Source organism: Amblyomma maculatum, chromosome 1 (genome assembly GCF_055883805.1).
Source record: "Amblyomma maculatum isolate TAMU_Amacu chromosome 1, ASM5588380v1, whole genome shotgun sequence".
Lineage (NCBI taxonomy): Eukaryota > Metazoa > Arthropoda > Arachnida > Ixodida > Ixodidae > Amblyomma > Amblyomma maculatum.
Genome location: NC_139344.1, coordinates 256217389 through 256361567, shown reverse-complemented (window position 1 = coordinate 256361567; position 144179 = coordinate 256217389). Strand labels below are relative to the sequence as shown.

At 46.1% G+C, this 144179-nt stretch overlaps 1 protein-coding gene across 15 annotated transcripts; it reads right to left on the bottom strand.

Annotated features, from left to right (window-relative positions):
• Positions 1-28425: 28425 nt before the first annotated feature.
• On the bottom strand, positions 28426-112842 carry LOC146206288 (uncharacterized). Of its 15 annotated transcripts, XM_084590903.1 has the most exons (11): positions 104495-104557; positions 102290-102495; positions 93669-93753; positions 92818-92892; positions 83791-83876; positions 82440-82585; positions 81806-81938; positions 48313-48400; positions 47509-47641; positions 35753-36485; positions 28426-29126 (listed from the first exon to the last, which is right to left on the bottom strand). In XM_084590903.1, exons 10-11 carry the CDS (start codon positions 36481-36483, stop codon positions 28649-28651), a joined length of 1209 nt encoding a protein of 402 aa, XP_084447029.1. In that variant the 5' UTR covers positions 36484-36485; positions 47509-47641; positions 48313-48400; positions 81806-81938; positions 82440-82585; positions 83791-83876; positions 92818-92892; positions 93669-93753; positions 102290-102495; positions 104495-104557; the 3' UTR covers positions 28426-28648. The 15 variants fall into 15 exon arrangements, 14 of the variants coding, with proteins under 14 accessions (XP_084447029.1, XP_084447028.1, XP_084447027.1 ...); XM_084590902.1 differs by lacking the exon at positions 92818-92892; XM_084590901.1 differs by lacking the exons at positions 83791-83876; positions 92818-92892 and adding an exon at positions 46644-46762.
• Positions 112843-144179: the final 31337 nt, after the last annotated feature.

Sequence of the window (144179 nt, the reverse complement as noted above, 5' to 3'; positions counted from 1 at the left end):
CAGTTGTTGGCGGCGGGCGATGAGGCCCAATAGTGACAGCGCTGGGCTTCCGCCACGGATTTGTCGAGGCGCGAGGGAGAAGAGGCGTCCGTGTGCTGTGCGATGTCAGCGCACGTTAAAGATCCCCGGGTGGTCGAATTACTTCGTAGCCCTCCATTACGGCTCCTCTTTCTCTCTTTCCACTTTCACTCCCACCTTCCTCCCTTCCCTTACGGCGCAGTTGAGGTGTCCACAGAAAACAAGTGAGACAGTTACGGTGTCTTTCCCTTCCTATAAATCAATCAATCAAGAGGCGCGAGGGAGGAGAGGAGCCGGACGCGCCTCTCCGGTGCCGACGGTGTTGAGGCGCCATGAAGTCTGGCCACTACTAGAGTCAGACAAGCCCGACGCTACCTGACGACGAGGTTTCTCCGCAAAGGTACTAGATCAGAGGGCCGAAGCCCTGAGGCGCAGCACCTTGGCTTGTAAGGGGCATCAGGCGCTCGCCGTCAACCGCTCGGCTCCAGTCGTCGACCGCTGCAGGAACCGCGGCTAAAAGCCCGATCATAACAGTGGTAACACTTCAGATACTTGCTCGCAAATAACAGCTCTAAGGGTATACGGTACAGGTTCGAGAGACGTTTCTGAAAGCAGTGAATAAACGAGAGCTCTCGTGCCCTTGCTCGCACACACTCTTTGTTCTCGGCCAGCAGCGATCGAGATGCTATCGTCCGACACAGCGAGGCTAGGAAGCGAGCCAGAGTGCGCTGTTTCTTGCGGCGGTCATATTAGCTCTAGCAAAGCGTGAACGTGCTCGTAACGGCCGGCGGTAGAAATCAAAACAATAAAATCTTGGAATTCGCCTTCATCAAATAATTTCAAAACAGGTTTAATACTTTATTTTAATAGGTTTATTAGCCTCAGGCATAGGCTAATAATCCACATGTATACAGAAATCGATGATGCCTTCGATATGAGTGGTGTTGAGTGGTGAAGGATTCACTTTGCAGCTAGCCTTTAGCTCGCAGCTTCCGCACGGCAGATCGCCAGAAAATGTCAGAAAAGGTGCATTTGAAGGTAGAACACGTGGTGAAGTTTGCCTCGCGGTTACTGTACGTACCACAAGCAGGTAACGTATGTCAGGTAAAATTTCACATTGTCCAGTATGGCGACGTCCCACCGGTTATCCCTTCTAATCCAGTCGTATTGTCGTAGTCATCAGACTCCGCTATGTGAGCCTCAGACCCGCCACTCCCTCCCTGCCGCAGCAATCTTCAAGGTCACTGCCCAGTGCTCGGATCCCATCACCATGCACCCACGAGCTTCTTCGGGCCCTCAACCGGTCCAAGAAAAATACGGCTCCAGGTGCAGATGGCATCACCCTCCAAATGCTCCGCAACCTAGACGCCCCAGAAAAGGCCCGCCTCCTGCAGGTGCTCAACGAGATCTGGGAGAGCGGCATCCTTCCCGAGAGTTGGACTACGGCCATCGTGGTCCCCATCCTCAAGGCAAAGAAGCCCCGCCAGCAGCTCTCCTTCTACCACCCCGTGTCCCTGACATCCGCAGCCTGCAAGGCCATGGAGTCCGTAACCCTGGAGCGCCTCTCTTGGATTGCCCGGGTGAAACACTTTCTGCCCGAGAGCCAGTCCGGGTTCCGGAGACACAGGTGCACTGCGGACTCCAGCGGACGTGGTGTCCACCTTGGAAGAGGCAAGCACGTGGGAGACGTCGCCCTCCTCGCCCTCCTGGCTGTCGAGTCCACCTTTGACCATCTACCACACCAGGCCATCCAACAGGCTCTGGACGACCTGGGAGCCACAGGTAACCTGCGGCGTTTTATAACAGCCTTTCTATCAAACCTTTCTTTGCAGGTCCGGGTTGGTCAGACCCTGAGTTCGCCTCGCCCTATCAATACCGGAGTGCCCCAGGGGTCTGTTCTCAGCCCCTTCTTGTTCAACCTGGTCTTGGCTGGTCTCCCGAGCGCCATCAAACAAGGTCTGGACCACAGAGTGCTGCCCTCGCTCTACGCCGACGACGTGGCGCTCTGGGTCCGGGCCCCAAGGAGGCGGATGATCTCTGCTAGGAAAGCCCTGCAACGAGCCCTCGACTCCGTGTAGCAGTTCCTCCTCGACAGGGGGCTCAAGCTCTCTGCCGCAAAGTCGGAGGCCCTCGTGGTTCATCCTTCGGGAGCACGAGCGTCAGCCCATGCAGCCACCCTGGTGATTGACGGCACCAGTCTGCCCTGGAGATGCCAGGTCAAGTACCTGGGGCTCGTGATCGATCACCACCTCACATGGATCCCTGCAGACAAGGCCTACCTGGGTCATCTGAACCGGGTTGGCCTAGCAGCCCAACGTCTTCTCGCAGGGGGCAACGGCTGCTCAACATCATGGGCGATCCGGCTGTTTGAGGCGGCTGCCACCTCTTCCATTCTCTATGCTCTCACTTTTGTTTTCCTCAGGCCCACCAGAGTGAACATCCTGCACGGAGCACGCAGGAAATGGATCCGACACCTGCTGGGAGCAACGCAGCGCTCTATGATTGCGGAAACATTGGCAGAAGCCGGTGTCTACCCCCTGACCCTATAGCTCCTCCAGAGAAGCCTCACTCACGTGGACCGCCTTCACCCCGTCCCTGACGGAGCTTAACTCCTGGCACGGCTGCGCAGCGCCCCTCATTCACGGATGGGACAACTGACGGCTGTGTACAAGGACCTCATCGGAACAACCCTAGGGTATTCCATCCTCCCTCCTCCGCCAACACGTCCTCCTTTGCAGGTCACCCTCGACCTGGAGGGGGTCATCAAGCGCCGCTCCCCTGTTGCTGCCCTGGGCCAGGCCGCCGCAGCCCTGATTGAAGAGTGCAAAGGCAGCACCCTCCTATTCACCGACGGCTCGGTCCTGCCTTGCACGGGCCAGGCTCCAGCGGCTATGACAGCCCCACAGGTGGGGGTGTCCAGCTCTTGCAGGCTCTCCTTTCCAGGTAGCTCTGCATGGATGGATGGATGGAATATAGGAGCGTCCCCTTTGAAACGGGGTGGTAGCAGTAGCTATCATGCTCATTTTTCTCCCTGTATCCCAATTATTGATTAGAATGGTTAACTAAACCATCACTCTATTTATTAAATTTTGTTCCTACATTACTAACATTATGTCACTTCTCTGCTTTTAAGCCACCAATCTACCAGTCGTTTTTTGCTAGTTTCCACCGCCGGTTTATTCACCCGGCCACTGTTATCTCTAAACCCCAGAGCTTCAGGAACAGTGATTGCGCCTGCACCAACTTCCGGATGGATACCATTACATTCGAGTATAATATGGTCAATTGTTTCACTGGAGTTTCCACATACAGCACATGCGTCATCTCCATTGTTAAATTTCTTTTTGTAGCTGCGTGTTCTAAGGCACCCTGATCTAGCTTCAAAAAGTAGGGCACTGCCTCTTGAGTTATCAAAGAAATCTTCCTTCCTGATCTGCATTTTCCACTTTCGGTATAATTCCACACTCTGTTTCTTTTCCATCGAATTTATCCAATTTTTACCTTCTGTGTTTTTCACCTGTTGCTTAATGCTCTTTATTTCTTCGTCCTTGTTACTAGCATACTTACTAGTTAGTTTCCTAGTTCTTTTCCTCCATTGTGAGTCAACGCTTTTTAGGTACAGGTATTTAAATACTTTAGCTGCCCATCTGTTACTGTCCAATTTCCTCAGGCGTTCCTCATATAATATTGTACTCTGAGCTTCCCGTACTTCGAAAGATGCCCAGCCCATATCTCCCTGTACCGCCTCATTTGTAGTTTTGCCGTGGGCACCTAGTGCTAATCATCCGACGGATCTCTGATTTGTTTCTAATGTCGACTGTACCTCTGATTTTAGGCACAAAACCGCATTTCCGAAAGTAAGTCCGGGCACCATAATTCCTTTCCAAATACCCCTCAAAACCTCATACCTATTGTATCCCCACAATGCCTTATGCTTCATTATCCCGGCATTCCTTCGCCCTTTGGCCTTAAGTGATTGCTCATGCTTTCCAATGTATGCCAATCCTTCGTTTACCCATACCCCCAGATATTTATATTCTGCTACTCTAGATATTTCAAGGCCTTGTGTTTTAAGACCCTGATCAGTTGAGCCGTTGAAAATCATCAGACCCGACTTAACTGCGCTGAAACTGAAGCCTAGAGCGTCCCCTTCGTCTCCGCAATACTTAACTAGAGTTTGCAATTCTTGCAGACTCTCAGCTAGCAGCACAATATCGTCTGCATACATCAAACCGGGGATGCGCTGCTCTACCGCCTTTCCACCTAATCTATATGACAGGTTAAAACCTAGGTTACTGTCTTGTATCCTCCGTTCCAGGTTTACCATATAAAGCATGAACAGCACCGGTGATAGAGGACAGCCTTGTCCTAATCCTTTGCATACTTTGACATCCTCCGTACTTCTTATCCCTTCCCACGTAATTTCTACTTTGTTATCCCGGTATATTTACTGTAGGAACTCTATTATCTCATAACCGATACCTTCTTATTTTTATATGTTCCACAGAAGTTCCCTGCTTACGTTGTCGTACGCCCCGTTTATGTCCAGGAAGGCCAAATACAAAGGTCTATTTTCCACTCTAGATATTTCGATGCATTGGGTAAGCACGAACAGGCTATCATCTAAGCGCCTATCATTTCTAAAGCCGTTTGAAGTTCTCCGAGTATCTTGTTACTTTCAACCCATGCTTGCACCTTTAATTTCACCGCCTGCATTGCTAATCTGTACGTAACAGATGTTATGGTAATCGGCCTGTAGGATTTTATGTGCATCCTGTCTCCTTTCCCTTTATAAATCAAATTCATTTTACTCTGCCGCCAGCTGTCCGGAACTTGCTTATTCGTTATGACTGTTTCCAGAGCTTTTAACAACGTTTCCTTACTTTTTGGACCGAGTTCATTAATCAGCTTGATCGGAATTCCATCTATTCCTGTAGATGTGTTTTTAGGAATATTTTTTTCTGCCATTTTCCAGTTTAGATTGGTCAGTTCTAAGCTGCTATGTATTCTGCTACCTTGTGTTGCTTCCTGATTTGCGGAGATTACCCTATCATCGCTCTTAAATGACTCAGCTATAACTGATGTAATGTAGTTCACTGCTTTATCTCCCTTTACACAATTTCCCTCGTTATCTTGAATCCGATCCTGCTTTCTTTGATTCTTTTTCCCTAGCCAGCTTATATGGTTCCAGAATTTTCTTGTTCCGCCTCTAGAGGCATCGTGTATATCAGCCATCCAGCGATCGGTGGACTGTCTTATTTTACTTTGGACGAGGGCCCGCACTTGAAGTTCCTTTTGTCGATATGATTCCCATTTTTGGTCGATTTCCTCCTGAGATACCTGTGCTTTCTTTGCCATTCGGTGTTCCCTTGAAGCAGCCCGTCGTTGTTCAATAGCTTCCTGATTTCCTTATTCCACCAGCTCCGTGGCTTCCTCTTTTCATTCCAGCGGTTGGCTACTTTAACCTCCTGAATTTTCCTCCTTATGAGTAGTTCTACCTGTTCATAATCCCAGTCTTCCATGGGGCTTTTCTCTATTGCTTCCTCTATGTCTGCTGCTATCTGCACTATTTGATCGTCGTTTAAGTTTGCGTTTACGTTTTGTCTAAGTTTCATTTCTCTTTTCATCAAGGGCCCCATCTGCAGACTAATACGTTTATGATCACTTCCCAGACTACACTCCCCTTCTTCGTCTATTTCCATTTTTGTGACCTTGCTATAAATTTCCTGCGACACTAGACAGTAGTCAATGGTCGTCTGCCTGTTGCGGAATTCCCACGTGATTTGGCCTTCACATTTTGTTTCTCTATTTACTATAACCAGATCGTGTCGCTCACAGAAATCTAGCATTAGCTTCCCGTTACAATCCGTGTATCCATCCAGATCGTCGATGTGGCCGTTCATGTCCCCCAGTAGAATAATATTGGCCCCGTTTCCAAACTGGTTTATATCGTCACTGAGACATTCAACAAGATCCCTGTTTTCTTGCCTGCATTGATGTCCTGTTCCTAAATAAACTACCCCTAGCCATGTCCTTATGCCGGCAATTGTTCCTGAAACCCAGATATGTTCTTTACAAGATGATTTAATTCTTTGCCAATTTGTTCTCTGGTGTATGAACATACCTACCCCTCCACCCTTTTTTTCCGTTCTCGTTCTGTTGCACCCTTCCCAGACGTAGGCTTCTATAAACGGCGGATCTTGTAGATCCCTGAGATGAGTCTCGCAAAGGGCGTACACACCTATTTTGTCATCCTTCAACTGCTGTTCTATCTCTAGCCATTTCGCTCTTTTTCTACCTCCTTGCATGTTTATGTAGCTGATCCAAGTGTTAAATTTCTTTTTTGTACTTTTCTTTCTCGACCAATTCTTTGCCATTTTGGGGGGGCTCAGCCTCCATTATTACACTTTCTTCTGCTTCACTTCTAACTACCTCTGTGCACGGAGTCCTCGCGGACCCCCTAAAAAAGCTACAGCCCTGCCTGCCAGGCGCCAGCAGATCTCATGCTCCCACCCTTCTGTTAAAATGAATGCCATTTCGCTGAAAAGCCCTACCAAAACCTGCTTTATGTATACCTCCCTGTTTACCTCAACCACTTCGAAACGCTTCTCCAGGCTTAACTTTCTTATGTCCTGATTAACTGTCACCACGTCCTTTTCCATCTTTCCGTTCAATCCTAGCACTTCTGGTACTGTGCAAACAACTATCTGCGTCTGCTGTGCTATCTCCCTGATCTCGTCAACTCCCTTAGCTAAACTTTCCACCACTCCTGCAGCGTCACCATTTAGGACATCGTTTAGTCCCGCGGCTACTATTACCATACTGCGTTCTGCGGAATTCTTCAACAGCCTATTTTTACTCTCTTTTAGCACTGCCCTCATTGTTCTCCCTGGGAAGGCTCCAACCAACACTCTCTTATCACCCCTTACACGTTCCAAGTTATCTCGCTTGCACCTGTTCATGTTGGAATCTCCGGCGATAAGCACCTGGGCCTTCTCTCTCCCTCTCCCAACTGTTGGCTCCTGCTTTCAGTTATCTGTGTCCTTATCTCTGGGATTTTCATTCTTCCTTACTTCTTCATTTTTTTCCGGCGTCTTAGCTGCTTCTAAATAACTCTGACGGTTCGGATCCGCCTGACCTACTTTGTTTATGCCTTCCATGCCAGTGCTGGCCCCAGCCACATGGCCCGCATTGGAATGTTCGTCCTCGTTGGTTCCAAGGATAAAGTCGGCCCTTTTTTTTTTTTTTCAATTTGAGTAAGCTGTCCAAGCAGCTTCTGATTTTCCGCTCTTAACAAACGTACTTCATTTTCTAAATCATCCACACGAGACACTAAACTGCCCCTTTCTTGATCAAATCTATCTAGACGCGCACTCAGTACGCAACACCGACACAAAAAGTCGCTGCCTTCCGCTTCACCTACAGAGTCAAAACGCGTTTCTTTGAGATTAACCTGCGCCTCACACTGAGTACACTTTACCTTCTTTTGATTGCACATCTTAAGCGCTCATCGACTGAACTATATCTATTACAAATTCTCAGAATATACAAATTGCCAAAAGAAGACACAAGAAACGACTAGCAAAACACGCGTTAAAAACCAATTCTGCGAATGCCAATAGCCTAGAAAAAAAAATTTATCTAAACAAGATAGCTAAATAATGAACGCCAAGAAAACCTAGCTGCCGGCACGAAAAAACCAGGCCGCTAGGACCAAGAGCTAAAATCTATTCTTTAGGCTGCACCTAACCTAACTAGCTGAAAACGAAATAAAGTTAATAAAAGAAAGAACTCATCTATTTGACGCTTCGGAAGCTCCCGCTGTCGCCAGTCCGTCCGTTTCCAGTAGCCACGTGCAATCCGAGGAGCGATGGAACACGCGTCCGCACCACACGGCTATCAACTGTCACGGCTGTCAATTGTCCACTTGTCAGACAGGCAGTGGAACGTGCCCCCTCGGCGATGCGCCGATCAGGGTGCAGTGTGCACTGCCTTCTTGAGGGGGAGCCTGGAAAAGTCGGACATATACATGGTTAGTCATACTTACCTGATCGGAGTGGGCCGCTTTGGCAAGTGCGTCGGCCTCATCATTGCCGTGGATGCCCGCATGGCCCGGGATCCAGTGCAGTGAGAGAATGAAGCCGGCACCCTTCAGGGCCTGGAGGCGCGCTCGTAGGTGGCAAGCCGGTAGCTGGAAGCAGGACGGCTTGAGCAGGAGCTGCAGTGCCGGCCTCGAGTTGGCGGGACTCCACCTGGCGGCGGACTACCTGGAGACTGGTCAGCCCCCAGGCCTCTATGCCATCCTGTGTGACTCGAGGCCGGCACTGCAGCTCCTGCTCAAGCCGTCCTGCTCCCAGCTATCGGCTTGCCACCTACTAGCACGCCTCCAGGCTCTGGAGGATGCCGGCTTCGTTCTCTCACTGCACTGGATCCCGGGCCATGCGAGCATCCACGGCAATGCATGAGGCCGACACACGTGCCAAAGCGGCCCACTCCGATCAGGTAAGTATGACTAACCGTGTATCTGTCCGACTTTTCCAGGCAGCTCCCCCTCAAGAAGGCAGTGCACACTGCACCCTGATCAGCGCATCGCCGAAGGGGGACGTTCCACCGCCTGTCTGACAAGCTCACCCGCAGGGAGAGAGCTCTTCTCCTACGCCTCCTCACCGGAGGCTCCTGGACGCCCACGGACCTGTACGTCCGTGGCCGGGCTCTCTCTCCTGCATGCCCCTCCTGTGGCGACGTAGGAACGCTGGGGCATCTCCTCTGTGTGTACCCAGCACACGCCCACCACCGTCGCAAGATGGAGGCAGGCTACCGGGCCCTCGAACTCCCTGCTGTCATGGAGGACCAGGTGCTCTTCCCGGCCAGGAGTCCCCTGGCAGCCCACCGGCTCCTGCTGGCGTTCTTGGAGGAGTCCGACCTGGCTGCACATCTGTAGCTTTCCACCGGGCCTGCGGACCACGGCGCTGGCGATGAAGCTGATGACTTCGAGAGCGACTGCTACATGATGACCCCCCCCCCCCCTCCCATCTCCCTTTCCCGGACACCAAGAGTGCCGCCGCGACATAAGGCCGGCATAACATGTGTCCGGTACCCCCCCCCCCCCCCGCCCAATAATATCCTACAGAACTAGTAGTAGTAGTAGTAGTAGTATTAGTAGTCTGCCACGGCGCGGGCGCGCGGCTGTCTGCTGGGTGCTGCGCGCGCGGTACCGATTCGCGCATGCGCGCGGTAGTCGATATCACCGCACGCTATCACTTGGTCTAGCACGTAGGGGCCGACTCGCTCCCTTTTATTTTTTTATGACTAGGCTTCACGGATATTGCCGCGCGCTCCCTCCTAGTTTTTTCCTTCCTCCATGGCCCTGGCGCGCGGTGAGATGCTGCGCGTGCGGCGGACTTCGCACGGCTCTGATTCGCGCATGCGCGCGCGCGTAGCGGTAGTAAATATAACTGCACGCTATCAAGTGGTCTAATACGTGGGGACCGACTCGCTCGCTTATTTTTATGGCTAGGCGCTTCGGGGTATTGCCGCGCGCTCCCGCCTTAGTTTTTTCCCTCCGTGCTTCTGCTCAGGGAAAACGGCAATGTTTTATTTTCGCGAACCTTGCACTATAGTGTTCTAGAATTGAGAAGTGTGCCGTCTGCCGCCGGCGAGCTGGTCGTTTCAGCGATGACAGGAGAGAGGGCGCTGTGTGCAGGAGGAGCGCAGTGAGCGCGAAGTAGACAGCTGTGTGAACCGCCTTCGTCACCGCTAGTTCAATCGGACTCCGAAGGCGCGTAGCAATAAATTGTGTCGCTTTAGCTCCCACACGCTTGTCTAGATGTATTAAAACGGTTATGTTCATGAACAAAACAACTAGTTCCCTATAAAATAAGCGGCCGTCGTCAGGGAACGGCAATACAAATACAGGCAATGTAAGATACAGATTGCCGACGAACTGACAAGCAACGGCAAGATATATCTCCTGAACGTATTGGGTGCTTTATTTCTCGAACACTAGCGGGAGGTTCAATGACGAATGTCTAACGTATTTCTATGATCATGTAAATTTTTAATATTGGATGCACCGGTTTATGCGGGCTAGACTGGTCTTCAAACGACGCTCGCACGTACTGCAAACGCAGTGAATGGTGTTTTAGGCTAGGTTAGCGTACTTTTTGAGCCACATGTAAATAGAGGTATGCGAAGATTGCTTGAAGACGGAAATTATGCCAGCGCTGACTGATGACTTTATTTAAATGTGGGCGAATACATATGAACTGGCAGTCCTACTCAAAACTAAATAAATGAATGAGAGCACATAGCAATGAACGAAACTACATAATGGACGACGTGAAAAAAAAGAAATCGCGACTTAGTGCAGGAATATATGGTACAAACGTATAAAACTGTACAGAACTATATGAGAACATTAATGACCTGTACTAGGCCGTGAATAAATTAAGCTGCTAAATTTGAAAACACACAAGAGAAAGGCAGAATGATTAAAGTCCTCAAACACGATTACTTGCACCTCCTCAGCTTTAGGTGCTTTACCTGCTCTGCTTTAGAGGTCTGCTCTTGGTTTAGCGACTTGGCATAAAAACGCAATCGCATGAGGACGTAGAACTTCACTATGTTAAGTGTCATTTCTTTGTCATGGGTAGGGCAACCAAACTTCGAAACCTCTGCGCTTTGCAAAAACAAAGCAAATTCACGCATGCTATTTGCGTTAATCTTTCTTGAACTAAAAAAAAAAAACGTTTTCTAGTTTGTCTTGGCTTAGTCTTGATGTGATAACGTATGTAAAGCCGCATTTTGCAGATAAGTAGTCAGCGAGGTCGACTGTGGACTGCAAAGTTACCCGAAGGCCTTCCGCGGTGCTGTTGCTTAGGAAACCATGCTTTGAGTGTATTTCGAGAAGGCAAGGGTTCGAATAGGGAAGGCAGCAGAAAGAGCGCGCAATGAGCAAGAAGAAAGAACGAAAGGAAGGAAAAGAGCATTCAGTAAAAGAAGGGGGCGAAAGTCATACGAGACGGACGGAACTGTTACTGTGCTCTCTGCAAACATGTGTTTTCCTGCTTGACCAATCATCGCTCTGCGCTCAACAACGCGCCATAGTACAACAGCCAGAGAAGCAACGCGATGCAACAAAATTCACGCAGGAAATGAGCCGCAGAAGCAGACGCCCCAAGCGTTTCCTCTGCGGCGCGCGCGCTTGTGATGCGCTCCTACGGCTGACAGCGCCACCTACGCTTTTCATCGCTCCGGCGACCACGTTATAGTAGGGTCCCTAGAAATACAGTCGTGCCTCGTTAATATGGACACTTTGGTTTCCGACCAAAACTGTCCATAAAGCGAGTCATCCATAATAACGAGTCATGAATAAAAACAAAAAGGATTTTATTGAGAAAAGAGAATTGTAATTAAAGGCTGGTTTTGTACATAACGGTGTGCACTGGACTCAAAATGTCACAGAACACCGTCAATTTTGAGTGCATTGTCCTTGTCATTGTTGTCTTCAAAAAAATTGTAGTGCAGTCTGAAGCAACTCGTTTACCATGACACCCGTGATGTTGGGCTTTGTGTTGGTCGAACTTTCGAGCACGAACTCCTCACTGGCCGATGAATCAGCGTCTGATTCTCTACTCTACTACCGCCACTTCCAAAATGGCCTCTTCACTGAGCAAAGTAGCCGCTAAGTAGCTGCTTGAGATTCTCCTGAGGCGAGGAAATAGCTGAGCTGTCGATACTAGTCCCTCGCAGCTTGGATTGACTGAGATGGCTTTTGCCGCTTGTATTCACAGATTTCTTCGCGCCTACGTTCAGCTCTGTTCTTTTGCGTTTAACTTCCGCCATGCCAAAAGTCAGACTCAAGTTTAGGGCTACAGGCTCCTGATGCTGTGCACTTTTTTGCCTATAGTTAACCTTTCTGCCTTTCCGTTCTTCTGATTCTTTCTTTTTTTGCCTTGTACTGTTTCTGTAAGGAAGCAAGGGAGTCAAGTTGGCAAGCTGCTATGCAGAGGGCTATCGAACATCCCATCTTCTTGGCGCCGTTTTTAAGTGTTCCCATAAAACAAACACTGCAAGCTGAAGTACAGTTTAGAACGACGGCTAGTCGACTACGAAGAGCTCAGACCTTGTCAAGGCCGCATCGTTGACGCACAGCGAAGCCGACATACGGACCGCCTAGTGTGCAAAGTTTGACAGTTCGGCAGCGCAACAGGGATGAAAACCAGGAGCATGAGAGGGAAGCGCGTCCAGGACGGGACGGCCGGTCCCGGTTGCGTGTTCGTACGTCGCCTTTCTTTTGTCGCTCTACTTTGTGAGTGTGTCTTAACTCTCACCGAAAAGCGTTAACGGCTTCATGGAACACATTGCGCTTTGGAAAAGAAAACTTCAGTTCCCACCGCCACTGTAGGCATTTGTCTTTCTTCCTGTCATTTCTTTTTTACGCCTTTACCGGCCTCTCTGTTCACATTCAGCAGAATTTACTGCAACCACATGTTGCTGTTTTCCCGACTGCGGCGGCACTTCCGCTGCACCCAGAAATCTCCTGGTTCCCCCCTTTCGGCGTCTTTCTTACGCTGACCCTCGGTTTGCTGTGTACGTTCTTCTCCACCCGCCCCTCCCCCTTCCCTTAAAACGGCGACACGCCCGCTTTGGTTCTTTCCAACCCCACAGAACTCGTTCAGGCATACTGCCGTATCGGCTGTCGCGTAGGTTCGCGGGCGGCGCGCCCTTCTTTAACTTGCGTTCGGACTCCTCTGCTTTTTTTCAAGCACTGTCCATATTAACGAGACAAAAATACATGGGCCCAAGTCGGGCGCGTGCATTCTTCCCCTGTCCATTGTCCGGACAGCGAGTTTCTATATTAACGAGGCATAAATACATTGAAAAGGTTCCGTCCCCAGAAAAACTGTCCATAATTCGGGTCGTCCATATTAACGGGGGTCATATTAACGGGGCACGACTGTATTGCTAGTCTATCGTCCGCCGGCCGCGGCGGGGGCTGCCGCTGAATGATCGCCGCGGTGGCGCTGCAGTGAACCGGAGTGCGCCACTGCTGACGGAGCAGACGACGCGCGCGCCCGTGCGCTTCGAAATGCATTCGCTGCATGCTCATTGTCAGGTGCCTTGTACATGCGATGCCGCTCTTTAGTCTTTGATTTCAGTTTAGTCGTAATATTGAATTCGCAGCCGAGTTGTTGGCATATCCACGGATGCGACTTTTTTTTTTTTTTTTTTTTTTTCGTGAGCGAAGTTTTGCGCGCATGCCCCTGAGCCGATGTAGAAACGAAGCTGCTTTTTATACCATGTTATCCTGCTGAAGCTACCGCCGTGCCGTATTGTAATGAAGACTTCTGAGGATTTTGTGCAAACAATTGCGCTTGCATGGAGAACTATACTAGACGCACATTCTAGGCTCCAAGGACCATATGTGCGCGCAACAGCGCCGGCGTATTCATTCACGCTATTGTTTCATCTTAACTTCTTCGGACGTTTAGCTAAGTTATAACACGTATGTAGAACTAGAAACTTTCGGATGCATGCACAATTAAAGCACGAAAGATGGGAACCCGAGCCCTTCAAATCGCACCGCGCTTCAGGCAAACTGCTGATAGGCATTCTTTGGTACTTAGGAAGCCTAGTAGCCACTCATCAGAATATGCCATCACTTTTGTTGACTTCCGTTTTGCAACCTCTAAAACATATTTTAACCGCCAGCTGTTAGTTGAGAGGAAGGGCACTAACACTTCTTTCAAATTCTGTCCTTGAAGGTGTTCATTTTCATTTTTCATTTCACCGAGAGCTTTTACCAGCTTTGCCACCTTGTCCTTCGTACGACAAACTGCTCGAGACATAGAAGTCTGTTTCTTAATTTTTTCTTCTTCTTGACAGGGTGTTCTGAGTTAACTTTCGCAAGTATTTGCAGGCTATATGCATGTTGCATCAGAAATAATGGTACAGTTCGTCGCAAATTAAGCAACGCCCATTGTAGGTGGGAAAGGTCGTGGTAATAGGCTTCAATCCGCTGCCAGGACACAAGCTGAGTTTCGCAATGTCCTGAATAAGATTAATTACCTCTTCTGTCGACTTTACAGCTATCTCCTTGACTTTGTTTCCTCGAATGCACACAGCAGCATTCATGGCAGCTTCACCACGGCGATGGAACAGAACTCGCCGATGGCAATTGCCTCCGGAGATTCGTCCTCGCTTGAGTGGCACTATGCGAATGTTCATTGTTCAACATCAGAAAGATCGACATTTGTCCCCAGTGGCGGTGGCATATGCAGCTTTCTGCATTCCTGGAGCAGGCTCACGTCACACGATCCACCACCGCTGTATTCTTCAACTGGCTCCACTGATGCTTCAGGATCAGTGCACTTTTTTGCGTTCTCTGCAGGTCTCCCTGCTGGTTGTTTTTGCTCGTACAAGTTGCGCGCTCCTTTCTCTTGAGAGGCAGGGGTTTCAACAAGTATATTGGAGTGTCAGGAAACAGCGTTGAGATGGCATCCTTCGTGAGTTGCGTAACATCCCGTGGAATCTCAATTACCTTTACCTGTCTCAAAACTTCGCTCAATAAAGCAGGGTTTGAAGTGTCGCTCACAAACGTCGACTCTAGCTTATTCGTGTTACAGTAATGTGAGGGCAACCCCGATCCGGATCATCCGATATTTATATATACCGATATTTATATAAACGTCCAGGATTTCCTGTCTGCAACTCACAAAATAATGAGGAAGATATTCACCACTTGTGGGTTTGCCCGCCACTGAAGCCGACAATATCGGCACCTGACGGCAGTGGGCCTTTCACCGAGCAACCCATCTTCGTACATTGCTTGCACGCAATAAGGGCGTTATCATCGTTCTCTCTTGAATTTTATTAGAACACAGCCAGTCTATTTTCTTTCATTTATTACGCCTTTTAATTTTTGTTTTGCATATTCCTTTATGCCCTAGCTGAGACAATAAACAATGTTATTGCCTTTGCCGCCGCGCTTGATGCTGCACTCCCACTCTTGCCTCTTCCCTGCGTCTTTCGGTGTCCTGAAGAGAGAACATTTCACCTTGCACTAGCGCTACCCGGTCTTGCACCCGGGCAAGAAACACGTGCTATCACGCTTACCCCGTTTTCTGGACATGACGCGATCACATATCCATAAAAAAGGCACACTTGCACACATGCTTGCTAATTTGCGCGCATTCCGGCTCGCGAGCGAAAAAAAGTGCATGTGGTGCACGAGCCTTGTCACGGCACCAACGGATCAGCGCGGCGCAGATTCGCAGTACGGCACAACCGCCACAGCACCACGTACACAACGCGACCCCGCTCCGAATGCGTACAGCGCCCCCTGCGCTTTCATCCGGGAAGCGGCCAACCGGTTCCATAGGGAACCCCGCTCGGACGGCAGACTAGCAAATACTTCTAGGGACTCTAGTTATAGTGCTCTAGAATATTGGGCAGTGTGATGACCGGCGCCGTAGAGCGGGCCGCTTTTGCGATGACAGGAACCGACTACCGTGAGAGGGCGCGACGTGCAATAGGGGTGCCACCAGTGCCACCATGGTGCCACGTTCACCGCTCGGCGCGTAGCGGCTGCGGGGATAGCGGTGGTACAGAGGAGGGGTGCGGTTCTCTTTGGAGCTATTTTGACACGCTACGCAAATGGTGCGATATTTAATAAAGTGGCTACTTATTACAAGTGCTTAAACTCATCCCTGCCATTCCATTAAGTTAATCTGGAGACGCCGTGCTCGCTTGAGCAGTCCTACGGAGCTGCGCCGCAATGTTTGAATCGCTATTTCAAACTCTTTCAACATTTCTTCCTGCGGACAGCCATAAATCGTCCAGATGAGCTTGTATTTAATGTTTTCAACGAAACGTGGTGTTTTGCATTCGTTCTTATAGTAAGGGAATAAAGGCTACTGCCGAGGAGCGCTATTAACACGCGGAGAAAAACAGTATACATGCGAATCAAAGCTTGTGCTTCGTAAGGTCTCTTAGGAACAGCTTATTTTTTACGAACCTTATTTACGAACACCTGCTCACATTTTGCAGCTCGTGCTTATTAATACATGACAACGTTCATCACAAATCGTCAGTAATTTGTAATATATCTCTTTAATAGGTGTTCTTTTTGTGCCTGTAATCACCGCTTATAGAAATTACAAATACAGTGTGCCAGCGAAACACATTTATTTATTACTGTTCAAATATAAAGCACTGCGGTATTTAGCAGCAAAAAGAAAAAAAAAAGGAAAATATACGCGACTCAAGCATTTATTCTCTGTTCGTGATTAACAAATACATATATCGCGGACATTTGTTTACGTGCCGCTGACCAAAGGGCGAACCAGCTGTTTAGATTTAAAAAATGTCATACTTCAGATAAAATATGAAAAATTAAACCTGTCACATACGTATACGAGGGAATACGTTCATAGTGGGCACTTGAGAGCGGACGCTTTACTGGCATCAAATGGTACAGAGCAAAAAAAAAAAAAAAGAAAGAAAAAAAGCACTTATAATTGCGCGTCGTATATGATGCAGTTATTGGCGCGCACCGCAAGAAAACGAAAAACGGTAACGGGCATCAAATGCACATGCGATTAATATAAGGCCGAATTGAGATGCGGACACTAATGCGTGCTTATTCTTCGAGTGGGTGGTATGAAATATGAGTATACTGGATACGCTCGCCAACTACTGCTTGCCGGACTATAATCGGGCTACTTGCTGCGGGTACTCTTTGCAGAACTAATCAGGCTATAATTGTTAACAAGGTTGATATTACACGTGGAATACTTCCAAGAGAATTCAATTATTCCCTTTGAGTACTCTTGTCGTGGTTCGCTTACTTTGCAAAGAGCGAAGCCGCAAAAACACATGAAATTCCATTAACTTCAAGTATGAGCTTTCTGGTGCTCTAAGTGGTAAAATTTTTGAACCTCCACATTTTAAATGAAGGTTGCAAAATCTGAAGTGCAAAGGCGTCCAAAAGGATCGTACACTCGAGCCAAATTTTTGGGTAAATTGCGACTATAGCTTGGAGCCTATGGCGCAGTTTTTGTTCGTGGCGAAAAACCGTGCCGGCCTCACACCCTCTCTTTCGCTGGAGGATTATGTAGCGGAAGCGAATTAGGCGTACAGTATACCTCTGCGTCCTCTATTTTCCATCGTTCTTTTTTTTTCAGAGCTATTCTTTTTTTATTTTATTTTATATGTGCACCAAAACAGGACTAAAGCGATCTTCTGGGGTCAGTGACTTATATATTACCGGTTGCTTGAGCACGCACAATAAAAACTACCTAGAAGGAAAACATTTTCTGGAACATTTGAGTTGTCAAACTATATTGCACTAAGATTAAATGTCTTAAGTATAGCGCGCATCTCTGGGTACTTAAAGCTACCCGTTACAACAATGTTCCAATTTATGGAAAGAAAATAAAATGATTTGTTCTTATATTAGTGTACAGTTTTACGAAGCTGTTGACTTAAATTTCGACGCTTATATCTACGCGTTCGATTGCAGCCTTTTTGCGCACTGCTTTCTTCTTAATTCCCAGGCCTCCATTTGGTTCTTAAGCTCGATTGTTTCCCTTTTTTTTTTATTGCCTGTCATATTTCTCCATTTTTCTTCGTCTTTATGCCTGCTTTCTTCTCCGTCGTGCGTTTGCCGCGCCGCACGACAATTCCAAACCTTTGTTCACATTCGCGGTCGCTCTTTTCACGGCGCTGCATGCCTCCTTTCTCCCTCCCTTGTAGGCGACACGTTTCTTTTCTTTTTTTCTGTGCATCCTTTACATCCCACTTCTTCCACCTTTCCTGACCCACTGTGTTTAGTAGCCGTTTACCTGTGTCGTTCGTTTTTCATGTCCCTACCTCTATGCGGGGTAGTCCATTCATTCGAGCTGAATGCCGACTTTTCTTGTGGCTTCAGGTAACTTACTGTAGTCGGCATAGTCTGCGCGTGAAACAACGGAATATACCATTTTTCACTGTTTTGATAATGGGGTTACTGTGGCCAGCTTTAGTCAGCGCTCGAACGCACATGTTGCATGTTTGACTTCTTCATACATATCCTGTCTCCACACTGCCCTCTTTTCAAAACGAGTGCATTTCTGGACGTCAATTAGGTGCTTTAGGAATGCTAAAGCAAGCTGTACGGCGAGTGAAGCGTGGTGTGCGAGTCTGAATTTGTACGCCCTCTCTAAGCTGTTTTGTCATGTTGCTTCCGCGAGGTGTTGCCGACGGCCAAAAGGGAAAATAAATTAAGTGATTGCTAACAGTACTGAGCCCTATTAACCGGCATATTTATAAAATCTTGTCGCGAACAACTCGAGACGACGCACAAGCAAACAAGAACGTACAGTGCGCGCGGTATTCACCCTGCTGCACAGCGCGCATACGCGGGCGCCCGGACGGCTGACACAACAGTTGCTGGTGGCGCCCTCTGCGTTGCGGCGCCTCCGTCATCGCAAAAGCGGCTCCCCGCTCCCATGCATTTCGCGGCGAGGTCGACACACTGCCCAATCTTCTAGAGCACTATAACCACGTCGCTCCCATTGCCGCGCGCCGAAGACGGCACACTTCTCAATTCTAGAACACTATACTTGCACTGGCGATGCAGCAGCCGCCGGTGGCCACCTTCTTACAAATTAGAAAAACAATATTTCATCAAACAATCAGAATAATAGATTTTATGCACCTTTTTGTAGTCAAGCCAAGGTTTCGATGTAAAGAATGGCGGTGGAAATGGATTATTCATAAAAAAAAAAAAAAAACTATATGCATGTCTTCGTAAAGGGCAACTCTGGAGGTTGTTTAACATTCGAATATTCTACTAAATTTTTACTGTAGGTTCTCTCCACCCCGACATATTCTACAAAAATTGGGCGCCGTGCGAAAACTTCGCGCCCAACACGGTTTTAAAATGTGCAGCTCTCGTGGCTTCAGTTGAAGCAATTTCTGCGGGCAACATTGCGTTTTTGACGTCTCCCGCGTGATTATGAAATTGTGAGGTTTGTATTCGGCTATCAGACATTTTATGTAGTTCATGATTTCCTTACTTTGTTTCTACCATCCAATGCACATACACAAAATGATGAAAAAGCCACCGGAGTTGCCCTTTAAAGGATTGTTCGAAAATTCTGGGACCTTGTAATGCCATAAAAGGTTATGCGCAAAAAGGACAACATGAAGACAGTAGTGGCATTATAAGATCCAAGCCAACTAGCCCGACAACTCTTGCTGAAATTATAGGATCTTTTAGCAGAGAAGTTAATCACTCTTTTGAAACCATATTTAGTGGCCTCTTTGAATAACTACTCATCAAAGGTATCTGCTGGCTGGGTGCCTCTATGTCTTTATGCATTCACTATTACGAATGAGAGGCAGCAATGAATGAGAGGCAGCAATATAGTGCCAGAATAATTTCTGCTTGTGTAGACCTTTGCAACGAGGGCCTCCTGGGCGTCGCCATATTGCTCGCTGGGCTGTTGTTTGCGCCTGACGTCAACACGGTGGAGGTGGAAGCAGAACCGGTTTGCAACAGTCCAGAAAGGAGTTTCGACAACCTCCTCGCACGATGCAAAGGTCTATAGCTAGCTGATCACCAGCCCCCATATAAAGGGATAATCTCTGCCAGCTTTTCTGCTTCCGCTGCACTGCTTGTTGCTCTAGCCCACGTGGAACAAATAAAGTGATGTGGAACTTTTGCAGTTTATTGATGACCTAAGGGCACCACTATGAGCGAGTTTTCTGAAAGCTTGCATGTTTTTCAGTACCATATATAGCCAAAATTTGTTCAGCCAGAGCACCGAGTGTAATCGCACTTTCAAAAAAACTGATATAGCTGTTAGTAATGGCCAGGCCCACATCTCTAATACCCATGTTACATGGGCACCGTTTTTGGCATTTGAATAAAAAGACACCTCCCCAAAAAGTTTCATCCCCAGACACATGACAACGTTCAATCGCCTTTCCAGAAGCGGTCTTTTCCGAAAGCGAAGATCGCTAATCTCTTTTACGACTGGAAAGTCGTAGCCTCCATCCCAGTGGGCATCAACGATTATCTTTTAATAAAGAAAGCAAAAGTGCATCTTCATGTCACGTTTATGCATTCTAAAAAGGGTATTATGTTTTGCAGAAGATTAACTAGGCACAATAATGTAGTCTTTCTGCAGTACTCTTGTAAGCAGTTGGAAGATATCATCTGGAGATGCTAACTATAGATGCAGATGCGCACAATCTGCTTTAACGTTTGTGAACATACTGTAGCTAAATTTACTATTCACGTGTAATAACATGCGTATTTGATTCATATGTTGTGATACGTCGGTTTACTCCAAGTAGTTTTGTTTTAAGATCTAGCGCTTTTTTAACAGCATCCTCCAAAGGAAACACTAAAGAGATTGCCAGCGTCGTGTGTCTGCTACGCAACTCCTTTTGAATACAAGTCTTTCAACTCGATAAAAGCCTGCTTGATGAAAGAGGTTTTGCTTGCACGTGTGACAGATGTATAAATGCAACTAAATGCATGGCTGCATTAGCTGAAAAGGTAACCATCAGAAATTAAACAACTCAATATTTCAGTATTATTCTTCTGTTCCATGACATCCGCCAACACTTGTAGAATTGTGCTGCTCAAGCTGTCTCCATATCTCAATAGGCAGTTTTTAAAAATTACAGGCAGGCTTCATTGAAACACCGTGTAGTGATGCGGATATGGTAATGTGCAAGGAAGGAGGAGCGGTAAAACCACTCGTCATTAATTCTAGCAAATGAATCGAGTTTTGAAATCTATGTGCACCTTCATTAGACCATAAGAGGCCATTAGTGTCATTTTTGCCCTATGCATGCTGTCGCTGCATATTTGCAACGCAAAAAATTTTACTCCATCTCAAGATTTTTCTTAGTTTCTACATTCGTATACTCCAGCATCACAGAGTGTGGAACATAATTTTGATTCAGATATATATTTAGGATCTCACAGTAGGAGCTCTTTCGATGATTGATACAGCTTCATAATATTCAGACACAGTATAATTTTGAAGTCTAGTGATGAAGCTCAGGTGATTGGCACAATATATGCTAGCAGCACTATACTGTTCAGACATAATCATCACCATTAATCTGACTATGCCCACTGCCCTCCAAAGGTCCCTCCTATACCTCATTAATACAGGCACAGCCGCTCGATGGAAGCGCACTAGGTGCGGCCTGCTACGTCGCCCGAAACCGGTGGGAGGCACCTACTTCCAGTCGCCACCGCTGCGGCGCCACCGTTCAGGGACAGCGCGCGCGGAGAGCTGCGCCTGGCTGCACTTTGAGGGAGGCGTCGGCGTGGTAGAAGCCTTTTATTTTAAGGATATAAAAAAAGCTCCGCTTCACACAATTTGGCAACAAGAATTAGTATATACTGTCACGTCTAGTGTGACCATGTCAGCACTTAGCACTTGCTCGGCAAGGATGTATACTGAGTGCACCCCGAAAAACTTATAGTGACGGTGGTTCAATCGATTGAAGAGCTCGCATTACCATGATGTTGCATTCGGATCCAGTTGTTCGTCACATTAAAATGTGACCCGGCTGTGAACAATTCGAAGCTGTTCAGCTGCCATGGTAGCCTAATGAATAACCACTTAATTAACTATGTCGCGAATTCCGTGTGTCATTTTCATACCATTTGCTAATTCCTGCATACAGCTTTTATACACAAATTGACGTCAACCTGTTCTAAGCTGCCAGCGTTATCCAATAAAAAAATGTCCTACTATGAGCAACCTCTGTGAAAATGCAACATGTAACCAACCTTTCTATCTCATTGTGACAAATTTTACAGTGGAAACATGAAGATGTTTATTAGGTTAAATCTAGATGATAACCTGGGATCTTCTACTTAGTTGGAGACATTAAACTTTGTACGCCAGAATGCTATCCGTCATGGCTTGCCGCATTTTGCATGACCGGACAAAGTAAGCACGCTTGATAGAGCCGGTCTGCCTCAAGGTGCTACGTATATGCGCCGAAAGCTTTTTACTATTTTTATTGGCTGCTCGCAAACCCATACAATTTTGCTGGTTCGTAACTTTCAATGGAAGAACGCGCATCGAGTGTTGCTGTTGTGAAACTCTTAGCTGTGATCACAAGAATGTTCAGAGCGCAACTGCAGCCGAGATTCAGTGAGCAGCCGAGTACGCTTAATGGCCACACAAAAAAAGGAAGAAAATTACCAATCGCAGACGGAAAACCTTTCTTGAGAGAGGTTTATGCCATAGCCATAAACATCGCTCCACTGTTGGGTTGACATTTCCAGCCCAGCTCGCTATCAGTGGGGGCAGCAACTTAACGATATCTTGCATAGCGCCTTAGCTTGGGCACGATCATTGTTTCTATAGATTAGCTGCAGGTACTGTGTACAGTGAGAAAACAATGATGAAACCAAAAGTTTACACAGCTTGCTGCTTCACCGGACCTCTTCAGACTTCATCATTCTGTTAATGAAGGTGCTCGTAAGCTGACAAAGCTTGATTACTTCCTTTGCGGGGTACATCAAGCCTCCATTATCCTTGGTTTTCTTTAACCTGTAACTGGTCCAGTTGACTATATTTCCTGCAACAGGCTCTTGCTCGATTAACATGTCGCCTCAAAACCATTACCAAATATCGCATAAATTAAGCAATAACCTGGTTCAGTTCAGTTCAGGCGTTCAGTCGTGTCTGACTCTTCGTGACCCTATGGACCATGTCACGCCATGCTTTCCGGTCTCTCACTATCTTCTTAACATCACATAGCTTCATCTGCAATGCCTCGAGAATGCCATCTAACCATCGCGTTCGCTGCCTACCCCTTCTCCGGCGACCCTCAACCTTTCCCAACATCAAATCTTTCTCCAGCGACTCCTCTCTTCTCATCAGATGACCAAAGTAGCTGAGCTTTAACTTTAGAATTTGACCCTCCAATGAGCAGTCAGGGTTTATGGTCGACAATATCGACTGATTTGATCTTCTGGCAGTCCAAGGAACTCTTAAGAGTCTTCGCCAGCACCACAATTCAAACGCGTCTATTCTTCGGCGGTCAGCCTTTTTCACAGTCCAACTCTCGCATCCATACATCACAACTGGAAAGACCATAGCACGGGTTATACGGATCTTGGTTGGCAGACTAATGTCTCTGCTCTTTACTAGGCGGTCAAGGCTAACCATTGCTCTCTTTCCCAGAAGCAGGCGTCTCCTAATTTCATGGCTGCAGTCTCCTTCCGAGGTAATCTTGGCGCCCAAGAACAGAAAATCTGTCACAGCTTCCACTTCTTGTCCATTGATGCTCCAGGACTTGATAGGGCAAGACGCCATGATCTTCGTCTTTTTAATGTTCAGTTTAAGCCCAAACTTCTCACTCTCTTCTTGTACGCGCATCAGAAGTCTCTTGAGTTCCACTTCACTTTCTGCCATTAAAGTGGTATCATCCGCATATCTAAGGTTGTTGATACGTTTTCCAGCAATCTTCACTCCAGCTGAAGACTCGACCAGACCGGCCTTCCTCATGATGCACTCTGCATATAGGTTAAATAGGCGGGGCGACAGTATGCAGCCTTGCCTCACCCCTTTCTCAATCGGAAACCAATCAGTAAGACCATGCCCAGTTCTGACTGTGGCCTCTTGCCCTTCATAAAGGTTCCTGAGGAGACAGATGAGGTGAATTGGAACTCCCATCTCTTGGAGAGCTTGCCACAATCTGCTGTGATCTACGCAGTCAAACGCTTTCGCATAATCAATAAAGCAGAAGTAAATAGGTTTCTGGAACTCTCTTGCTTTTTCCATGATCCAGCGAAGGTTGGCAATTTGGCCTCTAGTTCCTCTGCCCTTGCGAAACCCAGCTTGCACGTCCGGAAGCTCCCGATCCACATACTGCTGCAGCCTACCTTGCAGGATTTTTAACATCACCTTGCTAGCATGCGAAATAAGCGCGATCGTGCGGTAGTTGGAACAATCTTTGGCACTGCCTTTCTTTGGAATGGGGATGTAAACTGACCTCCTCCAATCCTGTGGCCACTGCAGGGTTGTCCAAATCTTTTGACATAATGTATGCAGTGTGTTAACAGCGTCGTGGTAGAGGTTTTGAAGCAACTCTGCTGGAATACCATCAATTCCGCTAGCTTTGTTCTTAGCAAGGCTGGCTAAGGCCCATTCAACTTCACTCTTCAGGATGCCCGGCTCGAGATCAGTAGTGATAACCTGGTAGTGATAAACAAAACTTGGGGTTCTTAAGTCTCCTTGGGGAGCCCGCACTTTGCTACCTGCTTATTCACCGTATCCCGTAATTGCTGCCTCTGTCGCATATCATTAGAATGCAACATTAAGCCACCGCATTATATGAAATAGCACCCTACACATAGCTATATAAAGCCCCTCTTTACCGAAGCCGTACGAACGTGCCCGATAGGAGTATAGTGTGCCTGACTTGGGATCTAAGGGTCCCGCTTTCAATAATTCCCCTTTCAACCTTACATCTTATTGACTCTCTGATTTGGCAGCTCCTGCCACATTCAACATGTCATGTGTTCTCCTCGCACCAAAGGTGTCTGGCCATATCACCAACTAAAGTGCCTCTTACCAGAAAGGTTTTTTTCAGACTTTCCGCCGACAGAGCGGGCGCCGGATTTTCTGTGGAACGTGGCTTTTCATTTTATCTCATCGGCTCAAACAGTCTCAACAGTATAAACAAATGTATGCACAGGCTCCTTTACTTGCACGGCCACTCAGACTAGCGCGGCAAAATTTAGAACAAATTGCATGCTTATATAAAAAAAAAACCGTAGCTTTTTCTGATATGTCCTCACAACATAACCTGCGAGAACAGCTTCTGGTGCTATCTAATCGTGTTCATTTGCTTCACAACACATCGTTAAAAATCCTAGTTCACTGGCCAGCTCCCTGGTAACTAAATAGGTTAAACAACGTGTCAGGAGCACAGGAAAAGACGACACAACTCGCGCAGTTGTGCCGTCTTCTCCTGTGTTCCCGTCACATTGTTTGCACGGTTAACCGATAATCACCAACAAGTCCAATCTGCTGTCCCTTGTAGAAAATTCAATGGCAGCTGATAGGGCATTATGCTTCAGCATCTGGACGTTTTAACCTCAGCGCCGCTTTCATTTCAGAGGAAGCGAGTGCATTTCCACTCCTCGCTGCCGTCTTTGCCTGAAGCGAGCTCAGCGGATAAAATTAGAGGGTCTCTTAGATGTCTCTTAAGCGCAGGACGGCGAAAGCCTACCCTTCTCCTATTATTTGCCTCTCATCGTTTGCCACAGTTCGTCATTTCAAGATGTCGTTTGATATATTGGTCGTTTCTCAGTCATGATGAGTCTGCCTGCGTAGTCATTGTAGCCCTTATCACTCATAACTAAGCAGGTTACTCATTTAGAATCAGCAGTTGTCATTACATGTCGTTTCACATATTGGTCATTTCGTAGTCATTAACAGTAATGATGAGTCATGCCTAGCTATTATAGTCATTACCATACATCGCTAAGCACTTTTACTAATTTCTAATCAATTGCGGTCATTACATGTCGTAGTTTGATATACTGGTCATTACAAATCATTTAGTCATTATTAGCCATTATTAGTCATTACCTCTATCAGTGTCTATAACTTTTATTGGTTGCCTATCACCATCAATCATATTCATTCTTTCTCCCTCCTTGCACGTCCGCTTTTGCGACTGGCACACCAGTGCACTGATGCGACGCACAGATAACAGGCACAGCTTCTGTGCATAGATTTTCGCTCCATGAGCCTAGAACAGCTTTCGCCTTAAAGAACAAACGCATCCAGTCTCAACGTTAACGTGCTTGCACACGCGCACACAAAAAAGTTTGCGTTTACCACGCAGACGCGAGGCGGACGCGCCCAGAAAGGAAGCAAACCGCGTGCTCAGAGCCGGCGACGACGTGTCCCCGAACAGTGGCGCCCTCAGCAGAAATAGCGGGCGCAACTGTAAACTCCCCAAGGACGCGCTCGCCCATTGACGGTGGCGCGACGCAGCAGGCCGCACCCAGTGCTCTTCCATCGAGCGGCCGTGATACAGGTCTGTACCATATGCAGCCACCTCATGTCTGCAGACTTCATATCCTCCTCCCACCAAAACTAGTCAACCCTTGATCTGTTTGCCTTCTCCTGGAATACAAACTGGTACCTTTAAAGACCACTGGCTATTTGGATTACATGCCTTGTGGATGCACACTTGTTCTTTTTGATTTCAGCTAGAATATTGTCGTACACTGCTGACAACGTCATGGAAAAAGCAAGAGAAGACAGAGCTGGCAGTGCAAAAAATTCTGTATGCAGTTCACTTGCATCCACAAACAACTGAACTTGTCTGTGGCGATATGAACAAACGGGCTCGTCTGTCGTCGCAGAATCGAATCGCCAGCGCACTCGGCCGCGCTCCTCACAACAACTTCGAAGACAAGATGTCAAAGTACTTACGACAACCTGGATCAACGTGGGAGCAGTTGCGTGTGGCTTTGGCCATTGGAGATAAATCCAGTCCCATCGCACTTCACAAATAAAGCCTAGCGCATGCCGGCTACTTGAGCATGAACAATGTACTGCCATTGTACATATTAGAGCTAAACTCAGGGGTGCAGATCACGGGTAATCCTGCATAACACCCGTACGCACGATATTGAGAGCAAAAAAACTTCTGCAACATGTGTTTCGATCTTTCATAGTTTGAGCATCGTCATATACTGAACTACATTCAAAAGCCTCTTAAAAAAAATGCTCCAATTAACCCTACCATGCACCATTTGTGACAACTTATCTTAGTCGCAATCAGTGATCCAATTAACCCTATCAAGTGCCACTTGCAACACTTTACCTCAGTTGCATTCAGTTTAGTGGTTTTAACATCTGTATTCACCATGCAGTACTTAATCTGCTCCCGCAGTGTATTCCATAATACAACACTCGACATTTTAAAGAGGCGTCTGTTCTATCGTGCCCATCAGCCTGAGCAGAGCCGTGCATTAAGCCTAGTTTGCGTGATGTATCCAATCGAAAAGAAATTGCAATGTAAAAAAACATTGGGTTTTGTTACGTAATAAGACCCCATGTTATCACAAAGTTGAGAGGGAGTGCAACTTTGGTTCATTTCATATGGGAGGGTGGGATAAAAATCAAGGCTCTGAAAAGAGAATGAGGGGTAGGGTTAGGAGTCTTGAGTTGCGGGTGGCATTCTTAGGTCCAGAATCCCATTGATGTTTGCTGCCTCTTCGGCACACTAAAAGTGCGCTTATAGCTCATCTTGAAGGTCGGAGCTGGACAGAAGCCACCCTCAGTACTCGACTGGCGAGGTTTAAAGTCTGGGCTCTACCATGCATGCATTTGTGTGATGCAGATGAATAACCACCTTCTACCACAAAATGCCATGCCAAAAATTATGGATGAGTAAATATGTCCCGAAAAAACAAAAAATGGTGGAGGAAGAGCAATCACGCAAGAAGCATTAAGAAATGTATACTGTATTCACCAGTCAATGACATAAAATTTTCCTGTTTAAACTATGAAAGTGCTGCTTAAAAACCAGCTAATGAATACTGCCAGAAAAGAAAACATACATACACAACATGAACTCTTGTGTGAAAGCAGCTTAGAACTTCAAAAAACAATGACTATTTGAAAATAAAAACATTCATTGAAGCACATCTCTGTGCTTCCCAAAATGTGAGAAATGAATACTGTACTGCCCAGTGTCAATGACATAAAATTTTCCTGTTTAAACTATGAAGGTACTAATTAAAAACCAGCTGTTGAACAGTGCCGGAAAAGAAAACATACATTCACAACATGAACCCGTGTGAAAACAGCTTAGAACTTCAAACAACAATTATTTGAAAATAAATAAAAACATTCATTGAAGCACATCTCTATGCTTCTCAAAATGTAAGAAATGAATACTGTATTCACTAGTGTCAATGACATAAACTTTTCCTGTTTAAACTATGAAGGTGCTACTTAAAAACCAGCTGTTGAACACAGCCAGAAAAGTAAACATACATTCACAACATGAACCCTTGTGTGAAAACAGTTTAGAACTTCAAACAACAACAACTATTTGAAAATAAATAAAAACATTCATTGAAGCACACCTCTGTGCTTCCCAAAATGTGAGAAGAAATGAATACTGTATTCCCCAGTGTCAATGACATAAAATTTTCCTGTTTAAACTATGAAGGTGCTACTTAAAAACTAGCTGTTGAACAGTGCCAGAAAAGAAACCATACATTCACAACATGAACCCTAGTGTGAAAACAGCTTAGAACTTCAAACAATGACTATTTGAAAATAAATAAAAGTATTTATTGAAGCACATCTCTAGGTTTAGAACTTCAAACAACGACTATTTGAAAAAAAAAAAAAAAAACTTTTATTGAAACACATCTCTATGCTTCCCAAAATGTGAGGAACGGCAGGAAACTGGCCCCTATATCTCGAATGCGGCCGGCATTCACTTGGTAACAAATACATTTTGTGGCAAACTTTTCGGGGGGGGAAAAAAAAAAAAAAAAAAAATACATTGTGCTACGAGGTGTCAGAATGGCAGTTATGTAAGTCAGTATGGGGAATTCCGCTTAGCCCTCAGTCTGAAGCAGTGGAGATTCCTCAGGGTCTGCATTGTTTCTCTCTTGCAGGAAACGCTTAAACTCCCTGGCCCAGATTAGAGCCTCCTGGACGTGCGCACGCGGAACAACCGAGAATTCAGCCCTCGCCCAGAGCCTGTGTTCAAGGTCAGACTCGAGCAACGCAGTCAGCCTCACGGCATATTGCAGGTGGCTGCCCAAGTCTAAGTCCATGAAGAAACTGGCGCTCACAGCGCGGCACCAGGGCCTAGTTGTCTGCATTGGACCTCCTGCGCCCTCCAGATACTTGGCGACATCGGCCGCGGACTCCATCACAAGCCGAGGTGTATTGCGCGACTGGATGAGCGAGTTAATCTCTGTGGCATGAAGCCCTGATTGCTCTTCTAGGACATGCAGAAGGTCTATCACTTCCAGGCGGCAGTATCTCGTCCAGTTCATGAATCCTTCTCTCAGGAAGCTGATGTCAGCGCTGGAAAATAATATTTGAGACAAATTCAAAAAATAAATAGCAGACGTAAACAAGTGAAGGTCATGGAAGCAATGAATGAATAAATTAGGCCCAGTATTGGTAGCGTTTGCAGCGTCAGGCCCTATGTAGGGCCGGACATTGCTAGCACTGTACTAATACTGGGGCTAAGGTTTGCGCTGCTGGGGAGATTGAGCATGCTCACATCTTGAAAGCAGCGAAAAGCTAATAGTCGGTGTGGTGGTGAGCACAATAGCTGCATATCATCTCTAAGGTCAAACACCCAATACCAGAAATCTGGTTGGCGCCAAGGCAGAGAAGTGACAGCTGGTGATACAAGGTCAAGGATGCTGGTCATGATGTCCGAACAAGCAATTGTGGCAGTCAACGTAAGCTTCGGGACAAGAGATAAACAGAACCTTCAGAATCCTTGGCATTTAGCGACTCTTTTTGCTTTTAGGTGCTTGTCAGCTTAGTCTTTAGTTTGAAATCAGTGTTAAGGAAGAAGCTTGGGCAAGTTGGTACATCAAAAACATCAAAATCAGTGCCTGGTAAAACACCTCCTTTTAGAGTATCGAGTTAAGGAGGAGGCTTGGGCAACTTGGTACATTAAAATCATCGAAATCAGTGCCTAGCAGAAGGCCTCCTTCCACAGTATCGGGATAATGAGGAGGCTTAGGCAAGTTAGTACAACAAAAATGTCAAACTCAGTGCCTGGCAGGCTTCTTTCCAGAGTATCGGTTTCAGTCTAGGGTTATAGGGTTTAACGTACCAAAGTCACTCCGGCAATCAGGGACCCCATACTGAAGATCTCGATACAATTTTCACTAACCAGGGTGCCACCATGCACTAACAGCACTGCCGAGTACACGGGCGCTCAGAGGTTCACCTCCATCAAAACATGACTGCCGTGACCGAGACTGAACCCGGGTTTGTCGGTGAGGTAGCGGAGCACCATAAGCGCATGCTAAAACATTATAGCAGGAACCTTTCAAGGTATAGACATTATGCAAAATTGCTGCCACCTAGCTGAATTGAGGAGCGGCAAGCGGCATAGTAAGGGTGTAGGGGCGCCGGTAGGTGGTAGCATGGCCAACTGGGTTAATGCTCGTTGTCCCCGATAATGCCGACTACCTGTTGTGTCCCTTGTATGCAAAACTAAAATAAGGCTGTTGAAGAAAAGAACCAACAAGTTATATCCCTTGAGCTTTTTTTCTTTCTTGTGGCCTTGTGTTGATCTGCTCTCGCGTGGTTCTTGCGCTGTAGGTGCAGTTTCGATTAACGGCGTGCCTGAATTGTAAAATGGTATCTTATTTACCTTGCTTTGAAAGATCGCAAAATCGTACTCGGCTTTACAGCTTCATGCATACAAGCTGTCGAGAGATGTCCTACGTCTCCAGGTATCCAGATAAAACACGTTGCAGCACTTCAAAGGCGCAACACTCTTCTCTTAAAACGCGAAATTCTAATGTATTTACGCATTCAATTTATCGATGAATTAAATATAGTCAACTACATCCAGGCTTCAATTCAGCATCATCATCATCATCCTGACTATACCCACTGCAGGGCGAAGCCCTCTCCCATATTCCTCCAATTAACCCAGTTCTGTGCTAGCTGCATCTACTTGACCCCTGCGAACTTCTTAACCTCATCCGCCCACCTAACTTTCTGCCGCCCCCTGCTACGCTTTCCTTCCCTTGGAATCCAGTTTGTTACCCTAAGCTACCATCGGTTATCCTCTCTTAGCACTACATGTCCTGCCCATGCCCATTTCTTCTTCTTGATTTCCACTAGAATGTCAGTAACTTGAGTTATTTCTCTGATGCACTCTGCATGCTTCCTATCTCTTAATGTTACCCCTACCATTTTTCGTTCCATTAGCCCTCTGCGTTGTCAACTTATGTAGAACCCACTTGGTTAGCCTCCACGTTTCAGCCCCACAGGTGAGTACAGGTAAGATGCAACTGTTGTATACTTTCCTCTTGAGCGATACCGGTAAGCTGCTAGTCATAATCTGAGTGCTTGCCAAATGCGCTCCATCCCAATCGTAGTCGTCTTGTTATTTCCTTTTCATGGTACGGATCTACGGTTACTACTTGTCCTAAGTAGACATATTTTCACATATTGTCCTAAGTAGACATATTTTTCGCCTACTACTTCCAGTGCTTCGCTACCTAGGATGGCGACATTACCCTAGAAGAAATAAACAATAATTTCGGAGATGTCATTACTGAGTGCACTGTAGAAGTAGGCAATCGGATAGTTAGAGAGGATGCCGGTAAGATGTCTAAGGAGACGAAAGATTTGATTAAGAAACGCCATAGTATGAAAGCGTCCAATCGAACAGACCAGATAGAATTGGCAGAGATATCAAAGCTAATCAATAAGCGCAAAGTGGCCGATATAAGGAAGTATAACATGGAGAAAATTGAGCATGCTGTAAAGAACGGGGGAGGCCTTAAAGCGATGAAGAAGAAATTGGGCATAAGCAAAAATCAGATATATGCGCTAAGGCACAAGGCAGGTAACGCCATCACGAATAAGGACAAGATAGTCAAAATAGCTGAGGAATTCTATACTGATCTCTACAGTAGTCAAAGTAGTCAGGACCATAATGAGACTGGGAGTAGGGAAAAACAGTCAGACGTTCCACCAGTGATGAAGGACGAGGTTAAGAAAGCAATAGAAACTATGAAAAGAGGGAAAGCAGCTGGAGAGGATCAGATAACTATAGATTTGTTGAAGGACGGGGGGAGGGGTGGGGGGATATCGTGCTAGAAAAACTGGCCACCCCGTATACACAATGCCTGGTGTAATCGAAGGCATCGGAACCTTTTGTCACCCATATGAAGAAACTGCATTGCTTTACTGCTGGAACAGTGCCCGTGAAAGCTTCGATCGGCAGTTTGCTGATTACCGATACTAGAAATGTGCGTTTCGTAGCCATGTTAGCTTTGGAATAGGCACAATTAATGCGCTCTCTCTTCAAGATGTGTTCTGCCTCAGTGGCAGCTAACAACGAATTTATTGAGCTGCAAGTCATGTTGCGTGCAATGGGCAGCTGGCCACTTTTACTGTTGAGCTGTTGCTTGGGTGAATGCCTGTTAAAACATCAAACAGGCAGTGCTATGTCCCGGAGCATGATAATACCTCTGCAGACTCCATGCGCATAAAGGGCTCCACTATGAAAAGTGGATGCGGAAGTATTTAACAACTTGACAAATCGTTATGGTTCCCTTCCAATGTGCGGCGGGCACCTGACAGCGAACCTGATACTGCGCGAGCAGACACTTGCCGATGCCACCGGCGACAACCAACTTGGCGGACGAAGCGTGACGATGCTCGTGCCAGCTGGTAGTACGAACTCGGTGAATATCTCCTATAGGGCCATTTGTTTAACCTACACCAGCTACACCAGTGCAGCAAAAATCCATTGTAGGTATAGGACATTTGCTACACTGGTGTAGCTGGTGAAGGTTAAACAAATGGCCCTTTTGTATGCAATTTACGCTATATCAAAATGGCTTCACTCAAGCGGACTGGCTCTGCGTGCCCATTTTCCGAAGGCCGTTTATGGTCTCCGATTAGCTCTCAAGCGGCACACTTGAAAAGCGTGCCATTCTGCGTTTCCCATTGGCTGGTGTGATCGGCGCGTCACTCTTTTTTTTTGCTGTTTTACGTTCGCCGCCATGGCTGCCGCTTCATGTGCGTCTCAGTTTGTGCTCGTGTTTCTTGATGCACAGCTTTGTGCAGATTTTTTCCTTGCAATCGAGATGCCAAAAAACAGTAGATTGTAACCGTGCGTGCAACGAGCCTTTGGAAGCCGTAAGAAACGGATGTGGAACAGAAACCAGAAGACGCCAGCCAGAAGCGTGCTGCTGGGACCTGAGTGACAGCCGGTGCCAGACTTGTTAGATGTGCAGGGAACATGAACCACGTTGCCTGATAACGACACCGCGGGTTCAAATTACTACGCGAATTGCATCCCGGATTACGATACACAGAGTTGACGCCACCGCCGCATCCGGAAAGTCTGCGATCCAATGCAAGTTTCACCTTGGCTTTAGCGCGGAATGCGATGCTGGTACCGAGTTCGTGATTGTGGACATGAAAGTGTTAAGCACTTTTATTGTGGACACGAAGCGTGGAACCTGCGGCGAGATCGCAATGACATGAGCGGTCAACCTCTGGAGTGTCACAACGGGCCTCAGCTGTAGCTCGGCTGGTCAATCACTTTCGCGCTGGCTGCTGCCGGTGCTATTATTCCTGCTTTTAGTTGCGGACTACTCTCACGCAGCGCTTCCGTATATTTTATTGAGTACCCAACTCATGTGCATATTGGTTCTTCTATTGTGGCAGCTCAGCCATGCGCTGGCATCAAAGTAATATATCGCACCTTGCCTTGCGATATATAAAAAAATCTGCATGAATAACATACTTGCTGTGCGAAAGCTTAAAATGAAAATGCACTGCAGAATATATCGTGCCATCTTCCATGTGACGTGGCGAAATTTTTGATGGTTTCCTTTCCCGATATTTCCCGGTGCACGAAATTTCCTTGACAATTCCTGGTTTTCCTGGTTGCAACACTGCCAAAGCTAGAGCTCTTGCTTGAACTTCCCGCATCTGCGATGAAAAATAGTGCCTGCTCTCGACTAGAGGAAACAATACATAGTAGCTTTGTCTGCAAGCTTAATACATCTTACATTTGCCATAAACTTCATAAAAAAACACCTCTTTTAGGAAGAAAGGATAGGATTCGGTGAATTTGCATTTTTTGTTTGTCCTCTTCATTCGTGTCGAGTTTTCGTTTCCCTGCAACCCTGCCAGCTGTGCCCTCCGGGCTGCGCAATGCAGCGACCTCGACTGCATCTTCAGAGCAGATTTTTTCTATAAGATCCGCATTGAGAAGATGTCCAGACACGCGAAGAAGTTATTGCAAACGTGCATGCTTGTAATAGAGCCTGTTTCCACAGAAACCACTAGGCCACAAAACGAGCGCGTAGTGATATGCCTCCTTTTTTTCTTGTGTGCTTACTTGCGTAGCTTTCGCTGCGTTGAACTTGATGTATGAAGCGGAGTATAGACACCCTGGTTTTCGTGTTCAAAATCTTCAGAAGCAAGAAAGCCACTAAAACCTCTTTCACTGCCTGCCTCCCCCCCCCCCCCCCCCTCGAGACATAGAAAAGCAACTATACTCCAATGCTAGAAACTGGTACAGACTCTGAATAGGCTCCGATGGTTGATGCCCGTCTCACTGCTGAGCCCATGGACAACAGAAAAAGATCGAAATACTTCAATTCTGTCAAGAATTACGGAAAGAAAAAGAAAAAAAATGCAGCATTGGAGGAATGGCTTTACTGTAAGAACTGTGCATTCCACAAAACATTGCTCTAATACACGTCCACGAAGGAGCTTGACATTGCGTCTGGGTATAAGGTACACCTCTGCGATGTGACTACGCAGGCAACAGTACCTGCTAATATATCGATATTCACGATATTGAACCCTAATGGGACGACAGGCTCTACATATCGAGGAGGATCAGCACGCGCAGAATAACGTTATTGACCTGTCACGTTTTGCCGGCAAATGTGGTTGGGAGATTTAGTCAACAACATATAGAATAGGGGATCTGTTAGTACATGGTTCCTAACACGCTATTGAGATACATCAGCCACTAAACGTCCAGAAAGAGAATGGGAACAGGATGGAAACAGTAGTGCATGCGCTGCATTAGGAATTGTGAAGGTCCATCAAAGTGCAGTGTTTTGTTAGGTACCGGTCCTATATTTAAAAACAAAATATATCAACTACTTCATGTATGGCAGCTAGCGCGACAACAGCAGCTGTAGCAATGCAGCTGAATCACTGTACCCTTCAACATTACGTTGTGTAGCGCAGTTTGCTGAAGGTCCTATAGATGGCAGCGATTTCGCATAAGGTCTATAACCTTTCTGCTACGATTTTTAATCCCCAGGGTCTCCTAATATTGTAATACGAATAACTGAACTAGTTATAGTAATGCATCATGCAAAATCACAATAGGAGTTGAGCCTTGCTTGCACTAGACTCAAAACACCCTGCGGTGGCTGACACAGCCTAATGACATAACAGACGTGTTTTACACCTGAAAGTAATATCAAACTTTTTCTTGGATGCATATTTGAGCAGTGTATTAAGGAATGCGCCAGAGCAGCAACGAGAGTTTCACCGTTTGTAGCTATGCTGATGTCGCTGTTCGCAAGAAGTTTTAGCAGTTCAGTATCACTTCACGAAGTAAAACTGGAATGTAGGCAGCGTGGACAAGTCAATCGTCCATTATTCCGTCATTTTTTGCTCTGAATGCGAGCAAACAGCATGGCAACCACAGCACCAAACAGACGCAGCTAGCGCGACAACAGCAGCTGTAGCAATGCAGCTGAATCACTGTACCCTTCAACATTACGTTGTGTAGCGCAGTTTGCTGAAGGTCCTATAGATGGCAGCAATTTCGCATAAGGTCTATAACCTTTCTGCTACGATTTTTAATCCCCAGGGTCTCCTAATATTGTAATACGAATAACTGAACTAGTTATAGTAATGCATCATGCAAAATCACAATAGGCTGGTTCTCCTGCTGTTACCTGAGGGAAACCTCTGCACTCATGTGGTAGGCGTATTGGCCCAGGACCAGACAGACGAGGAAAGGCATGATTACGCCATTGTCCATGTGACTTTTGAATGCCATTTCTCGGACAAAGTTCTCAGTTGGCACAAATATGTCCCCGTTGAATGCTGTGGGCACTGTAGTAGCTAAAGCTTGCTTTAACCGTCGTTGAAAGAAAGATGGCACAAACGACTGGCTTTCGACGGAGCCCACGGCCAGAACTAGACAGCAAAATCCAATTATGAGGCCGGCTTCATCGAGAGCAGCTCGGTTAGTGTCACTACTTCGGATTAGTTGCACCAGGTAGTCGATGAGGCCGGGAGAGGTGGGTAGCGGTTCTATTGGTTCTTGGTTATGAACGAACAGATCAGGCAGGTGACTAAGCTTAAGCACAGGTTCTTGGACGTCAGGAATAGGTCCATCAGCGGGATGTTGCACCCTGAAGATGTTAGCGAACAATGGCTGCTCTGGCTTTGTTGGCGACGGTGTCGCCGCGACACACTCCAACATAAGGCCATCAAAGGAGTCATGCCACTGATTGGAGGCGAACACCTTGAGCCAGGACGCGTACAGTGAGCGGCGCGTTTGGTCGTCTGGGTACTTGAGGCCCATTAAAATTTCTCTAGCACCTTTGATTGCCACTTCATCACTCCAGGCTGGCAGATGATGAAATTTTGAGTCATATCGGGGGTCTCTGCGAACGTCCATGCCTGAAAATAAATGAATAATCATTACTGCTGTGACTAAACAGACCACATTCATGTTTCGTGTCTAGAGATGATTATGGGAAAAGAAAGAAGAAAGCGTGATAAAAAAATCTAGGCTTTTCTTAAAGCTGCATACAGGGCACAAGAGATGTCGTGCTAAGCGGTCTGGAATAACTTCGGCCCCTTAGGGCTCTAAAAACAAGCTGCGATCGGACAGGTGATATAGTATTTTAGTTTTGCTGGCTCAACAGCCGAAGACCGTAAATCTCTCAATTCAGTATTAAAAAAGTCCGGACACCAAATTTTAGTATTGTGCTAAGCCTGTGGTTATGTTCCTGGAAATGCATTACATTAAAGTGTTTGCTACAGATGAGGAGTAAAACGCATTCAAAGTGACGCTGAAACTTGAAAGTTTCTGTAAATCTGCCAACCTAAACATCGAGATATCGACCGCAGCGCGGCGTCGATATCGACTTTTAATGTCATTTCCTATTGGGTTTCAGAACCCATAACACTATGACATCTTTCATTCCACACAAAACCACTGCAGTCGTTTGTAGGTTAAGAACATTAAATTTCAGTCCGAACAAACAACCGATTTTTTCACATTATTTATTAGCACTTCCATATACAAGCAAAGCAATGCTTTTTGAGCAGTTCTAATACTGAAGATTAACTAGAATCTTGGTTTGGGTCTATTGGTCGAATGCATAATACTGAAGAGCTTGGTGCCGTGCGCCTGAATGCTCGTGTGGCTCTATTATTCCACTAATCTACAAACTACATGTTCCTTACAAGAATTTTCACAACTGGCATGATTCAAAGACCTCTGGAGCACTGCAGTAGTTTGTCTGCTCTTTACCTTCGCCTTATCTGACCTTTGTGCGTGTGTAAATTTGCCAATTTTTTGAGTATGAGGTTCTTCTGCACACATTTCGCAAAGAATATATTACATACCCTTCCAGAACCTTGATGCATCTGCGTCAAGACTAGTCACATGATGGTTCGGTTTGTGGGGTTTAATGTTCCAAAGCGACTCAAGGCTATGAGAGATGCCGTAGTAGAAGACTCCAGAAATTTCGATCACCTGGGATTCTTTTGCGTGCACTGGCATCACATAGCACACTAGCATCTTGCTTTTCGCCTCCATCGAAAAGCTACCGCCAAGGCCGCCCGCATCCTTGGGAACAGTAGTCGAATGCCATAACCACTGCGCCACCCCAATGAGGTGACTCATCATGCGACTCACACACACCACTACTGCTGCGTGGCTTATATGCAAAAAATCACTACCAATTAATCCCTGCCAATATATTTAGTCATGACAAGTTGTGACATGACATGCATGCCACGACCCCGCATCACCTGAATGGTCCGTCATATGCTTAGCCATATCATGTGCACACACACTGTCATTGTACATGGCACCATGGGTTTCATACGCACAATTCAGAGGTAATATTTAATTATGCTTAGTCATGAGTCATGATGGTCATGACAAGATGATGAATGTGAATTTGCTAGGTGTGGTTCTCGGAAAGTGGTGAGGAGATTGTACGACGACGACACTGGATAAGAGCTATGAGATAAACTGAAATTTATGTACACAAAACTTTACAAAATATATAGTACCTACTGCAAGATTGTGCAAAGTTGGATATGGCTACCTCCGCCTAACCGAAGATGCCGTGCTAAGCCATAGCTCTGAAGTTTCGACACCTTCGAACGAGCTCAGTTTTAGTGCCTTCGGGCCTAGCCCACATAGCCAACTACAGCCACTATCAACCTGATTGGTTACTTGCTGCCCATCACACCCCTTCAACTTTAATGAAGGTTACCACGCTCTCCCAATGCATACATGCAAGAAAAAAGAGCATCTAAAGTTAAAACATACAAAATGGCAGTGACCCGAGTGACCACAATTGTCCTGCCAAATTACGGGCCCTGCCTCAAAGCCTTAACCTGACACTGGCCCCTCTTACAGAGAGAGGAAAAAATTCCGAGAGCACTGTGGAATCTCCACTGCAGAAATACGAAAGCCGGAGCGTTGCTGCTGCATACGGTGCATCACATTTGCTCTAATTATCATTATCAACTAAATGCACTGTCATTTTCATTGCTACTGTCATCATTTCCATTATCACTAACTACAGAGTCTTTGTCATCGCTACTATCATCCTCACAGTAGACAAAGAAATATGATGTGCGTTTCACGATCAGGGGCGTGGAGCAGTGACACATCAGCGCACAGATTTAATGCACAGATTCCATACACAGATCCCGTGCACGGCATTTAGTTCCACGAGTCTAGAAAGGCTTTCACCTTAAAAACAAGCACGCAAACACGAGAATGCAGCATTTCCTTTTGCCCCATGGAGCCTACATGTCTACATAATGCCTGGTCATTTCAATGCCAAAGTTGTCAATGACAATTTGGCAGTGTCAAATCCCGCATCCTTCCCGTACTTCTGTAACACCGTGCACTGCAATAAGTTGCCCTCCAGTTCTCAGCTTCCCCATTGGTGACTTTCATCCCGGCAAACACATCACTGATGCTGAAACGACATGCAATAAGTTGCCCTCCCAGCAGGGGCATGCCTCTCCTCTGTCATACACGGGCATGGCTACTCTTGCCTCAACGTGCCAGTCATTAGACCCTGTTACGCCTGTCACTTCCGGCTTTCGTAGGTGTCGTCCTTGCGCTGCTCACTGCGTGATTGGGTGCAAAGCGAACTTCAACGCAAACCATGATTAGAGGAGATAGAAAGGAAGTTGCGATTAGGTGTCAACACAACAAAATGAACACCTACGTCCCATTTTATTAACATCATGTCTCGAAAAATCATTCATGTTTAAGCAACAGCACTAGAGGACGAAGACGAGAGCAAGAAGGCACAACACGACGGCACCGTCGTGTTGTCCCATCTTGCTTTTGCGCCGTCGTGTTGTCCCATCTTGCTCTTGCCTTCGTCCTCTAGCGCTGTTGCTTAAGCATGAATGATCACCAACTAGCGCTAACCTCCGTTCTTCTCAAAAAAATCAATGGCACACGTTATCCTTTACCTCCTGTATGACTATGTAGAGACAAGGGGGGGGGCTCCTACTGCACACCTACTGCACACCACATCACTCAACAAACCACACATCTCATACACCCCATTTCAAATCGCCACACTGGCATGAAGGAATCGAACTTCATCCGGCTCGCCCAATCTTTCGTCCTCAGCCACATCAACTAAGTGACCGCTTATACAAAATCGTGCATCAATAACCAAGACAAAGTTAGCTGCCTAAGCCAAGGAGCACACAGAAGTGTACTAGGGATCCTTCAAGGCACCACTACAGAGAAACTCCTAGTGCTAGGCCTTCACAACACAACTGAAGAAGTGGTCAAGGCTCACCTCTACTCACAATATAGACGGTTTACCACCACTTCCACCGGCTGATGGATTCTCCAAGAGCTTGCTATACATCACAAAGAAATGACCTGGATGAAAACCACCCTTCCACTGATTATCAAAGCACGCTTTCGGTGCGCCAATCCCAAAGAATATGCTTCCTGACTTCCATGTGGAATAACAGCAAGATGCAAACAACTACTGTAGCGTTACCATCAAGATGCAAATGCTGTGTACACGAACGCAGCAGACCATGCCCTCCACCCTGTCATGACAGCGGTGGTGACAGACCTGAACTGCACTGCTCGGACTTGCACAATATGTGCAATCGATGCACAAGCGACAAATGAGACAGCCACTGCACTTGCCCTCTTCAACACCAACGCCACTACCATTATAAGTGACGCCAAGTGCGCCGTCCAAAACTATATTCAAATATTCGGCCCATGGCTGAACATCTGACCCCGCATAGCAAATCCCAGCCGAAATTCCCATTTCCTTACCCTCATATTGGTCCTGGCATACTTCCGCCTTCTTGGCAACACAGAACTTCCACCCATAACACTGCTCACCAATTAGCCTACCGGGCAAAAGCAGGAAAGAACGTCGAGTGCTCACAAGGATACACTCAATTAGTACCGTGAAATAGCTTGGGCGTACCGACTGAACCACAGCATTGTACCCGGCGGCAGACAAGACGTTGTCCTAGACCTTGGAGCATGCCTGGCATCACCTGGATACCAACACATACCCACACCCTACATTGTACGCCCTCATCTACCACGATCACTACACCAATGAATTTAAGATTTGCATGCACATGGGCATGTCTACAAATGTCAACCACACCCATTAATATTCATACCACAGAGCAGTGAAAGGCACTGATGCGCAGCTCGAGCCCAGCTGTTCATGCAGCAGCAGTTGTCTCGGCCGCGGCGGCAGCTGGGGCTCAGGGGCTCTCAGCCATACGATTCCCATCCTCCCCACTTTAAGAGATAACAATAAAATGTTCAATATCATCGCCATACACATGTGGAGCTGCAGCCATGTCAATCGCAGAGGATGCGAGCTCCTAACTGCAGTCTAATCGACTCACTTCACAAACGCCAACACTGGCTGCCTCACTTATGTGCGACGTGTGGGACAGCTCACAAATATCGATCTTGTGTTCACTACGCCAAGATGTGCCTACAGGTGGCAGTGTGAAACAAACAAACAAGATTTGAGTCATTATCAAATTACAATTATCCCCTCCTTCAGTGACCGTGCGGCTACCCTCACCTACCATATTGTCAAGTGGAATACCTTTTGGGAACAGTGTAACCAACCATGCCCGAGGGACAGCGACTTTTTTACTCAAATCAGTGCTTGTGTGCGTTCCTCAACCGTGCGGTGTACTGTACCTGTCAGAAGCTCGGTGCAAGATTAAACGCACGAGCAGGCAGACGAGTGGCCCAATGTCGAGCTATCTGCATGGACAGGGCACAGATGACAGGACTGGACTTCACAACAGGCTCGATGCTATTTGTCATCTCATTGCCACTCCGACCACCGCTGCAAATAGAGCTGGGCCTTGCCTTGCTCTGACCTGAATAACCCACGACGCTCTCATCATGCCCGGAGAATTTTAAGCGGAATGCTTTATCCCAGTGTGCCTCGCTGCCCTGCTCTGGCCATTGCCATCACCCACAAAATTACCACTGTGAAAATGGCCGAAGTTCTAGCTGACCATTCAGCTGTGCCTGTACAACATCGGTGCAAATACACTTCCTGCTTCTAGCGATCAACTGCAAAAGGCAATCACGGAGCTTTACAACTCAGAATTTACCCTCCACGAACTCAACTTTGTACTAGAACAATTCATAGGCAGCAACAGTGCTCCCAGCCCTGACGGCATTATCTATAGGATACTTCTTAGCGTGTATTACAAACAACGGCTCACTCTGCTGGCCACTTTCAATGAAATTTAGACATCGGGAAACTTCCCTCCAGATTGGAAGATGGCGTCAGTCGTTCCCATAATCAAAAGAGGGAAACAGTCACTTAGCATCACCAATCATCCCATGCCGTTAACCCTGGAGGCTGGGAAAAAGTCGAGGCAATGGCGCTTTGCAGTTTGGAATGGATCACAACTGCTCAACATGCCTTCCCTGCGAAGCAGAGCGGCTTTCGCAAACGCCCCTGTAATGCCGACAGGATTACCGAGGATTACCGACCACCCGTGTGCTTTGCGAACGGGTGGTCGAGCTTCAGGCACACCAGTCGAAACTGGATATTGGGGTGGAGGACAAGCGGGAGGAGCAGGGTTGCAGGGTGCTAATGGTTCAGGCGCAGGGGTACGCAACACGTCACTGTACGTCATGATCTGTGGCGCAGGCGGCTGGGGTGACGGTACTGATGGCACTACTTGGCGGAGCTCTTCGCGCACAATATCCGAGATGCCCGCAACACGTGGATGTTGTTTGAGTGAGGGCAGCTTTTGCAGCTCTTCGCGCACGATGCTTCGGATAAGTTCGCGAAGGGCTTCCCTGTCGTTTCCGGCCATTGGCAAGCGGAAGTCTACAGCAGCGATGTTCGCAGAGCGATCAAAATGTACAAATTGCTGATTCAAGGCACGCTCGATGCTTGTTGCTTCTTTTGTAAAATCAGCAACAGTACGTGGAGGGTCACGTACTAGGCCAACGAACAGCTGCTCCTTGACGCCTTGCATAAGGTAGAGCACCTTCTTTACCTCCGACATGGACGGATCCGCCCGGTTGAAAAGGAGAGACATTTTTTCCACAAACATGGTGATGTTTTCATTAGGCCGCTGTGCTCGGGACTGTAGAGCGAGTTCGGCCATCTCTTTTCTTGCATCGTTGCCGAATGTTGCGAGCAGCTGCCGCCGGAAATCCTGCCAGGCGGAAATGGTAGCCTCATGGTTTTCGAACCACATCTTGGCGGAGTCTTCTAGTGCGAAATAAACATTCTGCAATTTTCGCTCCTCATCCCACGCATTAAACACAGCGACCCGGTCGTAGCTGGTCAGCCAGTCCTCAACGTATTCGGACTTGTCACCATGAAACGGCGTGGGCATACGTGGAGTATGGCAGATCAGCTGCTGGGCACTCACGGGAAGCTGAGTAGTGGTCTGAATTGCCGCTGTAGTCATCGTGGTTCGCGGTGAGGAAACAAGAGGACCACACTCGGGTGCTAAGCCTCTCAAGCGACGGCTCGCCTTGTGCACAGGTGTCGTGTCCACGGTGTGTAGATGGGCGTAGGGGGCAGCCAGAGGCTCTTCATACATGGGCTCTACCCAGCACCTCCACCAAAAATGTCACAGAAGCCAGTGAAACTGGTTCAGCAGGTTTACTTAGGACCAAGTAAAAGCACCGGCAAGATCAGGCACGGAACCGACTGGCGGGCGAGCACCGAGAGCGAAGAAGACTAGCGCGTGCCAGTCTTCCGAGCTCGCCACATGGCGGCACCAGTACGATAACATTGTGGCAATATGCGCGGAAAACAAACGTGTGGCCACCAACGACACCCACGTACTCGCAAAAGTCTAAGGGCCCCCTCTCCCACTCAGACTGTGGCGGGATCGCAACACCGCGAATTTTTTATGCATTTTCCCCTTGAGCATATTCACCCCAACCAATCCAATGTTTTGCGGGCCTGCCTAGTAATTTGTAAATCGGTGCAACCAGCGCCGAGCTCCAAATTTGGCCAGCTTTGCTCCGAGCTGACCATGCTAAACCACATCGAGCCGATGCACCAAGCCGCTGACACGCAGGCTTTTCTCGCAGACTCTGCTCCTCACCCTACTCGTGCATAGGAAATGCAGCACGCTGATTTCACACTCTGTGTGGTGACCATCCTGCTCCTTCCCTGTGACCCCCTCACTACATTTTCCCTGAGTATCATCACCTCTCTTCCCGATGTGAAGTCAAAATTTCGTACACCCGAATGCGCCATTCTGCAAGAAGTGGCACAGAGCATTGAGGTTGGCTTGGCCTCTAGGGCCCTCCTTATCTCGGATGGCTCTATGCTACAAAACTATGCAACTGCGGCAGCTGCCTTCACTGCGCCCGACTTCTGCATTGACCGTCATTGTCGCATGGAGCACTACTCGTGATCTACAACTGCTGAAGTGGCTAGCTATCATCTAGCCATGGACATTATTATTGATTTTCCACACTTAAAGAACTTCGCTATTCTCGGTGATTCATACACGGCGCTCACACAGCTTCAACACCCCGAGCGTGCTGGCCCCTGCATCGAGCGCCTCCTGCACAAGCTGTACGGAGTCTGTGACCATGGTGCAGACACTGTAGTGCAGTAGCTACCACCACACATGGGCGTCTCTGGTAACGAGGCCGCTGACTGTTTTGCTAAAGCGGCACACAGTGGCAGTAACAATGCAGTGGCAGTAACAACGCATTCTACGTGGCTCAAAACGCCATTCGGTGCACCATCGAGCAACGCCACTCCGATACCAGTCGCAGTGGGCAACCTCCCATGACCCCCCCCAAGAGTTTGGTTGCTCAGCTAGGACACTTCTCATTAGAACTAGATTCGCATGGACAGCAGAATACCGCCAGAGCATCTGCAGTCTAGGCGACGGATTGTGCAATGACTGTGCGCTGCAGTTACAGCACATTGGAAACCGTCGAGCACCTGCTCTATGTTTGCCCCACATTTGCTAGTGCACGTTACAAGCTTCATGCATTGTACACCGAACTCTGCCTTCCCTAGGCGTTCACCTTTCACATTGGACCCCTTCACAAAATGCAGAGCGCATTACGTACGTTACTTCGACGAGCGGACCTTGAGGCTCGCTTTTTAAAGCACAGCAACTGAAACGTGCAGTGTCGTGCTAGTTAAAGCTAAAACTTTGAAACTTCACGCGGCTAACCTATCTGTGCACCTCCCTTGTAGGGTTGCCCACTCATTACACACTATCTTTTATGTGTGTCTCATTTCATACTTCCCCGCTTTCCACCATCACATCTCACCCAGCTCCTCCTATCTATCCTGTCCTCTCCCCTCCCGGGCATGCTCCAGTTGGAGTGTTCCCCTTAAACTAGGGTACCATCACCGGAACACGCCACTCCCACATCTATTCAGTCTCTCCACATAATCAGCATGTTATTCCTAATAAACAATCACTTCTCATCTCCATCAAAACGCAGCTGTCGCGGTCGAGTTCGAATACAGAAATTTTAACTCCGTAGCCGAGCGTCTTAACTACTGGGCCACCACGGCAGGTCAGAAGTAGCATCCCTATCCATGCTTTTCATAGCAGGGTTCAACGAACACACCACTGTATTGCGAGCATAAGTCATTACAGGTAGTTTTCTCTCTACTATCGTCACGTCGTGGCCAGCGAAACCAGAAAGAGAGAGAAACGAATCGAAATAAATAAATTCCAAGAGTGAGCAGCGATAAGGGGCTAGTAGGTATGACATACTATAAAACATAAAACTGAGTCATCGAAAGGAAAGAAACTCGATGTTCTTTTTTCCGCACCATGCAAGCTATCTCAGCTCTGCCCTTTAATTAACAAAACAAAAATAAAAGCAGGATGTGGAATCAACCACAGATCCAAGTACGTGCTTAGCAGAACAGAAATTGTTAATGAGATTCCTCTCAGCTGCCGTTCCGTATATGTAGGGCAGATGGGATGTTGCATTAATAAGCGTTTCCAAAAGCACATGAACTTGGCTTCGCATTGTGGGCAGTACTGGCCAAGAAACTGTCAGTCTTGTGAAAGAAAGAAAAAAAGAACAATGCACACCACTTTCTACACATACAAAGATTATAGGGCGTGCAAGAGACAGAAAGGCACGTGAAATCATTGAAGCCTTGCACACTGTAAGTTATGGGTCTGATAAGTGTGCTAGTGAAGCATCGATACCTGTATAAGAGCTTCCTTTCTTAGTTTGATAAGATGATTTCGTTGGGTGTGGTGCTTTGAGTGTTTGTGGCGCATGCATTTTGCTTTTGAAAGAAAGGGGTTTCACTTCAATATATCAGTTGTTAGTCTGAGCCCGTCCCGTTTGCTTCTCTCCTGGTCTTGTCCCCTGCTCAGTTTTATGTTTTGTAATTATATAAATAAGTTCAAATGCACAGGGCATATCTGTGGCGGTTCTGTGGTTCCTAAAATGTTGCGCACCGTTATAGGCATGACATCGGCACATGAAATATTGATTCCTGTTGGCGTTGCGGTTATGAACGAAACATCATGAGCATGTCTCTGACAGTGCCGTGCACTGACTGGTCATCGAGTGGTGCGATGTCACGAGACTGCATGACATAGCCAAACTGGCAGGCGCTGCAAATTTGGACTTCGCTTCCGAAGTGGGAGGATGAGGTGATCTATATCTATCAAGTTAGCCAAGACCCTTAGATTCTCAGACACTCTGCCTCTAGACTATGCGCGCACATTCATACAGCTTGGTTAAAGCTGTGGTTTATATCCATATGGCATAACCTTTCGTACAATGATGTACTATCACGCAATTGTATACTACTGAGTACGTGTCCGATAAAAGAAATTAGGAGAATGCTGAAGCTTCGCTTAAGAGCAGATGCGATAGTGCTTTTGACACCGCATTTTTATTCTGTGAATTTGTGGCATTCAGAGACTTGCAAACAGTTTATCAAAGTGTTACATGTCTTTAGTTGGTTTGGATTTAGGGTAAAGGAAGGCACAGTATCTGTCCAACTGTCCAGTATCTGACCCCTTCTGTTCGACATCGATGGCGGGAAAAAGACCTACCAGTGACTGACAGGTGCCCTCACTGTGAGACTCCACCTGACGTCTGCGATGTGCGTCACTTGTTGTGGACGTGTCCATCAACAACGCACATTAGGCAACGGATAATCATGAAGGTGGGCCTGTGGTGGAATCGCGATAGTGATTATGAGAAATGGACAATCGCTATACTGCCAACCTTCTCGAATACATAAGCACAACTGGACTGCACTCCTTCTTTTAACTTTCTATCTCCTGCATCCCATTCCCCCTTTCAACTTATGCCTTGTGGCAAACTCTTCGAAAAAAAAAAAAAAAAAAAAATAACGCCATACAATTGGAGGTGCATATGTCGTTGGTTCAAATCCCTATTGCAAACTAGCCTCCAACTTGACTAACATATGAACACTAATGGCAAGCGATACGATATAACACCATCCTAAATGCTGTACAAGAAACAATTTCATCACAATTTTAATAGAAAATCACATGTGCATTTTTTCCAACCCATTTCTTAAAGCTTTTCGGCACAACGATTTCGATATGCTTTCGCATAATACAGCCACAAATATAAGACGGCCAGTTAAGCAAGTGGCAAAGTAAAACTATGCAGACAAGGAGCCACAAGGCTAGCCCTCAAACGACGACCACTGTTCAAGGTACAGCATTCTACACAATCAAGCCCATTGCTTTGATGAGGTATTGAAGACAGTCTCTGCAAAATACTACAGCAATGCACGTGACAGAATGTAGCAAAAAGCTTTCTACTCTGGCCATCGGTCCTCGACTGTGATGTCAAAAGCCAAGACGGCATTCACTGATCCGTCTCTCCGACTGACAAGTGAAGGGTAGGTGAAGAATACTGTTAGTCTGCGCGCTTCTCTCTCACCTGTTTTGATGTCACACACGCGGAGTCCCTGTTCCAAGATCGTTCTGTATGCTGTGCCGTTCCTAGTGCCCTCCTACAGACACCCTGCCTACCACCAAACGTGGAGGAGGAAGAGAAATTTGGCTTGCGGAGGCTAGGCGGTCAGGTAGGAGAGTGAAAAAACATTGTGAGGAAGCAGGAGGAGAAACGACAGAATTGGTTGATTGCGGTGGCTGTAACTACGCTACTAATTACTATTTTATTTATTTATTCAAACAACTCACAGGCTCCTTGTTAGGAGTATTAGGAGTTAGGAGTAAAGTTTACTGCCTTGCATTCTAAGGGCGAAGCTTCTCACTTCCCGGGGAGGAAAATATTTTTAACCGGAGGGCTAACCATGACCCTTTAACGCTGTTACGTCACACTCTTTAAGGCTGATATTAAGTGGGCCCAAGAGCAAGCAGCTGAAATGATGCAGTCAGTGCTCAAAATACACTATGCATTGTACTCATATCAAAGGAGAGTCAAAAAAGGATAGCAGCAGCATTCCGCTCGGCCTAGTCAAGGAGCCGCCCTACGCATCAGCATACGCGGTAAAACCTGAATTTTATAAGGCATTTTTTAAAGTGTTGGTCGCACAACTAATTTCCTCTTTTCTGAGGGCCAGCAGTTTTGCAAAGTGCCAAATTTTTCTCTGTATCCATCTCCCAATTTTTATTACCCTTCTCCTATCACTTGTCCCATGGTGAGCTACCCTTCTTTATCAAGAACTGTGGAGACGTGATCACTCTGCAAATGCGTATCACTGTTGGTGTCAATACTAACCTTATAAAGAAATAGATGGCAAATAACAGTTAATCTACTAGCAGCAGGCCGAGTGCTGCTCTTGCTCTGCTTGCTTCTTCCAGTGGTCCTGCAGTGATAACAAAAAATCATAGAAACTGAGTCAAAATATGTCTCATTCCACTCCCCCCCCCCTCCTTCCCAACTAATGTCACAGCGTGCACCGGGTGTTGGCGCCGAAATTAGACAAAATTAAGTCCTGCTGCAGCAATTTCTACGACAAATACTTGGAAGGGGAAGCACTAGCAAATGCTACATTTACTTTGATTAAAATAACTCTTTGGGCCAGTTGGTTCATACTAGCAAATGTAGCATGTAAATGTAGCACATAAAAAGACCAGAGCAAAATACGGGGACAGAGGAACACAAAATGACAGGACAGGCGCTGTCCTTTGTCCCCGTGTTTTGCACTAGTCTTTTTATGTGCTACATTTAATATCGTAGACATTTGTGCAATTCGATTTAAGTGGCGTATGTAAACAGTGGAGTGCAGAGGAACAAAAGAAGCAAGAGACGGTCAATGGTCAATCTAGAGAATGAGCGAAGTTGTCAGCGACAAAGTAGCCTGAATGACTATAAAACTGTTAGGTGCTTGGAAAATTGTTTGCGGGATAGGAGACCCCATCATCGCAGCGTGGCGCTGTAGGCGTCAGTGAACAGCGCCATCTCCTGGCGGCTCCACATAACTGACCGGGCAGGCCAGACTATGGATAGTGCACTGTGTGACGACGCTATGGCCTGCAAAAAGCAGGAATTGTCAGTCGCCTATTGGGGCACGGAGCTGACGCCCGTGCTGACGCATTTTCTGTTCTTCACTCAGGTTATCTACAATGCCACATCACAGCACCGTACCTATAAGACCCGAGAATACATGGACATGGCAGCATCACTGAACTTCACTGCGATGCACTACAGCAAAGAGGGAACCATAATGTGCAGCGCAGTTGAATTCGACCGTTGCCCGTTACCAAACGCTGCGTGGTGTGGCATGGTTGATGCGAAAAAGGCATAATCGGCGTGTCTATGAGGTTTAAAGGCGAACTATTAAATTTTTTAACAATTTGAACTGAAATAAAATTAGGTACCATAAAGTCCCCACTCTACGGTACACAAAATAGCTATTAAAACACAAAGCTTGCATGTTTTAAAAACTGCGAGAGCCAGCAAAACCAAAACTGTGTTCAGATTACGCAATGCCGTCACGACAGTGCGTCCAGTGAGTGACGTCACATGTAACCTCAAAACTGGCAACCGTTAGCAATAGAGTCGATCATTACTTCCATTAGATGACCAAAATTAGGCTCGAAATTTTCTCCTGTCAACGCAGAGCAAATATCGACGGCCGCACATCGTATGACATCAGACCATGCACGTTTTTCTGTAGTAATTTTCCCAACTAAGGCAGAAAATAGGATACAGTTAAATCTTGTTACAAGAGACACTGTTACAAGAGACACTCAGTTATGAGAGACATTTGAAAATTGTTTGGTTGGTTTTCTTATGTCTGCCATGTTAACAACATTGCATACAAGAGACATGGTTACAAGAGACACTCTGTTACTAAGGGCAACTTTTGCAGGTCCCTAGAGTAAATTCTTCACTATTTAGAAGAGACACAACCCAGCTGTGCTCATGCAATGCAGCTGAAGCGTGCCAACTCGTACATGATGCACTTCAGATTCCATTAGCTAAATTCTGTTCCATATCAGCATTCTTTTTGTTGTATATGTCAGGAACTGGAAGTAGTGCTTCCCCATGATTGGAAGTCAAGACAACCCCGTTGTTTCAGCCACTGGTATCGCATTACTGTCTCTTACGAAGCAAATCAAAATGCATGAATGACATCCAGCATTTTTAACTCCTCGCTGTTAAAATTTGATCAAAAGATGAAAGCTCAGAATCCTGATGCCTTCCTCTTTGTGGACAATGCTTCTTGCAGCACCAAAGTTCTCGTGCTCAAAGCCACCAAAGTTATTTTTTCCCTCCAAACTTCACACTCTACCTTCAACCAATAGACAAAGGCATTAGGCACTAAGTCAAGTTGTTGCACAAAGCAAGGTTGGTAGAACGTCTGTTGCTCGACAGGCAGCAAGACTGCACAACTGTTCACTGTAAGACTTCAGACAAGCAGGCTTTAAATGTGGTGACATGATGTAAGAGGGTCCATATACGGATACTGTGGAAAGCTTCCTTGAAGATGAAGCTTGGGCCAGCATCCAAGAGACTGCTGAGGTACCAAAATCTTTTGAGGAATTCGTATCTGCAGATGTGGATCTTGTGTGCCCCCGAAGAGCTTACAGACTGTGCAATTCTCGCGCAAGTAAATGGCACATGTGGCATAGAGGATGACTAGTACAAAGATATTTCAGAGGAAAAGTGTCAGCATCTGTGGGTGACAAGCATGTAAGAGTGCTTCAAAGGTATTAGAGCAACAGTAAGGCTTGCAAGGTGAAGTGCTTTACCTCCAGAATTTGGGAAGGAATACACTCTGCACTCACAAAAATACACACTAGTATGAATAATTTCTTTAGGCTTTCCTGAACAATTTCCTGTTAATGCGTGTAAATGCATTCATGTGCTGATGTGCAGTAAACTGATCAACACAGTGCTTTTATAATTTTTGGTTACAAGAAACCATGCTTACAAGAGACATTTTTTTCGGGTCCCTTGAGTGTCTCTTGTAACGAGGTTTTACTGTATATGAAATTCAATTACTCTGGAACAAATATCAACCAGCTGTGAAACTTGGCACAAAGGATCAGAAGACAGAGGAAAACAGACCGTGAAAATTTCGACGAAATCTAAGCAGGTAGAAAAGTGTCAGAGTTGGCCTTTAAAATCTCAAAGCAGCCCAGGCTATGCAGTAAGTAGGCCATAACAGAGGGCTCCGGAAATTTTAATCACCTTTAACCTACATTAACACTGCACAGTACACGGGTAGCAACCATAACACAGGCTCCTTGCTTTTCACCTCCATCGAAACATGGCCGCCATGGCCGGGATCAAACCCAGGTGAAATGAAAAATCATGCTTTTCAAGTTCTGGCATGTCTATTGCCAGCAAATTGGTTTTTTTTTTTTTTTTTTTACATAAAGGGAAATCCAAGATACTAAGAAACTTTGTATTCTCTAATAAGCATGCTGGCATGGCTGTCCAAATTGGCTTGTCATTTTTTTTCGAGCTACACAGCTTTAGCAAAAAAACCTAAAAAAATAGCTATAAAGAATTCAGGAAATAAAGTTCCTCCGAGATCAGCACGTTACTCTTATTAAGAGCTAGAAATGGCAAACGCGGTAGCTTCTCCCGTGGTGGGTGTGTTTCTTCAGAAGTTTTATTAAATCATCTGTAATGCTCATTTGGAGACGCCATCAACTCTTTACAAGCTCTCCAGCGCAGCCGTATGCTCCATGCTGAGATGCTTTCTGTAGACGAGCTGCTTTCGAAGTGCACTGTAATTACAGCAGTTGATGTGTCCGCAGCAAAAACTACTCCCCTCCCCACATTCACACACCAGGGTGCTATCTAGTGACTGTAGCAGCGGGACTGAATGATGACCACAACGGTGGTGCCGAACAAGTGGTAGAAAAGTTAGCCCAGGGAGTTGACCATGACGATATCAGGACAATAGTACAGCAAGTGCAGATTGTGGTGTGCACAGTGCCGGAACTACTAGGACAGCAGGAAGGTTGAAAAAGGCATAGTGATGGTTAATCGCAGCATAAAGAAGTTATGACAGGGGCACCAAATGCTCATTGGTTTTGGTTTTCAACCACTGCAGCGCACTTAAAGCAAACTGATTTTAAAAAAAGGAATGACCGATGACTCCCAGATGACTCCCAGTGCGGCATGATAATATGTGGCATTGGCTGAGTTGTCTGAGATGCTGGCATCAGGAAGTACTCCTTTTTTGCCGGTGGCGGTTAAAACTGCGCTCCACGATAAAATTTTCTTTCCTCTTGATTTTGTTACCGGGACAACAATACAGTGCTTCACTAGGCTTTCCTCAGGCCGCTATTAAATGGACTAGTGCTACAGAGTCTTAAATTGGAGAGAATGGCTTCTATGGAAGTTCCCTATCCCTATCCTGGAGAGAGGCTTCGAAGTGGCGGAAGTAAACAGGGAAGTGGGTGGAGCAGGCTTTGGAAGAGGATTTAAATGCGGTAGCATCCAATTTAAGGGTGGGAGCAGAAATCGGCTGATGCCTGGCGGGCCGGGCAGTAGCTTTTTTAGAGAATCCGCGAGGGCTCCAGGCACAGGTCCGCAGAAGAAAGAGAAATTAGGAAGGCTGAGCCCAACAAAATGGGAAAGAGGGGGTACTTCCAAAAAGAAAAGAAAGAAAATAAATTTAACGCCAGGATCAGTTACACAAACATGCAAGGTGGTAGAAGGAGGGTGAAATAGTTAGAAATTGAGCAGCATTTAAAGGAAAGCGAAATAGGTGTGTACGCTCTATGCGAAACACATCTAAGGTATCTAAGATCCATAATCTATTGATGGCTACGTATAGGAAGGGTGCAACAGAACAACAAAGAAGGGGGAGGTGTATGTATATATGTTGATACACTGAGGAACAAATTGGCAACAAATCATCTTGCAAAGAACATATCTGGGTATCGGGAACAATTGCTGGTAAAAGGACATGCTTGGGAATAGTTTATTTAGAGAAAGGGGACAACTGCCCACAGGAAAACCTCGTTAAGTGCTTCAGTGAAGACATAAATTAGTTTGGAGATAATGCCAATATAGGGGACTTCAACGGCCACATCCAGAGCTCTTTAATACTACCAGTTGCGAAACTTCCCACAGGGCCCATGTACCAAAAACCGGCGGTTCTGATTGGTTGAAATTCGGGTGTATACGAATAGTGGTGGCGGCTACGGCCATTAAAGGAAACTGCAGCTAAGTTGCAAATTTCAGATTGCTGATAAATGCACTACCACCTAGAAAATAAAATTAGTTGAAGGCTCGCAGTAGCAAGGGTTCTTAGAGATAACAGCGTAGAGTGAATTAAGATAGAAAAGAAGAAAGAATAAAGTGATTTCCAAAAAGCAATGACTGCAATAGCAGAAAGCTTCTATTGACCGCTTCTAGATGGCGTGACAATTCATAGGCACCTGAAAAATGCATACAAAAGCTAGTCACTTTTTGAAGTGGTTTCCTAAGTGATACCATGATCCAAAAGCTCTGGCTACATCGAAAATCTGCATGGATACACTGATTGTAACGGGAAGTTAACGCTAGACTCCAGTGAGCAACACAACCCATTTATTTTAAACAGAGAAACTAAATGTGAGACACAAATCATGTGAGAATTTCGGAACAGCCAGATGATAATTGACTAGTACTACCTAATGTCGCAGAGAATTTATAGCAAGCTCACTAAGGATTACTAGACAAAGAGGATGAGTACAGTCTGGGAAGTGATTATAAACATATTAATCTGCAGCTGGGGCCCTGTTCAACACGGAAATGCAGGAAAGACAAAAAGAAAATGCACAATTAAACGACTAAGAAATAGTGTTGACAGCAGCACATATAGAGGAAGCAATAGGAAAACGCTCCACAGCAAAGTGGGATTATAAGCAGGTAGAACTACTCATAAGTATGAAAACTAAAGAAGTAAAAGCAGCAAACCACTGGTGTGGGAAGAGGAAGCCACGATGCTGATGGAATAAGGAAATTATAGAAACCATCGAAGAGCAATGGGCAGCTTTAAGGGAAAACCAAGATGCAAAGAATACATAGTTGTCTCAGAAGTAAATAGACCAAAAATGGGAATCATATCAACTAAAGAAACTGGCTGTACAGAGAGAGAGAAAGAGAGAGAAGGCAGAGAGGTTAACCAGGAAAGCTTCCGGTTTGCTACCCTGCACTGGGGAAGGGGAATGAGGAGTTTAAAGGAGAAAGATAGAAGAGAATGATAGGAAAGGTAAGGCGGCGAGGAGCACAGTCACAGTTTCTCAATCAAGTTTGTGTCTCTCATAAAACACATAAGTGCTTTGAAGGCTTTGCCGTTAGACGCCTTCTGTGGCCATGGGCCGAGGATTTTCTCCTCTGTGGGCTGTACAGGCCCTCGTAAAAAGCAAAATAAAGCAGTCCATTGATTGCTATAGGGCTGAATCTGGCAATGCAACTAAAAGCAGGGCAAGAAAATTCTAGAACCATATAAGCTGGCTAGGTAAGAAGAATCAGAGAATTATGAACAAATTTTAGATACCCAGGAAAAATCTTTAGAGGGAAATGATGCTTACGTCAGTTAAAGCTAAGTCATTTAGGTTTCATGATAGGGTAATCTCCCCACAAGAGCAACACAGGACCACAAGATAGAAAGCAGCTTAGAACTTAGCAATTTGAACTGAAAAATGGAGGAAGAAAATATTCCTAAATGTACATCTGCAGGGATTGATAACATTCCAATCAAGCTGATTAACACACTAGGTCCAAGAAGCAAGGAAGCATTGTTAAAAGCTCCGGTAATCGTCATAACGAATAAGCGAATTCCAGACAGCTGGCGGCATAGTACAATGATTTTGATTTATAAAGGGAAAGGAGATAGGATGTAAATAAAACCGTACAGGCCGATTACAATAACATCTGTTATATATCGGCTGGCGATGCAAGCAATGAAATTGAAAATGCAGTAATGGGTAGAAGTAGTGGCGTCGCTAGGGTCACCCGCACCCGGTGCGGAGGCACGAAACGACCTCTCTTCCCCCCCCCCCGCCCGCGTGTTGCAACCACAAAGAGAAGATGAGCAGAGGAAGAGGATGAAGCAGGAACATAACTGACGACGATGTGGCGCTCGGTCCAAAAGCCAGACCAGACGCACTGCGGACTGTAGGCGGGCGGCTGGCGTTCTTTTTCTACGCCTCGTGGCTGGATATCACGTACGCGCTAGCACCGCGCATACTCGTTTTCGTCCTCAGTGGCTGTCTATCATTTTCACGAAGCCTGTAAACATCCCGTGTGTGCTCAGTCACAGCTTGAAAAAGAACGCACCTGCTCCTGCTCGGGGCTTCGTTCGGGGCCCCTAAGCGATCAGTAAGATCAACTCTTGCAAACACTGACCCTACTGCCAGGTACCACTGCAACAATCCTTTGATCAGCGCTGCGGCTGTTTTCCAAAAATGAAGGCGCCTCTGAAATGTTGCAACCAGAACTCTTCATCATGCTGCAGCTAACTGTCTTGGGGTGTTCGACTACATTGGTTAGTACCAAGAGGGCGGTGGTTGTCAGCGAGGTCGCATAATGGGAGTCCACATGTAGGTAAACACTTCCAGCTCACTCTGTAACTGAACCCGTTCCTCAAATCTTTCAATGCCACACGTTGTATTAGATCACAGGCAGAGCCTTTCTCGAGCCACATGCATAGGTGAAAGTCTTTTACTAAGCATTCTCTAAATTTAACTTTTCTCCTCTCCTTTACTGCAAAAGATACAAGTTGACTTCCGCATCCAGACTGCAAAGTAACCAACACACATTGATGTCGCACCAACAGAAAATATTAAGCGTGAAGCTGCCTTTTGGAACTGGGAGATGGTGGGCATTTCCAAGCTAATTTTTCTTTAACGCTTTCAGTTGCCTTTTTCATTTTAACAATGCCTTTGCCTTTCTCAGAGAAAAAAGGTGAGAACCGCATAAGTACCCTTAGGTACATTCACTCTCAATTCCCCTTTTAAAGCACCTGGCCTTGCTAAGGGTGCCTTCCTTCTCATTACTGTTTTTCTTTTTTTCTAGTCAGCATGTAGTGATCAGACTTGCCATTCCACAGAACAACAGAAACTGCTACAGTGCATTGCGTGCCTTTCGGCGTGTTGAAAGTGTGTGGTGGATGTGCGACTGGCCCGAGGAGCGAGAAAAACACAGAAGATAAATGAACAAGACAAAGGACTGCCGGCGAGATACTGCCAGCGGTCCGCGCTAGGGAAAGGAGAGTGAACTGCACACACACAAAAAGAGGTGATGCGGCGGCGCGCCTGCCAACGGTGTCGTCTAGCTCCGGCGCAGGGGTTCCCGATGGGTATCGGGTTAATGCTGGTGTTTGCAGTGTACACGCACGTACACAGGCCCGGTCCAACGTTAAAATGGCGTGGAGTCTAGCATAAACTAAGGCATGTGTTTTCGAGCATTCCTCACAACAGAATAATTCGTTCTACGAGAAGATCACACTTGACAATCAGTAGCACCTATGGACACCTTTTCGAGTCTTTAGACAATAATTCAGTTCGCCCTCCACCCTTCCTATCACTGCCCAGCTGCACCCCCGAGCGCTGCACCCAGTGCGGACCGCACCCGCCCCACGACGCCACTGAGTAGAAGTAATAAGCTACTCCGAGAACTGCAGAATGGCTTCAGACAAATAGTAGTCAATTAAATGAGAGCCTGTTCATGCTTATCCAATACATAAAAATAACTACGGCAGAAAACAGTATTTAGCCTTCCAGAATATAAACAGAGCGTACAACATAAACAAGGAACTCCTGTGGAACATACTAAAAGATGAAGATATAAGTCCCGAGGTGACAGATTTCCTACAGAAGATATCCAGCGATAATAAAGTGGAAATTACATGGGAACGGAAGAACTACGAAAACTGTCGATGTATGCAAAGGATTAAGATAAGGTTGTCCTCTCCCCCCTACCCTACAGTTCATGCTTTATTTAGTAAATATGGAAAGAAGGCTACAAGAGAGTAATCTGGGTTTTAGTCTTTCGTACAGATTAGGTGGAAACGTCGCAATGCAGCGCCTAACTGTTTTAATGCATGCGGACAACATTTTACTATAAGCAGATAGCCAAGAAGACTTGCAAATTCTAGTTAATTCTAGTGGAGACAAAAAGGACACTCTAGGATTCAGTTTTAGTGCAATAAGGTCAGGTCTGATGATCTTCAATGGTTTAACTGATCATGTGTTTAATTTACAATACCGTGAAAATTCCAGACTGATAGAATATAATTTAGATGAACCTCTGGTTGGGCTAGTTGGTACATGGTTCTTTTTTTCTCCTTAATGACGAGTTGCGCACACAAAAACTCTTCGTTTTCTTCAACTCATCATTAAGGACGACAGAACATAAATACCTCGGGGTATGAATGGATGAAGAATTGACATACATAAAAAAGCATGAACAGTATGTTATCACAAAAGGGCGAAAAGATGCAGGGATAATGAAACGTAGGGCATTGTGGGGATACAACAGGTATGAGGTGCTGAGGAATATTTGGAAAGGATTTATGGTGCCAGGGTTTATTTTTGGTTAAATATCTGTTAAAACACTACTTAAACCTGTACGAATTTATCAAGTGAAGTATGGGTGTGTCTGAACACAGAGCCTAATTGTGTATGTTAAGCTTAGTTATGCCTCTGACCATAGTTACCAGATTCTAAGCACCCCCTTTTTTCTAGATTACAATGCCGAAAGTGAAAGGGGGTGCCTAGATTAAAGAATCCTGAAATTCCCCCCTCCCTCTGTTTTCGCGGTGATATTTTGACGAGTTGTCTTAAAGTTCAAACTGTAGGAGCCCTCTACAAATTTGCCCGGGCCTCCATTACAGCTCTAAAAAAACTGACATTAACAAAGCAAAGCACATCGACTATTCGCGTTAATCTCCTCGAGCGCCGCCGAAACCAGGACCATGTAACAACATGCTAATAGAGTTATCAGGGTTGCTCTCAGTAAATTTTCGCCGTTCTGTGCCACCATCTATCATATAGCGTCAAGCACAGCAACACAAGAAGCCAGAGATCACGTTAAGGATGCCGCGCCACCAACAACCTCGGACAGCTCCAGCTCGACAACAGAGTGAGCAAGCGCGCTTGGCGGTCTTGGACACGCACTTCCTAATAAAAAGTAAAGAAGAGGCTGCTTAGATTTGCATGCACTTTTTTTTCAACAATATTTTCACCAGTATAGTGGGGGTGCTTAGATTTGAGAAAATACCACAATTTCTTCTCTATTCTGTCTTGGTTTTATTTTCAAATGCCAAACAATGGCCATAACTTCACAGTCCAGCATATGTCATGTAAGTGTTCCAAGCTGCCTCATATGTTGAAGAAGTTATGGCAATGTTCTCGATCCCTCCAAACATGTTTTGATCTAGATTTCTGGAGCAATAAATGGTTGGTCCACAGCCTTAAGAGGGTGCCCAGGACAACCAAGAAGATCAGAAGGCAGGCCCCATCTGGGCCAGCGCGCTCTAGAGAGATCGAGTTTCTCAAGTGTCACGCTCGTGGCAGCACGCTCTGAGAAAGTAACCTTTCTGAGCGATCCTGTCATTGCAGCCTTTAGTGTTGTTGTCATTTGAACTGCTTGCTACAAATTATCCCATGTTTGTTACAGAGTGACTCTCGTGAGCTTATTCCTCGTCCCACATAGACATACATGCTTCACAGGTTGACTGGCCCATCTTTTAACCAATGTTTATAGATCCTTTTCAGTTCCAAAACTAGCCGCGCTTTGCGCCTAGGCTTCGAGATGGTGCTGCGGTCAAATTTTGTGCCACGCTGGCCACACTGCGATATAGAAACACAGCCAGTTCTGCAGTAGCTGTGCGCATTTGCTTTGTGTTTCCTTGCTATCTAGTGATCCAGTTTCTTTTTAATGAATGTTTGTGAGTCCCCAAGAGTAGCGCAATTAACTTCAGCAGCTTCAAGTGTGTGGTCTGGTGTTTCAGTGTTGCCGGGGCTGATATTGCCGTGATAATGATGATCCGCAAGTAGCATATGCTTCTGGACAGTTCTCGTGCTAAAGTATTCTATTCTATTGCCCTGAGAAAGTAGGTAGTGCATCTAATGTCATCTTTGGAATGCACTTGGATTGGGTAGCGATATGTAAATCTGTTTTTTGCCAGGATGTACAGGGGTGGTCAAAAGTTCCCAGGCCACAGGGTCTGCTTCTGAACAGTATAGTCAGGCAGCTACGACGGCCCCAAATCTTAAAATAAATGTGGAGGGTAGAAGCAGCATTATTCTAACCTCTGAGAATTTATAGCTTTAATTGGATCTCACGTGTCAGAATATGCTGACCAGAAGCAAAACCTGCAGCCTGGGAACTTTTGACCCCCCCCTGTACCAGTGCAACACAAAGAAGAAACAGAGATGCTTCTTTCTTTGCCGTTGATCCGCTTCTCCTTGTTTGGTGGGAGACTGATACCTTGCGTTGTCAAGCTGCTGGGAAACCTTTGCAATGATATGACGATGCTGTACTCAAGTTTTATTGCTAATAAAAATGAATTAATAACTAAGACTTGCAATTGGTGTAGGGCAATCACACTCAATACCAGCTCTCCAATTAAATATGACTGATGCTCTAGTGGAATGTTCAATTTTAGATAACAATTAATGGTAATAATAATTAGAACCTGCAATTATAGTTCAGTTCAATTTTACTGAACAAAAGCTAACCAATGATATTATGACTTGATGTGCAAAATTCAAGTAAACCACAATTCACTAATTACCAGTAATTAATATAGACCTAAAAGTACCTGGCAAAATTATAATACACACGAGCTATCCAATGATATAACATTCGTGGCTAGCTGTCATACTCGGCATAAGCTACACAGCCACTGCAGACATTCTGTACAGGCCACGCATGAGCTATTAATGCTACGCATCAAATTCACTGGCGATCAATGGTATTAGTGCGGTGTGGTATGCTTTGAATGCTAGCAACTGAAGTGCTAGCATTCAAAATCACTGCGAAGCAGCTTTCAAAGCGCAAGCGTGAAGGGAACACCGCTTTTACTACACGCCTTGGCTTTAGTTTCTGTGGTCAATAAAAAGTGGTGGAGCGAGCATGCACTCGTTACAAATGGTTCGATATTTAAATCATGAAAGATGACGCCTCTAGAGCACTTCGGATAAATCCCGATCTAACGTGCCTGCCAAGATCAAATGACCATTATTTATTACAGCATGTGGCAGTGCCAGTCATTGTACCCACATGTATATGTCAGCATTAAATGACATATGGGGAAATGAGCACGCATGAAAATGATTATTCTGCCCCAAAATAATGTTAATGCAGATGCCCATTTCTTTTAAATCACATTGTTGGTACTGCCACAGGGTTTAACTACGTAAACTAAAATCGCACAGCTAGTGACGCCGTGAACACCACGCTACTGTAACAGACGCTTTTTCTTGGCGCAAAGGTCGACAGCAGTGTCGTGGTGGCGAGAACAGACGCGGGCCACTTTTTCCCTGCTGGAGTGCTGAGGAGATGAACTGAAAAGGATCTATAAACGCTGTTTTTAATTGTGTCTGCAAACGTCATCAGAGGGATAACAAGTAACCGTTAAGGGAATCCTATGCCTCTGCCCATAGTACAGGTTTGTGACATGCGGGTATAAGAGGCATGAAAAGCTCTAAACCTCTAATACAAGTGCTGCTTTGTCATTTTAATTCACTAAAATGGCTGCCTGCTTGCAATAGGATCCAGAATGACAACAAATAAAGAAGCAAGGATTATATATATATTTTTTTTGTTCTCACGTGGCCTACAATGGTCATATGTCACAGCAATCGTTCACCTGTTGGAACTGAAACCAAAATAGCATGACACAAAAAATTCAATCAAATTGTTTAGTGTTTGTAGGCAAATATGTAATATTAAATAACAAAGAGAAACAAAATTTGCTGTCTATACTGCTTATAAAAACTTAATTTTCAATTCTGAAAGTGTTAACTACACACAGAAACACATGATGAGAGTTAATAAAACATGAACAGCCAGGTCTTATTCATGTGATCATTTTATTGTTCGGTAATTTTTAGTTAAGTGACAGAGCAACTGCAACCAGTGAAACAGTGCCTTGTTACCAACTGTGGCTACACACCTTTGTTTAACATGATCAAAGTTCCAAAATATAGTGCACTCAGATAAGTCGTTCATGCCATATGCCATAGGTACCATTAATAACACGTTAAATCATGGATGTAGAGAGCGATTAAATGTTTAAGCATAGAACCATTCTTTGTTAAATTATAACACTCCCAAACATGAAACATATGCCATTTATAGACCGTTTTATCATGGGCGCTGCCATTTTGTGTATGTGGCGCCATCTAGCGGCCGAGTTTTGAGCAACCGGCATGCTGGTATGTGGGGCCCCATCCACGGAACAGGCGACAAGTAGCGCAAATCGGCATTTTGGAGCTTTCGCGTGTAATGTTTTGCTTTCTGAAAGTACCTAGCTGAAAGAAAAAAATTTTCAGTAGCAGTGAAGCTATTCGGTCAGAAATGACAAAAAATTATGCTCCTGATCAGGTTGGCTGAAGGCTACAAGCCTGATTACAATTAGTGTGTACCTTTGATGTGGTACAGAGAGGCGGCGGCGCACCACTGGCCGCGAGGGCAGCTTTCGATCTACTTTTTATTTCTTAATTATTTCTAGAAACGGCTTACCGTAACAATTTGAGGAAAAAAAGCAAGCGAATGTAGCCGTTTCATGTCACGTTTAGGAGCAATGCTAATCGCGCTACATTTGTTGGGTCAACCGATCATTCATATACTCTTTACTGCTTGAGCGGCTACTGTGGAAGTTCCCACACCTCCACAGGGGTTCTATTCTTAAGTATCCATTATCCATTTCGGATCCATTTAATCTACCCTGGCTACTTTTGTTGGGTGACAATCAGGCAGTGTTTTCAAGCATCCACTACCAGGCAATCGGATTTCAGCATTGTCTACATGACTTAGCCACCTGTTTGCCAGTATGTGCGGGTAGTGGCGATGACTTGTCAATGGTGGGAGCTGCTATCCTGCAATTTCTCTGACTGGGCGTTAGTTGTGTTTGTCCGACGCTGCCGTCATGCTGACATCCAAATACAAGATACAATGGACAATTGATACCTACGAAATGGTGACCTTAAATTATGTCCCATAATGACCTCATCAAAAGTTGCTTTTGTCAACAATTATATAGTCCACTTTTCATCGCAAGGTTTGCTTACTGCAAGCAATCGCTGCTATTCCTATGATCATATTCCCCTTTATCATTGGCAGCAATGCGTGTTTAAAAAAAATATATATTGTAGCGCTGTTTAACTAAACAAGTTGACAACCAATTTATTAGTATATCGTTGTCTTCAAGTGAGACAGGATCTTTCATACTTGCATTAACCTCAGGTGACTAAATCGAAATAGTTCTTCTTTACCTGGCAGCATCTCATAAATATTTGCCGCAAGGAATATCATCCGCTTGTTGTCCAAAGACTGCCGTTGTTGCACGGGTATTCAGTTTTCCGGTCCCTACTCGACAAACAGTGTTCGGAACTCGCACGAAAGGCTGCCAAAGCTAAACATTTTCGGTTGTGGCTTGAAATTCAGAAGCTGCAAGTGGAACAGTGTAGAGTGACACACGCACATACCACTGTTGTTAATCCTGTTAAAAATAAATCTTCTGGTAATTATCTCCTTTTGGTTATTTTTTTTGTTAATGCAAGTAACTGAGTAAAAAAAAGATTGTGCTAACCGCGGCAGCTCTTAGCAGCTAAACTGCGGCCGGCGGAAATGAAGCAATCAGGGAAATGAAGGAAAGAAAGGGGCGAAAGAAGAAAGAACAGGGAAAGAAAGCACATCGCTCGCATCAGCTAATCGGCGTAGATGCTTTGCGGCTATTCAAGACACTCTGTGTGAAAAAGACTGCAACGTGTGCCCTTTTTCCGTAGAATGCCCTGCCGCTCCCGCTGCTATCCCCGCGTCCCCACATACCAGACAGGAGGAGCCGCGCAGCGCGTTCTGGTTTGAGGCTATTTTCCTCCTCGCCGCGAAAACGGTCTATAGACTGTTTTACCGAGAGCAAGCAGGAGAGGAGGAAAATACTCTCTAACCAGATTCCTTGCGCTGGCACAATGTTGCCAGTACCGAGTGGGCTGTGCATTCGCACGCTTCATGCATAGCAGAGTGGCCTTGCCCCTCACTACATTGTCGTTTGAGAGACTTAAATACCTTTATTAGCGCCCCTTTTAGTCGTAATGTCATCGGGACAGCAATGCATGATCATGGACTGCGCAAACAATAAAAGAACTCACAAGATGATTGCCGAGAGTGTATGCGGGAAGCATGCATTGACAGTCCGAGTGCGGCTGTGATATGTTCCTGCTTCACTGGTTTCCAGTCTATCCTGATTTATTTCACCTATAAAAGTTTTGTGTAAGCCAGATAGACTTAGTACCAATGATGGACTCACGAATATGATGCCCATTTTACTTCCTCCGCCGTAATAAACACGCATGCCGGGCAGGCCGTGCCCCCGCAAGCCCTCCGCGCCAACGATACAGTGGATCTCTTCTGCCAGCGCAAGAAGAGCGTGCTAAAATCTGTTCTTCACTTGAGCAATAAGCCAACAGCAATCTTTCTTGCGGATTTCTGACCCATACTGTGCTATTGATAATTGCAATACAAAAAAGTTTCGCAATCACATTGCCACTGGTTCGCCGCGCGACTCGTCTGCACGCTGGCTCCGCTGCTACGGCGTCACCGAAATTTACATCTTTCTTTTACTGATACAATGCAATCGGCAGTAAGGCAGTTCCATGAGCGACCATTTACTCTAGCGCTGAGCAATTACAAAGCGCCGTCGAGTGTGCCTTCAATGCGAAACAATTTAGGCCTAGCGACGGCTAGGGAGTAGTGAGCAGCGCTCGGCAAGAGTGCCGTCGTCCGCCACGTCAGCGGGAGGCGCTGCTTTCGTAAGCACTGCTTTATGTGCTGCAAATTTGTTGTCTTCGTTCATGGTGCAGCTGAGAGCGCACGTTTTTCAACGTTTTGCTCAACAATACGTCGTGCAAACGATGCTCCTACGACACACGGGACGGGGATACGATGTAGTTGCGCAGCAGGACGAACACCAAGGCTGCATAAAAATGTACTTTAGGCACTACTTCCTTTATGTGCTGTTCTTGAACCATGGTTTAACTTGAAATTAAACATTGTTGAAGCAAGACAGCTCGATCATATATCGAAATGGGCCGCACTTCAAGTTATTAATGTGGCAATGACTGGAAAGCATATCTTTTGTAGGATCTGTATTCTGCGTTCAGTAGCTGCCCGTACGGTTCATTCGCTGTGTGTTTGTGTGTATAGTTGCCATTTACCATTGCAATTATAGCATATAATTGAAAATGCATGTATCGTGTAAGATACAACAAATACATCCTCACTGCGGAAGCGGAGCGCAGTTCTTCGCAGTCGCCCCGGCCGCTAGTGCTGTTTCCAACAGTTGCCACCATGCCAAACGGATGGTATACAGTTTGCTGGCGCGCTCAAACAAAGCACAAAATAGCACCAATGTGTCTGATAGCTTTCAAAAGCACCGCGAAACAGCAGTTTTACACTGCAGCACAACAGCATCAACATGCACTGCACAGCCCAAAATGGTGTTAAGAGGAGCCGGAGCGGACTTTCCCAGTTTGGCTCATACGGGGCGCCACCATCAAACTAAGCTGCGCCCAGGCATCGAAACTAAAATAGTCTATACACTGCAGTAACACTACTCGTATCCTTTGGTCAAATGTGTACAATGTGTAGTCCCTCTTACACACCTGCCAACCTGGTGAGATCAAAAATCGGGAGCTTTTCATTAATGGCCCAGCTCTCAGAAAATTGAGCATTAGTGCCAACATGAATGTAGTGAGCGAAAACTCATGAGCATGGCACTGACAAGCAGTGCATGGCAGGTGACATGACTGTACGCTGACTGGACATAGAATACTGAATAGCCTGATGTTACACTTGGCAGGAGCTGCCAACTTGGGTCACTCCTTTCATATAGGAGGGTGGTATCAGAACCATCCTGCTAGGACCCTTGTACTCACGTTTTCCCTAGACTATGCAGGCACATTCTTATGACTTGGTTATGTATGGTGGTAGCCTACACTATCGTTCCCTACCCTTAAAGGCAGAGCTTAAGTGTCCCCCGTAATTTTTTATTCGCATCAACTAGGTGGAGGTGTTCGCTCAGTTTCAGGCCTTTTAGACCTTTTACACAGACCTTGCAGTAGCAAACTTTATTAGCTTTAACAATCTGTTGAATTATTTTGCTCAGAGCATGATCCATAATGACAGCCCTTCAAACTGCCACCAGAAAAGTTTGAGGGTTGTTTTGCCCACTGCTGAGCGGAACTCAGTTCTAGTTTAAGTTTCAGTTTCAAATCACCTTTGCTGTTGTGAGACATGCTGACATGAGTGAGCCAGTGAGGGGGCCAATCTATTAACCAAGACAGTGCTTGGCAAGGCAAAGCCAAACCAACCAACAACTTGAAATGGAAACAATTTTAGTGCAATGTCCCAATTAAGAAAAAAATCAACTGTGAGGCAGCATACCTCAGTCTGCTGCAAATCCCTGGCCCATCATACTATCAGCTTTAAAAAACTTCCTTCACATACACCAGTGAAAGTAGTGGAGTGAACATTATGTGGCAGAGAAAAAAACACTTTGTTTTATTCATAAAGCATATGACGACATTTGATACACGGTTACGCTAGAAGGCTCCAAAGTAAAAACTGAACATTATGTGGCAGAGAAGAATGTTATAAGTTTTATTCATAAAGCCTACAACGTTTACTACATGGTTACACAAGGAGGCCCAAAGTTCTGGGGAGGGGGTGGGAGCTCTTGACATTAGGAAAATAAAAGGTAATACAAATTGCAGCAAACAGTGGTTGCAGTTATACGGTAATTAAAATTTTTAAATTAGCAGTAGCAAGCAAGTAAGCCAAATGCAGTGAATAAATAGCACTTCGAATAGTTCATTAGGCATCAATGAATATATTCATAAAATTTTGTTAAATACAGATCTGGAATGAATTTTTTTAAAAAGCACACGATGATTCAATTTCAAGAAGCAAAGTGTTTCACAGTGATATGCTGGCCTGGCAAATTTGCCATAGTTTGTTGAAACCTTAGGAAGAAAATTGCAGTAAGACCTCTTTGATGCGTTTTTTTTCTTTTAATGCCTAAAAAAACGTATTATCAAGGAAAACGTATGATCCGAACAGCCCAATTTTGAAAAAATTTAACTGCTAATGAAGTACACAGGCATTTAGGGTTTAGACTAACTGCATAAAAGTACAGATTAGCATTTAGAGACATCCAGTATGCACAGCTCCTTTTTTAGCTCTTGCAGAATTGAGTCCATATTTGTGTTTTCCTAGGTGCGGAAGAGATTTAGTAACAGATCCCGTTCGTAGAAGGCAATGATGAGCAGAGATCGCTTCCTTAGTTGTTTCCGGATGCTTCGCCCTTTTACACTGATGACAAGTGTAGGAGCCATCCCAATAACTTACAACTTCCACGTTTTTGCTTATTCTGCGTCCCTTAGGCCCGGCACGCAAGTATGCAAGCGAAAAATTGTAGTTATCAAATGGTTCACCCCTATGCTCTTAGGGCATCACAAAGAAGCCACCGCGTTCCTCCTCATGAAGTCATGTTTCTGCGGGAACGAGCGCCTCCCTCATATATTGGCTTTCTTTGATGCTTCGCCCCTTCGCATCAATGCACTGCAGGAAAGCAACTGTGGCAAGTGAGTGCCGCTGATCAGTTTTTCATGTCACAAGCGCTCGTTAGCACATGTCAGGTTTATCGCAAAAATATTAAAAATGACCACAAATTGTCAAAATTTCAAACGTAGTAGCCGGGAAATCGTGTAACCCAGGAACATATTAACCGGGAGAAAAATAGTGTAACTCTATGGGAGATGTTTTACAGCCCGCGATTTTGAGCATATAGAATGGGAAATCATATGAATAGGAAACTTATCAACCAGATTCCACTGTATAGCACTCAGAAAGCCGGGTGTTATTTCTATTATTTAAGTCACCAATCGAAAAAGCTTTAGCCCAATATTGTGGTTTATTAATCTGTACATGATGTGCGAAAGCTTCAAAAAAAATTCGAGGGATTCAACGCTGCTGAGCCGATAGTGGTGTGAAAGCTTTGGCTGCGGCCGACCAAGTGTTGCATTGAATGCATCAAAGTTCATCGGCGTTCTAGGCAGAATCCATTTTCATGCCTTGTGCACGTGATGCCGGCAGACGCTTTCCTGCTCCACTCGGCCACCATAACTGAGTCAGTTCTCCACGGCGGCGCATGCATGCGCAGTGTGGAAACTACCCTTCTCCTCCTCTCCGCACCAGAGCACACATCTGCTGGGATGCCGTTACCCTCCTCTTTCTCTCTGTAGCGAGCGCAGCGGTGGAACACCTGTGGAATGGCGCAGCTGGTTGCCATGCTAACGGCGCATGTGCATTAGTGGCCTCTGCCTGGAACCTCGAAATGAGCTTCTACTAGCCTAGCCTAGTGCTGCCTTTGCTACAAAAGTTGGCGGAAGGGTAAGATATCTAGCTGATGGTAAAGTGGGGCAGAGATGGAGAGTAATGGGCTAAACGTCATTAATCTAACTGCTTGGTTTTGAAAGTGCTGAATGTGACTTAAATGTGTATATGTATTACCTCAGAAGACGAGCAATATGAGAGATGATCGTATATGAGCATAGTACAGTGACACGATAATATAAGGCTGAAAACAGTGGTGGGTTTTTAAATTATACAAAGGCCAAAAGAAACCGTTTTTAGTAAAAAATGAGCATGCAGATTAAAGTACACCAAGGAAAGTGCCTGTGTCAGAAGGTCGTAGAACGTGTCCATTAAGACACACAGATGCCGATAAAGGAAATGAAATCAGAGGTGAATAGAAAATAAGAAACTTTGTTTGGTTTGGTTTTGTGGGGTTTAACGTCCCAAAGCAACTTAGGCTATGAGAGACGCCGTAGTGGAGGACTCCGGAAATTTCGACCACCTGGGGTTCTTTAACGTGCACTGACATCGCACAGCACACGAGCGCCTTGCTTTTTGCCTCCACCGAAAAGCTGCCACCGAGGCCGGGATTCGATCCCGCGTCCTTGGGAATAAGAAACTTTGTTTTTGCTGAAGTAATGCGTACTACAATGAAATGTTATTGAGACCAGCATTAAGTTTTTGTTCCAAAATGGTCACAGTTTTTCCAGATGTGAAAACTGTGGTGTCCTCTGCAACTATAGTTCAGTTAACATGATTCAACGAGTTAGGCAAATCATTATTATATATCAGGAAAAGTAAAGGCCTTAAAATAGACCCTTCAGAAACTCCCATGGTTCTAAACTTTGCACATGTTATTATTTACTTGAACGATTTGGGATAGGTTAGATAGATAGGTCTGAAGAAGTAACGGTGTACCACAAATTCCCCAAGCATATTAGTTTGCACAGAGAAATGCAGTGGTTAATTGGATCAAAAGTTTTGGTTAAATCCATAAATACTGCTCCAATGATAAGACCATCGTCAACAGATGCTTAATATTGTCAGTAAAAGACAAGGAAGCAAGTTCAGTGGAAAATCTTTGACGGAAACCAAATTGGTGAAGTGAAATAAGTTGTTTTGGTAGGTATGCCATGAGTCGTGTCGATAATTTTGCCAAAAACGGGGAGAATGTAAACTGGACGGTAGCTTGTAATAAATTCCCAGTCACCTTTTTTTAAACATGAGAACAATTTTGACAACCTTCAAACGTTAGGAAACGATAGAACAAAATATTGTCATGTAGCTGTTTGGGCAGGGAACACAAGACTTCCATAGGGATTAGTGGCAGTGGGACAAGAGCCAAGTACTCTGAGAGTGATTCGAAGCAGACCTTCAGCCTCTTCCACAGGGTTCACAAGGCTCACAAAGAAGCAGCCACTTAACGACTGCTGCTGCAGACGTGGCATTACCCCTCCCTAGAAAAACAGATCCTATACACTCACAAGAAAAAAGAAGCAAAGAAAGAAAAGAACGAAAAGAATTCACAAAAAACATCCAGTTATGGTGCGGCATTAGGACACCAGAGAAGTTCTCGCGAAAAGTAAGCTTTCATTTGCACGATGTTGGCCCCTTCGGGTTTCTACAGATGGCGAGTGGTGGTGAAGTAGCCATCCAGAACAACTTCATATGTGATGTCGCTCAGACGGCATAACACTTTGTAGAGGCCAAAGTATTGCTTAAGCAGTTTCTAGGAAAGTCCGCAATGTCGAATCAGAGTCCCCACTCTCTACTCAGTTTTTCCTCTGGTTCAAACTTCACTACTCGGCGACAGTGATTGCAGCGCCGGGTGTCTCAACATTGCTGGTTCATATGCGCACTTTCACAAGCTGTCAGGCTTCTGCGTGCTAGATAAATGCCTCTACACCACCTTCGAGGTCATAATTGTCACGAGGCAACATGGCTTTAAGCATTGTGGACACTTAAAGGCCATGCAGTAGAAAGAAGGGCATCATTTGCGTGGTTTCTTGTTGCGCTCTGTTGTACACAAATGCAATGTACGATCGGACGTCATCCCAAGACCGATGTTCAACGTCTGCGTACAGGCGCCCAAATCTAACTGGCGTGTTCGAGCGGCGACTTTTCTGTGCGTCAGCGCCCTATGACGGAGCGAAGTTGGAAACAGGATGAGGCTAAGCGCATGCCCACAAAGCACGCTCAACTGGACGGAACAGCCTGGCAGACGACGCGTCTAGCTGAGCGTCCTTTGTGAGCATGCGCTTAGCCTCATCCTGTTTCCAACTTCGCTCCGTCATAGGGCGCTGACGCACAGAAAAGTCGCCGCTCGCGCACGCCAGTTAAAGATTTGGGCGCCTGTACATGGAAATCATGATAGCGAGAGTTTTGCTTAGACGTTTGACAAGGCCATCCTTCTGGGGATGGTAAACATTAGAATTATGATGGGCAGCGCCACTCATCTGCATTATGAATTCCATCAGTTTGGCAATAAAAGCAGTGCCTTGGTTCGTTATTCTAAGTGATGGGGCGCTGTGTCTGTCCAAGGACTATGCCCTCGACGAAAAATTTTTGCTGCCACCTTGGAGCGCCTTTGTTTTAGCATCGCACGTGAGATAATCCGCTGCGATTATCCACCTGTTACCATTGGAGGAAGTTGAAAATGGGCCCAATAGATCCATGCTAGCTTGCTCAAATAAGAATCTGGGCATTTGTACATGCTGCAGTTAATCAGACCGCCTTACAAGTGGTGTTTTCTATCGCTGGCAACCTTGACATGTTTGCACGTAGTGTCAAACTGCCACCGCAAGTTTTGGCCTGTAATAACTCTTTTTAATGCGAACCAGAGTTCCCTCAGTGAACGACAGCGGGCACGTCATGATAGGCCTGCGATATTTCTTTACGGAGAGAGTGCAGTACGATGAGGTACCGTATAAACCAGAATATAGGTCGAGATATTTTTTTACGCAAACTAAAGTCACCCCTCGTCTTATATAGCAATCTTTAGCAGAATTTGAGGCACAGTCTGGTAACAAGTGGCATGCCTACTTGTGAATCATGCCTACTTGTGAATGAACAGTAGTGGTCTTTAGCAGAATTTGAGGCACAGTCTGGTAACAAGTGACGTGCCTGCTTGTGAACGAACAGCCAAAACCGCATTGACATCCTGCAATCGCTTGCATTTCTTTTTTCATCCCAAGTGCACTTATCTTCGTGAGCGCTCTTTCGTTCGAACTGTGAGAGTATAAAATGCCTCTTTAGCAATGATTAGTGGCATGTGGAGGCAGTTTACAGTGGCTTTCCAGAAAAAGTCATGTTCGTCGAAGTGAACGGCAACATGGCCGCTCTTTCAGCGACAGTTCGACGTTTCAGAAAAGATTGAGCATGCAGTGCCATGGACAAGATCAGCTGTTCACATGCAACCTTGCAAGAAGTGCTGCGTGAGCAACAGACTTAATGGAGCTATATAAAACACATTGGGAAGTGGCGAGCAGCAAAGAGTCGTCTTCCGACGACGCTGCTGAAAGCATGGAGTGAGATCTTAGCTCCAGTGATGCAGGGACCTGTTCGATGCTGTAAATATGATATGCGCTTTTTATATGCGCTGTAATATGATATTTTTATTGTATTGTTTCACTTCATGATAAGGGGTCAACCTATATTCCCACTCGACCTATAATATGGTTTATACGTTAATCTCTTCCCGTTGCCACAAAGTTAATCTTGTATAAAACACCATTTTGCATACAAAATAAGGCCTGCTCTCTAGCAAAGGAACGGAGTACTCTGATGTAAGCGCTTCCAGGAAGTCCATGAGTAGTGTGAGCTCCGTGTCCTCACACTGCTGCTGTTAAACAGTGATGGTGTCAACGGCTCTGATAAGAGGGAAGCCTAGGTGGGAGGGAAGTGAGGGAGGCTTCACACGCAGCCTTGAAAGGAGACTGGGACAAGCAGTTGGCATTGTTGTATTGGCACCCGGACTTATACATGATGGTCATGTCGAACTCCTGAAGACGTAAGCTCTAACGTGCAACGTGTCCAGAGGGATCTCGCAAGTTTGCCAACCAGCTAAGGGAGTGATGGTCGCTCACGACCCGAAAGTGCCAGCGATAAAGAGACGGTCAAAACTTCACCAATGCCCATACAACAGCATATTCTTTTTCACTAGTGGACTAACTGGACTCTGCATAGGACAAAGTCGAGTAGCATACGAGATGACTCGCTCGACGCCGTCCTGCCACTGGACGAGTACAGCGGCGAGACCTATATTGCTTGCATCCATGTGGACCAGTCTCAGCATGAGCATCAAAGTGGGCAAGTACAAGTGGTGCCATAATTCAGTGAATGCCTGTTACTGTTCATCTGTCCAGGTGAAGGCGATGTCATCTCTGGTGAGAAGAGTCAATGACACTGCAATTCGGAAAACGTTTGCAATAAATCAGTGATAATAAGAGCAGAAACCTCTTAAATTCCGGACCCTCTTCTTGTCGCAGGGAGTAGGGAAGCGAGACGGCTGTAGTTTTGGATGGATTGGGCTGGACGCCTCAGTGATTGACAACGTAGCCCAAGAACAGGATGTTTTCATAACCAAAATGGCATTTTTCAGGCTTAAACATGAGGCCAGCAGATCATATAGCTTGTAGCACAGTGGAACAGCGCTGAAGATGTTTCTCGAATGCTGCCAAAAATATGCATCCAGACAGACCTGGCATATTTGCCATTTAAGACAGGACAAGACTGCATCTATCATCTCCACGGTGATACTCGGTACAGGTTCTGTTGCACTGGTCGAATACATTCATTGGTCATTATGCGGTGCTTGGTTAGCGGCATCTGCATGACTGCGGTGGTGGACGAGCAAGATTCTTGAGATCTAGACAGCAGGGCTAGGAGTCCATCCTTCTCGGCCAGTGGTAGAGCGGGGTTCACATCTAGAGTGAATTGCTCCATTTGGTAGGCAGATGTGCCGTTTTGAAGTGTGAAGCAATCGTAAGTTTCGGTGATTTCTTCAAAACATACAACAGCGGTGTTCCGTTTGTTATCAAATTTGTGAGGAGTACATACGCTAAGCCACTGTTCCGATGGACGATAGCGTGTGCAACGCAGACACCATGATGTAGCAGTAGCTCAGTGTCCTGTTTTTAAGCTGGTCGCTGCATTTGATGGTAACGAGTGCACATGAGCGCGGTAGAATTGTTACATCTGCGTCAATGGCACAAAGGTGCGTAGCAACGTTCAGAATCAGCTGAGGTCGTTACAGGCATTGAAAGTGTGACCAAACGACGCAGAACATTGATGACAGTGCCATGCTTTCGTAAGAAGTCCATAGGAAGTATGAGGTCTTTGCAACAGTGAGGCAGGACTAAAAAAACTGCAACAACAAGATCCAAGCTCCTATCGGTGTCATAAGTGACCTCCAGCAGTACGAATTTGCGGCCCCAGTCACTGTTTTGATCTTGGTAAGCCGATCCACAAGATTTTCTAATTATTAAGAAGCTTGCTCCAGTGTTCACTAAAGCGGTCAATGGGTGCCCGTCGACGAGAACAGAAAGGAAGTCGTAGAATTGTACCGAGTCATCACAGCATGTCTTTGAGATGGCGATTTCATGCTAACATAGGTGAAAGGTCTTCTGCCACAAATTTAACCATAGAAAGATGAATTGAGTCTAAACCTAGCCCCATTGTTTTCAGCAAAAAGAATTTCTTTTTCCACTTCATCTAGACACGAGGGATGCAAGAAGAAAATTCAGTATACGAGGCAGGTTAGACAACGATGGCTTATCATGGAGGCCTACTAGTGAAGCAAAATGATTGATCACTGAAGGCACTTGAAATGTCATTAGGGTCAGTATATGTGCCTGTGTGTTTTATTTTCATTGGATAGGGGTTGGAGCATTTACTAAAGGGACAGAACACTGACCAAAATATGTAATGGGATTGCGGTGGAAATGAAAAGACCTTGCATTGCCTTGTATGGTATAGATCGAGCACTACAATATCAAAGAAGCAAGGGCTTATAATTTTAATTTGGCATTGAAAGTCGCATGAAAACAACTGGTGTCACCTCTTACAATGAAACAGTGTAATTATCACTGCAGTAACCCACGTGACCACATCTTGGAAAAATGCTATTCTTTGAAGAGTGCTCATGTTGTTTTTATTATATTTTGCACTCTCTCCGCTCCACATGCCAACAAAAAACAGCCTCCTTTCGCATCGCCTACGATGTGCTTTTAGCATTTGCCATCAGATGGCGCCACAGTGTTTTCAATTTTTTGGATGAAGCGGTGACCATCGCCCACTAAGAATTCTGTTGATGATGTGTATGTTCCTGTGCTGTAACATCCTTGGGTGTAGAAACTTAGCTTGATGCTACTGTGTATTAAACAATGTTTAATTACTGTCTGGCAGGTGAAATTATATTAGTCTTTGGTACAATTACTCTTGCCGACACGCGATCGTCATCACGGTTGCTACTCATGGTTTCCAGTTTTGAACTACATAAAAACGGGCGCATGCACTGATATAAATGCCCTGTAAAATTTTTCTACTGCATTTCTGGCAAAACCATTATGGAATAGACTACTCGAAACAGGAAGCTTTACATTGCACCGAAAATAATTGGACGCTTAGAGTGCAGTGTTCTGTCCCTAAGAGATTTGTTAACGAGCTGCCAATATCAGTGGGTGTCATTAGCACTTTTCAATATTTGGCTTTGATAGTAGTCACGTTAAGCATGTTTTAAAATTCCTGAAAGCGTGTTAGAAAACCTGCGGAACTTATGTTGAAGGGCAGTGTTAAATGGCTGTGACTTGATTTTTTTGTGAAGATTATTCTTCTTCGTTATGGCTTATAGCAAGCCTTTGGTAATACAGTAGAATCTCGGTGATACGAACTCGGCTGATATGAAATTCGGTGTGATACGAATTCATAAAATTCCCCGGCCGAATTGCATTGCGTTCAGTGGGCAAAAAATCGGATGTTCCGAACACTTTTTCTTTTCGCTACGGGTGATACGAACTTCGGTATCACGACCGGTCGAGGCCCATGCACACACGCACAGCGAGAAAAGCGTGCGCAGCGGCGCAGCACTGATAGCACGGATCACGCACACGCACGCGAAAGAAGAAAAAAAAAATTACAGCGGGAAAAAAACCGGCTTAGCAACCCGCGCCAGCAGCGAAGTTGGCGAAGGAAGGCAGCGATATCTTGCCCCCCCCCCCCCCCCCCCTCCCGCTCTCTTTCTCTCCCCTCTCCAAAAGCATGGATGACGTCTTCTTTGCTTATGGAATTCATCACGTACCTCGACTGCAAGATGTCTTGCCACAACAGAAAAATAGTTTTGCTGCTGGACCAGTGCACCGCCCATCCAAAACAAATGACACTACAGAGTGTTAAGGTGGTGTTCCTGCCCCCGAACGCAACAAGTCATTTGCAACCACTGGATGCTGGGATTATAAGGAATGTTAAGCACCATTTCAAAGCTTTGTTGGTGCGTCGCCTTCTCGCGAAGATTGAAAGGAAGGACGCGAATCTCCAGATCACTCTTCTGGACGCTGTGCATTTTCTTGCAATTGCCTGGGATCACGTCGTTCCTACGACCATCGCCAATTGTTTCGCGAAGTGTGGGGTTTTCAAATCCGCTGTGGCTACTGCCTCGCAAGTGCCAGACCCGATTCCCATCGATGTCTGGAATCAACTTGATGTCAACTGTTGCGTCGACGATTTCGTCACTGCGGACGACGACCTCGCCACCTGTGGTCTCCGCACGGTTGAAGATATTGCGGAGGAAGCGTCATCACAGCCTGGCATTCCATGCAGTGACGAAGATGACGACCAAAGCGTTGATGACCCACCGCCGACGGCAGCAGAAACGATGCACGCCATCGATGTTCTGCGGCGCGCCGTGACCTCAGAGTCTGTGCGGGAGAAAACAGCGGCCCAATTTTTCAGTTTTCAAAACTCTGTTATCAGATCTCGCGGAAAAGAAGGTGCAGAAGGATATATGCGATTTCTTTGAACGAAAATAAATATTTCGTACCTGTTGGAAGGCTTAAAAACGGATTTTGCTTGTTTTTTGGTGATACGAAATTTCGGGTGATACGAAAATTTTCGTCTCCCGTTGAATTTTGTATCACCGAGATTCTACTGTACAAGGATTTCAGGAGGAAATGAAAGGACGTTGAATGGTAATGTGACATGTGTAGTAACTAATACAGCCAGCAACTTTTGCAGAAAATTAACTGAAGGCTTTGTTAGGACAGGTTTCGAGTCCCCAAAAGAATAATTTGTACAAGAGGTCAAGGTTGAGGCTGTTGCTGGCTACAGGTGGGGTTAGCTTAGCGGGTTCTGCCGGCAATAACTTTAACGTAACACCACAAATGCTAATTAATGTCCACAAGTCAGGCACATACACGCAATTGCATATAATAGTCACCATCTTGAGGCCAGATCTGAGTCCTATAAGAAAACTAAAAGAAGGCGTTAGGAGTGTAACCTCATTCCTGTCTGCAAGACTGGTTTCCACACAGACTGTCCTGAAGTGTATTTCATGTTTTCTTGAGGAGAGTGAACAGCACACACCTCTCTGCAGTTTACTCTGGAATGTACAGTATTTACTCGCATAAAGTTTGACCACGGATATAGGTCAACCCCTATACACTAGGCTCACCGAGGAATAAAAAAAATTTGAATATAAGTCGACCCATATTTTTGGAAAAACTGAGAAACATGTACACGACAAACCTTTATTCAGAATGAACTTTGCCACTAAATTTCACTAGTCGCTGACAGAAGAAACCACATCATCACCGGAACTGTTTTTCTCTTGGGATGCTTCGCAAGCGACCTCGGCATCCCAAATGACATCGTCCTCGCTGCCGTTGAATGCATTAGAAATGCAGCATTTTTTTAATGCTGACGTGATTATCTCCGCTGGAAGGTCTTCCCACGCATCCTTGACCTATGTCGGCACTTTGCTGAGTGAGGCCCTCTTGCGATGTCCCGTTGGTGTCATGGCTGCACTGTCCTTAGCTAGCCACTCCTTGTAGTATTTGGAGACGCGGTCCTTAAAAGGTTTATCGACGGCATCATCCGGCAGTTGCAACTGAGACGTCATACCACCAGGTATGATGACCTGGTCCATGCCTGCCTTCTGTAAGGCTTCCTTGACAACCGGGTAAATCTGGCCTCTGAATGAGTCCAAGACCAGCATGTTTGGAAGGCCCAAGTCAGCCCTTGGTCGCTTCATCCAAACAGTCTTGAACCATTCTTTGACCATCTCCTGGTTCATAAATCCCTTTTCATTAACGCGGGTGACCACTTTTTTTCGGGAATGATTCATTCTTTGGAAGTGTCTTTCGGCGAAACACGATGTATGACGGCAACTTCCAGCCATCTGCAGTGCAGCACAGCCTAACAGTAAAGCGCGTATGCTCGTGGCCAGTCGTCAACAAGCGCACGTCTTTTGCCCCCTTCGTTGTTATGATGGTAAGACTGGGCATGTCGAAGTACACCGGTGTTTGGTCAGCATTCCCTATCCGGCCAAGACCATAACCCTTCTGATGCCGGAGCTTCAGAACGTAGCGCTGGAATTCTATCAGCCATTCCGCGTACTCTGCTGGCAAATGCTGACAGATGATCGTTCTACGACGAAGGGAGAGTCCGTTGCGCCGCACAAACTTTTGAACCCAACCCCAACTCACTTTGACCCACCTATCCCCTCTTGCTGCGCCAATTGCCGAGCCTTCATTTGTATGTCCCCCTGGTTGGTGGCCCGCAAAAAGCACAACGCCGCCCATTGCAAGCAAACAGTCGATCACGCTATTTCAGCCAACCCCTAATCAACTTTTCATTTACATCGAACTCACGCCGAGCAGCACAGTTGTTCGAGTTCTCCGCAAAAAGAATCACTCGTCGCTTGAAGTCGGCAGTGTAGCTCTGTCGACGTGACATCATCACTCAAACGCACAACTGCGAATGGAATCTCAGAATGGCGACGCAGAGGGAAACAACAAAGACACAAAGACAGGTCTTCCGAGGTATGCGAGCCCCGTATGAAGCCTGTAAAGTAGGCAACCTGAAAGCTAACGTCAACGCCACCTTTATGAAATGGTTAAACCAGTCTTTTAATCAGCAACTTTGTTGCGACTTATTAATTGCACTAACAGTTTTGCTGAATTTAATTGTCACAAATTTTCCATTTTTAATATTTGTATTATGCGCGACAGCGGCTTCGACATGCATGCCGGAGCGTTTGTTTCGGTCCCGACTTCCTCTATAAACTAGCTTTGGTACCTATTTAAATGCCAAAATAGACTCCTTCATAGCTAAGACCACAGAAATGAGCGAAAGAGCGATGCAGGTGCACACTGCGATTCGCCGTTATTTTCGACCGCGAGGTTACCCAGCACTGCTCTATCGTCGGCGCGCCGGCATGGCCGTGCTGAATGTAGTCGCCAGCATTCAAAGTAGTTCCAAACGTTTTTATTAAACTTGCAAACGCTATTTCTTATTTGTGTGTGTGTGCGTGTGTATTTACTGTAAACATACATAAGTATAGTACCATTGTAGCAGACGCTGCTTGAACAGCGAGCGCGACCATAAAATTCCATTGTCTAGCTACTGTTGCTCGTTTTGGTCACGAATATAGGATGAGATTCTTTGGTCATGAATATAGACCGATAGCTAATTATGGATACATTTCTGGAAAAAACAAAGGTTGCCTTATATGCGAGTAAATATGGTACATGCAATAATTTTACGAAGTGATGCGCTCGTTTGTGGAAGGTGAAGAGAAGTGCGTCGAACGCTGGGCCCTCATTGCCTAGCGCCTTGGCTGTCTCTCAATGTGTATATTTTTAATCCCCTATTGTAAATATATTTCTCCTTGTTACAATATTATGCCAAAAAGAACCGTGATTCACAAATGCCGTAGAATCTTCAGATCTGCGTGGTGCCTATGCCTTGCACAAGGGCCTTACTGAAGTGGCCGTAATTGCTTGTGCAATAAAATTATGCAACATGTTTTTATTGATTTTGAAAGATGAGGTCGAGGAGAATAGATGGACGAAGTTTAAAAAATATCGAAAATATTGTTTTTTTAACTGTCCTCAGAAGTTTTCATTGTTCAGTCTTCTTGAAATTAGCGCAATCGCCTCTCTCTATTGATACGTTATATATATATATATATATAAACAAGCTTTAGCTGTTAGATAGCTATGCTGAGAACATAGTGTGGAATTATTGTTGCTCTGCCATAAGCCTTTTTTGAAATAAAGGCCTGCAAATAGGCAAAATTTCGTTTCCCGGGCCGACATTGAGAAATTTTATAAAAACATCTACACTACCCAGGAAAGTGAAATTTAACTGATCAAGAACCTCGGTGATACGAATCTTACAGGGTCGCGAAAAAATTCGTATCATCCGAACATTTGTATCATCAAAACGAACGAAAATAAGTACGCAGAAGCACAGGAAAGGCAGTCGCGCATATCTGCTTACGTCCGAGAAGGTTTATTACGGTCGCGCAGTCACAGCTCGCCACTCGCGGCGCACACAGCGCGACAATCAATCGCGACATCGGCGACGAGCGGGTCTTGTGCCTCCACGGACTTCTCGCGGCGTGCACAGCACAAGAGACAGCGACGTGCCAGGTGCGTGGTGCCGCAGAGTGCTCGCGATGTGTACAGCACGACTAGCGGTCGCAAAGTCTACGATGTGCGGCCCCTGCGCCGGCGTGTGGAAAACGATCGCGATGCCGGCGATGTGCAGTCCGCCCACCTCCGCGTACTTCTCGCGGCGCGTACAGAATGAATGGGGATGGCGACATGCAGGCCGCGCGGCGCCGCAAACCGCTCGCAAATCACAATCGCGGAGCCAGCGATGGCCGGTCCGTGTGCACCCGCCGCGTACGCTGCCGCCAGCTATGGCGGTTACGATGTCTGTGGTTTGTGGGCCACGTGCCGCTGAAAGCTTTTCTTGGCATGAGTCCAACAGAAAATCGCGATGTCAGCGAGGTGCGGACCACGCGTCACCACAAACTACCTTGTGATGTGTACATAAAGAGCGGCTGGCGATTGCGGAGTCAACGATGTGCGGGCAGTGCATAGTGCTCAAGGTTGCGGTTGCAGTTCGCGCGTTCATATCATCCGTAGTGGTGCGGGAGAGTGTTCGGACCATCCGAAATTTTCCACATCGTACACAATGCACTCTGGCCGGAGAATTTCGCGAATTCGTATCAACCGGATTCATATCACCGAGGTTTTACTAATAAAAACATGCATATATTTAGTCAGACAATTTTCATCTACCGAACATTAAAATATTTTGTGTAATTCATAACCATAGTTGGCCTAAACAGCAAAGTGCAGCACTCCACTTGTTTGTAATTATTAATTCCCTGTGCCTCGAAAAAAATTTTGACAGCAAAACCAATTGGAGATCTCTTCTTTTTGAAATAAATATAAAAGGTCGACTGACCACCCTTTGTTCGATCTTGCGCGGAAACACCCAAAAACCAAACCATTGCGGCAATTTTATATATATTTTTTTTGCGGCAGTCGTTCACCCTTCCACTTATGAGTCATCAACGAAAAGACACTATCAGTCGCGATCATGACGCCAGCTGTTAGCACCGTTTGCTTCAAAAGGCATTTGCACTACCACGCGTTCCAGTGATTGTGTGGCATTGGAGGGCACCCACCCTAAACGTGACATAAAGTGAAAACTAGGCCTGCACAACCGGACGAGCGCTAGCACTCTGCCAAGTCCCCCCCCCCCCCTCCACGCGCGAAACGAAAGGATGCGCTAACGAACGCTTTTTCTTTTCCTTTTTTTTCAAATTCTCATTGGCAAAAGTGTGTATATGTGTGTGTGTGGGGGGGGGGGGGGGTCATTATGTGCATGGCACGAGCAAAACCACGGCGACTTAAGCCATCGCGATGGCTTCTCTGCATGTCACTGGCGTAATGGGGCGAAGCACTCGGAAGCAACCAAGGAAGCAATCTCGGCTCGTCATTTCTTCTACAAACCAGATCTGTTGCTAAATCTCTTCTGTGCTTAGGACAACCCAAATGCGGACTGAATTCTGCGAGCACTAAAAAAAGGAGCTCTGCATACTCCATGTCCATAAATGCTAATTTACATTTTTATGCAGTGCGGATCTCAATTCTAAATGCCTTTGTACCTCATTCAGCAGTTAGTTTTTTAAACATTAGGTCATTCAAATCATATGTTTGCTTGGTTAATATGCTTTTTTTTCTCGGGATTTTTTCAAAACCATATCAACGAGGCTTTACTACTGTTTTAGTCAATGGTTTACGAATGAGATACTTGGCAGAACCAATAAACAAAAAATAGGGTAGTGCTAAATGACAGGGTACTGAATTACGGCGGCAGTATGATCTACGGTCATATTGGAGAGAATATTGTCATTTAATGTGCTAGGACCAGAAGCCTTACATCTGGTGGGGGTTCAATTAAGGATGAGAGACTGCAACCGAGGAAACACCTTATACAGCCAGCTCGAGATGGACTGCTAGAATTGATAGTATTGATACTTATATGTCCCCGTTCTTATTTTCATTGATTAAGGTATTAAAGACTGTTGCCGAATTGGGAACAGAAGACAGAGTACGAAGATGGTGTACGCTAAATGAAAGAGACTATAGTATCACGATTATTGATAGGCATAAATTTATGATCAAATTCTAACCAAACAGACTCGCATTGTGGAAGGTTAAAAGCAAGATCAGCACGACCCATGTATAGCAACAATTATTTCATGAATATGGCAGAGCCTCTGCTACGGCAAACATCAGGACTAGAAAACTTAGAAATATAGACTTGTAAACTGCACAGACTTTCTTCGTTAGGTGGTAGCCATGTTTCTGATAAACATACGAGCGAGAACGTGTTGTTAAAAGATTAAAAGAAAAGTATCAAGATCATGATGCCTACAAAGACTACGGATATTACAGTGTATTACTGATAATAATGGCAATATATTTTTTAACAATGTATGCATTTGAAGGCATGAGTAAACATAACAGTCATAAACATGGTTATGCAACTTTAAGAACACGAAGGAAAAAAGGACGGAACGGTCTGTGATGGCTCCTAGGTCGCTCTCGCTTTCTATCCAAAAAAAAAAAACAACTGTTCTTGTTTTACTGACCTGAAAAATGCAGTATCAACTCCCAAAAATTTCAATCCATTTGCTTTATTTTTCAGCTCAAGGGGACTGCCAAACAAGCGCTTCTTCTCAGGTGTCAGATGGCCACTGACATACAGCGGCTTATCGTTTTCTGCTGAAAAAAAAACAATGTCATTGTCAGCCTTGTGGCTTTTCTACAAATGCAGTCTTCTTCATTCTCGAGCAGAAACGTGCTATAATATTGGTTCCATCCTTAAGCAGGCATATCATGAACAGTGTCAATATCGACAGCCAAAATGGGACATGCAACTTTCTCAACAATGGCCAACACAATTTCAAGACAGTTTTCATTTTCAGTGCAGGGGACTCCTTTTACGCTTAAATTGTCTATGCGTGAGTATTGCTCAAGTGAAACAAACCATTCACTGAGTTGTTTTCATTCTTCAGCACGTCCTATCTCTGCTTTACAGACTCATACAATTTGTTGGACATGCTAAGGCTTTCTTTCATTAAAGCTATTTCATCCCTAAGGGTCCTAACTTTCTTGGACAGTTCAGCAAATGTTGGCATAACTCAATCAAGCACAAAAAACAGTAGCAGCAGTGGCAGCAGCTAATAGCAAGAATACCACCACACAAAAAAAATTAACACCAACCTGCAGTAAGCGCAGCCACAGATTAGACAATGTGTCGAAGCTGCAACCACCGCTGCCAAAGTGAAGAGCAGAGTTGATGCACGGTTCTTCAAGTAGAAGCGCTGCAGCCAGCAGGTGTCATTGTGTCACGCCAATCCGATCAGTCACTGCAACGTGTTGTAAAGCATGCAGATATCAGTTGCAGGGTAACTCCCTCTGGCTATAGCAAAGCCTGCAGTAAGAGGAGTCACAGATTAGGCAATGTGTAGAAGCTGCAACCAATGTCTTCAAACAGTGACCCAAGGGGACCTACAACTATGGTTCAGACCATGACTTTAAGCCCAACAGGGACATTTCCGGTGAAATGAATAAAGGCTATTATAAGAACAAACTGCAAAATATCTGCCCCAAGCACAGCTAGCTTACTGCAACCAGAAAATCCCCACATCATACTCCAACTCGAACAAGGGCAGGGGAGAGGGAGCATCAAAATAACGGCTTGAGGGGCTAGTTGGTGCTGCATCGTATTCAGATATCTGGCGCAACAAACACAAACACAAGAGAAGATACACAACCACACGCGCGTGTGTTGTGTATCTTCTCTTGTGTTTGTGTTTGTTGCGCCACATATCTGAATACGAGAGGGAGCATGCTCAGTCTGCACCGGCTGATGAGTAAAAATAGTTAAAATAGTGGGGGGAGAGGGGGGGGACATGTGACTCTGCCTTTAAACGTACGGCACAACAGCATCAATGGTTTCCATCTACAGCTACCTTGACAGATCCTCGTTTGCATAGATGAACTTTGCTACTTGCTTAGTCACTAATCTCTTAAAGAGACAGAACATTAGAATTTAGGTCTCGAATTTTTTTCGCCGCAATGATAAGATTGATATCTAAACTGCTCGATTCCATAGCGATTTTGGTAGAAACACTGCAGAAAATTTTTAACGAGAATTTTTCGATCAGTGCATGCACCCATTTTTATGTGGTCCGATGCTGGAAACCACAAGCAGCGACCACGATGATGACTAGTGGTCAGCAAAAAAGACGTACCGAAAACAAATATAAATTTCACTCGCCAGACAGTAATTAGACATTTTTTTGCTTAGAGTAGCATCCTTTTCACTTTTACACTCAAGGCTGTTACGGCACAATAACGCACGCCTCATCGACGAAAGTTATAGTGGGCACTATCATCGCACCATTCAAGGAATTCCAAACACTATGCCGCCATCTAGTGGCAAAATCTGAAAGCATGCCTCTCGCAGTGCGAAAGGAGGGGTAGTTTTTATTTAAGGATGCAGTGGAGAGAGTGCAAAATATAATTATGACAAGCACTTCTAAAAGAAAATAGAACAGTGTGCACTTGCCAATATGACTAAGTGGATCAAGAGCAGTGTGACTTGGGATCAAAGGGTTCTTGGATTCAATGCCCATTTCACCCTCCATAAGGTTCCTGTAAACTTGGCCATGTCATATGGACTCGTGGCCTCACACAACTTGCTGACCAATTAGCGCCTGACTATGTCACCTGCCAACTACAGTAGACTCATTAATTTAGCCTTCAAGGAACCACACTAAGTGTTCAAATTAAATAAAAGCTTTAATTAGCAAATGGGCCTGAAAAAAACTGCCAAAATCTGTTTGCATCACACTAATTTCATCTGCATGACTGCATACGAAATGAAACCCAAGTGAGGACGACCATTTTCACCAGTTTCTTCAACCGATTTGTTTTGTGCATACTATCGAAAAAAATTGAAGAATTACTCCAAACTATACAGGCGAAAATCATAGGCATTGCGGTGAAGCGCGCAGTGTAATGAAACCGCACGTGACCTATGCGCAGCTTTAGCACTAGCACACTGAAGGCAGCATATGGATGTATGCGAGGGATCTATGTGTAGGCATTAGAACAGCATGACACCATCACAAAACAAAAATGAAATCGCTGACGCGTCAATAAGAGCAAGACTAGCTGATGCTATCGCAGCTGCAGGATGGTGTAAAGTTAAGGAAAGCGATACCGGAACTAGCAACGGAGCTTTATTTTGGAAATGGGGAACTTTCAATCATTGCTGTGCCTGCCACAATAGAATAAAGTGTGTGTATATCACTGTTCTGTGCAATTCAGTTTCAGGAAAATTATTTCAGTGATTGCTGGTTGTCCAAGTCATACCAGGATGTGACCTCCCCATCCGAACCAACCGGAGCGAGCTCTTTCACTTCTGAATTAACAAGCATACCATGCCATAGACTTATAAGGGCATTGATCAGGGCTGATAATAGTTTGAATTATCTGAAATAACTGGGGTCTAATTGAAGAGATTTTGCTATACAACCTGCCGGAGGCATGCTAGTCATTTTTCACTCAAAGTACTAAAATGCTGATGCCGAGTTTTCCGCTGAACAGAGGCCTTAATGCTGTAACAACAACAAAAAGAAACAGCGCAAAAACAGTCCACCCAGAAAAAACAACACTGCCAACGTTTGGGAAAAACTGGTGTTTTAATATAGTTGAGCCAAAAAGGCATGTGAAACCATGCATTTAGCGTTGTCAGCTCACGATTTTGCTTTGTGTTGAGAAGTTGATGAAGACATGCAACGCACAACGCAAGAGAGTGGCATTAAAGCACGCAGTCTGATAGCTGCGATGATAGCTATGAGGTTCCGCGCTCACTTCCCATGAGGAACACTTAAGTTGGAATCCACTTTGCTCTGAAGAGTATTTTTTCATTGATATGGTCTACGCCACTTCTGCATGTAGAACCCTATAGGCTCTAAGTGCAACGGTGGTGTAGAGATAGAACATCTGCCTCGCATGCAAGAGAACTGTGGTTCGAATCTCGGTGCCGTGCAATTTTCCACCGCACTAAAAGAAAAGAAAGAAAAAAAAACCCGCGTGATGACGAAATTACATAAACAGGTTTGGGCTTGTTTGGTTTGCAGAGTTTAACATCCCAAAGCAACTCAGGCTATGAGAGACACTGTAGTGGAAGACTACGAAAATTTCAACCACCCGGGGTTCTTTAACGCATACTGACATCACACAGCACATGGGTGTCACTCTCTCTTGCCTCCATCAAAACTAGAAGGCGCAAACTGATGCCTGTGAACACCTCCAGAAACTCGTTCCCTCACCAGAACAGGATTTGGCCACTCTCGTGTAGTACAGCTAAACATCTTTGTAAGGAACCTCCATGTAGCAAATTCCTGGATATTACGAAGTTGTCCATTTTCCCAATGCCGCCCCCATTGAAGTGCGTGCATTTAAAAACTCCATGCAACAAAAGTGTTGCGGGGGTTGGCCTTGATATAACGAACTCGCGGTGAAAACTATCTCTTAGTGCTGAATTACTGCAAATTTAAAGATTCCTGCAAGTTTCATAACAAAAAAACACAAACTGACATGAGAGGAACATTTACAATAGCAAAGAGCGACAGGAGTATACAACGTGCCAGCCGACGGCGCATATACGGGGCAAACGCAGTAATCTCGCTGCTTCCACTTATGGAACGTGGTACTACAATACTTAAAGGGACACTAAAGACACCCAAATATGCTATCAAAATCTAATAAACGGCATTTGGTGACACTGTCGCCACATATCCGGCAGCAAAAAATCGAATCATTGCTGAGATATTGCGATAAGAAGTCGGTTTTTTTTTTCGTTCCCGCCCGTCGAATTCAAACTGTTTTCTCCTACTACGTAGTCGGGTAGGAGACGCACACTATGACGCAAGAGGAGACTCCGTGATTGCTGCCGCACGGGGAGCGGAGAATGCTTCGCAGAAACGTGCAGAGAGGCGCATCTGCTGCTCCGAGCTCGTATTTCAGGCACCGCAGGCCCAAACCAAACTATTCGAGCACGCACAAAGTGCCTGAGCCGGAACATCACCGAAACTGAAGTGGACACCTGTAGTGCCGTGTTAGCTGAGAGACTAGCGGCATCTACCGACAAGCGGATGAAAGAGGTATATTTTTATATTTACCTTCCAACATTTACTTTGTCTTTTCGTCTTTTCACCGTCGTTATAAAGTGTGATAAAAGCATGTTATATTCGAGACAAAACTGACTACCGCATTCAAACGGTCAACATAATTCGCATTTGTCCACCTCCAGGATCCTTTTCGCGTCACATGATTTGTAGTTGCGAGCCTCGGCCGTTTCGGCTGTGGCGGCACTACCTGTACTCCTGTTCTTCCTCTTTACTACCTTATAACAGCTCTGTTATCAGTAAGAGTGCCTTTTTTGTAACCAGTAACTGGCATTCTATCGATGCAAGCCCACTTCATTTTTTCTCTTTAGTGTCCCTTTAATGCTCAAAACCAGCGGAAGATAACAGAATAAAGGAAAAAAAGACACTGGCCAAGCAGTTACACGCAGTGTATGTCGATTGCTGCCATGCAGTTGCTCGCGATCTCCTGCGCGTCGGTAGAAAGAACAGCGGCAGCGGCGACGCAGGCAAGTCGGCTTCCTGGGGCAAAGGTGGTTTGCGAGCAGGAACGTGCGCGAAGACTCAGGAGCCTCCTCGCTCGGCGGTAGCATGTACCATGAATGCACGTGCTCTCCCCTTGACTCCTCCGCCCACCCTCCTTTCCCCACTCCATCGTCGACGTGTTGTGCTAGCTGCAGCGGAGATGGAGGCAGCTGCCGCTGTCGCATCGCTCCCTCAGCCCAATCACGAAACATTTCACCGCATCTATAACTTCTAATAATTCTAATTTACTGTAAATACTTTCAAGGTGGTTTCCCTTACAATCAATTCTTAAACTGGCTTTCATTCTGCATCGTCATTTTGAGTCTTGTTGTTTGTGGGGTTTAACGTCCTAAAGCGACTCAGGCTATGAGACGCCGTAGTGGAGGCCTCTGGAAATTTCGACCACCTGGGGTTCTTTAACTTGCACTGGAATCGCACAGCACACGGATGCCACTCCATTTCGCCTCCATCGAAACGGAGCCGCCGAGGCCGGGATTCGATCCCGCTTCCTGGGGCACAGTAGTCGAGCGCCGTAACCACTGTGCCACCCCGGTGGGGTCATTTTAAGTCTTCACGCAAAAACTGCATATAAAGAAAACCTGGATGTAACGAAAAATTGCGGACATTTTGCAGTTTTGTTATAACCAGGTTTAACTGTAACTGGCTGCAACCTCCTATGAATACTCTGATAAACCCTCAACCCTCAGTCCCCAATGGCTACAGATCGACTGACCACAGCGGTGGTCCGACCTGTAATGCAACGGAGGGTGCCAAGAATCTGGTTACGGACAGGCTGCCATTGGAAACTGACCCTGGCAAAATTTAACGCTAGAAGCCTAGCTAGTGAAGCTAGTTTAGCAGTACTCTTCGAGGAACTAGTGGGCATGAAATGGGATATCATAGGGCTTAGTGAGGTTAGGAAGCCAGATGAGGCAGGCATGTACTGTGTTATCAAGGTTTACCAGAGAGACAAGAACTAGGAGTAAGGTTCTTTGCGAATAAGATGTCCAAGCTAACTTTAGCCAAGGGTTAAAAAATAAAGCATTTGAGGTAGGCCAGAGAAACCGCTTGTATAGAGCTTATTCATGTGACGTCATTGCAGTTTTACTGGCAACCATGGCACACACAATGCAACATCGGAGAGGGGGAAAGAATGAGAGAGAGAAACGGCCTACGGCGAATCATGGCACAGCGTCGGTGAAATCCGAGCTCTGGTTGGACGGCGTTGCAAACGCCGTCTCAAGTGTCCGACAAATGAAGGGCGCGCAGCAGGGAGGACACGGGTAGACCAGCGCCAAGTTTCGAACCGCCCAACGTTATAGCGTCTCCACAATGCAGGGTTGCCACAACTGCCGTCTGCTAAGCCAGATAGTGAATAGGGTCTATAAAACTGACAGCCATCTAGTGCACCACAGGCAATTTCTATTTTTCAAGTTACTAATTATTATTTAAAATAATTTTTCTAATGAATAAATGAGATTTGTAAAGTTAGAGAGCACCTTCTAAAACCTCCATTTCATTTACTTCTGATAAAGAAAGCCTAACGCATGCATTTTTTTCAAGCTCTAAAAAAAAAAGCATGCAAAATACAAAAAACATCACGTGACTGGCGCATTTGTGCACCCCAATCAGGCCGCGGAAAGTCAGCGGCACTTCCGTCCCGTCTAATTCTCCCAAGCAGGGGCGAAAGGAGGAAAGAAAAAGCTGGGAGGAGGACTTCTCCCTCGCGCCTAAATTTTCCCCTCGCACTGACGGCGCCGCCGACTCCGTTGCGTGGCTTGCTTCATCCTCGTGTGAACCGCTGCAACCGTTACGACTCTGCTCGTTTTGAATTAGAACAGTCGTCTGCGTAGCCTAGTGGTGTGAATTCTCTGCGTGTTGGCTTATCGGTCAAAGTCGCGATTTTTCGTCGCGGTTCTTTTACTCTGTGCATCTCATTCCTGCTGGCTCTTCGCCCCTTCGTGAGACGAGAGACTTGTCTGCGTGCACCTCCAGTTCCGTGGACCCATCTCGTCTGCTGATTGTGCTGGCCATTACAGTCGACGATATCCGCTGTGTTTCGTGTTGTTGAACTTGTTACCTTCATGTACTGTGGAGAGACGTAAGTGCGTTTTGAAGAAGACGGTTCTTCCAGGAAGGGTAGTGTGAATTTTTAATCATGCATTTTGGTTATGTATAGCACAGTGACATATGAGCATCAAATACCAACCACTAGGTATCTAGAACGCAGGTATTTGCTCATGTTTCTACATTGCTTTGATGGTATGGAATGCGTAGAATGAATATGTGCATCATTAATTTAATTTCATATCAACTGTACACATGCTGACAGAAGCAGTGCCGGCAAACTGGGTTCTTTTGTAGTGATAAAGCAAGCATGCAAGATTACAATGTTAGCGCAGAACACAGAACACTACTGTAAATTGTTGGCTATGTAAAGTGTGTGTGTGTGAGGGATACCTCGTCGCATCTTTTCATTTTCTGTTTCACGTGCAGCTAATAAAAAAGAGAAACGATATCTGCTGTTCTCTGTGCTATTTCTTGCTGCGGTCGGGTACGCTTGCTTGCGAGCGCCTGCGCCCTCGATAGCGCTATGCTTGTGGTTTTTCTTTCCATCACACTGTTCCTGCCGCGAGCCGGTCGCGCCGCGGCTGAACGATGATGCGGTAGAAAATCCACGAGCAGAGCGTTCTCTCGGGCGCGAGCGCACACGAGCGCGCGACCCGCGCTGTTTGAAGCAACCTACCGACACCCCCTTCAACGCACCGCTTTTTTTTACCAGTCCACTATACAGCCTCCCCTGTCAAGTCCATTTTTTAAGCGCCCCCTCCCGCTGTAATCCTATAATGGGGAGTTTGGCGCTAGCGTCTGTAATTCGTGGCCGCTGGGAGGTATAGGGAGTTACCCCTGCCACAATTGTGGTGCTCTCAACTGTGGTTTGAGCGAATGGTAATGGTTAGTAAATTAGAAAAATGATCTTAATTACTAATCACTTAGTTGCAAAATAAAAATTGCCTGTGTTGCGCCAGATGGCTGGCAGCTGTATACAAGTTGTTTCTCTGGTCTACCTCAAATGTTTTATTTTTTAACCCTTGGCTAAAGTTAGCTTGGACACCCTGTATAGCTGGTAACATAGATGAATTCTATAGCATTAATGAGAGGATGGTAAGCATTGCATTTAAGCTTAATAATCAATATAAAATGAAGGCTGTAAAGGCCTACACACCTACATGTACTAATTATAATGACCCGGCAGCTGAAAGCTTCTATGAAGATGTAGAATCGGCAATTGGGAAAGCAAAAACGCAATATATTGTACTGATGGGCGACTTCAATGCCAAGGTAGACAAAAAGTCGGCTGGAGACCAGGTAGTGGTATTTATTTTTATTTTTATGATGCTGCGAGCATGATGCTCACAGGATTCGAAACAGCGTATTGTATGCTTTGGGAGCTGTTTATCACTGTAAATCAGACACTTATGCCAACCTCTGGCCTTTTACACCATTCCAGCACCAAAAGGTGGATATTGCAAGTTGGAGAAATTAAGAAATAATACTTAGTTCTTATGCACTATCAATTAACAGCAAAAGCAACATCTAGCTTAACTTGCGTTGGACTATTTTATGAATATTTCTCTCTCCCTCTCTCTCTACACTCGACAATAGATGTTGCACCTCAGTGCAACCATTCTTAAGCAAAGTGCACTTTACAGGCGCAAAAAACAACAATGGTCGAACTCATCAGAGGCAGGTGCGATCCAACGCTGCTGCTAAACGTGGACAGTTTTGTGCAGAAATTTTCAGTACCGACAGTGACAGCTGGCATAAAGAATGTTGAAATATTTGTAACCTTGGCGGTTGAAGCCCATGGCTGTAGACTATGAACTACAACGCCACAGTCTTTGCACATGGCCTTGAGACAGACTCTTCTCATGCTCTAGGGAGGCTTTTTGTAACTTCTGATAACATCTCGAATATCCATTGCACTGCTATTCAAAAAAATAAACCAGTCGTAGCTCTCCAGAAACGAAGAATGCAGTAGAAAACCTGTTGTAGGGCAGATTATTTATTTATTTACTTCTTGCCATTGGTTCTAGGAACAGCAGAGGGGAGTCATTAGTTGAGTTTGTAGAGTGCAGTAACTTATGAATCCTTAATAGCTTCCTCAACAAATGGAAGAATCGGAAGTGAACATGGAAAAGCCCTAGCGGGGAGACTAAAAATTAAATTAACTTCATACTGTGTTCTAATCCTGGCACTGTGCCAGATGTAGAGGTAAGGTGCGATGCAGTCACCACAGGATGGTAAGGTCTCAAATTAGTCTAAATCTGAAAAGGGAATGAGACAGATTAGTAAGAACTAAATAAATAACGAATTAGCGGTGAGAGGGAAGGTAGAAGAACTCAGGACCTCGTTACAGAATAGATATTGAGCTTTAACCGAGGAAGAAGACTTTAGCACAGAAGAAATGAACTTCAGAGATATCATTACTGAGAGCGCGGCAAAAGTAGGCGGTAGGATAGTTAAAGAGGATACCAGTAAATTACCTAAGCTGACGAAAGATTTAATTCAGAAACGCCAAAGCATGAAAGCCTCCAACCCAACCGATAGGATAGAACTGGCAGAGCTATCAAAGCTAATCAATAGGTGCAAAGTGCATGACACAAGAAAATATAACATGGAGAAAATCGAGCATGCCCTAAAGAACGGTGAAAGCCTTAAAGCGATGAAGAGGAAATTAGGCACTGGCATAGATCAGAAGTATGCGCTAAGGGACAAGGCGGGCAATGTCATCACTAATATGGACAAGATAGTCAAAGTAGTCGAAGAGTTCTATACTGATCTATACAATAGCCAAAGTAGTCTGGACAATAATGAAATTGGCAGCAGTGAAGAGCAATTAGACGTTTCGCTAGTAACAAAGGATGAGGCTAAGAAAGCTTTAGGAGCAACATCATCTTAATTCATAAGAAACGTGATGCAAAGGACTTGAATAAATACAGGCCAGTCAGCTTACTAACTGTTACGTACAAGGTATTTACTAAGGCAATCGCTGATAAAACCAGGGCAACCTTAGACTTTAATCAACTGAAGGATCAAGCAGGCTTTCGGAAAGGGTACTCTACTGTCGATCGTATCCATACTATCACCCAGGTGACAAAAAAATGCTTGGGATATAACCAACCCCTATACATAGTATTCATTGATTACAAAAAAGCAATTGACTCAAAACCTTGGCAGTCAAGCAGGCATTGCAAAATCATGGTGTATATGAGCCATATGTATAGGTACTGGAAGATATCTGTAGTGACTGCACAGCAACTCTGCATAAAGAAAGTAATACAATTCCCATAAGGAAAGGTGTTAGGCAAAGAAACATAACCTGTCCAGTACTATTCACAGCTTGCTTAGAGGAAGTATGCAGATATTTGGACTGGAAGCTGTTTGGAATAAGGGTTGATGAAGAATATACCTCAGCAATATGCGATTCGCTGATGACATTGCCTTGCTAACTGAGGGGATGAATTGCAAAAATGATTGATGACCTAAACAGAAAAAACAGGAAGGTCAACCTAAAATTAATATGCAGAAGACTAAGGTAATGTTCAACAGCCTCGGGAAGGAACAGCAGTTTACAATAGCTAAAAAACAGGAAGGTAGGCCTAAAATTAATATGCAGATGACTAAAGTAATGTTCAACAGCCTCTGGAAGGAACAGCAGTTTACAATAGCTAGCGAAGCACTGGAATTGATAGGCGAATATGTATACTTAGGACAGGTAGTAACCGCAGTTCGGACCATGAAAGGGAAATAACCAGATTATGATGGAGCGCATTTGTGCAAGTACTCACAGATTATGACTAGCAGCTTATGGGTATCACTCAAGAGGAAAGTATATAACAGTTGCATCTTACCTGTATTCACCCATCGGGCTGAGACTTGGAGGCTAACGAAAAGGGCTCTACTTAAGTTGAGGACAATGCAGAGAGCTATGGAACAGAAAATTGTAGGTGTAACGTTGTGAGATAGGAAGCGCGCAGAGTGGGTCAGAGAAACAACTCGAGTTAATGACACCCTAGTGGAAATCAAGAAGAAAAAAACAGGCATGGGCTGGGCATGTAGTGTGAAGAGAGGATAACCGATGATTGCTAAGAGTAACAAATTGGATTCCAAGGGAAAGTGTAGTGTAGTGTGAAGAGAGGATAACCGATGATTGCTAAGAGTAACAAATTGGATTCCAAGGGAAAGTGTAGTAGGGGTCAAGTGGATGCAGCTAGCACAGGACCGGGTTAGTTGGAGTAATATGAAAGGGGCCTTCACCCTGCAGTGGGTATTATCCAGCTGATGATGGTAAGTTCCACATGGTCAAACCAAGATCGATGCAGGCACAAAATTGGTGAACAATGTTTCCGTCAAGTAACAAGTTTCACTCTAAATAACCTTGGCAGAACTGTCCTGATTACCAAAAATGTGCAATTCAGAACATTTAAAATATATATATACTGATACTAAGGTAATGTTCAACAGCCTCGGGAAGGAACAGCAGTTTACAATAGCTAAAAAACAGGAAGGTAGGCCTAAAACTAATATGCAGATGACTAAAGTAATGTCCAACAGCCTCTGGAAGGAACAGCAGTTTACAATAGCTAGCGAAGCACTGGAATTGATAGGCGAATATGTATACTTAGGACAGGTAGTAACCGCAGTTCGGACCATGAAAGGGAAATAACCAGATTATGATGGAGCGCATTTGGCAAGTACTCACAGATTATGACTAGCAGCAGCAGCAGTCGTAGCGCAGAATTATAGGACACTGCCTGTAACCTAGTTTCTTCCGACGAAGGCTGGTCCTGTGGACGAAACGTCAAATACATTCTCTTTTCCTCCACCACGTCTGACTTTTTTTCGAATGTGCGTGTGTATATATATATATACGCGCACTACAATTGAGATGATTATTACCATCTCCAGCAATTAATATCCCTTGTCAAATGAATTCCTCATTTAGTCAAGGCTTTTCAAGTTTTTGGCTGCACAGTGGATTCTCACTAATTTGAATTCGTGATGCATTTGAACACAGGCTCTGGTCCTGTCGAAACCAAGTGCATTAAAACGGGTTCCTTTAGTTTAAACTCAACATTATTAAAAGACATTTTTACTTCCCTCCAAGTTGTAACTATTGCATCAACATTATCTGTACCCATATAGAAATTGTACAAGAAGATTTTATGGTACACAGTTACCATAATGTGGCTCACTTTGCATTATTAAAGAATGCCTGCTTCCAGTCTGTTTTTTTTATGTCAATCAAGCGACAAGTTTATTCAGGCTACTTGACAAGCCCTTGGCCACCCTGACCCTGACTTCACTTCTTAGTAGCCAAGGGTAGCTAAATGATTGGTTTGGTTTGGTTTGTGGGGTTTAATGTCCCAAAGCAACTCAGGCTATGAGAGACGCCGTAGTGGAGAACTCCAGAAATTTCGACCACCTGGGGTTCTGTCACGTGCAGTGACATCGCACAGCACACAGGCGCCTTGCTTTTCGCCTCCATTGAAAAGTGGCCGCCGAGGCCGGGATTCAATCCCGTGTCCTTGGGAACAGTAGTCGAGCGCCGTAACCACTGCGCCAAATGAGGGGCTTGTTATGATACACACATGAAGGATGTTTGCTTTAGTTTACAGGGTTTAATGTCCCGAAGCGACACATGCTATTAGGGTGCTGCACTGGACGACTCTGGAAATTTGGACTTAATGTTCACTATAGTGAACTAGAATACTTTCTAGTGGCTCAAACGGAAGGGAAATGGGCGCCTCTTGCACGCCGGACGCCACTGACCGCCGCTGGTGGCGCTGCAGTTACGTTTACTAGGACCGCGTGCGCGTCCGCAAAGGGAAGTCAAGGCTTGGCGCGCTGTGCAGTCTGCACATTCTTGCGATTTTGCCCTCGAACTTTCAGTTCTGCCTTACATCACAGCAACTAAAACATCTCAGCTCTTCAAAAGCACCATGCGCAGTTTGAAATGGCCAGGAAAAAGACCAACTCGCACTGTTTTGCTCCGAGATGCCGAAGCGCGGCTATCCGGGTGCTCCAGTCACCTTTGTTTGCTGCTCCGAGGGACAACAAACATCGCACAAAGTGGAAACGAAGCTTGTGAAGGCAGGAGAAGCCTCTCACAGAAACATCGGCAGTGTGTGAGCATCATTTCGAGCCGCAACTCATCCTGCTGCGCGACTACGCACATATATGATCAACGGCAGAAGTGAGGATATACCGCGTGAAAAGCCATCACTGGCACCCTGCGGTGCCTATACACTCTTGCTGGGTTGTCCGGCATATATTACAGTCAAACCCGTGAAGCCAAGGCTGGATGTGGGCAATACTGATGTTGCAGAGAGTTGTGCTCAGTGCAGATTCTTGCTATTAAGCCTGTGGCACCAAACGATAGCCTACATATTTTATACTGCATGTCCAAGCTAACTTCAGCTAAGGGTTAAAAATAAACCATTTGAGATAGGCCAGAGAAATTGCTTGCTGACAGCCATCTGGCGCACCAGTTAGTCTGAACAAAAGGAAGGCTTCGGGGAAGAAAGCTTTGGCTGTTTGAGTGATCTCGAATACTACCACTGGCTCAATAAAGCAGACAGCTGAGATTTAATTAAATTCAATTCCGCGTAGTCATGGTATGTCCTTGGATCTCTAGCTGGCACATTTATTTAATCATTTATTCATCCTTCATATCATACCCTACTGATGCCCAAGACAATAAATATCGATAAAAAAAACGGTACAGGCAATTATTCATTTTGCCATCCTAATTTACTAACTATTACTTTCGAATAAATGTGATTTGCAAAGTTGGGGAGGACCTTCTGAAACCCCCATTTCATTTATTCCCGATAAAGAAAACCTCACGTGCATCGTTTTTCCCACCTCTATAAAAGCCCGCAAAATAAAAAAAAAATATCACGTGACTGACGCATTCATGCGCCACGATATTGAGGTGCTCTCAACCGTACATGGTTTGAATGACTGAAATTAGCTGCGGCCGTGACTCAACAGCCCAGTCTCAGCGCTATACAGGCTGATAATTTTTGTATTTCACGGGCTTTCTTAAGAGTTTGGAAAAACGATGAGGCTTTCTTTATCGGAAATAAATGGAATGGAGGTTTTAGAAGGCGCTCTCAAATTCTGCAAACCCAGTTATTGTCTAAAGGCAATAGTTAGTAAATTAGAAAACATAATTACTAATTAACTTCAAAATAAAAAATAGCCTGGGGTGAGCCAGTTGGCTGGTGGTGGTGGTGGTGGTGGTGGTGGTAAGCATTTAATACAAAAGGAGAGGTTGCTTGGAGAGCCACCCCTGTGGGCCGCTCCCCTTACAATACTAGGTGGAGTCCCTTATTCCGGGACTCCATTAGTCTGGGCCACCACACGAGCCCACTGGACCAGCACTTGTTGTGCCACTAGATCCAGGCAGCCGAGCAGGGCCGCCTCCCAGTCCTCTCGGGTAGGGGAAGGGGTTCATGCCCGTGTCATCCACCTCTCCACAGAAAGGGCAGAGGCCAGAAAAGGAAGGGTCGAAATGTTTGAGTACTGCCGGGCACAGTAGAGTATTAGTAAAAAGTCTAAGAAGTATTCTTTCGCCCGCTTTCCCTAGCCCCCCGAGATGGGCCTGGTACTGACGGTGCGAGACACGGTAATAGGCACAGATTTCTTGAGAAGTTAAGAGAGGATAAGTGTCCTGGTCCAGATCGGTAGGGTCTACGTCGGGGTCCCGGTTAATGAGTGCATGGGCGGCCGAGTTGGCGGCCTCATTCCCTGGTAGGCCCTGGTGGCCTGGATTCCAAATGAGAAATCGGGTCTGGGGATCCTGATCACGAGCTGCTCTCCGAAGTATTCTTTGTGCTGTAGGCGTTATCCAGCCCAGCTCATAATTCCGACAGGCCCCTCGCGAGTGGATAGGATGAAGCTGGCAGCTGTATAGTACAATTGTGGTCTCTCTATCCTACCTCAAACGCCTTGTATAGGAAATGCATTCTGAAGACTAACTGTGAGAAGGGCTTTATTCTTTTTTTGAAAAGAAAAAGATAAGTCACATGTATCAAACTTGGCTAATTTTACTAACTTTAAGGACAACAGAGGCCTTTTGTACCCTTCGAGTGACACCAGTTTGTGGCTCATCTTGAGAATGTGTTTACAACCTGCTTCAGCCTAAATTCAAGCAGACAGCTTGTACTCTTATGCTGCTGGCCAAGCAAACCTGCCAACTTGGGTGCTCTGACCACTGTCAAATTGGTGCAGCTGAAATCGCTGCTTAACTACCCGCATGCACTTTTTCACAAAATGCATTAACCAGAGCAATGTCAAGCTTCAAAGCACCTGAAGATGAGCAGATCGATGCTCTTAGGACTGTTTTAGTCAATAATTTCACAAAACAACTTAATGTTGATGGCTTTTGTCCCATGCACTCAAATAAAATAAAACAGTAGTGAAGAAGCCTTGTGAAGTACTTAAACAAAACTGCTCTGCTCTCCTCATGTATGTATTTTTTGCATATGTTATGCATATGAGATGATGAAAGGATTTTAGCACCTGGCTTATAGCGATGATTTATAACAGATATTGTTGCTGTGAACAGAGAATAATAGTGACGCCACAGAATATCGCCGGATGATTTGTTTCAAAGCGTAGGATTTTTTTTTTTCATGACCACTTCGTCAAAAAAAAAAAAAGGGTAACAGCCAGAAGCTGCTCATCACTTTTACCAGTTGGCAAATTTCCTAACGCTAAGCAGATATCACGCTAAAATGAGTATTCCTGGTTACCAGTGGATACTGAATAGCGCAGTGTAATATAATCATCATTACTGGCTAAAGGAAAGCTACTACGACGTGGCTGGAGAGATGCGAGAACCCGTGCGTGCGCACGATGCCTGGCCACTCTGCTACCAGTCTGCTGCCGACAGTTGAGTTGGCTCTGTAATAAAGCGGGCTCTGCAGGGCTCAGAAAAATACCTGTCCCATACAAATTAATGTGCTGTAATGAATTACAGTGCGCGATAACTCGTCCCGCATGAGCTGTAGCAGACGCCAAATAAGAGTGCTTTCACCCCAGTGTAACGGCAAAAACCAGAATAATGTAGAACGAAACGCCTTCTATCATGGGTGGAGGTCCAAATACGTCGGCAGAGGGAAAAAATCACCACTTTTACTGAATAGGCGCACAAAAGCATCGGTACTATGTCGCACTATTGCAAGAAAGCATTGAGAAGTCGACTAGTAGATGTTGCAGTGACGCCATCTGGCGACGTCAATGAAAAATGGCGTGATCGAGCGTCGTCATTCGCGCCACTAGAAAGTATTCTAGTTCACTATACTGTTCACTGACACCACACACTACATGGACACTTTGCTTTTTATCTCCATTGAAAAGCGGCCCCCATAGTCAGAAAAGCCAAGAGTCACTGGAACCGAGAAAAGTAAAGGAGAATGCTTTCCTTTATTATTTCTTTTTAATTTGTGGTGCTGATCTATTCAAAATTTGCAGTGTAATCATTATTCGCCTCAAAGATAACTGCTAAAAAATAGAAATAAAGGCTACTCCACACTGCAGGTGAGATGTGGTTGCCTTTTGAATAACTTTCTAATGAATTATCTTTCAAGTAAAAAAATGTTTACACTACAAATTTATGACTGACCAAAATAGGCAACCAATCAACATATAAAGCCCTGCTTTAAACAAGCAACATTAAAGTGCCTGCGTAGCCCAGACGCAGCGTGTCTGACTCTGCAGCCAAGAGCACTGCAAGGTTGTTATTCCACCTTCCCATCTGAAATGAGCAGCCCACGCGGGCAGCTTCTCTTAACTTTCTGATATCATGTGGTCTCTCTAAGTTGCAGAAACCATCGAAGAGTCAATGCCCGGCAGCCAGCTGCCACCTGCCAGTGCCAGGGCAACCATTTTTTGCTCACAACGGCGACACCGATGCAGACGCCAGATTTTCAGCGTAACATACCCTTTAACACTGTAGTGTTAAAAAGAAAAGTTTCCTTCCCACTTTCCTAGGTTTCAGCAGAGTGTAGTAAGCAGCACAAAAAGACAAGGACCAGAGCGACTTCACTGACTTGTTGGCTTCCTTTATATCTGGCTGTATTTTATATTCTTCGAGGTGATGGCCTCGAGATAGAGCATCCACTTTGACTTTGGGAGGCAATTACTTCAGCTCCTGCTGCTGGCCAGTCACCCACTGGTTTTCACAGATAGGCACATGTTATGGCCTGGCCCGGAGTTTTGCTTCCCAGGGAGCATGGTTTGCAAAGAGCCTGTGCCTTCAAATCTCGTCATTGTGGGCTTTGAATAGGCGCTTTCAAGGAATGATCTTGTGGTCGAGCATCCACCTCAAATTTGGGAAGTGCTGGGTTCAATCCCCAGTGCCACTGAGTACCCACTAGTTTTTCGTGCACAAAATTTCTCCAGCCCTGGTGCTCAGCTCTCCTTTGGTAAAATGCTTGGCAAAAGGGTCTTGGTCCAGACTGCCCTACTGATGGGCCAGTGGTTCATTCTGCTATTTGACAACTTAAATCATCCCAGTGCTTTAGGTAAAGCCAGTTCGTGCCCCCCCTCACCCCTTATGAAAACTGCTGCTATGAAGGTCTGGTAAGAGAACAAAGAAAGCAAGGAACCACAATAGAGGGTTTACAAAAGTAAGTCTGGCAACCATGAGCGGCACGCTGATCCGGCGCTGGCAGCCATATTTTGTTCGCTCCATCCGTTCGCTTTGGTTCGCTTTGTGTCCGTCCGTCAGCGCCCGCCGTTCTGCCCGCGCTTTTCATGTTGTAATCTAGCGTGCTGTGCTTGGACCTCTCTTCTCCCTGGCGGTGTCTGTTAGCGAAGCCAATAAGCGTATTTTGACGGCCGAGGCGTAGCGGTTACAAGCTGCTCTACGAGTCGTGCATGGGCCCCTCGTCGATGCGCGCAGCGTCATCCGTATCCAGGTACAGTATCTAGAGTTTTGTAATGTGCAGATTTTTTTTTGTCTGTGTGCCTTTGCTATTTACTTTAACGACTGTGAGAGACAATGGCGAGTTTGCTTGGTTTGCGCATCACCGTCACTCATCCCACTGGGAGCAGTGGGATACTTCTTGGTGAAATGAGCGAGGATGCAATTCGTTTTGAGATGAAAGAATCATGCGTAATTTGGCGCAAGTCGGAATGGCGCTCAGCACTTTCCTGCCTATGCTGTCGACGCAGTTATTGGCAAGGGTCTCAGAAATAATCGGGGGCTGCGTAAAAAAAAAAAAAAAGAAAAAGAAAAATGTGTCATGGTAATTTCTGCTTCCAGTAAGTGAAGATTTATTGGTGTGTAATAGGCGATGATGAGATAATAAAATATTTGTAATTAATTCACCAATTGATGAAATAAAGCAACAAAAAAGAAAAAAAAAATGGAAATTGAAGGTTTAAAGGTGACAAAATGCCCAGAAGGAAAACCAGTACTTGGTGATGCTAATGAAGAAAATTTAGAATGTGTAATTGATTAATTGATATAATTGAATGTGTTCAAATGTGTCAAATTGCTCAGAATGGAACGGTGATTGACTGTTGCTGACTCTTAATATTGGTGTATAAAAATATTTTTTTTATTTTTTTTATTTATAAGATACTGCAGGCGAAAGGCCCAGGCAGGCTATTCACCTTAGGCTATTCACAAATAAAGAAACAAATAATCGAAATATAAAACAAATAAAAGCTAAAAATTAAAAAAGGGAAGAAAGAAAACGTGTGTGCGTGAGAGAGAGAGACGCTATCGCGTCATACCCTTAACGGCGGAGCTCAAGTGTCCCCCTAATGTTTTATAACAGTATTATATAATATAAATCCGACTTTATGAACACAGCCAGTTGCACCAAGCACTGACACTTCGCAGTTATGTGAGTTGACTTTTCAAATTTCTTTTCGTTTCAGCCGAGTTCCTCTTCCTCCGAGTTCCTCGAAGCTTTCCATGACAGCACTTTCATATGAGGTTAAGACTTCAAATGTCTGCTATCTGACAGAGGGAATAAACAAGAAATTGGCATATTTACAACATCAACTGAATTTCAGGTGGCTGTCAATTAGCGAACCATAGGGCAACTCGATAAAAGGCACAAAAGTGAAAAGCAAACTTCGTTATTTTATCGGCCGCACTAGTAGGTATGAAGGCACAGAATGCAAACTTGAGCAGCACGCTCTGGACGCATACCGGACTTCGCATGCATTATCACGTGATAACATCTTTCGAAACGGGCTGGACATGAGCATATTACAACACACTAGTGGGATGTCATCTTCTCCTGCTTTACTAGACGCCGCGGGTTTGGCAGCCGCTTTTGCAGCGTGAAACACGCACCTCGGGCGCGCCAAGCACTACCATTTCGTACGACTGTGAAAAGTGGTTTCGGTAATCATGCCCTTGTCTTAAATCAAATACACAATGGTAAATGCAACCTACGTACAAAAGGTTTCAAAGAATGTATTTGAACTATAGCGTTCGTTATACATGCATTGCTCCTTCTCCCGTGCCCTCCATCGAAGCATAAGCTTATCTTTCAAGTTCACAAGGCTACATAGAACGCAAAACAACCTTGCTGTTTTAGTTGATAGCACGTTCTGTGAGCTAGCTCCCAGTCAAAGGGACGTAAAGCCGATTGGGATTGCAAACGAGAGGTCGCATACACGCGTATACCTTGTTTCCGTGCGCATCTATACGACGGTGCGCTTGCTGCAGAAGGGTACGCAGCAACATGCTGGCATCATTCAGAATAGAGCTTGGTGCTAGCAGCTACTGCTGTGATGTTAAAAAATGAAACAATTAATCGCTTGTGATCATTCCAATGCACCTTGCGGTGCAAGCATGGGTTCCACGAAGGCGCACATTGACAGCGTACTCGATGGGAGGCGCGGGCAGACTGAACAAAACATGGCCGCTGCGCACAGTTTCTGTTTCTTTCACTAGATGGCGCTAACTTTTGTATATCCTCTATTGCAGGTCAAAGGGTCATTTGAAATTGGGCTTGCACATTGAAGGGCGCAGCAAGCCCAGTTCATGGAGTCTCCCCAAGCCAAACACTCCTGAAGAAAGCTGGTCAGCGAACGCTTGCACTCATTTTTAACCGGTGGGTGTACAGCGATGGGTTTTGAGTTAGCCACCTCCCGAAGCCGAGATGGACGTTTAAATTACTAGGCCATGGCTGGGGCCACAAGGCTGATGTTATATATAGAGCCATTAGTTTAATCTTCGCAAGTACCATATGAATGGCCTTTCCTATTTAAAAGACATCTATTTAAACACCAAGTGCTTCAAAGAGACATGCTTTTTTGGATTCTAATGCTAACAAAATTTCTCACCTTTGACACTGGAGTATGCGAGGAGAAATTGTTTCCAGGGGTTGACTTTTCTCAGGTTCTTTTCTTTTTTCATCCCACCTTTCCAGGAGTTTTTTCAGCAGAAAGGAATAAGGTAATAAAAACAAAAATCTACACATATCCACATAATTCAGTTATGAAGATATGTATAGATACATTTCTTGCTTAGACTCAACGAAAGCCAACGTCTGAAAAGAGAAACAAAAAACATGGTTTTAGGTTACTCAAGCAAATATACAAAAAAAGTTATCCACTGCATAATACACAGCTGATCCTAGTTACGTGTTACACATAAGTAGTACTCTTAGCTAGAAACAAATTGTCTAGTCAAACTTTCAATCATCACCATAATCACCATTGTGATTACCTCAAGGTAATATCTGGACAAGAATAGCCCCGACTGTGTTCATAAATTTATTTTTCTGGAAAGCTCTTTATAAAAGACAGTAAATATACCCTTAAAGACAAAAAAAAAAAAAATCAGTTTTATGACATGCTGTAGGCTCCTTGGGACACTAATTTTTTTGCATGACTAGAGATGAAAGTTTGCATTTCCACAATGATTACAAAATTTTCTGTTCTCAAAGACAGTAGAAAAATCTAGAATACTCTGCCCTAGCAAACTTCTTGCAGCACTTACCACTGACTCACAAGCTGCCCCTTTTACCGAGCGCAGTTGAAAACTTTTGTTAAGATTAGCTTGACAAGTGATAACTGCCGCAAAGCAGCATGTGGGAAGTGTGACGCTGTAGTGGCCGGCTGTAGATTTTGATCACACTGGTTCCTTTGCTTACAATAACTTTGCATACCACACAAGCATTTCCTGCACTCAAAAACATGGCTGCCAGAGCCAGGACTAAGTACCATGACTTTGGTCCAAACAGCCACTCCCACACTCACAAAACCACCACACACAGATGCAAGAGGAACACACTCTTCTTGACTACTGTGATATCAGCTTTGTATGGCACGACACTGTGCTTTCTTAATGTGCACTGACGTCCCCGAGACCTTGCCCTCAGCAGCAAAGCGAAAAAGCCACTACGGCAGGTAATTAGCAGCTAGATGGCTACAGTGATTTATTTAAGCAGTGGGAAAAAGGTTTGGATTACAGAGTTTAATGCCCCATAGCAGCATCAGCTTGAGGGATGCAGCAGTGGAGGGATCGAGAAATTTCTACAACATGGGGTCCTTTAGCGTGCACTGACACTGCACATTACACGAGCGTCCTGCACTTCGCCACTATCAAATCCTCACAATTACCAGCCGAGCACCATGAGAACTTAGCCACTGCGGCAAGGCTTAGTAGAAAGTGACTGCATAAAGAGGGTGCGCAAATAAGAAGCAAAATGTAATAATTGCGGTATCGAATAAGGTAACAAACCAATAATCTTCCTAGTTTATATTAAATTTCTTGCATATCACCCATAAAGGAAAAGCAGAAAGACCAAGCAAGGAAATTACTAGCAAAAGCACTCACCATAACGACACTAGTAGCCGATGGCCAGCTTCAACAGCATCACAAGAGCATCCAAATTTACCATAGCTCAACTGAAAGTTCCACTTCAAAAGATACCTGGACATATTAGATGCATTTCCTGGCAACTTCTAGTCCTAATCCTGTCTTAGTTATTTTGCACACACAAAATTAACTTAAATGTGCATACAAAAGAGCAAAGTTTTAAATGCCATTTCCAAACTCACATCTCAAGACACTTCAATCATGACCCGTGACACTGACAAAGAGTTTACTTAGGACTTTTAAACCACAGAAAGGAACAACAGTAAAAGCAATTGAAAGTTCTTACAGTGAACAACTATTAACTTCTCATGTTACAAAAGCCCTTCCAGTAGAAGGCAGAATATCAGTGAAAAGGGCCTTGGTATCAACCTCTGTTTTCTTTTCCTTTGCAGTGCAGAACAAAAATACATTACCTGAAATGGAACTGGCATGCCATGATGTCACACCCTTCAAAATGACGTAAGTGTCAGGGTTTACAAAAATTGCAGCAGCAATAGCAGGAAGCATTGAAAACATATCAATATGTGGAGAACATTATACCCTGTACAAAGCAAGCTGTCGATGATAAAGTAGTGCTGTTAAGATTAAAAAAAAAGAATTATTTCCTGTGCCGTGACAAGCATCAGGAGACCATTAAATGACACAATGCAATTGTTTTTACTTACAAAAGATAAAGGTGCCAGCCTGCTTCCATTTTCACCCTCTTCATAAAATGATGGTGTCATGTTCCACTTGCTTTATATGCAAAGGCAAAAATAGAAAGAAAAAACTTTCAAGCATTTCAGATACATGTATAGCACACAAATGCATAAACAGAAAGAGAGGGCACTCAGGGGTGAACATTATGACACTACTTCGCCCATCTGCGGTAGAAACACAGTGTACAGGGTTTGTCCAAAGGTAATATCAGTGATTGTAGTGAAGCGACAAAACATTGCAGCGTGTTAGAGTTGGTTGGGATCAGTAGAGGGAGAAATTAGTGTATGCATGCGCAGTCGCTCACATCTGAAACCATCAGGAGAATGCAAACAGGCTTTTCCGTGAAGCTCCTTTTCATCTCCTGTGCAAGCCGTAACGCAGCGCTCTTTCGAACAAAGGATTGCCATCAAGTTTTGTGCGGAACTCGACAAGTCCGCAGTGTAAACTTCTATGTTAAAGACAGCCTTAGGGTACCTGAATTGACAACGCATCAACACACTGCACTTTTGAAACCTTTTAATTCCTTGTACTGATCACGCCCCACCACGGTTGCTCAGTGGTACGGGTGCTCGACTGCTTGTTTCGAGGGCACGGGATCTAATTGTGGCTCTACCAGCCGCTTTTCAATAAAGCAAGGCACCGATGAATAGTGCTGTGTCAGTGCATATTAAAAAACTTCAGGTAGTAAAAATTTCTCGAGGCCTCCATAACTGCATCCCTTATAGCCTAAGCCACTTTGGGATGTTAAACCCCATATACCAAGCCAAACCAATCTGATAAATAAATGTTCATTAATCGACTGATTGGCACTACTTTTTGGACATACTGGACATACCCTGTATTCACAATCATATAAAAGCGTGCAAGCAAAAGATGCAGCCAGCCATATACAAACACCATCTTGCATGAAAGAAATATATCCTTGCTGACTGTACTGCACAGCACAGACTTGTGCAGTGTGGAGCAAAATAATGACAAAGCAAGCAGTTATTCAAAATAAAGCGGCTGCAAAACTATAAGCTGTATCTCCCATATTACAGCTACGTTTCTTTTTGTTGTACAGATATGGCTAAAGGGATGCTATCATCTTACATTCAGGCCAGCATCTACTTCTGCTGTTACAGAATAAAGCTGCAGCACCAGAAAAATACATATATATTTGGTACCAAAGCAGGATGAGCACGCCTCCAACAGAAATATAAGTCCTGCGCATAAACAATACCTCCATAACTGTAGGTTTACACACAATAAAATACAGCATTCATGATGAACTGCAAAGGCCCTAACAAAGTTTACTAATAAACAAGGCAAGACATATGCCACATATATCACGCACAAAACACAACAATGACACCTGCTGAAGGCAGACAAAGAATCCTGCAATGTAAACCAAAACTCACACCAATAGAAGCTCCAACTGAGTTCACAGAACTTGCTAGTGATACATTGTTACTAAAACCAGCACGAACAGAGAGACATAAAACAAGATAAAAGGAAGCTACAAGACGAGCGCTGACTCAAAACTCAGCCTCAGCCTTTAATCCAAGGCCTAGACAAAACAAGTGTGATGAAAACAAAGCTTTCGCGTGAAACAACCCTGGGTTCGTCTGCTAATCAAAAAGTCAAGAGAAGTCTTGCTGACCTTGAAATAAAATATGCTTCTACCACTTCTCTTGTCAACTTTTCTTTGTGCCGATATAAACGTCTAACCTGGTCAAATAGGGGAGTACATTTCTTCTTCATTGTCTCACAAGAATGGCAATGGGAGACCAGAAAAGTTTTGTCCTTGTCACTTTCCAAGTTGTTTTGGTGTTCCTGTAGCCTCTTGTTCATACACCACCCTGTCTGTCCTATATAACAGGCTCCACAAGTGAGTGGAAACCTTTACACAACACCTGTCTTGCAGCTGACAAAACACCACATTCCTGCTTCCTAAATTCTCATTCCGTTTGAATAGCAGGACAGATCCTCTTCATCTTGAGCGGGGCAGTCAATGCAACATCTACACAACACCTCTTACCAATATTCTTGAGGCCATGTGAAATCCTATTCACATATGGTACCACCGCAACTCTCCTCTTCTTCTCACCCATGCTGGGCATGGATTGCTGCCTGGTCGTTCTTTTTAAGCTCTTCAGTAGACGAGAACAGGCCTCATTAATAACAAAATACCAATGACCGGCCTTTGCATCATCATCACCAGCCTGATTATACCCACTGCAGGGCGAAGGCCTCTCCCATATTTCTCCACTTAACCCGGTTCTGTGCTAGCTGCATCCACTTGACCCCTACGAACTTCTTAAACTTATACGCCCACTTAACTTTCTGCCGCCCCCTGCTACGCTTTCCTTCCCTTGGAATCCAGTTTGTTACCCTCAGCGACCATCGGTTATCCTCTCTTCGAACTACATGTCCTGCCCATGCCCATTTCTTTTTCTTATTTTCTACTAGAATGTCGGTAACTTGAGTTATTTCTTTGACCCACTCTGCACGCTTTCTATTTCTTTATGTTACCCCTACCATTTTTCGTTCCATAGCCCTCTGGGTTGTCCTCAACTTAAGTAGAACTCACTTGGTTGGCCTCCACGTTTCAGCCCCATAGGTGAGTACAGGCAAGATGCAACTGTTGTATACTTTCCTCTTGAGCGATACCGGTAAGCCGCTAGTCATAATCTGCGAGTGCTTGCCAAATTCGCTCCATCCCAATCTTATTCTTCTTGTTATTTCCTTTTCATGGTCCGCATCTGCGGTTACTACCTGTCCTAAGTAGACATATTCGCCTACTACTTCCAGTATTTCGCTACCTAATGTAAACTGCTGTTCCTTCCCGAGGCTTTTGAACATTACCTTAGTCTTCTGCATATTGATTTTGAAGCCTACCTTTCTACTTTTCCTGTCTAGGTCATCAATCATTATTTGCAGTTCATCCCCCGAGATGGTTAGCAAGGCAATGTCATCAGCAAATCGCAGATTACTGAGGTATTCTCCATCTACCCTTATCCCTAACTGCTCCCATTCCAAGTCTCTGAATACTTCCTCTAAACAAGCTGTGAATAGTACTGAGGAGATTGTGTCTCCTTGCCTAACACCTTTCTTTATGGGAATTTTGTTACTTTCTTTATGCAGAACTATGGTTGCTGTGCAGCCACTATATATATCTTCCAGCACTTTCACGTACCGCTCGTCTACCCCCTGATTTCGGAATGCCTGCATCACCGCCGAGGTTTCAACTGAGTCAAATGCTTTTTCGTAATCAATGAATGCTATGTATAAGGGCTGGTTATATTGTGAGCATTTTTCTATCACCTGATTGATGGTATGGATATGATCGATAGTAGAGTACCGTTTCCGAAACCCTGCTTGATCCTTTGCTTGATTGCAGTCTAAGGTTGTCCTGACTCTATTAGCGATTACTTTAGTAAATACCTTATACGTAACAGACAGTAAGCTGATTGGTCTGTAATTTTTAAGGTCCTTAGAGTCCCCTTTTTTGTGAATGAGGATAATGTTTGCATTCTTCCATGGTTCCGGTACCGTCGATGACACCAGGCGCTGCGTATACAGGGTGGCCAGCTTTTCTAGCACGATATTCCCCTCGTCCTTCAGCAAATCTGTAGTTATCTGATTCTCTACAGCTGATTTCCCCCTTTTCATAGTTTCTAGTGCTTTCTTGACCTCATCCTTCGTCACTGGTGGAACGTCTGACTGTTTTTCCCTACCGCCAATCTCATTACGGTCCTGACTACTTTGGCTACTGTAGAGATCTGTATAGAACTCCTCGGCTACTTTGACTATCTTTTCCATATTAGTGATGACGTTGCCCGCCTTGTCCCTTATCGCATACATCTGGTTTTTGCCTATGCCCAATTTCTTCTTTACCGCTTTAAGACTTCCCCCGTTTTTTACAGTATGCTCAATTTTCTCCATGTTATACTTCCTTATATCGGCCACCTTGCACTTATTGATTAGCTTTGATATCTCGGCCAATTCGATCTGGTCTGTTGGATTGGAAGCTTTCATACTCTGGCGTTTCTTAATCAAATCTTTCATCTCCTTAGACAGCTTACCGGTATCCTCTCTAACTATCCTACCGCCTACTTCTACCACGCACTAAGTAATGATATCTCTGAAATTATTGTTCCTTGCCTCTAGGGTAATGTCGCCATCCTCAGAGCTGAATACCTATTCTGTAGCGAGATCCTGAACTCTTCTGCCCTCCCCCTCACCGCTAATTCGTTGATGGGTTTCTTTCTTACTAATCTGTTGCGTTCCTTCTTCAGATTTAGGCTAATTCAGGACCTCACCATCCTGTGGTAACTGCATCGCACTTTCCCGATTACCTCTACATCTTGCATAATGGCGGGGGTTGAACATATTATGAAGTCGATTTCATTTTTAGTCTCTCCGTTAGGACTTTTCCATGTCCATTTGCGGTTCTTCCGTTTGCTGAAGATGGTATTCACGATTCGTAAGTTATTGCGCTCTGCAAACTCAACTATTAACTACCCCCTGCTATTCCTACAACCAATGGCATAGTCACCTACTGCCTTGTCTCCTGCCTGTTTTTTCCCTACCTTGGCATTGAAGTCGCCCATTAGTACAGTATACTGCATCTTTACTTTTCGCATTGCCGATTCTATATCTTCACAGAAGCTTTCAACTGCCTGGTCATCATGACTACATGTAGGTGCATAGGCCTGTACAACCTTCAGTTTATACCGCTTATTGAGCCTAAATACGATGCCTGCAACCCTCTCATTAATACTATAGAATTCATCTATATTACCCGCTATACACTTATTGACAAGGAAACCTACTCCTAGTTGTCGCCTCTCTGGTAAACCTCGATAACACAGTACATGCCCATCCTTCAGTACAGTATATGCCTCATTCGGCCTCCTAACCTCACTAAGCCCTATGACATCCCATTTCATGCCCTCTAGTTCCTCTAACAGCACTGCTAAACTAGCTTCACTAGCTAGGGTTCTAGCATTAAATGTTGCCAGGGTCAGTTTCCAATGGCAGCCTGTCCAGCAGAGCCAGGCTTTCTTAGCACCCCCTGCTGCGTCACAGGTCTGGCCGCCGCCGTGGTCAGTTGTTCCGCAGCCGCTGGTGGCTGAGGGCCGGGGTTTTATGGAGCTTTGCAATTCTTGTCAATTGCCGTTCAAAACTGTTACCCATGCCGTGGTAGCAAGACTTCTTCAACGCATTCAGCAAGCATGTGTTGATCAGACCATTTTTTACTAATTTCGAAAATCCCGAACTGGAACTAAGTAAGGGGTTCACTGATCTCAGGTTGCAATCCCAACAAACGTGATCCTGCCCGAACTGAATCAACAAATTCAAAAACTGCAACCGATTGTTCACTGGTTTAGCAGATGAACCCAGGTTTGTTTCACACGAAAGCTTCGTTTTTGTCACATTTGTTTTGTCTGGGCCCTGGATTAAAGGCTGAGGCTGAGTTGTGAGTCGGCGCTTGTCCTGTAGCTTCCTTTTATCTCGTCATATGTCTTCCTGTTCGCGCTGTTTTTATTAAATGGATGTTTACCAACTTGCCCAACAAAGTATCTTGGTTTAAAGTCAGCACCATGAATGGCTGCTCTTGCTGGACGAGTAAAAAACCAGTTTGGTTTGGTTTTGTGGGTTTTAACATCCCAAGGCTATGAGAGACGACGTAATAGAGGACTCCGGAAATTTCGACCACTTGGGGTTCTTTAACGTGCACTGCCATTGCACAGCCCAAGGACGCCTAACTTTTCGCCTCCATCGAAAAGCAGCCACTGTGGACAGGATTCGATCCCGCACACTTGGGCACAGTAGCCGAGCACCTTAACCACTACTCCACCAAGGCAGGAGTAAAAAACTGAGATTTAGAAATGTGGGCTGTCAAGTGAAAATGTTAGGGCTTAACAAGCTGGTGCTATCATAGTATCTGGTTTTCGTTATACATCTTTAAAAACATTTGAGAGCATGTATGCTTTGCTCTTCACATTGGTATTTTTGCTCTGCTTTTCGAAAATGAATTTTAGATGCAAAATCACAAACATAGCCATTTGAGACTCGTACAGTTTTTGATCAGTCATTCAGATTGTCATGAATGAACATGACAAGGCTGCCTGTATCTGCATCACCAATTACAACCGGCTTGTTGAGTGGTTTTGTACCATGTAGTAGTAACGCCTTTTTTACTAATGGCCCTATTCTCTCCCTCACACTTCAAGTGAGCCAAGTAACAATATAATTAAAGAGTGAAGAGAATGAAGAGAGTGAAACTGGTGCCCAGTCTGAACAGCTAGGTGACAAAACTCAAATTTAATTGCTCCCGCACAATTAAGCAAACACTACCTACTGCACTACATAACCTTTCATATGAGATTGTTAATGTACTCAACCCTTTCAGTCTATTAAAATTATTATTACACCTTCACGTGCAATCACCGAGAACAAGTTGGGCCACGCCACATATTACAGAACTTACTTGCTAAATTAATACATGCAGTCATTAATTGATGCATTAAATGCTTAATATAGTTGGCACAGTCCAGCTCATGATATGTTTCTGTTTCTACATCAAGCAAAGGCCATACAGCAGGCTTCCACGGTAACATGCTTAACTATGAAGCATCATAGTGGCCCAAGAAAGCCAGCTGTAGAAGGTTTAGAAGTGGAAAGCAGCGGTGGCCTACTCATTTGAGCATCTGCCTCATGTGCGAGAGGTGCAGGGATCCCCATTTCCAGCAGGTACCCACTGGTAATACAAGCGAGTACCAGCTTCTTCCAGACGTAATGTTCGACTTCTGTAGGGTGAAATGGTCGGAGAATGGGTCAATGACCAGACCTCGTGTACATGAAGAACCATCTTTTGGTATGGTGCTCTTTAACCGAAAATGCCTTTGCACCTTAAAATTCACCATCATAGCACTGCACACGTTCATTGAGGTTGTAACTGAACTTACATGATGAAAAGAATTAAAATGTGCGTAGAACATGCAAAATAGAACTGATTCAAATAAACACTGAGAACCTGATCAAATGCATGCTGAAGTATGTTATACCCCTGATTATAAAGTGCCACAAGAGTTTTAAAACTTAGAAGTTAAGGCCTTGACCTGTACAGTCATCAGCACATCTCTCTAAAGCACTTGAACACTACCCTGTCGCACACATAAGTTTTGAGCAGGTACGAGGCTAAACAACGATGGTGCCAGACTGAAGGTGCATAGGCATACTGTTTGCCCCAACAACTGCACAGCTCAGCCAAGATTTTCAGTTCTGCTGCACCACGTACTCAAGACAAGTGCACTGACTCCTGTGCTATGCGTATACTTTCAGCAACAAATGAAACATTAACAAAACAAGAAAGTTGAAACGAGAGTACAAAAACATGAACATATTAAATCTTGGAAATGAAGTACACGAGAGGTTGATTAATACTTGTAAGAGAATGTTCGCGCCTTTGATGCGGTGATCAGCTAAGATCTCCAATTTCGTTGTTTTTTTGTGCTTAAATTGCCTTACTCGCGTCTCATTTGTCGCTGACAGTGCACTACAAGGCACAACCACAAATAAGCGAAGTTGAAATCCTCCACTCACCGGCCTGCTGGTGCTGTCGCTCACAAACATCCATTTGACGGTATGGCTCCTTCGTTCCGCATGGTTCTTTTTTTACCGCGCACATTGCCGTCCGACCTAGTGTAACCTCTCCCTCCCGCCACTCCCTTCATATTTCTTGCTTGTAGCCGTGAGCTAAACGAACGAATCAGGAGACAAATATACCACACTACTATGAAGATGTCATCAGCACGATCCCGTTCACCTGGCATATAGTGCACAGTAAACGACGAACTGCACACCATTTACACAAGGCTGCAATGATGCAAGCGAATTACGCTAATCGCACGTTTTTGGCCTGAGCTGCACGGGCAGCCCTGAGCCGCACGGGCAGTACGGACTACGGACAACCGAATTTCGAGTGCACCGCCTTCTTAAGTGCTCCGACATTCGACGTTTCAGCCAGGCCAGCCATGCGCTTACACAGACGCTAAAGCCCGTAGAGCGGAGGCGTCGCGTTGAAAGTGAAGCCAGCAGCTCTTACAGTTGCAAAACTTCCCAAACAATGCATGAAAAAACGGCGGTTCATGGTCACTTTTTCAATTATAACAATTTGAACTCCGCTTCAAGAAATGACTAGTTATTACCTTTTTCCGAAGCACGCCCGTGTCACAAACATGGGCACAAAGCAGGCGAAGAGAAGCCACTCGCTAGAGGACACCTGCCACTCCGCTACTCGCCGCTACTTCTGCTCCGCGCTGACGTCATCATAAATTAAGCAAGAAAAAAAAAAGATATGCAACAAGTGAAACATTTGTAATACTAATTTCTAGCTTAGATTTTTTACTTAAAAAAGGGCTATTGCTTGTGTTTTTAATAATTTTAGTTAATGCAGGCATTGGCAGCAAGCCAGCAACGGCGGGTTGGCGTTCGACCGTTCAAGTTTGTTTTAGCCGCGTCTGAATAATCCGCCTTTTGCGGGAGGATGTGGCGCCATCATGCGGGAGCGGGCGAGAAACACATTGGACGGCAGTGTAGCAGACGACGCGAAAGCGTACCATACGAAAAGGCCACGCCAACGCAGGTAGAAAGCGAAAGCTCCCCCCTTTTTTGGCCTCGGGGCAGAAAGTAGTGACAGTGATAGAAGTATATCATGTTCGCGCAGTATGGGGGAATGTACAGCGTTTTCACAATCCACTCATAACGCACGCATATACTATCTTCGTATTGTAAGAGCGTGTAGCGCGGGCCGTGTTCGACGTTACAGAATGAGACTCTCTCAGCGTGCAGGTTTTCGGCAGAGAGGAGAGCGCGGAGGCAGAGAGACCGAGACAGGGATCTCAAAGGGCAAAGCAGCCAGGGGTTTGTTGATGCTGCAGAGTTAGGTGGAATCGTCGCCTGTGACTTCGAGCGGCGCATATGCGCGGGGTGTCTTGAGTTACCGAGCACAATAATGCAGTCACCGCGGCGTCGGCATGGTGCAATGGGCGTCGCTTCCTCCTCGCGTCATCTACAATCGCGCAGCTATAGGATTTCATCTACGAAGGGCAGAGAGGCACTTATACACACTCCCTTGAAAGGTCATTGTCCCGGCCGGAATGCACACCTGCAGGAAACGCGCGGCATTTTTCTGGCAGCGGATGATTCAGCGCTGTAGCCGGTTTCTGCCCTCAGGAGTCAGAACGGATGTGGTCGCAGTGGTGAAAAGGTTCTCAGTGCACAGCGAATGGTCATTCTGTTGTGAAAGGATCCACAACCTTTCTGCTCCGCCGCGATTTCTTCGGAATCAACGACTTGGTGACACATGTGCATCTATCTCCTACATATCGGATGCGCATCTCGGTCAGGAACCAACCCTGTTCTACGTCTAGAGCGATCCATTCTGCAAGTGAACGAACCCTCCAGGAGACTCATTTGTGCCGGGCGGTTTCCTTGCCGTTGCAAACGGTTGGACGAAGACGACGATTATCAATTAAGCTTCCTAACGAAGTGCATCTGATTGCGTACATCAAAGGAACAAAATCCGAATGCTTTGGCGTGCACGGTAAAAAAAAAAAAAATACTATGCGTCGTGCAAGAGTCATATGTTCTGAGCGGCAAAAACACAGCTACTACAGGCTTCGGCCCTGCCGGTGTCGCAACAAGAGCAAAATCGCATCCCAGGTGCGATGTTCTGCGTCCATATATATAGAAATCATATCGGTGAGGGTGCGATTGAGGCGCTCCACCAGCCCGTTGGTCTGAGGGTGATACGCCGTCGCACGTCGATGGCTAGTGTGAGTCAGAGTCATGAGTCTTATGGCCAACCGGATTAGGCGAGCCGTAAAAGCTGTTCCACGGTCAGTGATTACCATGGCGGGGCGCCATGACGTAGGACGATTTTATAGATAGATAGATAGATAGATAGATAGATAGATAGATAGATAGATAGATAGATAGATAGATAGATAGATAGATAGATAGATAGATAGATAGATAGATAGATAGATAGATAGATAGATAGATAGATAGATAGATAGATAGATAGATAGATAGATAGATAGATAGATAGATAGATAGATAGATAGATAGATAGATAGATAGATAGATAGATAGATAGATAGATAGATAGATAGATAGATAGATAGATAGATAGATAGATAGATAGATAGATAGATAGATACGGACTTACAGTACATGGGGCAAAGTCCGTATTTTTCCATCTTCATCAGAAGTACCTTATGGGAAACGGTATCGAACGCTTTAGTTATGTCAAAGTAGACTGCATCTACCTGACCGCGATTAAATACATGTGGGCCAGTATAATCAAGAAAGCTGCATAAATTCGTTTCCACAGATCGATCTTTTAAAAAACCGTGCTGAAGAATTGAGATCTTCTGCTTGAAGTATGAGCCCATGCGTTCGTACATAACCATTTCAAAAACTTTCGCAGATAGATAGATAGATAGATAGATAGATAGATAGATAGATAGATAGATAGATAGATAGATAGATAGATAGATAGATAGATAGATAGATAGATAGATAGATAGATAGATAGATAGATAGATAGATAGATAGATAGATAGATAGATAGATAGATAGATAGATAGATAGATAGATAGATAGATAGATAGATAGATAGATAGATAGATAGATAGATAGATAGATAGATAGATATATAGATAGATAGATAGATAGATAGATAGATAGATAGATAGATAGATAGATAGATAGATAGATAGATAGATAGATAGATAGATAGATAGATAGATAGATAGATAGATAGATAGATAGATAGATAGATAGATAGATAGATAGATAGATAGATAGATAGATAGATAGATAGATAGATAGATAGATAGATAGATAGATAGATAGATAGATAGATAGATAGATACGGACTTACAGTACATGGGGCAAAGTCCGTATTTTTCCATCTTCATCAGAAGTACCTTATGGGAAATGGTATCGAACGCTTTAGTTATGTCAAAGTAGACTGCATCTACCTGACCGCGATTAAATACATGTGGGCCAGTATAATCAAGAAAGCTGCATAAATTCGTTTCCACAGATCGATCTTTTAAAAAACCGTGCTGAAGAATTGAGATCTTCTGCTTGAAGTATGAGCCCATGCGTTCGTACATAACCATTTCAAAAACTTTCGCAAAAGAACAAATCAGTGACACAGGTCGAAAGTTGTTCACATCACAAGCATCACCAGACTTGAATACAGGAACAACTACTGACAATTTCCAATGACAAGAAAAAACACCAGTTCGCAACGATAAGTTGAACAAATGCGGTAAAACAGGGCCAAAATTGTCGGCGCATCCTTTGATTACGAAGCTGGGAATTTCATCAACTCCTGTTGAAAGTTTTGGCTTAAGTTTCTGACTCGCCAAAAGAACCTCATGCTCGGTAACATTATCATAAGCCAAACAGTCAGCGCTGTCTTCAGAAGTGATAACAGCAGTTGTGTTATCATGGCGCACAAAACAAGAGCTGAAGTGATCAGCAAAAGCTTGGCCCACATCTTGAGGTTTAAAACAGATACCGTCGCGCGTTTTTATCCCAGCAGCACTAACTTTATCATTTCGTTGCTTGCGCAAAAAATCCCAAAAACTGTTTGGTTCCTTTTTAAAGTTCTGTTCAAGAAGTGTGTGGTACTCGGCTTCATCACGTGCAATCAGTTTTTTTTTTCACAATTTTTCTGCGCAGTGAATATCTTTGGTACCAATATTCCCTTTCTGATTTCACGTAGAGTTTATGATACTTCTGTTTTTTCTTCAAGTAATGTCTCAAATCTCGCCAGAACCAGCAAGGAAATCTACACTTCTTCGATTTACGGCGTGGTATACATTTTTTCATTATACCCTGTACAACTGATACAAGTAGCTCGACGCCTGTGTTTACATCCTTAATCTCAAGCAATTCTGAGCAGTCGTAGGCCTGAAGATCATTGTACAGCCTAAGGTAATCGCCATCAGTTCAGTTCAGTCGTTCAGTTGTGTCCGACTCTTCGTGACCCTATGGACCATGTCACGCCACGCTTTCCGGTCTCTCACTATCTTCCTAGCATCACATAGCTTCATCTGCAGTACCTCGAGGATGCCATCTAACTATCGCGTTCGCTGCCTACCCCTTCTCCGGCGACCCTCAACCTTTCCCAACATCAAATCTTTCTCCAGCGACTCCTCTCTTCTCATCAGATGACCAACGTAGCTGAGCTTTAACTTTAAGGAACCGCCATACGCGTATCTAAATTTTTCTGGCACCATCTCACGCACTGGACGAAAAGACAAAAAGAACGACAAGGTAAACGGGCAATGATATTTGTCTATCAGAACAAGAGGATCGCGCACCGCTTGCACGCCAAAAAGAGGCACATTAGATAGAATTAGGTCTAAAATGTTTCCACCACAGTTCTTCATTGCATTGCATTGATGTAAACCGTGGACATTACTAAAATCTATTAAACGTTCGGCTTTTTCTCGAGTTGCTGTGCAGTCACTAGGGACCAAACCAGTGGACCAATCGACCTTAAGAAGATTAAAGCCCCCTAGATGTGAACCTTGTATTTCGATAAATCAATTTTTTCCCCAATATCCAAGAAATGATCGGTAAAAACGTTAGGAGCAGTATTTGGTGGAAAGTAGTAACAGCCGACTAGATAGTGCGATTTGTCACACGTTGGAATTTCCAACCACACACATTCTTCGTATGTCTCCAGGTCTGGTCTCCTAAATGCATTTAGCACAGAACGGCAGGCTATCAGAACTCCGCCCCCGTATTTAATCTTGTCAGAATAGACCCTGTCGGCCCTGAAGACAGCATACTCATCTGAGAAATAAGACGCACTTGAACATGATGAGTTTAGCCACGTTTCCGTCAGGCACATAATGTCATACTAACATTCGTATGCATTCGCGAAGAGAACTTCCCTTTTAGTTCGCAGCCCTCTCGTGTTTTGGTAATACAGCTTAATTTCCTGGGCCATTTTCGGATGTAGTTAGAGCACCGTTAGGGTCATCGAATCGCCGTGAGGACCACAGCTTTCCATAAAAAGGGCGAAATACGCAACCATCAGGCCACACTTCTGAATTGTTCACAAGTTCAAATAAATGCTCATCCAGAGAAACGTGGAATGAGCAATATGTATCGTACTTCGTTTTCAGTTTCATGCAAGTAACAACCTTGTCACCTATTGTATCCGCCAAAAGTTCCTGTATGTCCGACGCCGTTGTTGTCGGGTACAGGCGAGAAACAAATAAGCTTTTTTTCGCCGGTAGTTTGCACGCTACTTTAAGCATGGATTGCTTAGCTGTGCCAAACGTTCTCGAGGCTGAGGCGGTTGGCTCACCGCTTTCGACGGGCGTGGCAGATGAGTAGTCCGGTCCTGAGGAGGAGGCTTCGGTGGAGGGGCCGACATTCTAGCGGGCAGATTTACCGCCACGGCTGAAGCGTAGTTGCGAGATTCCGAGCAGTCAGAATTCGAACTCTCACACTGGCTGGCGGTACGAACAGATGCACTCAGGCCACTCAAAGATTCACGCAAGAGCGCGTTTTCCGCACGAAGCCATCGCACATCATCCGTTAACGCATCCATTCGACTAGCCATTTCCCGTAGCATCAAAATAACACTCGAGGATGCACTGACGGAATCTGAGTCTTGAAAATCCAGGGAAGAGCGTTGCGCTTCGGGGGGCATTTCCGTGTCGAAAAATTGCGCAATTTCGGCTGCAGTACCTTTAACAAGGGACGCGGTCTCTGCGTACCGTGTTGGGTAGTTTGTCGCGACGATTACCCGACGGTTGCAGACGAGGACTTCAGATAAGGACCGAGAAGATCCATGCCCACTAGATGGAAAGGGGTCTTCGGCGGAGCAACACGCTGAATAAATCCAGCGGGTTTCAATGGCGGAGACTTCCGATGTTGGCAGTCACGACATGAGCGTACATAGGCCCGCACCGATGGAAGTAACCTGGGCCAATAATACTTTTGTCGAATTTGTGCAAGTATACGGCTGACCCCCAGGTGGCCGGCGATGGGTTCATCATGATAGGCACTCAATATATTTGGGCGCAACTCGGAGGGCACAACAAGGAGAAACGTGCTCTTTTCAGATCTTTTCACGGCGACGCCTTCGAAGACGCAGAGGATTGGCTGGCGACCTTCGAGCGAGTGGCTCAGTTCAACGGCTGGAGTGACGAGCGTAAGCTCAATAATGTTTACTTTGCCCTAGAAGAGTCTGCGCGCGTACGTGGTTCGAAAACCACGAGGGTGCCCTTACCACCTGGCAAGCGTTTTGCCGTGAACTTCTGACCACCTTCCCCAACGCCGACCGCTACGAGAAAGCTGGGGCTGCACTTCAGTCCAGAAACCAGCGGCCAAATGAAAGTGTGCGCATGTACTGTGAAGACAATACCTGTCTTTTCCAGCGCGCAGACCCCAGTATGACAGAGAAGAAGCTTCGCTACCTCATGCGTGGAGTTAAGCAGGAGCTGTTTGCGGGCCTCGTTCGCAGTCCACCACGTACCGCTGCTGAATTCCTCGCGGAGGCAACCACTATGGAAACGACGCTCCAACAACGGGCCCGGTAGTACAACCGAGATGTCAGCAGTCTGGTCCCAGATGTTTTCTTGTCGTACCATGGAGGCTGTGCGACGCCTTACGTGACCTCATTCGGTCGGTTGTTCGGGAGGAACTCCAACGTTTCCGTCTGCCTCAGATTGCGCCAGTGACATCACTGACCGAAGTCGTCAGAGATGAAGTACGCCAGGCTGCTCATGAATTCCCGCTCACCAAGTTACTGCAGCGCGTCGATGAAATGCCCACGCACACATCCGTTGTTCGTCAGGCAGCTGCTTAACGATCCTGTCGCTATCATGCCTCCACGGGTCGACGACAAAGGAACCGCACGCGTCCGTTGCACGTCAAGCAGCTGCCTGTGGTCCGAAGCCGCGGAGTCCCACTCGGCGATACTGGCATGCACGGTAAAGGTGACCGGCCTCCCCGTAGTGGTGGCAGGTTGGCCTGCGGTCCCGCGTACGCCACACGTCCGACTTGCGAGGGCGTGGAACAGGCGCCACAGCTTGAGCCGATGCGTCATACGGACTGATGTGGCTAATCACCGGAATTGACCCGACACAGGTGATTAGCCACATCAGTCCGTATGACGCATCGGCTCTATTGACCCGACACCGGTGATTAGCCACATCAGTCCGTATGACGCATCGGCTCAAGCTGTAGCGCCTGTTCCACGCCCTCGCAAGTCGGACGTGTGGCGTACGCGGGACCGCAGGCCAACCTGCCACCACTGCGGGGAGGCCGGTCACCTTTACCGTGCATGCCAGTATCGCCGAGTGGGACTCCGCGGCTTCGGACCCGATTCGCCCTGTCCACGGAACGGCGAACTGCCGCTCGAAATTGAAGGTCAATTGTCGGCTCGTCAGAGGCCCGGGAGATACAGGCGCTATGCCTCAGGATCATCATCTCCGCTGCGGTACCGTTCCCCAAGCCCTCGCAGAGACGCCAGCTATACTGAGCGGCGCTCTCCCAGTCCACGCCGGGAAAACTAATTTCAGCGGTCTCCGGAGGCAAGGCCGCTGCTGTCGGAAAAACTGAAGATCCTCCTCCGCCGATACACCGATATGCTGATTTCTCACAGGGGCAGGGTAGCGACAGCATCCGACGCGCTACTTCTTATTTGTGCGTGACACTTGACGGAACTGACACAATCGCTTTACTTGATACTGTTGCAGACTATTCAGTGATGAGCCAAGCCCTCGCCCAGGAATTCAGCAAAGTTGTGACACCATGGTTGGGCCCTAGCATTCGCACAGCGGGAGGTCACCTCATTATCCCAGCCGGAAGGTGCACAGCCCGAACTGGCACCCGCGGTTTCGTCTGCGTCGGGGAATTCGTCGTCTTGCGCGACTGTTCGAGAGAGTTGATCCTGAGGCTCGACTTTCTGCAGGCAAACGGTGCTGTGATCGACCTACACGAGGCACGAGTCGCATTCTCGACTAAACGGGCAGTGGCACGCTTCGACACTAGCGATCCCTGTAGCCATGCTCTGCGTATCGTGGAGGATGATGTCACGATGCCACCACGGTGCAGTGTCCTGATGCGCGTGCAGAATGACCTATTTCATGACTTTGAGGGCATGGCGGAGGGTCATATCTCGCTGCTGCTTGAGAGATTGTTGCCTAAGGTCTCGTCCACCTACGGGATGGCTACACTACTGTTCTGCTCACCAACTTTTCGAACGAATTTCAGCACCTCGTCAAAGGCACAGTGATCTCCTTCCTCCAAGACGTCCCGGAGTGTCCGCATTTGTGCACCGTGGAAGGAGCCCTTCAAGACGATACTAAACCTCGTCACGTTCTGCCACCTGTCGAAATAAACACCAAGTTATCGCCGGCTTAGAAAGATCTGCTTTCGGCTGTCTTGGCAAATTTTGCAGACTGCTTCGCCCCGTCTTCCAAAGTGGGCCGAACTCCGGTCGCCAAGCACCGTATAATAACAGACGAGACCACGCGCCCCGTATGCCAACGCCCATACCGTGTTTCTCCAACGGAACGAGCAGCAATTCAGAGACAGGTCACCGAAATGCTTGCCGACGATGTCAATCAGCCGTCTACAAGCCCGTGGGCTTCGCTGGTTGTTCTCGTCAGAAAGAAGGACAACACTCTGCGATCCTGTATCGGCCTATGCACCGGCCACATTCCAACGCATGATGGATACCGTTCTGTCCGGTTTGAAGTGGCAGTCGTGTTTGGTTTACCTAGACAATGTAGTCATATTTTCGACCACCTTCGACCAACACCTAGAACGATTACGCCTTGTGTTAAAAGCTCTCCGAGACACCTACCTGACAATCAAACCGGAGAAATGTCACTTCGGCTTTGGGGAACTTCGCTTCCTTGGTCACATGGTCAGCGCAAAAGGTGTTCTCCCGGACCCTGAAAAGACAGCTGCCGTTTCTGGTTTTCCGCGCCCGACTGACAAGAAAGCTGTTCGACGGTTCTTAGGTTCGTGCTCCTATTACAGACGCTTTGTACGAGACTTCTCGCACATCGTGGAACCGTTAACCACACTGACTCGAGATGACACGCCGTTCCTGTGGGGAAGTGAACAAGAGGCCGTTTTCCTTAAGCATCGCAGCCGCCTACAGAATTCCCCGATACTAGGCCATTTTGATGAAAACGCCGCAACTGACGTCCACACTGATGCTAGCAACGTTGGGGTTGGTGCAGTACTAATTCAGTGGCAAAACGGTGCAGAACGGGTCATCGCTTACGCGAGCCGAACACTTACCCGCTCCGAAACCAGCTTCATGGTCTACGCCAACCAGCAATCACTTCATCGTCTACGCCAACTAGCCACCGATTGTCTCCGCTTCGTCGTCGACTATAGTTTATATAAATATATATATATACACACACACTGAGCCCACTTGTACCAAAGTGGTTCTCAAGTGTAGTCATTTTGCAAACAGAATGAGACTACTTGCGCTGATGCTGTTACCTATAGTGGAACCACCTGAGTGACCAGCTCTTACATTCAAGTGGTTTTCAACAGAAACAACTTTGTTGCAAGTGGTTCCACTGTAATATTACTTTGATTACTTTGAATTATAATCTAGGGGATGCCTTTAAGTGTGGCTGGTCGAGTTAGTTGGTAGGTCGATCATGGCGGCAAAAAACAGGAGATAATCACAAACTCCGTCTTTTGGAAGGTGCAGTTGTACTCTGCAATATGTGTCTTGTATTTGAATTAACTCTGTAGTTTTCCAGGTGCCTCCCCGCTCACTATGCCTATAAAGTTGCAGTCTTTCAGAAATCAATGAAGTCAGTGCAGGTGTCATCATTTAACTTGTCCTTGTCTCAAAGTTACGATACGTTGTGTTTTTGGGACACTTTCCCAGTCAAGAAAAAAAAAATTGGAAGACACTTCAGCTTCGCCTTTAAAAGTTGAACGTCATAGTGTTTAAACCCATATGCTTTGAAGACGATGAATGGATGTAAAGGCTTTGAATCAGGCGGCGGCTCGTGCCATCGGCTGGGGCAGCGCCATACTTACGATCGAAGGAATTTTCCAATGAGCGCTGCATCGCAGGTAAGCAAAGTGGAAATGTTCTTTTCTACTCGCTTAACTATTACTTCTGTAATTAGTTTCTTTCTGACACACCAAAACATTAGCTGACAGTCATCAGGATGCATACATTAGGTCCACCTTTATACAGAAAGAAGCAATTCGGTTTTGTGGCGAAGTGGTTGCATGCTCGCCTCACACTGCGATGAAACAGTGTTTGGCTCTGTGGGTTTCAGCAAAACATTTATTGTCTCTTTACTTCTGATTTTCTGACAACGCCGACACCGGAGTGAAAGTTATATTTGTTTTCGGTACGTCTTTTTTGTCGACCACCAGTCGTCATCGCGGTCGCTGCTCATGGTTTCCAGTATCGAACTACATAAAAACGGGCGCTCGCATTGATCGAAAAATTCCCGGTAAAAATTTTCTACAGCGTTTCTAACAAAACCGTTATGGAACCGAATATTTTAGACATCAATCTTTCCACTGCGGCGAAAAAAAATCGAGACCTAAATTCCAGTGTTCCGTCCCTTTAAATAAATTGAACAGCAGTTCAACTGCAGCCAGTGAACTGTCTAATACCGAACAAAATTGCAATTCTCCTTTTTTTATGTACCGTGAGTAATTAAGTTTAACGTCGATAGGCTGCCAGTGGAGTGTCAATAAATAAGTGCGCTAGGAACGGGTGTGGGAATGCCCGTTCAAGGAGTCGGCGCCATGCGACGGCCTGCCTTTCAAGCTCGGTAGCATTGGCACCCCTCAGGGCTCTGTCCTCTCTCCACTGCTCTTTAATATTATCGTTATCCCCATGGCACACGCCCTCAACCAAATCCCTGCCCTGTCCCATCCTTCTACGCCGATGATATTACACTGCGGACCACCATGCACAGGTAACATTGGCTCCATAGAAGATACACTACAGGCCGGAGCAGACATTGTAGTATATTTTGCCGCAGATGTCGGCTTGGCTTCCTCCCCTACCAAATCGGAGCTTCTCGTACTCCGACCTCCTAGATGTCGTACATATGTCGCACAGACAGAGGCCCTCCTCCCCCTATTTTCGTGTGAATTGACGACACCCGGATACCAGAAGTGGACAAAATCCGTATTCTTGGTATCCTGATACAAAACAAAAGCAAGAATACTGCCACCATAACTAAGATGACGGTGATGGTTCATCAAACAATCCGCCTCATTCGTCGCTTAGTCAACCGCCATCGTGGCATGCGCGAGCATGACCTCAGACACCTGGTACAGACCTTTGTCCTGAGCCGTGTTGTATACTCTCTCCCCTACCTCTTCCTCAAGCGGGTGGAGGAAGACAAGGTTAACGCCATCATCCGACAGGAGTACAAGGCCGCCCTCAACTTACCCCGCTACACCTCCAGTGAACGCCTTCTTCACATGGGCATCCATAACTCAGCCACGGAAGCCCACCGCTCAGCCCAGTTGGAGCGCCTATCATCTACCCTCACCGGCCCCAACATCCTTGCTCGCATCCATTTCTCACCTCCCGGTCACTTCTCTACACAACATACACTTCCCCCTGCGATACACCGCGTTCTTAAGGTGCATCCCCTACTTACGAGTATGCTCCCAGAGCACCATGTCGCTCGCCGCAAGGCACGCGCAGAAGCTCTTCGCAAACATTATGGCTGCAAGCCAGAGATCGTTTAAGTAGACACTGCCTCATTAATACTCTCGCCCTGCGGCTCTCAGCGCTGTCTCCAACTCTCTGCAACTGGTCGCGGCCGGTACTACTCTTGCTTCCACTTCCCCGGAGGCGGAGGAGGCGGCGGTTGCTCTCGCCATATCTACTACCCGAGTCACCACCATCTTTAGCGACCCTAAATACGCCGTGCGGAACTTTGCCCGAGGTCGGATCTCTGACCCAGCCTTCCGGTTCCTCGCCTCCCTCCCCCCACCCAAACACCCTGTTCAAATAATATGGGTGCCCGCTCATACGAGTCACCCAGGCAACAATGCAGCTCACTCTTTTGCTGTAGGATACGTCAGCGTAGCAGGGACTGCCACCGCCTGGAGAGATGCTCGCGAGCGCATGGTATCATATTGTAACAATCCTGAAGAAGATGAAAACATAGATGAAGAAAGGAAAAAGGAAGTTGAGAAAGATGAGGAGACTCTCGTGCCCGTGCCGGACTCACAGCCGTTCACCAGCTGAGTTCTCTGCCTCCTATACCTGTGCAGCACTCCGACGTCAAACCCCCGTCTTAACAACTTGGTGGCAGGTGCTGGGTACGAATACCCTCACGACGCATCCTCAACCGCTGGAGCCTCGCCCGAGCCGTCGCCTCGCTGGTCTTCCTCCCATTCCTTTGAGAATGCAGCAGACAACTGAGCAGTCTCGAACATCAATGCGAAGCATTCTGTCCCCGTCTGCGGATGTACCACCCACTGCCTCAAATGCGACGCTATACCGCTTCGAGAGCCTCGTTCTTTTGCCGGTCAAGCAGGGGAAGATGTTGATGAGTGGCTAACTCACTTTGAACGTGTGAGCCGCTTAAACCACTGGGATTCGGTGGCGAAACTAGCGAATGTGGTATTCTTCTTAACGCAGACCGTGTTGATGTGGTACGAGAACCACGAAGACTCTCTGACCACTTGGGAGGGCTCTGTGGAAGCTATCAAAGAATGCTTTGGCGATCTGACTGCAAAGAGGAGGCAGGCGGAGCAGACACTTTCTCAGAGAGCTCAGACAGCAGGCGAGACTTGCACCACGTACATCGAGGCAGTACTGAAATTATGCAAGACCGTCGACAGTCGGATGACCGAGGAAGACAAGGTAGGCCATCTGCTCAAGGGCATTGCGGAAGATGTCTACCACTTCCTCATTGCCAAAGACAACTTGAGTTCAGTCACCGACGTTATTCGACACTGCCGGACATTCGAGGCCCTCAATACACTCCGCATTACACCGAAGTTTGGGCGACTGGCAAATGTCACTACCATGGCCAGTGTCGAAAAATCTCCATCCCCAAGTCTCCTTCCTGCGCGCCATTCGTGAAATCGTAAGGGATGAAATTTCACGACGTGAGCTGCTTGCCCGGCTGCCCTCTGGCTTCGCGGATTGAAGCATACGCTTTTCCAGCCCACGCACGTACGTGCCAACCAACGTCTAGCTATACACCAGCCAATGACACCGACTTCGCCTTCCGGGAAGACCTGGACACCCCGCGACCAAGGCCCAACCAGATTTACCGGCAATTCTCTCATCAGCGCAGAGACACTCGGTCCTACTCAAACCGTACACCGCGCCTACCGCGGGAAAGCTACGTCGACCCGGAACCTACATTTCAATATCCGTCGCGTCCTACCTCGCATGAGTCCACTGAAGCGCAGCTGTTTGATCGGCCTATGCCCGTGTGGTACCGGTGTGGTGTCGCGGGTCCCATTTCCCGCTACTGCAGTCGACGTGCACAGTTCAGGAATCCTTCGACGGCATCGCACCGACGAAGCGTCCAGCCCTACATCGACAGCTCTCGGCCCGAACATCCATCCCGAAGCGGCCGTTTTAAAAACGAAGGACTCCGCAGCCATTCTCCAGCGTCTGACAGTAGTGTGACACCGCCTCCGTCATTTCGTGTGCCCGTTCCCCGTCACCACGGCGCCGATCTCCACCCCCAACGCAGGAAAACTAGCCAGCGCGGCCAATGGAGGTTAGGTCGCTGGACAATGTGCGCTGCTACCCTATATTCATCCGTCTGTGTGCATGTTAAAGAACAAGGTTAATGTGCTTGTTGATTGTTTACCTACGATGACGTTGGTAGACGCTGGTGCTACCTTCTCGGTAATGAGTTTAGATTTTAAGAACCTTTGGAAGAACAAAGTTATGTTTGTTTGGGACAAAACTGCTAATTTTTATGGAGTAAGCGGAGAGTTATTGTGTCCGGTTGGGGTATGCAGCGTTAAAGTTTCGTTGGGGAGTACAGTATTTCCCGCGGAATTTACAGTACTGCCCCGATCAACACACGATGTAATCTTGAGAATTGACTTCGCTTATGTGCGGCGCTACAGTTGATTGTCGAACAGGAGAGCTAAGTGTTGGTAGTTCTCTTCCTCGTGAATTTTTGGAAGAGACGTTAAATTATGAAGACGTTTTGTGTGTCTGTGATGAAGTCGTCGTACCGCCACATTCTGCAGTGTGCGTTTAGGTGTCCTGCTCCCGTCCTATTAATGACGCTTTTGAGGTTACTGTGGCGCCTCTTAATTTACAGTGCGTAAAGAAAAATGTATTAGTGCCGCATTGTTTGGTTTGGGTGAAAGAGGGCCGTACCGGACTGTGGACAATAAATTGCTCGCCGGAACCGGTTGTTTTTCCAGCGGGCTCTAAACTAGCTTCATGTAGCGCAGCTCTCCCGAATTATGTGACTCTCTTTACATCTTCCGTTGATAATCCTGCCACTAACTCACCTGCTGACAATAAGCTTCTTGCGATGATCAGCGCATCGTTGAACACTTCACAACGACAGATGTTGAAGAACCTCTTGTCCCAGCACATGTCCGTCTTTGATTTCGCGCAACCTGACGGCTCTCGACGTTTTCCACTATCGCGCGCACGCCACAGGATTAACACGGGATCTGCCCATCCGATCCGCCAAAAGCCGTACCGCGTGTCGCCGTCAGAGCGCAAGGTGATCACCGAGCAAGTTAAAGACATGTTGAACAGGGGCGTACTTCAGAAGTCGTCCAGTTCTTGGGATGCTCCCGTAATATTGGTAAAAAAAAAAAGGACGGAACATGGAGGTTCTGCATCGACTACCGTCGCCTTAACTTCTTCACTAAAAAGTATGTGTATCCTCTCCCGCGCATCGACGATGCCTTAGATTGCCTTTTCTCTGCATCTTATTTCTCTTCGGTTGATTTGCGATCGGGATATTGGCAGATTCCGATGGAGCCCGCTGACAAAGAAAAAACTGCATTTGTTACTCCGGACGGCCTATTTGAATTCAATGTGATGCCCTTCGGCCTATGTAATGCGCCGGCCACTTTTGAGAGATTTATGGACACAGTACTGCATGGCCTCAAGGGGGAAATCTGCATGTGCTATTTAGACGAAGTTGTTATTTTTGGCCGTACTTTATATCTGAACATAACACGCGACTCGCTATTGTTTTAGATTGCCTGCAGAAGGCTGGCCTTCTCCTGAATTCTAAAAAGTGCCGTTTTGGCGAGCGTCAAGCGCTGGTACTCGGACATCCCGTCGACCGCGATGGAGTTCGGCCAGATCCACAGAAGACTGCAGCAGTTGCAGCATTTGAAAGACCCCAGAACCAAAAGGAACTCCGCAGTTTTGTGGGGCTGTGCTCATACTTTCGACGATTCATCCCAAGCTTTGCCGACGTCGCTTACCCTCTTACGTCCCTTCTACAAAAGGACGTCCCTTTTGACTGGAGCTCAGATTGTGACGCGTCTTTCCACCAGCTAAACGTTCTGCTAACATCACATCCCATACTACGGCACGTCAACCTCTCCGCTCCGACGGAAGTGCACACTGATGCAAGTTGGATTGGTGTTGGTGCTGTGCTTGGGCAACGTTCGGCAACCGGAGAGCATGTAGTTGCGTATGCAAGCCGTTCCCTCATCAAACCTGAGCGTAACTACACTGTTACGGAGCAAGAGTGCCTCGCTGTAGTTTTCGCTGTTCAGCGGTTTCGGTGCTACCTATATGGACGCTATTTCACGGTTGTGACGGACCATCATGCCCTGTGTTGCCTCGTCAACCTTCGCGATCCATCTGGTCGTCTGGCACGCTGGACCCTTCGTCTGCAGGAATACGACTTCACTGTCTCGTACAAGAGTGGCCGCAAACACGCCGACGCAGACTGCCTATCACGTCTCCCTCTTCCCACGACCGAATGTGACTCTGCTGACTTCGATCACTACATCTCCTCCGTTGTTCCCGAGTTTCCTGACACCTCGGCTCTGCGGACTGCGCAAGAGACCGACATAAGCTTCGAGCCACTGCTTGCGGCTGCGCGGGATTCCACAGCTCCCAGCCCATTCTGTCTCCGTGATGACCTTCTGTACAAAAAGACTTATTCCATCGCCGACATGAATTTTCTACTTGTTGTTCCCGAGAGTTACCGCTCGTGCATCCTGCGTGCAATGCATGACGACCCCACATCCGGTTACCTGGGCTCTGCACGAACCCTCACCGTGCCCGCGACCGGTTTTATTGGCTGAAGATGCGCCAGACGACTGAGCGATATGTTGCGAGCTGCACTGAGTGCCAACGGCACAAACGTCCTACATCCACGCCACAGGGCCTGCTGCATCCTGGGACTCCACCACATGGTGCATTTGAGAAAGTTGGAATCGACCTTATGGGTCCCTTCCCGAAATCTTCCGATGGCAATCGCTGGATCGTAATTTGTGCCGACTATCTCACCCGCTACTGCGAAACAGCCGCTCTTCCTTCAGCCACCGCTCACCACGTGTCCATGTTCTTCCTCCGTTCCGTCATCCTGCGCCATGGACCTCCGCGAGTGATCATCAGTGATCGAGGTCGGCAGTTTACGGCAGATGTCGTGGAAGAGCTTCTCCGTTTGTGCTCGTCACATTTTCGACACTCCACACCATACCACCCTCAAACCAACGGTTTGACGGAGCGCACCAACCGCACACTCGTCAACATGCTCTCTATGTCATCATCATCATCATCAGCCTGATTATACCCACTGCAGGGCGAAAGCCTCTCCCATATTTCTCCACTTAACCCGGTTCTGTGCTAGCTGCATCCACTTGACCCCTGCGAACTTCTTAATCTCATCCGCCCACCTAACTTTCTCCCGCCCCCTGCTACGCTTCCCTTCCCTTGGAATCCAGTTTGTTAGCCTCAGCGACCATCGGTTATCCTCTCTTCGCACTACATGTCCTGCCCATGTCCATTTCCTTTTCTTAATTTCTACTAGAATGTCGGTAACTTGAGTTATTTCTCTGACCCACTCTGCACGCTTCTATCTCTTAATGTTACCCCTACCATTTTTCGTTCCATAGCCCTCTGGGTTGTCCTCAACTTAAGTAGAACTCTCTTGGTTAGCCTCCACGTTTCAGCCCCTTAGGTGAGTACAGGCAAGATGCAACTGTGGTATACTTTCCTCTTGAGCGATACCGGTAAGCTGCTAGTCATAATCTGCGAGTGCTTGCCAAATGCGCTCCATCCCAATCTTATTCTTCTTCTTATTTCCTTTTCATGGTCCGGATCTGCGGTTACTACCTGTCCTAAGTAGACATATTCGCCTACTACTTCCAGTATTTCGCTACCTAATGTAAACTGCTTCCCGAGGCTGTTGAACCTTATCTTAGTCTCCTGCATATTGATTTTCAAGCCTACCTTTCTACTTTTCCTGTCTAGGTCATCAATAATTATTTGCAGTTCATCCCCCGAGTTGGTTAGCAAGACAATGTCATCAGCACATCGCAGATTACTGAGGTATTCTCCATCTACCCTTATCCCTAACTGCTCCCATTCCAAGTCTCTGAATACTTCCTCTAAGCAAGTTTTGAGTAGTACTGGGGAGATTGTGTCTCCTTGCCTAACACCTTTCTTTATGGGAATTTTGTTACTTTCTTTATGCAGAACTATGGTTGCTGTGCAGCCACTATATAATCTTCCAGCACTTTCACGTACGGCTCGTCTACCCCCTGATTTCGGAATGCCTGCATCACCGCCGAGGTTTCAACTGAGTCAAATGCTTTTTCGTAATCAATGAATGCTATGTATAAGGGCTGGTTATATTCCGAGCATTTTTCTATCACCTGATTGATGGTATGGATGTGATCGATTGTAGAGTACCGTTTCCGAAACCCTGCTTGATCATTTGCTTGATTGCAGTCTAAGGTTGCCCTGATTCTATTAGCGATTACCTTAGTAAATACCTTATACGTAACAGACAGTAAGCTGATTGTTCTGTAATTTTTAAGGTCCTTAGAGTCCCCTTTCTTGTGAATGAGGATAATGTTTGCATTCTTCCATGGTTCCGGTACCGTCGATGACACCAGGCACTGCGTAGTTTTTCTAACACGATATCCCCCCCGTCCTTCAGCAAATCTGTAGTTATCTGATCCTCTCCAGCTGATTTCCCCCTTTTCATAGTTTCTAGTGCTTTCTTGACCTCGTCCTTCGTCACTGGTGGAGCGTCTGACTGTTTTCCCTACCGCCAATCTCATTACGGTCCTGACTACTTTGGCTACTGTAGAAATCTGTATAGAACTCCTCCGCTACTTTGACTATCTTCTCCATATTAGTGATGACGTTGCCCGCCTTGTCCCTTATCGCATACATCTGGTTTTTGCCTATGCCCAATTTCTTCTTTACCGCTTTAAGGCTTCCCCCGTTCTTTACAGCATGCTCAATTTTCTCCATGTTATACTTCCTTATATCGGCCACCTTGCGCTTATTGACTAGCTTTGATATCTCGGCCAATTCAATCTGGTCTGTTGGATTGGAAGCTTTCATACTCTGGCGTTTCTTAATCAAATATTTCGTCTCCTTAGCTTACCGGTATCCTCTCTAACTATCCTACCGCCTACTTCTACCACGCACTCAGTAATGATATCTCTGAAATTATTGTTCCTTGCCTCTAGGGTAATGTCGCCATCCTCAGAGCTGAATAGCTATTCTGTAGCGAGATCCTGAACTCTTCTGCCCTCCCCCTCACCGCCAATTCGTTGATGGGTTTCTTTCTTACTAATCTGTTGCGTTCCTTCTTCAGATTTAGGCTAATTCGGGACCTCACCATCCTGTGGTCACTGCATCGCACTTTCCCGATTACCTCTACATCTTGCATAATGGCGGGGGTTGAACACATTATGAAGTAGATTTCATTTTTAGTCTCTCCGTTAGGACTTTCCATGTCCATTTCCGGTTCTTCCGTTTGCTGAAGAAGGTATTCATGATTCGTAAGTTATTGCGCTCTGCAAACTCAACTAGTATCTCCCCCCTGCTATTCCTAGAACTAATGCCATAGTAACCTACTGCCTTGTCTCCTGCCTACTTTTTCCCTACCTTGGCATTGAAGTCGCCCATTAGTACAGTATACTGCGTCTTTACTTTTCGCACTGCCGATTCTACGTCTTCATAGAAGCTTTCAACTGCCTGGTCATCATAACTACATGTAGATGCATAGGCCTGTACAACCTTCAGTTTATACCGCTTATTAGGCCTAATTACGATGCGTGCAACCCTCTCATTAATACTATAGAATTCATCTATATTACCCGCTATATACTTATTGACAAGGAAACCTACTCCTAGTTGTCGCCTCTCTGGTAAACCTCGATAACACAGTACATGCCCATCCTTCAGTACAGTATATGCCTCATTCGGCCTCCTAACCTCACTAAGCCCTATGACATCCCATTTCATGCCCTCTAGTTCCTCTAACAGCACTGCTAAACTAGCTTCACTAGCTAGGGTTCTAGCATTAAACGTTGCCACGGTCAGTTTCCAATGGCGGCCTGCCCAGCGGAGCCAGGCATTCTTAGCACCCCCTGCTGCGTCACAGGTCTGACCGCCGCCGTGTTAGTTGTTCCGCAGCCGCTGGTGACGGAGGGCCGGGGTTTTATGGAGCTTATCATAGGAGGTTGCGGCCAATTACTGCACCAGGGTGGCCAACTCCTGCTCTGGTGAGGGAGCGCGTTGCCGGAGGTGTTCACCGGCATCAGGTCGCACCCCAAACCTGCTTATGCAATTCCATCGACACGCGGATTTTTTTTTTTTTTTTTTTTGATCCGGTGGAGAATTGCGCGGCACCGGGATTTGAGTCCCGGTCCTCTTGCATGCGAGGCGGATGTTCTACCGCTACGCCACCGCAGCACCTTCTCTCTATGTATATTGCATCAGACCACAAGAACTGGGATAAAATACTGCCGTTTTTAAAGTTTGCCTTCAACACTGCAATGCATGGGACGACCGGCTACAGCCCGTTTTTTCTTATCTATATGCACGTGATCCTCGATATTCCCTCGACATGATTCTTTTCTATTCCGTCCATGACGAACTTTGCATCGCTGAAACTCTTTGTCGGGCCGAAGAAGCTCGCCGTCTCGCCTGTTTGCGGATTCTGGCTTCGCAAGAGCGTTCCAAAGCTCGGTACGACAGACAGCATCGCCATGTGTACCTGGAGACTTAGTGTGGCTTTGGCGACCTCTCTAGAAACGTGGTTTAGCCCAAAAAATGTTGGCGCATTACGCTGGCCCTTACGTTGTCCTCGACCGCGTCAGTGACCTAAATTACGAAATCGCGCGCATAACCGCAAGTGGTCGTCGCTCAGCTACAACGGAACTCGCTCATGTCGCCCGGATGAAGCCGTGCCAATCCCGTGGGAACGATTATACTCCGTTTCATACATCAGGTGCAACGCAGCGAAAGCTACGCAAGTAGTCCGCAAGAAAAAAAAATGGAGGCGTTCACTACACGCTCGTTTTGTGGTAGAGTGGTTCTTGCGGAAACGGACTGTATTCCGAGCATACAAGTTTGCAATAAGTTGCTTCACGTGCTTAGACATCTTCGCGGTGCGGATCTTATAGAACAAATGCGCACCGAAGAACCATTTTCTCAAAATGAAATGCGCAGCGCAGAGGGCACAGTCAGCGCCATCTAGTGGCACAGCTGGCAAGGTTGCGGGGCAGCGAAAACGCGACACGAACGCAAACGACATAAAAACATATAAATTCACCGAATCCGATCCTTTCTCCTTAAAAAAGGTGCTCTTTATGAAGTTGATGGCAAATGTAAGACGTATTAAGCTTGCAGACAAAATAACTAATTATTTGCTCTCGTCAAGAGTAGGCACTATTTTTCATCACAGACCCCCTCTTTCACACTTGGTAACATTGGCACCCCGTAAGGCGCAGTGTTGTCGCCATTCCTTTTTAATATTACCATGATCCCGCTGGCAAAGGCTTTAAGCAGTATCCCACACTTGGGACACACCTTTTACGCGGATGATATCACGGTTTGGACCACATACGGCTCGGATGGAGACATAGAATCTACACTTCAAGAAGCGGCCACAGCTATATCTACCCACGCGGAAAAAATTGGCCTTGAATGCTCCCCGACAAAGTCAGCACTCTTTCTACTCCGGCCGCGGCGTGTTCCTACCGCCCCCATAACAATTTATCTGCACGATACTCCCATACCACAAACTCCCAACCTCCGCATTCTTGGTCTGAACTTACAGGACACGGGGAAAAACGACCTTACCCTGAAGGCACTAAAACAGTCTACTTACTCCGTCATCCATCTTTTGAGAAGGGTTTCACACTCGCGAGCCGGCCTAGATGAAGCTGACAATTTAAAGGTACTACATGCCTTTGTGCTCAGTCGCATTCTTTACACCTCCCCTTACCTGAACCTCTCCTGTGCAGACAAAGATAAAATCAACGCCTTAATCCGCATGGCTACCAAAGCAGCGCTCAACCTACCGAAGACCACTAGCACGGACAGGCTCTTAAAACTAGAAATGCACAACAATATACAAGAACTTATAGAGGCACATCGGTACACACAGTACCTTCGGTTGGCTGGCCCGCAAACAGGACGACATATACTGGATACTCTCGGCATTCGCATACCCGCACATGCTGAAGAGTTAAACCCTCTCCCTCAGGCCGTGCATTCAGCGCTTATCCTCAAACCTCTTCCTAAGAACGTCCACCCAGAACACCATCAATCCCGCCGCGTCGCGCGAGCCAAAGCTCTCCATAGACACTATGGGACTGCAGAGGATGTCCGCTGGGTGGACGAAGCATGTGGTTCAGACCGTTCGGTAGCTGTGGCCTACAATCCAGCAGCCCCCCCCCCCCCCACACACACTCACTCACTACATAGACCCTCCCTGTAACTCGGAAGAAGCAGAGGAAGTGGCTATAGCCTTAGCAATCGCCCAAACAGATGCGGCTTACATACTTAGCGGCTCCAAAACAGCCATACTTAACTTTGCCCGCGGACGCGTCCATCCTCCCGCGTGGCAAATATTGAGAATGTGCACCCTGAATTCTGACAGGCGTATTGAGCTTATATGGGTGCCGGCTCACTCTGGCAATCCCGGAAATGAGGCCGCCGATAACATAGCCCGAGGACTTATTAGCCGGGCAAATGGCGACCCATGCCGGGATTTCTCGAGGGAGCGGGCACATACATTTTCTGAGCTCACACAGCAAGCACGCCTTGCCCGTCGACTCTACCCCCCTCCACACCCCCAGCTGTCTCACTCCCAACAAATCCTCTGGAGGCGTCTTCAAACCCGAACGCTTCTCACCCCTCAACGCCTATCCTACTACCGACCCGTTTCCCCTGAGTGCACTCTCTGTGGAGAGTTGCACGCCACCTTGGACCACATTCTTTTCGGCTGCCCTGCCGATCCTCCCCCGCAGGGACAGCCCGCCATCGGATCATGGGAGGAATGGGAGGCCCTCCTTACGTCGCAGGACCTGGACATACAACTTCGCTGTGTGGACAGGGGTGCCAGTGCCATGGCCCTACGTGACCTGGACACATGCGCGTAATGTGAGGGCCGTGCAGTGGCCCTGGGCCCTTGAAGGGTCCAAACTCGCTCGTTTAATAAAGTTTTTTCCTCCTCCTCCTCCTCCTGCGGAGAGCGCAAACAAGAGCTGTAGCATTGGCAGTGTTGCACTTGATGTATGAAACAGAGTATAACTCCCTCGCCCAGGGGGGCTTCGGCTGTCCCCGGGGGGAAATGTAGCAATCCTGAGGAAGAGGAAAACACATAGATGAAGAAAGGAAAAAGGAAGTTGAGAAAGACGAGGAGGCTCTCGTGCCCGTGCCGGACTCGCAGCCGTTCACCAGCTGAGTTCTCTGCCTCCTATACCTGTGCAGCACTCCGACTTCAAACCCCCGTCTTAACTACTCACGAAATCTCTCTCCATTACCGCGATCAACGAACCATCTACCCTCCTCCTCATAAATCTGACTAAGCTACAACAGGTGACGTGGCGCCAGCTTCAGTCCCGTACATTTCCATCACCTGCTTTCTTAGCTTTGGCCCATCCAGAACTGTTCTCGCCACAGTGCACCTCGTGTGGGGCACCTAAATCTGATTTTGAACATATTATGATCAAATGCTCGGAATTCCCCCCTTCAGCCACTTGGCAACTCTCCGACCTCGAGCGATGGGAGGCTGAGGTGTCCAGCTCTGACCCGGCCGTTCAAAAGCTTTTGATGGACTGGACTTTAGGAGTCGCTGGGAAGCACCCGCTTCCGGCCACAACACGTAGCCAAGAGCCGACCCGTCATTAGGATGTAATCACATAAGGCTCCCAACATGGCATAAAGTTTTTCACCACCACAACCTGCCGTTTGGGTTAGGCGCTGGCGCAGTAGCCACCTGCTTATCTAGTCAATGGCGCTCTAGAATTTCGCTGTAAGATTTGCCACGTGCACCTCACGCTCCCCTCTACAGGGCTCTCCTCTCTGCCGCCGGCTCGGCTGTAGAGCCCTCAAGCCAGCTATAGCATATGGGTGGATTCTCGAAAACGACAGTGTGCAGGAGTCCACATCAGTTTTACTGTTCGCTTCGCGAGGTTACAAATCGGCGTAATATTCGATTCAACGGGGGACTATCAATTAACCCACGGCTGTAATTTTGTGGGGAAGTTTTCCTGTCGCAGACCACGAAACGCGCCTTCATCTGGGCGCAACATCCTCTTCCTTAGCTATCTCCGGCAATCCTGGCGGCATAATTTCCTTCTGAGCATTTGTGTTCTCTGTGCTCGACGCTCCTTATGATTTTCGGGATGCATGTTTTTTGGCAGCGGGGGTATCCGTACTCCGTAGTCTGTCCCGTACAGCCTTATCTAAGATTTGAACTGAACGCCTGCGCAAGTTTCGATCCCTATAATTTTTCCAGTGTGGATCCGCCTGTGGAGGTTGCGAAGCTGCTTTACCTGCGAGTATACGCACCGCTTCCGCGATCTCAGGCTCGCGGTGGAGGTACAGCGCAGGAGACTCTCCAGTTTTTCTCGTTGTGTTACTTTGAGGGGTAACTGGCCTAAAATAGCTTATTCGACTAGTTATAAAAGCTTGGATTATGTGCAGAAGATTCTTTTCCTTAAGACCTCTGTCCTTTCTCGACACTCGGCGGATGAGGCTAACTGTTTGAGAGACATGCCGCTCAATCCTCTTAATAATTTCTCCGTTATAGCCATTATATTGGAAGAGGAGACCTAGTATACGGATCTGCGATACCCGGGGAGCCATTTCTCCCTGCACCGAAATCTGTATCACTTTAAACTCGTTCCGAGTATATGAATGAGTATGAGTATGTGAGTCAAATTGTGCAAGTTGACGGCAAAGTTCTTTAAACCAGTTAATGCTTCAATTAGTTATTCACAGGAGAGAGAAATTATGTAGGAAGGAAATAAAAGCAGGGTTGTGTTTGTTTTTTCTCTAATAAAATAACCTCCTTCAAACGGAAGTAAGGTATCCAAATTTTCATGCCCGTTTCATCCCCTTTTTACCGCGTACACTCCATCTACACCACGAAGGTGCAGTACATGCGCGCGCGTAAGAGAAAAGTTCTGGAATGCCGTTGCCACATTGATGGATAGATGGACAGCAGTGGTGGTAGATGTAAATGGTAGGTAGAGGACTGACTGGAAGGCTGCGTGTATATTCGTGGATATATATGTACCGGTACGAATCAAGTTTGTGAGGAGTGTGGAGAAGAAGCAGGCGTTCAATGTAGAAGAAAAAGCAAGGCAACAGAAGAAGCGAGCGCCGCCACCTCCGCGTGCTACACGTGCGAAGAAGAAGCGGGCGGAGGCCGCATGTACAAGGCCATATGAAACATACGCCGATTAAGCTACGGAAGGGCGTATCAAAGCTTTCGCTTTTAGAGGAGCCTTATTCGCTTTAAAGCTGACCAAACCAGTCCAGCTGAGCGTGACCGGCGGCCCGCCCGCCCACCGACCGACCATGCTCGGATTGGGTGCCTCGGAGGGGAGCACACGAGGCACCCTATGCTCAGACTGCGTACAGCGCCACCGCTGCACGCATTCCTAGGCGATCTCTCAGTGGACACGAGAAGGTAACTAGCAAGGTTTTCTAGGGACCATAATCAGGCTTTACTGTTCAGGGTGCACTTATTGTATAATTTTTTGGCTGATGATAATGATCATGTGGCTCTCCCCTTTGCGTCGGATAGGCGCAGGTTTATACCCTAGCCGGAAAGAAGGTAGAACTGAAATTAAGAAATTAGGAGGGAGGGGGAGCAGATAAAAGAGTCCAGGGGCACGCTGTCAACGCGGCCGGTTACTGAGCGTGCTGCGAGTCAGTGTCACTGCTGTCCGAGCACTACAGTCGTCTGAAGCGTCTTTTGAGCTGGGTTGCAGAGTCAGTCACCACACCCTGACATCGCTCTTTGGATGTCATGCCCTGGCGGCGCGACGCTGTCATGGGTTGCGAAACCCTACGCCTGTGGGAGGGTGGCCTTTGAGTGTAATGGCGACGTACAGATCAACACACTCGATAACGACGTGCGCCACGCATTCCTAAGCCTCCCCGCAAGCTCGGCAGATGGCTGTTTGCACTGCCGGGGCTTTATCGCGGATGGATCGAAGCATTGGCAGCATACGAGAGTTCAGAGCGCTCCCATGCGCGCCTCGAAAAACAGTGCACTGGCCGCGTTGTTACAGTAGTTCAGTATAGTTCTCTGGAACCGGAGATAGACTTATGGAAGCGGTAGAGCCCCAGGGTCGTCTTGCCGAGCATTGCAGAGTGTCATTGGTTGGTTTCCACTTCGTACACGTGCTACCGTGCATCTTGGCTCCGTTTCTGAGCGCCTGAAACTTGCAGCAGTTGGGAAACCGATCGAACTTGGGGCTCAACGTGCGTACTCTCGGGAGGCCCAAGCAACGTGGGCACCGCTGATGAGCGGAAAACCCGGCGCGCCCACCTCTGATCGTCCATTTGGCGTAGTCGATCCTCGAAGGCTCGCACCTCGAACGACAACACCACAAGTCGCCCTGAATGGCCTCAACAGCCACACGCGCGTCTTACCTCGTGCTGCCTTCGCTCCAACCCCGCTCGGGCACTGGCCGAGATATGCACAAACACGTTGACAATCATCAGTGATATGGGACGTGCGCAAGTCTTCCAAAGCTCGCGAAAACCCCATGTTGATCGGCGGCGCTGCACTATACACTGCCTCCGGTAGGCCTGCCTGAGGTACTCCTCCTTCTCTCTGAGGATATCCGGCGATAACGAGAGCATAGCACCAAAGTGTCGGTACTCAGTCTCCCGCGGGATCGGGTGTTGTCCCGCAGGAACACCGTATCCACCTCAGGCGTGCGATAGAACTGCACTACAGTGGATTTCAAGATCATTGATGTGGTTGGCGCTCAGCATCACTATAGCAGCTGGAGGTTATCGGTGTTTTCCGCCAGCAGCACTAAATCGTCTCCGAAGCCCAACTAGACAGCACAGGCGTACAATAGACCCCCAGACAGGGTATGGAATGGTAATCCCAGTCCTGAAAAAATTCTAGAGGACACTTTGGACCTCTAAAGAGCGATGAGGCGAAAGCCATTATAGCGCGGTGGATAGTAGCCCTCCACTACGGCAGATCTATATCTCTCTCTTTCACTCCCACCTTCCTCCCTTCCTTTACGGCATGGTACATGTGTCCGCGGAGAATTGTGACCGATACTGCGCCTTTTCTATCCTGGAAATCAATTTCAGACGCCGCTGATGCTTGCTGTACTAACTCCTCCTTGACATCTGGGTCTGCTTCTGGTTGCTGTGTGGTGCGGCGTTCGAGGAAGCGCCAAATGAAAGGCGCCGCACGGACGCCTGTATCGGACGCCCGGCGGGGTCAGCTTCGTATATGCATGAATCGCCTGGTGACGTCATGACCAGTCGTGACGGCACATGGCGCGCCCCTTGTCGAACACAATCAGCATTCCATTGAACGCATAAAAGTTCACTGGGCGTTCTATAATTCGTTTACAGGAAAGAAAAGGCGCAGTATCTGTCACTCGCGGAATCCCGCTATCGTCACGGTAGACAAAGGGAATTGTAATGAACATTTCACTATCCGGGGCGTGCAGCAGTTGGTAAAGCGCACGGCTAGGGATCCAATGGATGGATGTTCGATTCTTGGTGAAGACAAGGTCTATTTATTTATTTTTAACTATCTCCCTCGGAAGTGTGACAGCCTCTACCGACAGCCTCTGTCCAAACTGCAATCTTTTAGACTTTTGAGAAGTGCTCATACACCTTGCAAATAAAATCAGTCGCTGAGGCGAAGTAGCACAACCTATTAGACGCAACAGCCATAGAGATAATTAGGAGAGAAAATGAAGCGATTTTCAAAAGGCAATGACAGCCTGATGGCATTAATATATAGCTTTTATTGTCCGCTTCTAGATAGCGCCACAATATATAAATACCCAAAAATGTATGCAAAATCTAGAAACTGCACTTTTTGAAATGCAGTTTCCAAGCTGTCAAAAAGCTCTGAATGAAGCCTCCAATCGTCATCTTGCAAGAGGCAAGAACGACAAAAATTGCAAATGCAGCTCTAAACTATTTTGCACTTGTTGGAATACGCTTACGATCTTTTTTATCACGGGCCGGAAAACTAACGATAAGGCTTTGAAAAGAAGTTATTTGGATCACCTGAACCATTTCTTAGGCTTGTTCTAGCCCCGTAGGGCCAGGAACAGCCACCCTTCACCACCTACTGGTAGCGGAGCGAGCGTGGCAGTCGAGGGAACGGGTGGCGGCCACGCAAAGGCAGCGGTGGGATGCCCGAATCCCACGCTTTTTATTCCTTCTATTAATTAAATTTGCAGCTTCAATGTAGCATAAAGACCATATTTTGGTTGAGGTTTTTAAACTATATGAGTTTACAACCAAGTCCCTCTGCTTATATATAGAGACCTCTTTCTCTGATACAAGAAAAAAAAAAAAAGAAGAATTGGTCTAGCTAGACTCAAGACTGCTTACATGTGAATGCGGAAGCACTACTTTTTGTGCGGCTGCTCTCGGTCTCTTAAAGTTCTCTCTGCGAGATGGTTCGTCTGCGTTGCAATTTGCTGCACCCGAAGAACGGCACACGTTTGGAACATCGAGCTGCACTGAGACAGGGAAATGTAGAATTTATTAGGAGCACAAAGTGCAGCTCTCTTCGCGCACCGAGCTTTATTCTTCATTTTGCGTATCTGGCCCGCGTCTGCGTATACATTCTCGCCGCGGCCTCTCATCTACACAGCACGCTTGGCATGGCTTGGCTCGATTCCTCCAGCAGACGCTACGTCATTCCTGGAGCGCGCAGCGCGTATGCGCCTCGCTCGGCCGCGTTCCTCATGTTACCTAGCTGCACTGCCGCTGTGCTGCGCCCGACGACAGCGTGATGCGGCATCTTTTTGGGACCACGTCGGCCTTAACTACAATAATGGTCACCGACGAAATTTTGTCTAATGGTGTTAGACTTTGGACCTTAAATGGTTTTCAAAATATTGAGTAGAATAGTTCTAAAAGAGCAAGAACCAGGAAACGAACTGGATTCTGAACAATAACCCGTCGCGGTAGCTTAACGGTGAAGACGCTCGGTTTCTTAACCGGAGTGCCCGCGGGTTCGAACTCGACCGCGGCAGTCGTGTTTCGATGGAGGCGAAACTCAAAGGCGTCCATGTGCTATGCGATGTCAGTGCACGTTAAACATCCCCAGATGGTCGAAAGTGTTTCCGGAGCCTTCTACTACGGCACCTCTTTATCTCTTCTTTCAATCTCACCTTTCTCCCTTCCCTTGCGGCGTGGTTCATCCCTCCACGGAGACTAAGCGTGACAGTTACTCCGCCTTTCCTTTCCTATAAATAAATTATCATTTATATGGATTCCGACCAAGTTATGACGTCACGACAGACTTTCCGATGATGTCACATATACTGTCCCTGAACTTCTAGCGTGCGCATTGCTGGGCTAATCTGGTTACTGTTAGCAACATCATAGGTAATTATATATCTGAAATGACCAAAACCAAGCAAGATTAGAACGAGTATTGGAGGCCCAGTGGTGTATTAACTCTCCGTCGAGCAACCAGTGACGTCCCTCACAATATTTACTTTAGGAATGTCTCTATTTAAGGCCACGAATTGGGAAATTGCAAAACTTATTTCCTCTAGACCTAAAGGCCACTCCGCTTTGGAATTTGGCCCGAAGAAGCAGAAAAAGCGAGGAATGTACCGTGAGAGTTATGCCTGAGGATGTACAAAAAGCGTCGGAGTAGTTGGTTTTTAATTAACCACACCTAAAACATTACTGCACGTGGATCATTTAATCCTACATAGTTTATATTTTTCGCACCTGTTTTGGTTTGGGTTCCAACTGGCAAACAATAGCTATGACGTCAAAGTTAGGGATAGGTCACTTCACGGATAGAAGAAAAATTGGTGGGGTTCAACGAGGTCTAACCTAGTTTATTGAACTTAAGCTCTGTTTTGCATGGTTTGTGAATGACTAAGCAATTGAGTAATTAAAATGTGCTCGTTAGTACCTATCCAACAATATACTGCATTAGATTTGAATGCCACTTATCTGCACTAATTATTGTCGCTAATTAGTAATTAACTAAACTATCAGGTTATATTTTCTTACACCAGTCGCTATCCAATGATATAGTACACTATATATTTTAGATTTGTTCGATTACTGAACCGGAGTACTCAGGTTCGAGAACCCGGCCGCGGCGGCCGCGTTTTGATGCAGGCGAAACACAAGCGTCCATGTGCTGTGCGACATCAAAGCTCGTTAAAGATCCCCAGGTTGTCTAAATTATTCTGTAGCCCTTTAGGTTGCAGTCATCTAGGTTACAGCCGAATACTTCCGCGTATTCGAGAAAAATATTACTGGCCGAAACTAGCTTATCATGTGCGTCAATACACAAGAACTTGTCGGGAGTGCCAACGGCGGAAGACACCGCCCACACGTCTGGCGGACCTTGTCCAGCCAATCGAACACTGAGTGCTTTCTTCCACACAATGAGAATGGATTTTCTGGGCCCATTTCCTACGTCACAGTCCGGCAACAAATACGTGATGACAGCGACTATCCCACGCGCTATGCGGGGTCCCGCGCAGTCTGCCACGACTGCGGACACAGCCAAATGTTTTAATCGAATGCTTTGTCCACCAGCATGGCGCACCAGAAGTTTTGATCACGGAACGTGCTGCCGCTTTTCTGGCTTAAAACCCAGAATTGATCCTGCGTCTAAGCTGCACCAACCACCGCTGAACTATATACTGCGTATCATCCGCAAACCAATGGGCCGAAGGGTGAAGCTGAATTCAAGGTGACGGCCGACATAATCGCCATTTACGTGGATGTCGACTGTCGAAACTGGGACGAGGTGCGGGCGCATGTCATGTTCACTTATATGGGCCGAAGGGGAAGCTGAATTCAAGATGATGGCCGATATAATCGCCATTTACGTGGATGTCGACTGTCGAAACTGGGACGAGGTGCGGGCGCATGTCATGTTCACTTATATGGGCCGAAGGGGAAGCTGAATTCAAGATGATGGCCGATATAATCGCCATTTACGTGGATGTCGACTGTCGAAACTGGGACGAGGTGCGGGCGTATGTCATGTTCACTTATATGGGCCGAAGGGTGAAGCTGATTTCAAGATGACGGCCGATATAATCGCCATTTACGTGGATGTCGACTGTCGAAACTGGGACGAGGTGCGGGCGTATGTCATGTTCACTTATATGGGCCGAAGGGTGAAGCTGAATTCAAGATGACGGCCGATATAATCGCCATTTACGTGGATGTCGACTGTCGAAACTGGGACGAGGTGCGGGCGTATGTCATGTTCACTTATAATACTGTAGTCAGGGAGACCTTTGACCCTTCCAGTATCGTAAGTCACCATTCGAGTGGGTGCATGACAGACAAGTCACCACAATGCCTGATGCTCTGCTGCCGCGCATTAGCCGCCTGATGGCATAGCGACGATGCTCGACTACTATGCGAGTGCGTGGAGGAGGCTGGCACGGTTCCAAATACAGCATAAACAGCGTACCGACGCTCTTCACAGCGATCACGGCCACTCAGTGGAAGCGTATCAAGTGCGCCTCCATTGACGTGGCGTTGATTTTAGACCCGCATGGTGACAACGTATGGGTGTGGACAACGGTTCGCCGTCGAGGACTCTCGAAAATACTTATGAAGCGGTACTTTGAAATTTGGATTCGTTGCATCGGTGACAGTAACTATGAGGTGCTGCCCAGCGGAGGCCGACCATCATAACGCCTTTCCCCACGTCCTGAAATTGGTCACGTATAGTGCGGCTTAAGCCGTACTACGTGTGATCATAGGGGAGCCCTTCCTTGTTTTTCCCCGACAGATATTTCATCGGGAATCAATACGTGCCGATGCTGTGTGTGCTTTTGCGGGTGTGTTTTCACCCCTTGAGCATAGCATCAAGGCAATGCTTCCTTCGTAAGGTAGGCCATGTATTGTCCGAAGAA

Excerpts from the sequence above, each read along its gene's own strand:
- LOC146206288 (XM_084590913.1), bottom strand. The coding sequence starts at position 36,483 with ATGGACGTTCGCAGAGACCCCCGATATGACTCAAAATTTCATCATCTG. Across the intron at positions 29,127-35,752 it reads AGTGCAGAGGTTTCCCTCAG|CGCTGACATCAGCTTCCTGA; the intron begins GTAACAGCAGGA and ends ATTATTTTCCAG.